The 106,259-nt window shown below is 45.3% G+C and overlaps 2 protein-coding genes across 2 annotated transcripts; both read left to right on the top strand.

Annotated features, from left to right (window-relative positions):
* Positions 1-18,168: 18,168 nt before the first annotated feature.
* On the top strand, positions 18,169-94,574 carry GAB3 (GRB2 associated binding protein 3; the record flags this gene model as incomplete). The annotated part of the gene is made up of 10 exons (XM_081081840.1): positions 18,169-18,268; positions 74,391-74,694; positions 78,598-78,814; positions 79,712-80,190; positions 83,135-83,190; positions 83,830-84,049; positions 86,032-86,113; positions 86,945-87,047; positions 91,954-92,070; positions 94,458-94,574. The coding sequence occupies exons 1-10, from the start codon at positions 18,197-18,199 to the stop codon at positions 94,572-94,574; spliced, it is 1,767 nt and encodes a 588-aa protein (XP_080937966.1). The 5' UTR covers positions 18,169-18,196.
* LOC308512041 (large ribosomal subunit protein eL21) lies at positions 88,274-88,859 on the top strand. Its single transcript, XM_081081841.1, has one exon. The coding sequence runs from the start codon at positions 88,324-88,326 to the stop codon at positions 88,804-88,806; it is 483 nt and encodes a 160-aa protein (XP_080937967.1). The 5' UTR covers positions 88,274-88,323; the 3' UTR covers positions 88,807-88,859.
* Positions 94,575-106,259: the final 11,685 nt, after the last annotated feature.

Below are 106,259 nucleotides of genomic sequence, written 5' to 3'. Positions count from 1 at the left end.
TCAGACTCTGAGCTCCAGATCCATCCGGGCGAGTCTCTGGGGACCCAGACTCAAACAGGAGAAGCGGGACTGTCTGGCTTCGGTCGGAACTCGAAGGCAGCTTTCTCTCCAAGGTTTGCAGCGGTTGTTGGGACCCTGAGAGGCAGAGACCCTAGGGACGGAACCGAGAGCAGCCATAACTGCTCACTCCAGCCCGCCCTGTAGTACCGGGACCGCCCCGCCCAAGCCCTGCGCAGAGGCATTTGCGGGATAGCCTCAGGCAAAGGCTAGATTAGCACCGCCCTAGAGAGCCAGCACAGAAGCTCTCCCACTGCAGACACAGCTGACTCTCATAGCCAGTTAGCCTGGAGGTCAAATCACCCCTGACAACAATCAAGGCTTGCCGAAACCGGTTTGGCTCAGTGTATAGAGCGTCGGCCTGCGGACTGAAAGGTCCCAGATTTGATTCCGATCAAGGGCATGTACCTGGGTTGTGGGCACATCCCCAGTAGGAGATGTGCAGGAAGTAGCTGATCGATGTTTCTCTCTCATTGATGTTTCTAACTCTTTCTCTCCCTTCCTCTCTGTAAAAAATCAATAACATATATTAAAAAAAAAACAAACAATCAAGGCTTAACTACAACAAGACTGCGCTCAAAGACCACTAGGGGTTGAACCAAGAAAGCATAAAAAATGCAGAGACAAAGAAACAGGACGCAAATGTCAGAATTGGAGGATATAGAGCTTAAAACCACACTTTTAAGGTCTTTCAATACTTTTCTAGAAACTGCCAATAAACTTAATGAGATCTACAAGAAATCTAATGAGACCCTCGATGTTGTGATAAAGAACCAACTAGAAATTAAGCATACACTGACTGAAATAAAGAATATTATACAGATACCCAACAGCAGACCAGAGGAGCGCAAGAATCAAGTCAAAGATTCAAAATGCGAAGAAGCAAAAAACACCCAACTGGAAAAGCAAAATGAAAAAAGAATCCGAAAATAGGAAGATAGTGTAAGGAGCCTCTGGGACAGCTTCAAGCGTACCAACATCAGAATTATAGAGGTGCCAGAAGATGAGAGAGAGCAAGATATTGAAAACCTATTTGAAGAAATAATGACAGAAAACTTCCCCCACCTGGTGAAAGAAATAGACTTACAGGTCCAGGAAGTGCAGAGAACCCCAAACAAAAGGAATCAAAAGAGGACCACACCAAGACACATCATAATTAAAATGCCAAGAGCAAAAGAGAGAGAATCTTAAAAGCAGCAAGAGAAAGAAACTCAGTTACCTACATGGGAATACCCATACGACTGTCAGCTGATTTCTCAACAGAAACTTTGCAGGCCAGAAGGGAATGGCAAGAAATATTCAAAGTGATGAATAGCAAGAACCTACAACCAAGATTACTTTATCCAGCAAAGCTATCATTCAGAATTGAAGGTCAGATAAAGAGCTTCACAGATAAGGAAAAGCTAAAGGAGTTCATCACCACCAAACCAGTATTATATGAAATGCTGAAAGGTATCCTTTAAGAAGAGGAGGAAGAAGAAAAAGGTAAAGATACCAATTATGAACAACAAATACACATCTATCAACAAGTGAATCTAAAAATCAAGTGAATAAATAATCTGATGAACAGAATAAACTGGTGATTATAATAGAATCAGGGACATAGAAAGGGAATGGACTGACTATTCTTGGGGGGAAAAGGGGTGTGGAGGATGCAGGAAGAGACTGGACAAAAATCGTGCACCTATGGATGAAGACAGTGGGTGGAGGGTGGGGAGGGAACTGGGAGGAGGGGAGTTATGGGGGGGTGGGGAAAGAGGAACAAATATAATAATTTGAACAATAAAGATTTAATTTAAAAAAAGAAAAGAGAGATAGCCGAAACTGGTTTGGCTCAGTGGATAGAGCGTCGGCCTGCAGACTGAAAGGTCCCGGGTTCGATTCGGTCAAGGGCATGTACCTTGGTTGCGGGCACATACCCAGTTGGGGGTGTGCAGGAGGCAGCTGATCGATGTTTCTCTCTCATCGATGTTTCTAACTCTCTATCCCTCTCCCTTCCTCTCTGTAAAAAATCAATAATATATATTTTAAAAAAAAAAGAAAAGAAAAAAGAGATGCAGAACCTAATGGTTTTTTTCCCTGCTTTCACTGTAGTCCATGCATCATTATGTCTCCTAGATTGTTTTTCAGTGGCCTCCTGCAGTTCCCTTTTCTACTTTTTCCAAATATAGTGTCTTGTCAACACAGCAGCCGGAAAGAGCCATTAAACGCTAAGTCAGGCCATCCTCTGCTCAAAGTCCTTCAATGGCTTCCCCTCTGTAATGGGGTGAAGAGTTTGCCCTCAAAAGATATGCACTAACCCCTGGAACCTATGATCATGGCCTTATTTGGAGAAAGGGTCTTTGTAGATATAATGAAGTATCTTGAGGTGAAATCGTCCTGAATTGCCCAAGTGGGCCCCAAATCCAACAACAAATGTCCTTGGAAAAGAAGGGAAAAGACAGAAGAGAAAACCACGTACAGACGGAGGCAGAGATTAGAGTGATCTCCATATTCCTGCCTCCATGACTGTGAGAGAATAAATTTCAGTTGTTTACGGCCACCCAGTTGGGGGTCATATGTTATGGTAGCCCCCGGAAACTAAAGTACCATCTCACTAAGAGTAAAAGCCACACTACAGTGCCTCTTAGCTATTCAGGATACTCCAGGCACATTCTTCCCTCTTCCTTAAATGTACCTTGTTTATTGTCTGTTTCTTCACTAGAATATTAACTTTATGAAGCCAGGAAATGTTTGTCTATTTTTAAAATATATTTTTATTGATTTCAGAGAGGAAGGGAGAGGGAGAGAGAGAGAGAAACATTAATGATGAGAGAGAATCATCGATCAGCTGCCTCCTGCACGCCCCACACTGGGGATCGAGCCCACCACCCAGGCATGTGCTCTGACCGGGAATCAAACCTTGACCTCCAGGTTCATAGGTCGATGCTTAACCACTGAGCAACACCGGCTGGGCAATTTTGTCTATTTTGTTCACTGCTCTATACCCAGCTCCTAGAAGATGCTCAGTAAATATTGGTTGAATGAATCTATATCTTTTTTTAAAATATATTTTATTGATTTTTTACAGAGAGGAAGGGAGAGGTATAGAGAGTTAGAAACATCAATGAGAGAGAAACATCGATCAGCTGCCTCCTGCACACCCCCTACTGGGGATGTACCAGCAACCAAGGTACATGCCCTTGACTGGAATCGAACCTGGGACCTTTCAGTCCGCAGGCCGACGCTCTATCCACTGAGCCAAACTACTCAGGGCTGAATCTATATCTTTTTAACCCAGAAACCCATGGATCTCCCCTTCCCAGTGGAAACAGCTTCTCCTCCCCTTCTGATGAAGCTGATCCTGCCTTTCTTGGAAACCTTGTAATGAATTCACCTGGTCTGCTGCCCAGCAAGGGGATGCCAATTCTCCTTGTGCCCAGCTCCTCCCATCTCTCATTGTCTGCAATCCCAACTCTCTCGGGGAGGTGGGAATGGAGGAATGGAGTTGTCATGTGCACCCCCACTGGCGCACCCCTTAACTATATTCCCTGAGAGGGCTCAAAGGACATTCCTTTCACCAAAGCACTTAGACCAGTGGTTCCCAACATGGGCACACGCCCCACAGGGGGGAAATTTGATTTGTTTTTAAATATATTTTTATTGATTTCAAAGAGAAAGGGAGAGAGAGATAGAAACATCAATGATGAGAGAGAATCATTGATTGGTTGCCTCCTGCACGCCTCTACTGGGGAGGAGCCTGCAACCCAGGCATGTGCCCTTGACCAGAATTGAACACGGGACTCTTCAGTCCACAGGCAGACGCTCCATCCACTGAGCCAAGCCAGCTAGGGCGCAATTTGATTTTTAAGGGGGGCAATTCGAGAATGAGTTATTAACAGTGAATGTTTTGCATTTCTTATGGTTCTAGGGGCCTCAGATACAGTTTATAAATATATATTGTGACATATTTATGCATTTCAGTTCTCTATTATGTGCTTTGAAACTTTATGTGCTATTTTTTCATATCACTTCATATCACTTTATTATCATTTTTTAAAAACAATTTCTTGCCCTGACGGTTTGGCTCAGTGGATAGAGCATCACCCTGTGGACTCAAGGGTCCCAGGTTTGATTCCAGTCAAGGGCATGTACCTTGGTTGTGGGCACATCCCCAGTAGGGGGTGTGCAGGAGTCAGCTGATCGATGTTTCTCTCTCATGGATGTTTCTAACTCTCTATCCCTCTCCCTTCCTCTCTGTAAAAAATCAATAAAATATTAAAAATTTTTAAAAAAATATTAAAAAAACACAATTTCTTAGTGATTGCTTCCTCAGTATTTCAATGTCCTTTCGTTCTTTGATTTTTCTCTTTCATGAGTGCCATGTTCTTTGGAAGCTTGTTTAGACCAAGTGAATGGCCCTTTAGGCTTCCTCCACGTGAATAGGAGTTACTTTTTGAATAATAAGAATTATATGTCACGGGGGTAGGGGGGTAGGATTTTAGCGATGCTTAGGTGGGGCATGGCCAAAGAAAGGTTGGGGACCACTGACTTAGACATACTTTGGTGAAGGTTCTTGAGAACTAGTCGGGGAAAGGAGGCAGGCAGCATTGTCATGGAAACAGGCTTGCACTCTCAGTAGGAATGATGGGCTCCCGGAGCGGCAGAGCCCACGGAGTGGCATTAAATCTCATAGAAACACGATGGGTATCCTGACAGGTAGCTGACTGGCAGCTGGAACCACAATAGTGTCTCCCCATGGATCTTTGGTGGTGGCTAATTGATCATGTTATCCTGTTAATAGGCCACCTGTAGCGGGCCGTGCTGTTTATAACCCCAACAACCAACAATAAAAACTCTGGGTGTGGTGAATGGCAGCCTGCCTGGCCCGGTACATCATGGCCCTTCATCTAATTCCCAGACCCCGTCAGTTCACAGGTTGGGAGCCCATAAGGGAAGGTGAGGCCAGGTACATCTAACACTTCAATGCACACTGGGTTTTAACGCCTCCTCCTACTTTCCCCTGGGGACATAGAATGTCATTGTGACCCACTGGTCAGAAATGGAGTCTTTGTCCATGTCCCTTTCAGTGCAGACCCCCTTGTGGCTCTTTCCCCAGTTCCTCTTTGCATAATTGGAATAAACACAATTGGCAGATGGAAATTCCCACAGGGGCTCCCTGACTCAAGGGCTGAGGACAATTATGGTCAGAAAGGTCAAAAGGAACCCCCCACCCCCACATTGTCCCTTCAATGCTCTGGGCTATTATCATAATTAAGTCCCCAGGGGGGCTGACTTGATCATCTCATTGTCCTCCAAGGCATCACGCTGGGCTGGCTGGTCTACCGCATTAATGACATCATGCTGACTGGGCCTGGTGCATAGGAAGTAGCAAATATTTCACCACAGGATGAGGGAAAAGCCCCCCCTCCTACTCCCCCCGCCCCCGAACATTCAGGGGTCCAGCACCTCTGTGATGTTTCAGGGCATCCAGTGCACTGAGGCATATCGAGATGGTGAGAGAAACAACTAGCTGTACCTCAACCCTACTGCCCCTAAGAAAGAAGTTGCCCAGCTAGCTTGGCTCAGTAGTTGAGCGTTCGCCATGTACCAAGAGGTCCCTGGTTCGATTCCTGGTCAGGGCACAATGCCCAGGTTGCGGGCTTGATCCCTAGCAGGGGGCATGCAGGAGGCAGCCAATTGATGTTGATTCATTCATATTTCTTTCTTACCCTTCCTCTCTCTCTCAAATTAATAAAAACATATAAAGTAATAAATTAATTCATTAAATCTGCCACATCCACCAAGACTTAACCAATTGCTGTGCAGGCCAAATTGATGAATTCAATGGGGTTGTGATAGAATTTCCTTCTCTGCATTTTTCAAGTCTTTTTTTTATTTTTTTTAAATATATATTTTATTGATTTTTTACAGAGAGGAAGGGAGAGGGATAGAGAGTTAGAAACATCGATGAGAGAGAAACATCGATCAGCTGCCTCCTGCACACCCCCAACTGGGTATGTGCCCGCAACCAAGGTACATGCCCTTGACCGGAATTGAACCTGGGACCCTTGAGTCCGCAGGCCGACGCTCTATCCACTGAGCCAAACCAGTTAGGGCCAAGTCTTTTTTAAACTTTATTTTTATTGATTTCAGAGAGGAAGGGAGAAGGAGAGAAAAACAGAAACATCAATGATGAGAGAGAATCATTGATTGGCTGCCTCCTGCACACTTCCTACTGGGAATGGAGCCCACAACCTGGGCATGTGCCCTAACAGGGAATCAAACCATGACCTCCTGATTCATTGGTCAACGCTCAACCACCGAGCCACACCGGCCGGGCATTTTTAGATAATTTTCATATAAGGTTTTGGTTAAAATTTTTAAATTTTTGTTTTGTTTTGCTTTGCCCATGGATGTGTAATTGCTCCAGCACCATTGAATAGACTGTCTTTCATCCACTGAATTGCTGTTGTGCATTTGTCCAAAAACAGTTTGGCTAATTAATGTGAATCTATTCTGGGGGTTCTCTATTTCATTCCATTTATCTATGTGTCTATTCCTCTACCAATATCACAAGTCTTGATTCCTGTAGCTATATAATAAGCCTTAAAATAGTGTAAAGAGCTTTGTGTAATGATCCTGCATCTTGCAGCCTTGTAAAACTCATTAATTACAGGAGTTTTTCTGTAGATTCCTTGGGATTTTCTATGAAGACAATTCTATCATCTGTAAATTGAGACAGTTTTATTTCTTCCTCTCCAGTCTGTCTGTGCCTTTTGGTTTCTCTGCCGCCTCCTCCTCCTCCTCCTCCTCCTCCTTCCTCTCCTTCTCCTTTTGCCTTATTTTACTGGCTAGAATTTCCAATACTATGCTGAATGAGAGTAGTGAGAGTGGCCCAGCTGGCGTTGCTCAGTGGTTGACCATCAGCCTATGAACCAGGAGGTCAGGGTTCGATTCCTGGTCAGGGCACATGCCCGGGTTTTGGCCTCGATCTCCAGTGTGGGGCGTGCAAGAAGCAGCCAATCAATAATTCACTCTCATCATTGATGTCTCTCTCTCTCTTCCTCTCCTTTCCTCTCTGAAATCCATAAAAATATATTTTAAAAAACCACAAAAACAAGAGTAGTAAGAGTGGATATCCTTGCCTGTTCCCAATCTTAGGGGGAATGTACCCAGTTTTTCACCAGTAAGATGTTAGTCATGCCGAAACCGGTTTGGCTCAGTGGATAGAACGTCGGCCTGCAGACTGAAAGGTCCCAGGTTCGATTCCGGTCAAGGGCATGTACGTTGGTTGCGGGCATATCCCCAGTGGGAGATGTGCAGGAGGCAGCTGATCGATGTTTCTCTCTCATCGATGTTTCTAACTCTCTATCTCTCTCCCTTCCTCTCTGTAAAAATTCAATAAAATATATTTTTTAAAAAGAAGATGTTAGTCATATGTCTTCTGTAGATGTTCATTAACAACTTGAGGAAGTTCCCCTTCTATTCCTAGTTTTATGAGACTTTCGTCATGAATTGGTGTTGGGTTTTGTTAAGTGCTCATTCTGCATCAGTTGATAGGATCATGTGATTTTTCTTCTTTCGCTTGTTAATGTGGTGGATTGCATTGACTGGTTTTCATATATTAAACAAGCATTGCAGCTCTAGGATAAACCCCACCTGGTCGTGGTGTATAAGTCATTATATATTTGTAAGTTCTACTTGCCAGTATTTTGCTAAGGAGTTTTCTGCATTAGGCATATTGGTCCGTAGGTTTTAAAAATTATTTTTACTGTATTTTTTTCTGGTTTGGGCATCAGAGTAATACTGTCCTCATAGAATGAGTTGAAAAGTGTTTGATTTGGACTTGTGACAACAATTTTTTCCTCATTAAACTTTGTTTCAATGGGTCTCAACATTCTGTGACATATTTTTGGTCAAGTTGTTTCTATTACAAAGTACTGATTGTGGAGACTAATCACTCAAAAGTTGCCACACAAAGAAAACCAAATGGTCCACAGAACATTCGCTTTTCCTTCTGTAATTTTACGATGCGTTGTAATCATTAACCAGTGTTTTACTGTTAAACTTAAGTGGCCAATTGAAACAAACAGTTCTTGCCTGTGTGTGTGTGTAGGGATTTTTTTGTTTGTTTTTTCATTTTGACTTTTCAGATGCAATTTATTATTACATTTGGGATTGCTTTATTAAGCCATAACACTTGGGATCTGTCTGGGTCATTTTTTATGGTTGCATATAGAGACAAACAGTTCGGAAACCCTTCTTTCACCACTAATTAAGTCCGCGGTGGCAGTATTGGGGATAATATTCATTTAGCCTGAGCTTTCTGAGCAGACGCGGTGACTTTGCCAGCTCCAGCTGCCTCCTTGTCCACTGCTTTGATGACACCCACAGGAACTGTCTCATGTCATGAACAGCAAAGTGGCCCAGAGGAGGGTAGTCAGAGAAGCTCTCAGCACATAGGGGCTTGCCAGGAACCATAGCAACAGTGGCAGCATCACCACATTTTTTAAAAATATATATTTTATTGATTTTTTAAAAATATATATTTTATTGATTTTTTACAGAGAGTAAGGGAGAGGGATAGAGAGTCAGAAACATCGATGAGAGAGAAGCACCGATCAGCTGCCTCCTGCACACCCACTACTTGGGTATGTGCCCGCAACCAAGGTACATGCCCTTGACTGGAATCGAACCTGGGACCCTTCAGTCCGCAGGCCAATGCTCTATCCACTGAGCCAAACCGATTAGGGCTTTTTCTTTTCTTAAATATATTTTTATTGATTTCAGAGAGGAAGGGAGAGAGAGATAGAAACATCAATGATGAGAGAGAATCGTCTATCAGCTGCCCCTGCACACCCCCCTACTGGGGATTGAGGTCACAACCCGGGCATGTGCCCTGAGTGGGAATTGAACTGTGACCTCCTGGTTCATAGGTCCACACTGGCCAGGGCTGTAGCCAATTTTCTTTTTTTTTAAAAATATATTTTATTGATTTTTTACAGAGAGGAAGGGAGAGAGATAGAGAGTTAGAAACATTGATGAGAGAGAAACATCGATCAGCTGCCTCCTGCACATCTCCCACTGGGGGTGTGCCCGCAACCCAGGTACATGCCCTTGACCAGAATAGAACCCGGGACCTTTCAGTCTGCAGGCCGACGCTCTATCCACTGAGCCAAACCGGTTTTGGCGCCAATTTTCTTTTTAAAAAAATATATTTTTATTGATCTCAGAGAGGAAGGGAGAGGGAGAGAGAGATAGAAACATCAACAATGAGAGAGAATCATTGATTGGCTGCCTTCGGCATGGCCCCCACTGGGGGCCCACAACCCAGGCACGCACCCTCCACTAGCATCCAACACAGGCCCCTTCAGTCCGCAAGCCCACACTCCATCCACTGAGCCAAACCAGCCAGGCTGTAGCCAGTTTTCTTAATGTAGGCTCTGACTTCCTTAATGATTTCCTCATATCTATTCTTGCTGTGGGGTGGCTCAGTAAAATCTGTTTTGTTTCACACCCAGTGTGTAAGCCAGAAGGGCATGTTCCCACGTCTGCGCATTCTTGGAGATACCCACTTCAACTTCAGCAACTAAACTGACCAATAAGATTGAACCAGAGGCATGGAAATGTGGAACCCACTGGGGAATCTCAGAGGGAAGGGAGGAGGCGGGGCGGGAAGAGATTAACCAAAGAATTCATATGCATATATGCATTGCCCATAGACTCAGACAATAGGGTGGTGAAGGCCTGGGGCGGGGTGGGAACCGGATGGAGGGGGGAAGTGGGGGGGAGGGGGGACATCTGCAATACTCTCAACAATGCAAATTTTTTTAAAACTAAAAAATAAAAATGTCACCAACGCCAGCAGCAACAATCAGGACAGCACAGGCAGCCTGAGATGCGCCTGTAATCATGTTGTGGATGAAGTCTCTGTGTCCTGGGGCATCCATGATGGTCTCCAGTTTCCACAGGGAGATATCACGTTCAGTTTTCAGTTTATCCAAGACCCAGGCATACTTTAAGGCAGTGGTTCTCAACCTTCTGGCCCTTTAAATACAGTTCCTCATGTTGTGACCCAACCATCAAATTATTTTCGTTGCTACTTCATAACTGTCATGTTGCTACCGTGATGAATCGTCATGTAAATATCTGATATGCAGGATGGTCTTAGGCGACCCCTGTGACCCCGCCAAAGGGGTCGCGACCCACAGGTTGAGAACCGCTGCTTTAAGGAGCCCTTTCCCATCTCAGCAGCCTCCTTCTCAAATTTTGCGATCGTTTTTTTTGTTGATCCCACCACACTTGTAGATCAGATGGCCAGTAAGTGGTAGACTTGCCCAGATCTACATGTTCAATGACCATAATGTTGATATGAATCTTTTCTTTCCCATTTTGATTTCGATTTAACAGGTACAGTGGTGTTCACCTGTGTTCTGCTGGCAAACCTGTTGGGAAAAAAGCCATACTATTGCCCAGCCAGCATGGCTCAGTGGTTGAGTGTTGATTTATGAACCAGGGGGTCACGGTTCCATTACCAGTCAGGGCACATGCCCGGGTTGCTGGCTCGGTCCCCAGTAGGGGGCATGCAGGAGGCAGCAGATTAATGATTCTCATCACTGACGTTTCTTTTTTAAAATATATTTTTATTGATTTCAGAGAGGAAGGGAGAGGGAGAATGGGCTATGGAAACATCAATGATGAGAGAGAATCATTGATTGGCTGCCTCCTGATTGCCCTCTACTGGGGATCGAGCCTGCAACCTGGGCATGTGTCCTTGACCAGAATTGAACCCAGGACTTTTCAGTCTGCAGGCTGACTCTCTATCCACTGAGCCAAATCAGCTAGGGCTCATTGACGTTTCTATCTCTCCCTCCCCCTTTCTATCCTGAATCAACAAAAATATGTATTTTTTTAAAAGCCATACTATTTTATTTTTTTAAATATATTTTATTGATTTTTTTTACAGAGAGAAAGGGAAAGGGTTAGGGCGCCATACTATTTTAAATGTAACAATTATGGATATGACGTCAGGATTTTCCATAAGACGTGAAAAAGACTATCATTGGTAATATTTTTTTTAAAATATATTTTATTGAGTTTTTACAGAGAGGAAAGGAGAGAGATAGAGAGTTAGAAACATCGATCAGCTGCCTCCTGCACACTCCCCACTGGGGATGTGCCCGCAACCAAGGTACATGCCCTTGACCGGAATCGAACCTGGGACCCTTCAGTCCGTAGGCCGATGCTCTATCCACTGAGCCAAACCAGTTTCGGCTATCATTGGTAATATTAACGTCAAATTTCATATTCCACATGATAGCGAGACCTATAATCTGATAGATAGAGCACCTGAATTAATCTGAAAAAGAATCATATTATTTTAAATCTTAGAACACATATACTTATGTGATTAGGGGGTTAAGTTTTTCTTAACTTTCCTTTTTAAGGCCCTCGCGAGTAATTAAGGATGTGACTCAGCTGTGAATCCAGCAAGCGGAACCGATAAGCGGTCAGACTGACCCACCAGAAGTCAAAACATCATCTCATCAACATCATCTCATCAACATCATCTCATCCCCTGATGACTAAAGACAATAACTGATGTCTGTGGACCCCCAGGGCTGCACATAGCACGCCAGCCCCTCCCCCTTTATAATCCTGTCCCCTGCACCTTGCTGGAAGGCAGGATTTGATGCTTATAGGCGCCCTGCCTTCTCAATAAACACCTTATATGATTCAAACCTGCCTTCGTTATTGGACACAGCGATAGGCAACCCGAGCCCAACTAGATGTTTCTCCGGTAACACATATGGAAGGTGGGTTACTTTCACTCTCAGAAAAGCACTTTATAGATGTTCATATAGGCAAAAAAAAAAAAAAAAAAAAAAAGAGTTTCCTTATCTGAAATCGTACCACGGTGGTCTGGGCCTCTAATTCACAGACTTCATAGAGTAGTTGAACAAGAGGTGGGGCCCTGACTGGTTTGGCTCAGTGGATAGAGCGTCAGCCTGCGGACTCAGGGGTCCCGCGTTCGATTCCGGTCAAGGGCACGTACCTTGGTTGCGGGCACATCCCCAGTGGGGAGTGTGCAGGAGGCAGCTGATCGATGTTTCTCTCATCGATGTTTCTAGCTCTCTATACCTCTCCCTTCCTCTCTGTAAAAAATTAATAAAATATATTAAAAAAAAAAGAGGTGGGGAATATAGGAAGGCACAGCCCTCTTCTCTTATTATTGGCCTTTCACACACATGTAAGCTATCTCCCCATGTATGTCCCTGATCTGGAAATGGGAGAACTATTTTATTTTCAAATTTTCTCTCTTTGCACAGAAAATAACTTAGCTGCATGTCCACTTTGCCCATATAACACAATTGAAATAGAAACTTTTTTTTTTTTTTGGTATAGCAAAGGTGGAGATTTATTGAAGAACAAGTACAGATTCCCATGGGGAGAGGGAAAGAGTCCCACAGAATGGACTCCCACGTAGAGAGGGGGAAAAGGGTCCCCGAAATAAAAGCTCTTGCCCTAACCGGTTTGGCTCAATGGATAGAGCGTTGGCCTGCGGACTCAAGGGTCCCAGGTTCGATTCCGGTCAAGGGCATGTACCTTGATTGCAGGCACATCCCCAGTAGGGGGTGTGCAGGAGGCAGCTGATCGATGTTTCTCTCTCATCGATGTTTCTAGCTCTCTATCTCTCTCCCTTCCTCTCTGTAAAAAATCAATAAAATGTATTAAAAAAAGAAATAGAAAGCCGAAACCGGTTTGGCTCAGTGGCTAGAGCATCCGCCTGCGGACTGAAGGGTCCCAGGTTCGATTCCAGTCAAGGGCATGTACCTGGGTTGCGGGCACATCCCCAGTGGGGGTTGTGCAGGAGGCAGCTGATCGATGTTTCTCTCTCATCGATGTTTCTAGCTCTCTATCTCTCTCCCTTCCTCTCTGTAAAAAATCAAAATAAGATATATTAAAAAAAAGAAATAGAAACTCTCCCATAATAGTGGACATTTATTTATTAATATATTTTTATTGATTTCAGAGAGGAAGGGAGAGGGAGAGAGAGAAACATCAAGGATTAGAGAGAATCATTGATCGGCTGTCTCCTGCACTCCCCCTACTGGGGATCTAGCCCGCAACCCGGGCATGTGCCTCGAAGGGGAATCAAACCCTGACCTCCTGGTTCATAGAGTCTACGCTCAACCACTGAGCCACGCCAACTGGGCGTGGACATTTATTTTCACAAATCCTTCTAATTATAAGATTGACAGTACTTATAATCAGAACTGCCAAAGTAAACCTATTTTAAATAAATGATAAATGGGGAAGCCACAAAGAGAATCCAGGTACTGAAAACCACTTCCTACTGAAAGTATCTCTTCTCCCCAGGCTGGAGTGCCAAGAAGCTGGGACGCAGCTTGACAAAAGGAGAATGAAAATTGTAACATAAAGATGTCATCTCTCCCTAGAAATGTAGGAGGAGTGCCCACGAAGAAGCAATTTGGGTTCCTTTGGAAGGGAGAACAGGACACTCTCAAACATGCAGGAATTACATCCTTCTCTAACCTACCTGGCGATGAATAGTGGGTAATTGCACAAGTAATCAGGCTGACTCGAATTGAAGTCATTCTGGATGATGTTGTTTTCCTAGAGCAAATCAACCCAGACCCTGGCACCTGGTAAGCGGCTATTTGTCTAACAAATGCTCTCCTCTCCCCTTCCAATCAGCAGAGACTATCAGAATCAGCTCGCTTTCATGTGGAAGGAACAGAAGTCCAACTTCAGTGCCTTATCTCAGGGCTATATCTATCCTCTGGCTCATTGTCATACTCCAGGGTGAATGGAACTTGATTGCGCCTACAATCATGATGAACATCATGCTGGTCCATTACATTGAAGACATTTTGTTTACTGGACCTGGTGATCAAGAGACAGCAGAAATAGCCCTAGATGGTTTGGCTCAGTGGATAGAGCAGCCGTGGGCAAACTATGGCCCGCGGGCCGGATCCAGCCCGTTTGAAATGAATAAAACTAAAAAAAAAAAAAAAGACCGTACCCTTTTATGTAATGATGTTTACTTTGAATTTATATTAGTTCACACAAACACTCCATCCATGCTTTTGTTCCGGCCCTCCGGTCCAGTTTAAGAACCCATTGTGGCCCTCGAGTCAAAAGTTTGCCCACCCCTGGGATAGAGCATCGGCCTGTGGACTGAATGGTCCTGGCTTTGATTCTAGTCAAGGACACATGCCCAGGTTGTGGGCTTGATCCCCAGTGTGGGCTGTGCAGGAGGCAGCCGATCAATGATTCTCTCTCATCACTGATGTTTCTATCTCTCTCTCCCTCTCCCTTCCTCTCTAAAATCAATACAAGTATTTTTTTAAAAAGAGAGACAGCATAAATAGCTCTAGCTGATTTGGCTCAGTGGATAGAGCATCAGACCATGTACTGAAGGGTCCCAAGTTTGATTCTGGTTAAGGGCACATGCCTCGGTTGCAGGCTTGATCCCCCGTGCAAAACAGGGGCATGTGTGGGAGGCAACCAATCGATGTGTCTCTCTCACATTGATGTTTCTTTCTGTCTCTTCTCCTCCCTTCCACTCTCTCTAAAAAAAAAAAAAATCAATGGAAAAATATATCCTTGGGTGAGGATTAAAAAAGAGAGATAGCATAAATGCTTTATTAAGATACATGTATGCCAGAAAATGGGAGATAAAACCCATGGAAACTCAAGAGCCTGACCCTCATGATGTGTGGAGATGGTCTGGACCAGCGGTCACCAACCTTTTGGACCTCATGGACCATCAGTGGTCTGTGACTTTTCAGAATCTGCAGACAATACATGCTACATTTAATTGTCACACTAGTGCATTCAGCAAGTAATCCATAAGGCTGCATGTTTTCAGTGGGACCCAGCGTAAAAAAAGGCTCTGCAGCAGGTCCAATGCACTTGACCTTTATGATCACACAGATTCAACATGCATAGAGCCCTTTGACATACTGGGAGGCTACATGGAGTCTCTGGCAAATCCCAAGAGGAGAAACATACAGTTAATCCTCACCAGAGGATATTTTTCCATTTCTTGTCAGAGAGTGGAAGGGTGAGAGGAAGGGAGAGAGAGAGAGAGAGAGAGAGAGAGAGAGAGAGAGAGAGAGAGAGAGAGAACATTGATGAGAGAGAGACACATCGGTTGGTTGCCTCCAGCACTCACCCCAGGTAGGGGGCAGGGAGTGAACCCTCAACCCAGGTACGTGCTCTTGACTGGGAATCGAAGCTGAGACCCTTCAGTGCATGGGCCAAATCTCTAACCACTGAGCCACCGGCCAGGGCATACCCCCCAGAGTTTTGAAGCAAATCATGTCCTCTAGCACAAAAGAGGTACTTTCCTTTTGATCAGTAGCTTCTGGCTGGCTCCTGGGCTGTGGCTGAAGTGTAAATGTTTGACCATGGGGCACCAAGGCGCCAGGGCACCTCAGCTGCCCCTGATAAACTGGGCACTGACATCCTCTGCAAGTGGAATATTTGGCACCAGGACTCCAGCAGGTCTGGAAAGCAGTGCCACGTGACACCCTTTCCTTTGACTCACGCCTGTGACATCATAGGGAGTTCTACATGGCTAGGTGGGTATATTGATCCAGGTCTCAGAAGGAAGCAGATGTTAGACTCAGTGGATTGAACTGAGGAGAGTATAATGAGGGGATTTAAAAAAATTTCTCTTTATTATTGAAAGAATTACAGATGTCCCCTTTTTCCCCCCAATTGACGCCCTCTACCCCACTCCCATCCCCTCCCCTGCACTACTGTCTGGCCATGGGCTATGCATATATGTATATAAGTTCTTTGGTTAATCTCCCCCTCCCTTTCCCTCTGAAACACATCCATCTGTTGCATGCTTCAATGTCTCTGGATCTATTTTGTTCATTAGATTCCACATATGAGTGAGAGCATGAGATACTTGTCTTTCTCTGACTGGCTGATTTCACTTAGCATCATACTCTCCAGGTGAGTATACAGACGCAAGAGCAAGCTGAAGGGAATTAACAATGAGTGGTGAGGCTCCCGGGGACTGGCATCAATTGATACAGTCACAGCCACTGCCATTGCTATGTACTCAACCTGCCCACAGCAGAGACCAACGCTGAAACCCCTATAAGGTAACATCCTTAGGGGGCGTCCAGCCAGCCCCCTGGTGGCAGATTGATGGAATCAGACCACATTTATCTAGAAGGGGCAGCATTTTGTACTCACTTGAATAGGCACTTATTTGTGTGTGTACGTGTGTGTGTGTGTGTGTGTGTGTTTTTGTTTTAATATATTTTTATAAATTTCAGAGAGGAAGGGAGAGAGAGGAAGAAACATCAGTGATGAGAAAGAATCATTGATCACGCTCCCTACTGGGGATCAAGCCCGCAACCCGGGCAGGTGCTTTGACTGCCATCAAACCCAGGACCCTTCAGTCCTCTAGCCACTGAGCCAAACCAGCTAGTGCAGCCATTGAGGCTTCAGGCAAGACCACTGAGGATTCAGACTCGATGGGAGTAAAGGTTTGCGATACTCATCAGGTAGAGACTTCTGACCAGCTGAGGTCCTGGCTGCAGAGCAAAAGGGGGACAGGGAGGGTAGTGGGAGAAGGAAGTTATGAAGACCAGTTCTAGAAATGAGGATCATGGTAGCTGTGTGTGTGTGTGTGTGTGTGCTCGTAAACTTTTCCAATTTTCCTTCTCTCTCCATCTTATACATGTCAAATAAAGGTTGATAGACATTATAGGATATTGAGGCGGGGTGGTGTCTGAACTAGAAGATGAACCCTAGAGGTGACTGTTTTAAGGAGTGCCTTTTATTATTATTATTAATCCTCAGCCGAGGATATTTTTCCATTTTTTAAAATATATTTTATTGATTTTTTTACAGAGAGGAGGGGAGAGGAATAGAGTTGGAAACATCGATGAGAGAAACATTGATCAGCTGCCTCCTGCACACACTCCCTACTGGGGATGTGCCTGCAACCAAGGTCCATGCCCTTGACCGGAATCGAACCTGGGACACTTCAGTCTGCAGGCCGATGTTCTATCCACTGAGCCAAAGGACTCCATTGATTTTTAGAGAGAGTGGAAGGGAGACAGAGAGATAGAGAAACATCGATGTGAGAGGGACACATCGATTGGTAGCCTCCTGCACACAGCCCGACCAGGGCCGGGGAACCTGCAACCGACGTACATGCCCTTGAGCAGAATCGAACCCGGAACCCTTCAGTCCTATCCACTGAGCCAAACCAGCTAGGGCAGGAATGCTTTCTAAAGTTTTCCCATCTGAATCTCTTAGGCAAGAAAGGGGGGGGGAGGGTGGTCAAAGGTTCTTTCTGAGTTTTTTTCTTTCTTTTGTCTTTTTTTTAAAAGTTCATTTTTGATTGTTGACAGTTTTACAGATGTCCCCTATTTCCTTCCCCCTCCCCCTCTACCCAGTCCCTGCCTCACCCCAGGCCTTCACCACACTATTGTCTGAGTCCAGGGGCTATGCATATATGCATACAAGTTCTTTGGTTAATCTCTTCCCGTCCCCCACACCCCACACCCCTCTTTAGGATCGCTGTTTCCTGGTTGAGTCTTTTATTTCTTAATAATCACCTTAAAATTAGTATCCCAAATTGCAACTTTTAAAGAACCCCTTTTCTGCAAACAAGTGGCTCAGGGAAGTCATTCACTGCCTAACTATATCCATGGCAGGTGCGAATCACAGGTTTAAGCTTTAGGGACTGCGAGGCCCCTGGACCAGCCCTTTTGACGTGACTGGTCACGGGTGGGGGCGAGGGCGCGGGGGACAGTTCCGCGCTGCGCTCTCTTTAGGTCGAGGGGCTCCTTTCGTGCGCTCTCTGGTGGTCCGGCCGCAGGCCACTCGCCTGGGCTCTTGCTCGAAGGGGCTCCCGGGGCTCTGCCGCCTGCTTCCCCCGCTGACTCGCGCCGCGGGGGGTGGCGCCCGTCCCCGGGGGGGGGGAAGGGGGGGCCGAGGGGGAGCGGCCGGAGGCGGGGGTCGCGGGGCCGCACGGGGCGGCGCTGGGCGGGCGGGCGGGCGCTGGGCCCGCCCCGTCGGAATCCCTGGCCCGACTTCCTCCTGCCGAGGGCGGCCGACCCAGCTGGAGGAAGGGGCGGCGGCGGCGGCGGCGGCCACGATGAGCGCAGGCGACGCTGTGTGCACCGGCTGGCTCGTCAAGTCGCCCCCCGAGAGGAAACTGCAGCGCTACGTGAGTAGGGGCGCCAGCCGCCCACCCTCCCGTCCTGGGGTCCCCGCCCGCGGGGTGGCCGCCGGGAGCCCCGGGCTTCTCTGCGCCCCGAACGCAGCCGCTCCCAGCTCTCGGGGCTGCAGGCGAGGCCGATCCACCGAAAGCGAAATCGCACGTCGAGCCAGTGTCCCAGCGGCGGGCAGGGGCCCGGGGACTCTCGCTCGCGGGGCCGGCTGCTCCGACCGCCGCTGACCCTAGAGGAGGAAGGCGGGTTGGGGCTGCAGCGCCGGGCGCCGGGCTCGGTGCACGAGCGGCCGGAGAGAGAGACATCGCGAAAGAGTGCCCTGTCCCCGGAGAGGGGTGGCCCCGAGTCCCATTGCCCGGCGAGGAGGACAGGGCAGGGGGTAGGGAGAAAGCAGCACAGCGGGACCGGGCCTGCATTCCACTTGGACCGTAAGGAGTGCTCTCCCTTGTAGTTGTCATCGGACACTCCTATCTGGAACCTTCCACGGAGTGTAACTCGTTTCTCATGCTGTCTCTTCTCAGCTTTTTCTTTATGCTGACACGTCGCTTTTTTCCCCCTAGTACTAGCAGGAACCATGGACTTCTGCTAGTGTGCAATAAGGGAAGGACACATCTCCCTATCAGCACATCTTCCTACATAGTCCATTACCATTTTAAATGCACTGCGCGCGGCTCAAACGTTCATTATCTCCATCAGCACCCTCTGCATAAGTAAAGTCTTAAAAACATCCCCCCTTCAAGACTTGATTGCTACTGAATGTTCTTCATCCATTAGGAAGAACCACTTCAGTCCTCAGGGAGTTGCATATAAATAGATACCAGGGCTGGCTTTTTTTAGGCTGGGAGTAGCCTGATGTATCCATCTTGTTCAGAATTCCCAATTTCTCTGCAACTCCGGAGCAGGGTGCTAGCAACACACGCGCGCGCGCGCGCGGACACACACACACACACACATACACACACACACACACTCACTCACACTCATGGCTGCTCCGCTCCCCAGCAGCCCACCCACAAATCTCTTGTGTATGGCATCCTCCCAAACTGGTGTCCGACTTGCAGCCAAGTTCCCCCACTGTTTTCGTTGCTACATTTATGAGGCACATACTGTGTGGAAGTGGAGGAGGTGGGAATAGAAGAAAACTTGAAGCGGGTCTGTGTACTTCCAGAAGGCGCCCCGGCAGCCTTTCCTGGTCCTACTTAGGGGCCCCTTTCCCCACTGACCCTAGGCTAGACGGTATCCTTCTCTTCTGAGTCTTTGGGAAGGTTTTTTTTTTTTTTAATTGTTGTTGTTTGTTCTGCTGAGCAACAGTTGACGGGAATGTTGTTCTACTCAGCATGCAGATGCCACAGATCTGATGTATACATCCCGAGGTTTTTCAGCTGGACTCCCAGTGTGCCCCTTCATGATTCTTTTTTGCATCCCCAAGTCCGTAAACACAAGGTCCAATATTTCGCAGCCTCTGAATCACCCAGCTGCTTCCCTAAAAAACAGTGAAGCTGTTTTGCAGACTCATTGATATTCAAAGGAGGCAAGAGAAGAAAACCTGCGCCCCGCGAGCCTTCTGGGCAGGTGAGGGTTTGTCACAGCGGGTGGTACCGGCCAGGCCGGCTCCAGGTGGTTTCCTGGTAGCCCTTTGGAATGGGAGACATTTTAAAGGTGTATTAGATGTTTTCAGAGTGTCTCCCATTCTTCAGCAGATGATGCAGAAAGATGGTGAACCTGGAGGGCGAAGTTTATGGAATATTTTTCCCCAGTCCTGTTTTGTATCTTGTCCTGTCCAAACTGGCTTAGGAAAGTTGATTAGTATTTCATCAGAGTTGGGAAGGCGTGAGTGCATATACCTATTATCAGACGTGCTTCAGTCTTTTGGGGTGCAATGGAGGTGTGGCAAGTGCGGAACTTTGAACAGCTTGTAGGTATGTGTTTGCAGCATTGGGATGATGGGGTGGTGATAGAGGAGACTTAAGACACTAGAGTACCTAGATGTTGTCTCATCAATATTCAAAGACGTAACCTTTGACATTTTAGCCCAGGCTTGGGGATTTCTTATTAGGGTCATAGCCTTAGTCCATGCTATTTTGTTGAAAGGTCTCTAGAACACCTCAGAAAGCCCCCTTCCTCTCATTTCTAAGTCCTGCAGGAACCCCTTGTTGCCACTAGATGGCGAGCGTGTGTCAGTTCAACGGGGTTATTATTCACAGCCAACTTTAATTAAGATCTTGTCATGTCCTTTTAATTGAGTGCCAGCTCTGAGCCAGGCCCTGTATCACGGGCTGGAGATGCAGAGAAAGAAAGACGTGCTCCCTGACCCCAATAACTCCACAATCTACCATTTGTACCACAATAACACAACAAAGTGAGTTGGTCGCACAACCAGGGCAGTAACTCGGTTCTTTGCACTGCCAGGCCAACATGCAGCACGCCTGTAATGTTTGTTAAATTACAAATGGAAGCTGAGTCTGTTTTTAGTTGTCTTTCAGGCCAAGGTAAGCTTGTGTTTCATCCTCGACGCCGTGAGCCAAGGCAATCAGAAAGTTATTTCTATCACTGCGCTGTGAAAAGATAGTTGATTCTTTTCTTTTGTATTTTTTGTTTCACAAAATAATAGAGGAATATAGTCTTGTCAAAATGTAAACAATCTAGGACTAAATGGAGTCCCAAGTAAAAGGCCCTCTTTCATTTTCCTCCATATGCTACCTATTCTGTGCACCCCTCCTTATCCCGCTCCCTTCCCCAGGGATAACAACTGTTAGCAGTTTAGTGAGTATCATCCTAGAAAAATTTCTACAAAAGATATAATTTTCCTTTTTGCACAAGTGAGATCATGCTGTAAAATTGTCCACCAATATTCTTTTCTCACAACAATCCTGGACATCTCCAGGTTAGAGTATTTGGATTTACTTCATTTTCTTACTAAACCAGGGCTTAACATTCCTTGTAATAGATGGAACATAATTGAACAATAGGGTGGTGAAGGCCTGGGGTGGGAACCAGATGGAGAGGGGCAATGGGAGGGGAAAGAGGGGACATCCATAATACTCTCAACAATACAGATTTTAAAAAAACAGGACTAGCCCTAGCCAGTTTGGCTCAGTGGATAGAGCATCGGCCTGCAGATGGAAGGGTCCCAGGTTTGATTCTGGTGCAAGGCATGTACCTAGGTTGCAGGCTCAATCCACAGCCCTGGTCTGGCATGTGCCGGAGGCAACCAATCTATGTTTCTCTCTCTCTCCCTTTCTCCCTTCCACTCTCTCTAAAAATCAGTGGAATTGTTCAATTATGAACATTTGCCTTGCTTTATTTTCTCAATTTTAAAGAATGCTCACACAGCAATGATAATAAAATTATAATAACTGAAATTTATTGAATGCTTGTATGTGCCAGGCACTATGCTAAGGACTTCACTTGTTTTATCTCAGTTAGTCTTCAAAGCAACACTTTGTGGCTATATAATTTGAAAATATTTTCTACCAGTCTACAGTTTGTTTTTTCATTCTATTTATTATATCTTTTCTAGAACAAAGATTTAAAAATTTTGACTAAGTCCAATTTATCTAATGTACTTTTATGGATTGTTTTTTTAATGTCAAATCTAAGAACTCTTTGCCTAGTCCTAGATCCTGAAGACTTTCTCCTATGGTGTTTTTTTCCCCCTAAAAGTTTTATTTATTTAGTTAGTTATTTCTTCTTCTTTCTTCTTCTTGTTAATCCTCTCCTGAGGATATTTTTCCACTGATTTTTAGAGAGAGTGGAAGGGAGAAAGGGAGAGAGAGAGAAACATAGATTGGTTGCCTCCGGCACATGCCAGACCGGGGCTGGGGATTGAGCCTGCAACCTTGGTACATGCCTTGCACCAGAATCGAACCTGGGACCCTTCAGTCTGCAGGCCGATGCTCTATCCATTGAGCAAAACTGGCTAGGGCTAGTCCTGTTTTGTTAAAATCTGTATTGTTGAGAGTATTATGGATGTCCCTTCTTTCCCCTCCCATTGCCCCTCTCCATCTGGTTCCCACCCCAGGCCTTCACCACCCTATTGTCTGTGTCTATGGGTAATGCATATATGCATATAAGTTCTTTGGTTAATCTCTTCCCATTCCCTTCCCCCCCCTTAAAAGTTTTATAATGTTTTACATTTAGATCAGTGACCTATTTGAGTTAAATTTTGTAAAAGCTGTGAGGTTTATGTTGTTCATTTTCTTGTAAATCAGTTTTATTTCTCCCATTACCATTTATTGAATAGACCGTACTTTTGGAACTTTGTTAAAAAGAATGAATTGTTCATACTAATGTGGGTGTGTGTATTCTCTAGTCTGTTCCACTGATCTCTTCGTTCATTGATCTCATGACAATACCTTTATAATAAATCTTGAAACCAGGCAGTTTTAGCCCTCCAACTTTACTTTTGAAAGTTGTTTTAACTATTCTAGGTCCTTTGTCTTTTATATTAATTTTAGAATTAATTTATTGTGCTCACTTTGGCAGCATATACTAGAATTAGTTTATCAGTTGGTTTTTTATTTTCTAAAAAGACTAAATTTATTCAATAATCTAGTAAAAGTTGTGATCATAAGTATCCATCAGTATAAAAGTACAAAACAGATTTGTAGATTTCTAATCTATTAATACAGAGTTCACGACTACATACATACAGTACATCCTACAGGGGAAGAGAGGTAGAAGGGGGAAAAGAAGATTGGTTGAAGTCTAATAATAAATAAATACAGAAGTAGAGATGATCCATATTATGTATATTTTACCACCAATACTACAGCCAAATTGAGAGAGAGAGAGAGAGGAGATAACTATTTCAAAATAACTCAGGAGGAAGATAATAATGGCTGGGACTCTTGTAATACACCTTAAAGGTTGTAGAGGAGCCAACCCAACTCATTATGTAGTCTGCATATAGGGGCTTGGAGTTTTATCAGGTGATTTTTGTATATTAACCTTGTATTCTGCAACCTTGCTAACTCACTAATTCTAGTAGCCTTGTTTACAGTTAGAACCTGTGGTACTGTCAGTGCTACATAGAAATGATGACAACAGTCATCCTTTATACTGATCTTACGGGGAAAGCATTCAGTCTGTCACTTTTTAAGTATGTTTTCTGTAGGCTATTTGAAGGTGCTTTTTATCAAGTTCCCTTGTATTGCTAGTTTGCTGAGACCTTTCAAAAAAAAATCACGAATTGGATTTTGTTAAATACCTTTCTGCATCTATAAAAATACTGATATGCTTTTTTTTTGGGTCTGTTACTATGGTGAATTATTCTGAAATTTGCATATTGAGCCAGCCTTGAACTTCTGGGATAAGCTTCACTGCGTTGTAATCTATTATCCTTTGCATGTACTCCTGGATTCAATTTGTTAATATTTTGCTGAGGACATTTGTGTCTTTGTTTATGAGGTATATTGGTCTGTGGTTTGCCTCTTTTGTGTTATCTTTGACTGATTTTGATATTAGCATAATGCTTGCCTCATAAAATGAATCGGGAAATGTTCCCACCTCTTCTATTTTCTGAAAGATATTGTGCAGAATTGGTATTCTTTCTTCCTTAAATGTTTGATAAAAGTCACCATTTTTAACAAATGGATTAGAAGTTTATTACAACAGAGCCTTTATTTTTAAATTTTTTCTTCAATATTATTTTTTTAAAATTGAATTTATTGGGGTGACATTGGTTCACAAAAAAATTCACCACTGAAACTATCTGGACCTGCACTTTTTTTGTGAGGCAGTTACTAACTATAATCTCTATTTCTTTAACAGATATAGTGCTATTCAGGTTATGCAAGCTTATTTTTTAAAATGTGTATATTTTAGTCCTAACCGGTTTGGCTCAGTGGATGGAGCGTTGGCCTGCAGACTGAAGGGTCCTGGGTTCGATTCCGATCAAGGGCATGTGCCTTGGTTGAGGGCATGTCCCCAGTGGGGGGTGTGCAGGAGGCAGCTGATCGATGTTTCTCTCTCATTGATATTTCTGACTCTCTGTCTCTCTCCCTTCCTCTCTGTAAAAAATCAATAAAATATATTTAAAAAAATAAAAATGTATATATTTTCATATGTTTTTATTGATTTCAAAGAGAGTAAGGGAGAGGGAGAGAGAGATAGACACATCAATGATGAGAGAATCATCAGATTGGCTGCCTCCTGCACACCCCCTACTGGGGATTGACCCCCAAACCAGGGCATGTACCCTGACCTAGAATGAAAACATGACCTCCTGGTTTATGGGTCCATACTCAGCTTCTGAGTCACACCGGCCAGGCTATCCATAGCTTCTTGAATGAACTTTGGTAGTTTAGGTTTTTCAAAGATTTTCTCTAATTCAGTTCTTGCATTTATTGGCATAAAGATGTTTATTATATTCCCTTATTATTCTTTTAATGTCTGTAGGATCTGTGGTGATGCCTCCTCTTTCATTTCTGATACTGTAGTTTATTTCTTCTCTATTTTTTTTTTCTGATCAGTTTGGCTAGAGCAGTGGTCGGCAAACTCATTAGTCAACAGAACCAAATATCAACAGTGCAATGATTGAAATTTCTTTTGAGAGCCAAATTTTTTAAACTTAAACTACATAGATAGGTACATTGTTATTAACTTAATTAGGGTCCTCCTCAGCTGGCCTTTGCTAAAAACGTCCTCAATCTGATTGAGGTATGTTTGCTGAGGTCGACCCCTTCCAACTCACCCATCCTCAACTCTCAACATTGCATACGCGCCTCCCCCATGCTGTATCCCCCGGCCCAACTGCGCGCCTCTCCCTTAGCCGGACCGACCGACACCCCCCACTTCTTCTAACGCCACTTCTTCAAAATAGACTCGCCCAGGCCGAAAACCGACTTCTGCACATGGGCCACGAAGTTTCAATCGCACTGTACACGCGCACATGGTATTTTGTGGAAGAACCACACTCAAGGGGCCAAAGAGCCGCATGTGGCTCGCGAGCCGCAGTTTGCCAACCACGGCTAGACTTTTTTTTTTTTTTTTTTTAATAGATTTTTTTTTTTAAATATATTTTATTGATTTTTTACAGAGAGGAAGGGAGAGAGAGAGAGAGAGTCAGAAACATCGATGAGAGAGAAACATCGATCAGCCGCCTCCTGCACATCCCCCACTGGGGATGTGCCCACAACCCAGGTACATGCCCTTGACCGGAATCGAACCTGGGACCTTTCAGTCCGCAGGCCGATGCTCTATCCACTGAGCCAAACCGGTTTCGGCTAGACTTTTTTTTTAAAAATATATTTTATTGATTTTTTTACAGAGAAGAAGGGAGAGAGATAGAGAGCCAGAAACATCGATGAGAGAGAAATATCGATCAGCCGCCTCCTGCACATCTCCCACTGGGATTTGTGCCCACAACCAAGGCACATGCCCTTGCCCGGAATCGAACCCGGGACCCTTCAGTCCGCAGGCCGACGCTCTATCCACTGAGCCAAACCGGTTTCGGCTGGGCTAGACTTTTATCAATTTCACTGATATTGTCTAAGAGACAGCCTTTGGCTTCATTGATCTTCTCTATTGATTTTCTGCTTTAAATTTTATTGATTTATCTCTGTCTCTCTCTCTCTATATATACATATATATATATGTATGTATGTATATATATATATATATATATATAATATTTCTTTATGGATTTCAGAGAGGGAGAAGGAAAGAGAGGTAGAAACATCAATGATGAGAGAGAATCATTGATTGACTGCCTCCTGCACGCCCCCTACTGGGGATCGAGCCCACAACCCAAGGCATGTGCCCTTGCCTGTAATGGAACCTGGGACCCTTCAGTCCGCAGGCTGACGCTCTATCCGCTGAGCCAAGCTGGCTAGGGCTGATTTAGCTCTTATCTGTACTTTCTTGTGATTGCTTTGGGGTTAATTGTATCTCTTCTTTATCTAGTTTCTTTAGGTGGAAACTTAAATCACTGATTCGAGATCTTTCTTATTTTCCAACATAAGCATTTTTTTTTCCAGTATAAGCATTTACTACTATAAACTTCCTTCTAAGCCAGTGATGGCGAACCTTTTGAGCTCGGCGTGTCAGCATTTTGAAAAACCCTAACTTAACTCTGGTGCTGTGTCACATATAGAAATTTTTTGATATTTGCAACCATAGTAAAACAAAGATTTATCTTTTTGATATTTATTTTATATATTTAAATGCCATTTAACAAAGAAAAATCAACCCCAAAAATGAGTTCGCGTGTCACCTCTGACACGCGTGTCATAGGTTCGCCATCACTGTTCTAAGCACTGCTTTAGGAGCAGCCCACAAAATTTGACATACTGATCTATTGTGTTTTCATTTTAATGCATTTAACATATTCTTTAATGTCCCTCTGAGATTTCCTGTTTGATCCAAGGATTGCTTAGAAGTATTTTAAATTTCCAAATATTGGGGGATTTTCTAGATTATCTTTCTGTTATTAATTTCTGGTTAAATTCCATTATGGTCTAAGGACAAACTGTGTGAGTTCTATTCTTTAAAATTTGTTAAGTTTATATTATGACCCACAGTCTGGTTTCATTTGGTGAATATTACATGTGTACTTGAAAGAAAATGTGTATTATTCTTATTGGGATGACATTGGTTAACAATATTATATAGGTTTTAGGGGTATAATTCTATAATACATCATCTGTACATTGTATTATATGTTCAGTACCCCAAGTCAAGTCTCCCATCACCATTGATACCCCCTTTACCCTCTCTTACCTCCCCCCACCCCTTCCCCTTTTTCACACAGCTCCCCTCTGACAGCTGTCCGTCTATTCACTATTCTCTGTATCTATGAATCTGTTTCTATTTTGTTTGTTGGTTTATTTTGTTCATTAGATTCCACATATAAGTGAAATCATATGGTATTTGTCTTTCTCTGACTGGCTTATTTCATTTAGCACAATACCCTCCAGGTCCTTCCATGCTGTTGCAAAGGTAAGAAAGATGTCCTTCGTGTTTGCAGTGAGTAATGTTCCATTATGTAAATGTACCATAGCTTTTTCCCCGACTCATCTACTGATGGGCACTTGGGCTGTTTCCAGATCTTGGCTATTGTAAATAACACCGCAATGAACATAGGGGTGCATATATTCTTTTGAATTGGTGTTTTGTGTTTCTTCGGATATATTCCCAGAAATGGAATCACTGAGTCATCATGTAGTTCCATTTTTATTTTTTTTATTTTTATTTTTATTTTTTTTTTAAATATATTTTATTGATTTTTTACAGCGAGGAAGGGAGAGAGATAGAGAGTTAGAGACATCGATGAGAGAGAAACATTGATCAGCTGCCTCCTGCACATCTCCCACTGGGGATGTGCCCGCAACCCAGGTACATGCCCTTGACCGGAATCGAACCTGGGACCTTTCAGTCCGCAGGCCGACGCTCTATCCACTGAGCCAAACCGGTTTTGGCCCATTTTTAATTTTTTGAGGAAACTCCATACTGCTTTCCTCAGTGGCTGCACCAGTCTGTATTCTCATCAGCAGTGCATGAGGGTTCCCTTTTCTCCACATTCTCGCCAATACTTGTTATTTGTTGATTTATTGATGACAGCTATTCTGACAGGTGTGAGGTGATATCTCATTATGGTTTAATTTGGGCTTCTGTGATGATGAGTGACATTGAGCATCTTTTCATACACCAAATGAAAAAGTTTTTGCACAGCAAAGGAAACCAACAAAATGAAAAGACACAAGGCACTGAATAGGAGAACATATTTGCCAATGATAGTGTTGATTAGTTCTTTTATATCCTATTTTTTCTGCTTATTTTTATTATCAATTACTGAGAGAGGAGTGTGAAAGTTTCCCCCTATAACTATGGACTTGTGCATTTCTCCTTTCGGTTCTATTTGGATTTGCATCATGTATTTTGATGCTCTGTTGTTAGTTGAAGATTATTTAGAATTATTATGTTTTCTTGAATAATAGACTTTTTCATTATTTAATGTTTGTATTCATCCCTGATGCTGTGTGCTGGCATGGTAAACCTTTTTTCATTCCTTTACTTCTAACTTAGATGTGTCTTCATATTTATTTATTTATTTTTAAATATTTTATTGATTTTTTTACAGAGAGGAAAGGAGAGGGATAGAGAGTTAGAAACATCGATGAGAGAGAAACATCGATCAGCTGCCTCCTGCACACCCCCCACTGGGGATGTGCCCGCAACCAAGGCACATGCCCTTGACCGGAATCGAACCTGGAACCCCTCAGTCCGCAGGCCGACGCTCTATCCACTGAGCCAAACCGGTCAGGGCTATTTAATGTGAGTTTCTTATACACAGCATATAGTTGGGTCTTGCTTTCTTATGTAATTCTACCCTCTTTATTTTAATTGTTTTATTAATTCATTCACATAAAATGTGATTTTGAAATGTTTAAATTAAAATCTATCGTGCTAGCTGTTTTCTATTTGTTTTATCTGTTCTTTGTTTCTTTTATTCTCTATTTCTACCTCGTCAGGTTAATTAAGCCTTTTTTATTATACTATTTTGTCTCTACTATTAATTATCAAACACAACCTGTAAAATTTTTAGTAGTTGCCCTGGAGTGTAAAATATACATCGTGAATTAATTGGAGTCTTCCTTTAAATAATATGCCACTTAATGGGCAGTGTGAGGACCTGATAACAGTATATTTCCAATTCTATCCTTATATTCTTTGGGCTATTATTGTCATGTTTTTTTATTTTTGTGTTATATTTGTGTTATATGCTATAAACACAATAGATTGCTATTCATTTTGCTTTATTTTTTTAAAAAAATATATTTTATTGATTTTTTACAGAGAGGAAGGGAGAGAGATAGAGAGTTAGAAACATCGATGAGAGAGGAACATCGATCAGCTGCCTCCTGCACATCTCCCACTGGGGATGTGCCCGCAACCCAGGTACATGCCCTTGACCGGAATCGAACCTGGGACCTTTCAGTCTGCAGGCCGAGGCTCTATCCACTGAGCCAAACCGGTTTTGGCTTGATTTCTTTCTTGATCTCTTTGTTAGCTCATTGATTGTGTAGTAATATGTTATTTAGCCTCCATGTCTTTGTGTGTTTTTCAGTTTTCTTGCACTTGATTTCTAGTTTCATGTCATTATGGTCAGAGAAGATGCTTGATATGATTTCAGTCTCCTTAAATTTATTGAGACTTGTTGTGGGGTTGAGACTCGGTGCTTCTCAAGCAGAACCTTTGCAGCTGAGATATCCCTTTAGTATCACAGCTGCCACCTGTGGGAGGGGGGCCAGCCCTTTTTGCGTCTTCGCCCTTTCTACCAGTCTTGATGGGGCTTCTTCTGGAAATCCTTGGTTATAAGACTTCCGTTCAGCTAATCTTTGGTTGTTTATTCAGGTTGATTTTCCTGTATTTAGTTGTAATTAACACTTTGGTCCTGGGAGGAGGTGAGTGTACCTTCCACCTGCTCCATTTCCATCTTGCATTTCTCTCCACCAAGCATGCTTTTGATTGGTATTCTGGTAGTGAGTGTGGTGACTTCCAGGGACTCTTGCTTTTTCTGCTGTCACAGCCATCACTCCATAAGCCAGAAGGCTGATGTGGGGATTTGATCAGTTGCCAGGGATGTCTGTTCCAATTACACATTTGAGAACTGGAGAAATGGCCAAGGACCCACTCTGAAATGGAATTAGGTCAAAGCTCCATTTATCAATTGACCTCCCTAAAATACTCTTTCAGGAGATATAGTGTTATAGTGGAAATGGGTAAGTGCAAGGATCACACACGGGAAATCCACTATATCTTTTTTAAAAAAAATATATTTTATTGATTTTTTACAGAGAGGAAGGGAGAGGGAGAGGAATACAGAGTTAGAAACATCGATGAGAGCGAAACATTGATTCAGCTGCCTCTTGCACACCCCCTACTGGGGATGTGCCCCGCAACCCAGGTACATGCCTTGACCGGAGTCGAACCTGGGACCCTTGAGTCCACAGGCCGACGCTGTATCCGCTGAGCCAAACCGGTTAGGGCAACTATGTCTTTATTTCTATGCTTTTGTATTTCTCCTTTTATTTTTTTAAATATATATTTCATTGATTTTTTACAGAGAGGAAGGGAGAGGGATAGAGAGTTAGAAACATGGATGAGAGAGAAACATGGATCAGCTGCCTCCTGCACACTCCCCACTGGGGATGTGCCCGCAACCAAGGTACATGCCCTTGACTGGAATCGAATCTGGGACCTTTCAGTCCACAGGCTGATGCTCTATCCACTGAGCCAAACTGGCGAGGGCTGTATTTCTCCTTTTACATAAAGACAAGGAAGTTCTGGTATCTCAACCTCACTGAATGTAGCCATGATTTTTAGCCTATGTTTCACACAGGCAAACTGTTAGAAAACGAAGTGCTCGAGCTAACATGAAATCTAGAATCTCTGGTAAGTATACCCATCTCAATACATTCAGCTTGATCCAATATTATATTCTGTCTTTCTGGGCCTAACATTCTTAGAACACATTCCTACATATTCCAATGGTTGTTTTTGTTTTGTTTTTTTAGAACTTAATCTTTTAATTTATTTTATTTTATTATTTTTAAATATTTTTTTAAAAAATATATTTTATTGATTTTCCACAGAGAGGAAGGAAGAGAGATAGAGAGTTAGAAACATCGATGAGAGAGAAACATCGATCAGCTGCCTCCTGCACATCTCCCACTGGGGAGGTGCCCACAACCCAGGTACATGCCCTTGACCGGAATCGAACCCGGGACCCCTCAGTCCGCAGGCCGACGCTCTATCCACTGAGCCAAACCGGTTTCGGCAAATATATTTTTTATTGATTTCAGAAAGGAAGGGAGAGGTAGAGAGATATAGAAACATTAATGATGAGAGAGAATCACTGATTGGATGCCTCCTGCACGTCCCCCCCCTGGGGATCGAGCCCGCAACCCAGGCATGTGCCCTTGACCAGGATCGAACCCGGGACCCTTCAGTCCGCAGGCTGGTGCTCTATCCCGAGCCAAACCGGCCAGGGCAGAACTTAATCTTTTTAAAATAATGTTTTTATTGACTTCAAAGAGAGGAAGGGAGAGTGAGAGATATATCAGAAACATCGATGAGAGAGAAATATAGATTGGCTGCCTCTTGCATGCCCCCTGCTGGGGATCTGCAACCTGTGCACATGCCCAGGCTGGGAATCTAACCATAACCTCCTAGTTCATGGAACAATGCTCAACCAACTGAGCCACACTGGCCGGGCAGTATTCCAGTGGTTTTTAATTATTTAAGTTTGTTTTGTTAATCCTCACCTGAGGATATTTTTCCATTGATTTTTAGAGAGCGTGGAAGAGAGAGGGAAAGACAGAGAGAAATATCGATGTGAGAGAAACACATCGATTGGTTGCCTCCTGCACAAGCCAGACCAGGACCCTGGCCAAGGAGGAGCCTGCAGCTGAGGTACATGCCCTTGACCGGAATGAACCTGAGACCCTTCGGTCTGCAGGCCGACACTCTAACCACTGACCAAGACCAGCTAGGGCTCCAATGGTTTTTAAAAAAATATATATTTTATTGATTTTTTAACAGAGAGGAAGGGAGAGGGATAGAGAGTTAGAAACATCGATCAGCCGCCTCCTGCACACTCCCCACTGGGGATGTGCCCACAACCCAGGTACATGCCCTTGACCGGAATCGAACCTGGGACCTTTCAGTCCGCAGGCCGACGCTCTGTCCACTGAGCAAACCGGTTAGGGCTCCAATGGTTTTTATTTTATTTATTTATTTATTTATTTATTTATTTATTTATTTTGATATATTTTATTGATTTTTTACAGAGAGGAAGGGAGAGAGATAGAGAGTTAGAAACATCGATCAGCTGCCTCCTGCACATCCCCCACTGGGGATATGCCCGCAACCCAGGCACATGCCCTTTACCGGAATCGAACCTGGGACCTTTCAGTCCGCAGGCCTACACTCTGTCCACTGAGCCAAACCGGTTAGGGCTCCAATGGTTTTTAAAGACAGTTTTATTGAGGTACACACACACACACACACACACACACACACACGCTTTACAAGTCATCTATTGTACGTATACAGTTGGGTGCTTTTTAGTAAATCTATTGCTATGCAACCATTACTACAGTACAGTTTTAGACCATTTCTACCCCCACAAAAAATTTCCTTGGCCTATTTGTAGTCAACCCCCATTCCCTTTTCTAGCCCCAGGAAAGAGCTAATCTGTTTTCTGTCTCTATAGATTTGCATTTTCTGATAATTTCATAAAAGGGAATAATAGAATATATGGTATTTAGTGTCTTTGTTCAGCCTTGACCACATGAAAGCCAGTGCTCTGTCTGAAAGTAGACACTGAGGCCATTGATTTGAGACCTTTCTTATTGTCTAATATAGACATTTTGTGCTATGAAAAAATTTAAATATATACATTTTATGTTGATAACATTATAGATATCTCCCATTTAGTGCTATGAATTTCTCCCTTGGCACTGCTTTAGTGGCATTCCACAAAGTCTGGTATGTTGTGTTTTCATTTCTATTTACTTCAAGATATTTTCCAATTTCCCTTGTTATTTCTTCTGTGATCGATGTGTTATATTTGGTTTTTAGTTCTAATTTCATTTCATTGTGGTTAAACAACATACTTGGTATGATTTTCATCTTTGTAAATTTGTTGAGACTTGACCTAGCCTAGCATATGGTCTATCTTGGTAAATGTCCTGTGTGCACTTAAAAAGAATGTACATTTTGTTGTTGTTGGGTGGAGTGTTCTATAAATATCAACTAGGTCAAGTTGGTTAGTAGTGTTAGTTCTATATCCTTGTTTACTTCCTTCTATCTTCTTGATTTACCAATTACTACTGAGAGAGTAATAACAATTGCTATTGAAATTTCAGATCATAACTAGATTTGTCTATTTCACCTTGAAGTTTTACCAGTTTTTGCTTCATATATTTTGAAGCTCTGTCAAGAGTTCCATACACAATAAGCATAACAAATGGACAAAGATAGCAGGGGGGTGAGGGCATGTGCTGGGGTGGGGGTGTGGTTGGGTGGGGTGTGGGAGCAGTAGGAAGAGGTCAATAGGGGGAAATGGAGACATGTAATACTTTAAACCAGTGGTTCTCAACCTTCTGGCCCTTTAAATACAGTTCCTCATGTTGTGACCCAGCCATAAAATTATTTTCGTTGCTACTTCATCACTGTCATGTTGCTACTGTTATGAATCGTCATGTAAATACCTGATATGCAGGATGGTCTTAGGCGACCCCTGTGAAAGGGTCGTTTGACCGCCAAAGGGGTCGCGACCCACAGGTTGAGAACCGCTGCTTTAAACAATACCAGTAAAGAAAAAATTAAATAAAAAAAGAGTTCCATACACGTTTAGGATTGTTATTTTATCTTGCTGAAATAACCATGCCAGCATTATGAAACGACCTTATTTATCTCTGGTACTGTTCTTTGCTCTGTATTCTCCTTTGTTATGCAAGGTCATTGTAAAGGTTTATTTTCTAGGACTACTTTTGGCACCACACACACGTATCAGTCAGACTTCAGACAGGAAAACAGAAGCCACACTAAGCATTCAACAGATAATTCAATAGCGTGTGTGGTTTACACAGGTGTTAGAAAGCTGAGAGAGCAAAAAATGGGGCAACCAAATATTAGTAAGTACAGAAACCAGCTACTATTGTAAGAACTCAACCATACGGGCGAAGGATAGCATGACCAGAACCTGGGGGCTTGGAGGTGGGCGCCTGGTAGCCATTATCTATTGCTCCAACTTCTAAAGAGAAGGGTGCTATGCCGTTTGCGCCGGTGCCTCAGGGGTCCTAATGAATGAAGCTGGCAGCTGGAGCTGGTGCCGTCTTCTGCCACTGGAGAGATGCAGTTGGATGTTGAAACTCCCTTCTCCCTTTTTCTTGCCTTGGGATCTTCTATCAGTGTTTAGAATTGTGTTTGATAGAGTCCCAGTCCCAGAATTAGAAGAGGCTGCAGGGGGACGATCTCAGGGTTGAGGAACAATAGAAGCACTGGGAAAGCCTGGATGTATTCTCTAGGTCTTAATTTTTTTCTCCTATTTAATCCTGGAGTCCTTTTGTTCACTGTTCGGAGAGAATTTCTCAGGTCAAGCTGTTAGCTCACTGATGTGCTCTTAAGTTATAGCCATTCTGCTGTTCAGCCCTGTGATTGGTAGTCATGTCATGTTTTTCATTTCGAAGAATGGTTTCCTTTTCACATCAGCCGGCCCATCTTTTCTGGACAGCCCATCATCTTTTGAGAGTTTCCCCTTGCATGTTGAGTAGATCCTGGCTTCCTCCCTCACATTCATACAGACATTTAGGAGAACAGGTCTCTAGAAAGAGGGAACAGAAGGTGTGAAGACCCTGCCTGAAGCAGGAGGAATATATTTGCAGTATTTGAGGAAGAGCTTTTTGAATCTGGTTTCAGATTCTCAAATGCTTGGTTGGCTGCTGATGTTTGTTTGAGGATCTGGATCAGCAGTTCTCAGTGGGTGTCAGAATTTGCCTCTTAGGTAGGGATGCCATATTTAGCAAAAAAACAAAAAGGTAAGTTTCTATTTCAGACAATGGAAACAAATTATGTTTTTGTATACATATGTCAACCCGATCTCCCTAGGAGACATCTGGCCATGTCTGGAGAACTTTTTGTTGTTAACAACTGATGGGGAGGTGCTATTGGCATCTAAGGGATGTTGCTAAACACCCTGCAATGCACAAGACAGCCCCCACCACAAAGAATTTGGCCCAAAATGGCAATAGTTTCAAGAGTGAGACATTTTGTTTTATATGGAACTGTGAATTTCTTGCTGAAATGAGAATTCTGTTGACAAATATATGGTTTTTTGTTTTTTTGTTTTTAATATATTTTATTGATTTTAGAAACATCGATGAGAGAGAAACATCGATCAGCTGCCTCCTGCACACTCCCTACTGGGGATGTGCCCACAACCAAGGTACATGCCCTTCACCAGAATTGAACCTGGGACCCTTCAGTCCACAGGCCGACGCTCTATCCACTGAGCCAAACCGGCTAGGGCTGGTTTTTTTTTTTAAAAAATATATTTTTTTATTGATTTCAGAGAGGAAGGGAGAGGGAGAGAGAGATGGAAACATCAATGATACAGAGAATCATTGATTGGCTGCCTCCTGCATGCCCCCTACTGGGGATCGAGGCTGCAACCTGGGCATGTGCCCTTGACTGGAATCAAACCTGGGACCCGTCAGTTCGCTGGCCGACACTCTGAGCCACTGAGCCAAACCGGCTAGGGCTAATTTTTTTTTCTGAGTTTCTTAAACTCTTGGTTTTATTCTTTTATTTCTCCTTGGTACTTACTCATTTCTGTTCTTTGCTTTTGACCTCTAGATGATCTCACTCTGAGTTATATTTAGAGGACATGTTGGGAGTTTCAGATTTACACAGCCACTGTTACCTTAGGTGGTTTCACTTTAAAAACACTTTTATTTTTTTAATCCAATTGTTGTATTAGCGTAAGGTAGAGTGAGGGAATAACTTGATTGTATAGTTAATCAATTGATCCAGCACCCTTTGTTGAGTAGTTCTTCCTCCATACATAGTTTCTTTGTTCCCAGAGAGAGTATATTTTTAAGAAATATATGCACATGATTCAAAATCAAAGCGTATTAAAGTGTATACAGTGAAAAATAAGTTTCTTTCCTTCTCCCTTTCTCCCAGCTGCTCAGTTTCTCTCTGCAGCTGCAGGCATTGGGACCACCTTCTTGATTTTCATGTTTATTGCAACATTTTCCATAATATTCAAGCTGTGGAAGCAGCTTAAGTGTCTGCCAATGAGTGAATGAATGGATAAAGAAGTTTTGGTATATGGTACAATGTAATATTACTCAGCCATAAAACTAATGAAAATCTGCCATTTGCAATAACATGGGTGGACCTGGGGTATTATGCTAAGTGAAATAAGTCAGAGAAAGACAAATGCCGTATTATCTCACTTATATATGGAATCTAAAAAAAAAAAAAGCACACCAACTCATAGATGCAGAGGAAAGATTTGTGGTCACCAGAGGCAGGGGGTTAAAAGATACAACATTCTAGTTATGAAATAAATGAGTCATTAGGATGTAATGTACAGCATGGTGACTATGGTTAATAATACTGAACTTTATATTTGAAAGTTGCTAAGAGAGTAGATCTTAAAAGTTCTCAAAACCTGGCCGGTGTGGTACAGTGGTTGAGCGTCAACCCATGAACCAGGAGGTCAGGGCTCGATTCCCAGTCAGGGTACATGCCCGAGTTGTGGGCTCCATCCCTAATAGGGGGTGTGCAGGAGGCAGCCCATCAATGGTTCTCTCTCATCATGGATGTTTCTCTCTCTCCCTCTCCCTTCCTCTTTCTGAAATCAATAAAAATATATATTTTTAAACATTTTTCAATAAAAAGAATTCTAGAATTCTCTCCATGTCAATAACCAGAGATCTTCATTTTTGACAACTGTGTGCTATTCTGTTGTGTGGCTATACCACGTTTATTCAATTACTTCCAAATTTTTGGACAGTTGGGTTGTTTCCAGTCTTTTGATATTTGCAACCATTGCCACAATTAAAAATATTGTATGTGACGTTTTGTACTTGTGTAGATTGATCTGTATGATTTCCAGAGCTGGGAATTCATGGGTCTGTGAATCTATAAATGTCCGTTTGCATTCCTACCAGCAATGTAAATAGTGCCTTGCCAACAGAATGTGTTGTCAAACTTTGGGATTTTGGCCATCCAATCATAAGAAATGATATTTCTGTGGAATTATAATTTGTAGTTCTTTTATTCAGAGAGAGGTTGAACATTTCTTGATATTTTTGTTTATTTTCCTGTGACATATGTGCTCTTCCTTTATCATTGGTCTTTTTAGTCTCAATTTCTGCGAGGTGATTAGTCCTTTGTGAGAAAAGTTGTATATAATTTTTCCCAGTTTTTCATTCTGTTTTTTGACTTTGCTTATGTTATCTGTGTGGGTGTACAAAAATGTATCTAGTAAAATGTGTCCATATTTTATTTTACAGCTTCTGGAGTCTCAGTCACATTAAGAAGGCCTTTCTACTCCCTGCTTTTATTATATTTTTAAAAAAATATATTTTATTGATTTTTTATTTTTTTTTACAGAGAGGAAGGGAGAGGGATAGAGAGTTAGAAACATCCATGAGAGAGAAACATCCATCAACTACCTCCTGCACATCCCTTACTGGGGATGTGCCCGCAACCAAGGTACATGCCCTTCACTGGATTTGAACCTGGGACTCTTCAGTCCATAGGCCGATGCTCTAGCCACTGAGCCACGCTCGTCAGGGCTACTCCCTGCTTTTAAAGAATTCACCTAGGCTTTCTTCTAGTGTTTCTATGATTTTATTTTTTACATTTAGATTTGTGATCCATTTGCAGTTTATCCTGGTGCAGATGTTATTATAAATGGATCCTCTCCATTATAGCTACTATTTGGCTGTTGTTTGTATACATAAGGCTATCGATTTCTTTCTTTGCCTGAGTTCCTTAGAAAACAGAATTTGAGCCAAAACCGGTTGGGCTCAGTGGATAGAGCGTCGGCCTGCGGACTGAAAGGTCCCAGGTTCGATTCCGGTCAAGGGCATGTACCTGGGTTGCGGGCACATCCCCAGTAGGAGATGTGCAGGAGGTGGCTGATCGATGTTTCTCTCTCATCGATGTTTCTGACTCTCTATCTCTCTCCCTTCCTCTCTGTAAAAAAATCAATAAAATATATTAAAAAAAAGAAAAGAAAACAGAATTTGAGCCAAAACTTGTTTGCCAACGCTTTGTTGGAGCTGTCATCTCAGTGCAGTGAGAGTGATAGAAAAGGCGAAGGAAGGAAAGAAAATATAAATTGGTGTGTTACCGAATTGGCCACAGCTTCGTGAGAAACACAGCCAGTTAGTTACTGGGTCATTTGCATGTATTTGGACAGGCTTTATTGAACCCATCGCACCTTGAAACCGTCCTTTGCAGAAAGGAAGAGAGATACATTTATCTGCTAGTTCCCTTGTGGTTCCTGTCTCTCGCTGACCCTCTGGGCAGCCTCTGGGAAAGCGACATCCCATATTCTGTGCCCCGGTATCTCCTCTGAATCCAGAAGTGTGGAAGGAAATAAAGTGTTTAAGGGTTCATTTGGGTTGGGTCTGGACATAGGAGCTGCAGTGGCTTCTGCCATGGCAGAAGTGATGGAAGCTACACCAGAGCCCAGCCTTTATCCAGGGAGGCCAAACCAGGCAGTAGGGGAGGGACCCTCAGCAGAGGCCATGGTTCTCCACTGAGCAAGCAACCAAGGCCTGGAAGGCAGGTGGGGCCAAGCTCATCTGGGGATGCACAAAATTGGGTCCAATATCATTTCCACATGTTAATATTCTGTCCTCCTACCTTTGAATTCTATTACTTCTGTAATAGTTTTTCCAGTTGATTATTTTATGTTTCCTGGGTATATAATCATGTCATCTGAAATAGAGTTTTACCACTTTTTTTTTTGTTCTTATGTATCTCATTTTTTCTCTTGTCCAGATGTGTTGGTTAACAACTCAATGTGAAACAGTAGTATTGATACCAACCTTAATTTGATCTTGATTTTTTTATGCATGCCTTCAATGTTTTCTTTCTTCTTCTTAAAAAAATATATTCTTATTGATTTCAGCGAGGGAGAGGGAGAGAGAAACATCAATGATGAAAGAGAATCATTGATTGGCTGCCTCCTAGACACCCCCTTCTGGGGATCTAGCCCACAATCCAGGCATGTACCCTGACTCGGAATCTAACTGTGACCTCCTGGTTCATAGGTCAGTGCTCAACCACTGAGCCACACCAGCCAGGCTCTTCAGTGTTTACTTATTAAGAAAGATATTAGCCCAGCCAGTGTATTTCTTTGTATGTCAGTTATACATTAAACAAAGCTGTTCTTAAAAAAGAAAGACACTGACTTTGGGGCTAGGAATGGAACCCGTGACCTCTTGGTTCCTGGATCAACGCTCAATCACTGAGCCACAGGGGCTGGGCGGTCTTTGACTTTATTTTTTTTTTAATTTTTATTTTTTTATATATTTTATTGATTTTTCACAGAGAGGAAGGGAGAGAGACAGAGAGTTAGAAACATCGATGAGAGAGAAACATCAATCAGCTGCCTCCTGCACACCTCCCAATGGGGATGTGCCCGCAACCCAGGTACATGCCCTTGACCGGAATCGAACCTAGGACCTTTCAGTCCTCAGGCCGACGCTCTATCCACTGAGCCAAACCGGTTTCAGCTGACTTTAAATTTGGCTTTCTTTATTTCTCTACAGTCTTTAGCAGGTTTTGGCATAAATGTTATACTTCGTTCATATAAAAATTTGGAAGTTTGCTATATTCTAGAATATTTTAAGTAGAGCTGGAATTATCAGCACTTTAACATTTTGGCAGGATTCCCCTATAGTTTATATCTGGAGCTTTTTGTGTGTGTTTAGATCTTTTTCAACTCCTATTTCTTATATGGAAATTGATCTGTTTAGTCTATCTCGTCTTGAGTCAGTTTTGTAAATTATACTTTTCCTGGAAAAGTATCTGTTTCATCCTAGCTATCAAACTCATCTATATATAATTTTACAAAATGGTTCTTACGAGTTTGGGATTTATTTTAATCTTCCTGGAGTTATTTTTTCCCCTGTTATTGTGAATTTGTGTGGCCCGCTTTCCCCCTGCTGAGTATATTAACTGGTGGGTTCTCTATTTTATTGATTTTTATTTTTGCAGTGAACTAGCTTTTGGATTATTAGTTAATTTTACTTTTAACATTTTCTAACTCTTTAATTTCCTCTTTTCTATTTATTAACTTCTTCCTTCAGCTTCGGTGTATTTTAGAGGTGAGGAAACTTGGACTGACCACACACTCCATGTAGATGTTGTCCTAGTTAGGGTTTTCATTTGCAAGCAGTAGAAGCTGATCTTGACTGATGGAAGCAGAGAAGGAGCTTATCAAAATGATATTGGGTCGCTCACAGAAATGTTGAGAGGCCTGGAGAACCAGCTTTGAGGTTAAACAGCCAGGAAAGGAAAAAACACCCCAAACCACAACTCAAGAACTAGTGCTGACGAGAAATCCACTGCGGCTACTCCCTACCTGTTTCTTCTCTCTTGTGTCAGAGAGAGTAGATGGCAGGCAGTCTGAGTGATGCCACTTATCTCTAATATTGTCACGCGCCTACCCAAGAGTCTATACAATATGAATTCAACTTTAAAGTTAACTCCCATCAACACATCCTAGATAAAAGTAGGGAAAAAGGTCCTGGCCAGTGTGGCTCAGTTGGTTAGATCGCTGTCCCATGAATGTTTGATTCCTGGTCAGGGCACATACCTAGGTTTCGGGTTCGATCCCTGGGCCAGGCACCTATGGGAAGGCAATCGATCTCTCTCTCTCTCTCTCTCTCTCTTTCTCCCCCTCTCTTTCTTTCAAATCAATAAGCATGTCCTCTGGTGAGGATTAAAAAAACAGAGTAGGGGGAAAAAAGAAAGAAAAAATTACTGCCCAGCTGATGTGGCTCAGTGGTTGAGCATCAACCTATGAACCAGGAGGTCAGGGTTTGATTCCTGGACAGGGCACATGCCTGGATTTTGGGCTCGATCCCCAGTGTGGGGTGTACAGGTGGCAGCCGATTGATGATTCTCTCTCATCATTGATGTTTCTTTATTTTTTTTTAATATATTTTATTGATTTCCTACAGAGAAGAAGGAAGAGAGATAGTTAGAAACATCGATGAGAGAGAAACATCGATCAGCTGCATCCTGCACATCCCCCACTGGGGATGTGCCAGCAACCCAGGTACATGCCCTTGACCGGAATCGAACCTAGGACCCTTCAGTCCACAGGCCAACGCTTTATCCACTGAGCCAAACCGGTTTCGGCTCATCATTGATGTTTCTATCTCTCTCTCTCCCTTCCCTCCTCTCTGTAGGAAATCAATAAAAAAATATATTTGAAAAAAAAATTACTACAATGTCATATCAAGGCAGAACATATGAATGTTTACTATAGTCTGATTCCTGTTCCCCTTTTGCTCAGCCATTACCCTCAACTGGCTGGTGAGGTGACCTGAACCTTCATTCCTGAGAAGTCTGATTCCTTGATAGTCCTAGTGGGGTTCAGGGGTCAGGAGATTAGGGTACCCAGCATCATCCAGATGCCTTCAAAGGCCTCTATTCCAATTCTCAGGATCTTAAATTTGCTCTTGATTTCATGTAGAAGACCTGGTGGAATAATTTGGCAACTTGCAGTATTAAACCATGAGGTTTGTTTTGGGCTCTCTCAGCCTGGGGCTGTAAGATGAAATTCATTGAGCATTGTCATTGAAAGTCTAGTTTTTCAACCATGCTTGAACCAAGAACGTAGGTGTATCAGCTTTTCATCCTTTTGAAGATCTCCAGCACATTTAGAAGCAAATGCCTATCTTGGATGAGATTATCCACAGAGAGTGTGATGAGTGAGTCCTAGAATGCCTCATGACCTTCATTGCTATTCTGTGGTAGTGAACATTGAGTTCCTTCTCCCCATCACAGCCCTCACAAACCCTTATCTTCAATAGACACATCATTTCAGGTAATTAGATGATTGTTTAATCAGGTGGCTAAACAAGTGTTGTGGGGTCTACAGAAGCAATCATTTTATTTTATTATTTTATTATTTTATTGATTTTTTTTTTACAGAGAGGAAGGGAGAGGGATAGAGAGTTAGAAACACCGATGAGAGAGAAACATCCATCAGCTGCCTCCTGCACACCCCCTACTCAGTATGTGCCGCAACCAAGGTACATGCCCTTGACCGGAATCGAACCTGGGACCCTTGGGTCCGCAGGCTGACGCTCTATCCACTGAGCCAAACCAGCTAGGGCCAGAAGCAATCTTGAAATTAAACTGTCAGGAAAGATGAGAGTTTACACTCTAGGTGTAAGGGAGTGAAGGAAAAAAGGGGGTATAAATGGGAATGCAGCAGAAGGGGAAAATATGAGAATGGTTTTAGAGAGATCAGTGGGACTTGGGATTGCTAAATTAAAAGGTATGCGAGAGCCCGGCCAGCATGGCTCAGTGGTTGAGCGTTGACCTATGAGCCTGGAAGTCATGGTTCAATTCCTGGTCAGGGCACATACCCGGGTTGTGGGCTTGATCGCCAGTGGGGGGCGTGCAGGAGGCAGCCGATCAATGATTCTCTCTCATCACTGATGTTTCTATCTCCCTCTCCCTCTCCCTTCCTCTCTGAAGTCAATAAAAATATTTAAAAAAAAAAATTAAAAGGCATGCGAGAGATGGGGGCGACGTTGAGCAGGGTGATTGTCAGTCGCCATTGCAATGCAGCACTGTGAACTGTAGTGATCTGAAGGGATACTAACGGTAATCTGATTAAATGCTGGCCACGTTTTTGACTAGTCATTTGTTATCTGGACACTTCCAGTGACAGGAAACTGGTTACATAACATGCTTCCCAAATAATTGTGTGATGGCTCTGACTGTGAGAATCCGGTCCTGTGTTACCTCTTTACAATACACAGAACACATCTCGTTCTTTGTCACCTGGAGAGCTGTGCAGACATCCGATGTAAAAGTTGCCAGTGTACTCAGCCATTCCAACTGAGCTCTTACCCCAGCCTGATGGAGTTCCTCTGAGCTGGTACCAGGACGGAACCTCCCCCGTATTCAGCGTGGCCAGGGCAGGGCCGAGCAGGGTGAGATGATCGCCGCTCATCTGGACGCTGTGCTTCTGAGAAGGCAGCTGGAGATTCCATTAGCTTTGTTCTGGCAGCCACACCACACCGTTGACTCACACTGAGCTTCCTGTCAAGTGAACTTAGTTTTCCTCTGTGCTTTTTTGCTAAGCTATCTTTTCTCCAGTCTCTTCTGGTGCTGCTGGTGTTTGTTTTGTTTAAGCCCGGGAATGGAGCCTTACAATTATTACTGTTAAACTTCATCTTTTTTTTTTGTTCTTGTTTTTTAATTTTGATCTCTTTATTATTTTTTTAAAAATATTTTTAATTGATTTCAGAGAGGAAGGGAGAGGGAGAGAGAGATAGAAACATCAATGATGGGAAAGAATCCTTGATTGACTGCCTCCTGCATGTCCCCTACTGGGGATCAAGCGTGCAACCCAGGCATGTGCCCTTGACCGGAATCGAACCTGGGACCCTTCAGTCCACAGGCCGACGCTCTATCCACTGAGCCAAACCGGTTTCGGCTTTATTTTCTGAGAGACTAAAATAATGAATCCATCACCTATCTCAATAGAACTCATGGCCTTCAGAGCTGGGATTCGTTTACTTCCATTAGGAGGGAAATGATAACTGGTGGTCTTTTTGTAACTTTAGCAGTCACTGATGCTTCATATATAAACTGATGACTTCAGCCCTAGCCGGTTTGGCACAATGGATAGAAGGACTGAAGGGTCCTGGGTTCAATTTCAGTCAAGGGCACATGCCCAGGTTGTGGGCTCAATCCCCAGTGGGGGGCATGCAGGAGGCAGCTGATCAATGATTCTCTCTCATCATTGATGTTTCTCTCTCTCTCTCTCTTCCTTCCTCTCTAAAATCAATAACAATATATTTTTTAAAAATAAAAATAAAGTGATGATTTCATTAAGGATTACACATTGTGATATTACTCATTTACTCTTTATCAGGTTTTTGTCAAGGTTGACCAGTGTCCTGCCTCATAGAGTTGTCATGACGATCAAATGTGTTATTATATATAAAGCACTTAGAACACTAGTAGACACTTCATAAATGGTCAGTAAAGGCTACCAGTTAATATTGAAAAAAAAATATATTTTTATGTAGGTTGACGTTCAACCACTGAGCCACACTGGCTGGGCTATTCAATGGATATTTGATGGAAATTGACTTTCTTTCCGACTTTTAGCCATTATAAATCATGACATCAACATCCATGAATATACATCATTGTGCATACATTTGAAAAATTTTTCACCAGTCTGATGGGCAAAGGTATCACTTTTTAAAAAAAAATTTTTTTTATTGATTTCAGAGAGGAAGAGAGGGAGAGAGAGATAGAAACATCAACGATGACAGAGAATCATTGATTGGTTGCCTCCTGCACGCCCCACACTGGGGATCGAGCCTGCAACCTGGGCATGTGCCCTTGACTGGAATCGAACCTGGGACCCTTCAGTCCACAGGCCGACACTCTATCCACTGAGCCATACCAGCTAGGGCGGTATCACTTTTTTTATAATATATATTTTTTTATTGATTTCAGAGAGGAAGGGAGAGGGAGATAGAAACAGCGGTGATGAGATAGAATCATTGATTGGTTGCCTCCTGCACGCCCCCTCCTGGGGATCGAGCCCGCAACCCAGGCATGTTCCCTTGACTGGAATCAAACCCAGGACCATTCAGTCCACAGGCCAACACTCTATCCACTGAGCCAAACCAGCTAGGGCGGTATCACATGTTTAATTAGCAATTTCTGGATATATGAAATGCTTATTCACATCTTTTGCCCATTTTCCCTATTAGGTCATTTATATTTATCTTCGTGTTTCAGAGAAGCACTTTGTGTGTTTTGTTTATGAAATAACAGCTTCTTACATATTAATTCCCTCCACTTTGTTCACGAGGTCTCTCACCATGTAGATTAAAAAAAAAAAAATTTGGCCAAAACCGGTTTGGCTCAGTGGATGGAGCGTCGGCCTGCCGACTCAAGGGTCCCGGGTTCGATTCCGGTCAGGGGCATGTGCCTGGGTTGCAAGCACATCCCCAGTGGGAGATGCGCAGGAGGCAGCTGATCGATGTTTCTCTCTCATCGATGTTTCTAACTATCTCTCTCCCTTCCTCTCTGTAAAAAATCAATAAAATATATTAAAAAAAAATGTAAGCAAATCTGTACCTCTCTGTTCCTTTGTAGTTTCGGTGACTTGGTCAGGATCTCACAATGATAGTCACGGTATAATGAAACATAAAAATGGAGAGAAAATGGAGAAAAATATTTTTCTAATCTTGGAATGGAGAAAGCCTGCATACTTGCGTCAGGCTGGGTGTGCGAGGCCCCGTGCAGCCTGGCCCCGGCGCTGCTAGGAAGCCCAGGCTGGGGGGCTGGCTCCACATCTGCTGTCTCAGTAGCTAAGGGCGGGGTGGTAGAGTGGAAACAGGGATCAAAGTCGGTTTCCTTCCCTTGCTGAGCACCCCCTCTGTTTACTTGTCTGTCTCCCCTCCCTGCGCTGGGAGCCCGCGAGCACAGCGGCCTGGGTGGACTCGCACAGTGTCATCTCCCCAGGGCCCCGACTGAGTGACATCAAAGTCTGGCTTCCTTCCCTTGCAGGTTGGTGCCCAGGGCCTGAAAACGCATGGTCTTCTTACCAATTAGAGCAGCGGTTCTCAACCTGTGGGTCGCGACCCCTTTGACGGTCCAACGACCCTTTCGCAGGGGTCGCCTAAGACCATCCTGCATATCAGATATTTACATGACGATTCATCACAGTAGCAACATGACAGTGATGAAGTAGCAATGGAAATAATCTTACGGTTGGGTCACAACATGAGGAACTGTATTTAAAGGGCCAGAAGGTTGAGAACCACTGAATTAGCGCCTCCTAAGTCTCGCTGACCAGCAAAATGTGGAGGCGAAAACCTTCCCATCCTCTTTCTCAGGCCCTGGCCTGGCCTCTATTACACCCATTGCACTGCGATGATTTGTTTGACCTTTTGTTGTTGCAGTTGTTAATCCCCACCTGAGGATATTTTTTTCCCATTGACTTTTTTTTATTGTTTAAAGTTTTACATATGTCTCCTTTTTTCCCTATTGACACCCCCAACCCCGCCAGTCCCACCCCTGAGGGCAAGCCCACAGGCCCCAGTGTCTGTGTCCATTGATTATGCTAATATGCATGCATACAAGTCCTTTGGTTGCTCTCTAACACTCCCCTCCCCTGCCATTTGTCTCTAGATCTATTTTTGTTCATCAGTTTATGTTGATCATTATATCCCACATATGAGTGAGATAATGTGATATTTATCTTTCTCCGACTGGCTTATTTTGCTTAGCATAATGCTCTCTAGTTCCATCCAGGCTGTTGCAAATGGTAAGGACACCTTTTTTATAGCAGTGTAGTATGCCATTGTGTAGATGTACCACTGTTTTTAGTCCACTCATCTGCTGATGGACACTTAGGCTGTTTCCAAATCTTAGCTATGGTGAATTGTGCTGCTATGAACATCGGGGTGCCTATATCCTTTCTGATTGGTGTTTCTCTTTTTTTGGGATATAGTCCTAGAAGTGGGATTATTAGGTCAAATGGGAGTTCCATTTTTTTTTATTTTTTGAGGAAACTGCATACTGTTCTCCACAGTGGCTGCACCAGTCTGCATTCCCACCAGCAGTGCACGAGAGTTCCCTTTTCTCCACACCCTCGCCAGCACTTGTCCTTTCCCATTGACTTTTAGAAAGAGTGGAAGGAATGGGGGAGAGAGACAGAGAGAAACATCGATGTGAGAGAGACACATCGATTGGTTGCCTCCTGCACAAGCCCAGATCAGAGCTGGGGATCGATTTTGCAACCGAGATACATGCCCTTGATCAGAATTGAACCTGGGACCCTTCAGTCCGTGGGCCCATGCCCCAACTACTGAGCAACCGGCTGGGGCTGTTTGACTTTCTTATATCTGTAGTCCCAGAACCTAACAAAGTTTCCCTAGAGACTTTCTATGTAGGTAACTCAGTGTATTTTGCCTTTTTAAAAAAATATGTCTTTATTGATTTCAGAGAGGAAGGGATAAGGGAGAAAGAGATAGAAACATCAAGGATGAGAGAGAATCATTGATTGGCTGCCTCCTGCATGCCCCCTACTGGGGATCAGGTCCGCAACCAGGGCATGTGCCCTTGACCGGAATCAAACCCGGGACCCTTCAGTCTGCAGGCTGACGCTCTATCCACTGAGCCAAACCAGCTAGGGCTATTTTGCCTTCTTTTGACAGAGAAGAATTTTGCCTTGCTTTTCACTGAGAGGAGTGCTGTTTCTTACTATAAGGCAGCAGCAGTAAATGACAGCTCGGTCACCTAATGGGCTGCCTTGTGGTCCCCTCCCAGGCGTCCTTTCGGTAGTTGTTTCAGTTCACCATCACCAGTTCTATTTCACAAGAAGCAAGTCTGTTGCCTTGTGGCTTTCAGTGCTAACAAAACACACACACACACACACACACACACACAGTGGTTTGGGGTCTTTGGCCAAGAAAGTGGTATAATTAGAAATTGAACTGAAGTTTAAGTAGTAATGTAACCCCACCCAAAATTTGCCACCGAATGAGAATTCAACAGTATAAACTTTGTAAGGCAAACAACAAAGGTGGAAAATGTTTGCATCAGTCACAAAGAGATGGCAGGCAAAGAGTTCCTCTCCTTTACCTCTATGATTAATCCTTGTCACTCATTAGGAAAAGATCAGCATCCCGATGGAAAATTTGGCAAAGTATATGAATAGCAGTTTACAGAATAAGGTCTACAAAGGGACATGACACATAAATAATTCCCAACCTCATTAGGACATCAGACAAATACAAATGTAAACATAGTCTTTTGCTGTCTTTGGTCTATGTGACCAGCAGAGCTTTTTATTTTAAATCTTTATTGTGTGTTTTAAAAAATATGTATTGTTGAAAGTATTACATATGTCCCCCTTTCCCCCCCATTGACCCCTCCTAGCCCACTCCCATCCCCCACCCAAGACCTTCACCACCCCATTGTCCGTGTCCCTGGGTTATGCATATATGCATACAAGTTCTTTGGTTGATCTCTTCTCACCACCCCTCCTGCCCCCCTCCCCCTCCTTCTGAGATCGAGTCTATTCCATACTTTTATGTCTCTGGATCTATTTTGTTTATCAGTTGATTTTGTTCTTTAGATTCCACATATGAGTGAGATCTTGTGATACTTGTCTTTCTCGGACTACTGCCAGAGCTTTTAAAAGAAGTTTCTGAGAAAGATGACAGAAAGTAGCATAGTTCTGAGTAGATGTTTGCATAATTCCCTCCGTGAAACTCATCAAAAAGAATTGGGGAGCCCTAATTGGTTTGGCTCAGTGGATAGAGCGTCAGCCTGTGGACTCCAGGGTCCCAGGTTCGATTCCGGTCAAGGGCATGTACCTTGTTTGTGGGCACATCACCAGTAAGGGAGTGTGCAGGAGGCAGCTGATCGATGTTTCTCTCTCATCGATGTTTCTAACTCTCTATCCCTCTCCCTTCCTCTCTGTAAAATATCAATAAAATATATTTAAAAAAAAAAGAATTGGGGAAAAAAAAATCCAAAATAGAGAAGGGAAATCCAACCAAGTTGTGGAAAGACCCTAGGTCAGTTATAAGTCTCATCCCCTCCTTGGAAGGGCACGGTTTTGACAAAATTAGCAGAAAACTTTCTGAAGGCTTCTAGTGAAAAATGCTTTGCATGGAAAGTCAAAGACTATGGCCCTCACCACTTTGGCTCAGTGGATAGAGCATCAGCCTGCGGACTGTGAAGGGTCCCTGTTCGATTCTTTTTTTTTTTTTTTTTTAATATATTTTATTGATTTTTTACAGAGAGGAAGGGAGAGAGACAGAGAGTTAGAAACATTGATGAGAGAGAAACATCGACCAGCCGCCCCCTGCACATCTCCCACTGGGGGTATGCCCGCAACCCAGGTACATGCCCCCGACCGGAATCGAACCCGGGACCCTTCAGTCCGCAGGCCGACGCTCTATCCACTGAGCCAAACCGGTCTCGGCATCCCTGTTCGATTCTGATCAAGGGCATACATATGCCTGGGTCAAGGGCACATGACTGGGTTGTGGGCTCTATCCCCATTGGGGGACGTGCAGGAGACAGCCAATCAATGACTCTTCCATCATTGCTGTTTCTATTTCTCTCAGAAAACAATAAAAATATATGAGAAAGGAGAGGACTATAGCCTGGGCTATTCCTCCATTTTGGACTCTCAGGAGTCATGAGCAGAAAGGGACAATGAGGGGAAGAGGATGGAGGTTTAGGGTGAGAAAAGGTGTGCAGTGGTGCCTCAGGGAGGGAGAGCAGTGCACGGAAGGACCACCTGAAGTTAGTGCTCACACACTGAATTGAAAGTGAGACTGGTTACTGTCTTGCATCTGGGGGGAAAGGAATGGTATCAGTGTCAACAGAGAGGAGGCCAAGAGAGTTTGCCTTGAACTGTGAACAATCAAAGGTTCTTCCCTCTGGAGATGCATGTGCTTTGAACCAAGCAAGTAACGAAACCAAGTTGAAACAGCATTCTTTTCCTCTCCAGGTATCTGGGGATAAGGCTGCAGGCAGGCACCCTCTGGGGTCTTAGCTTCTTCCCTGCTGAGACAGGAACTTAAATAAACACCGGTGGCCTGTGGTCTGGGTGGAGTAGCTCCTACTGATTGACAGTTTATGTGCTGGCCAGAGACTGGGAGGTGGTTTTGGCAACTTCCTCCCGCCAGAAGAGTATTTAGAGCAGATGAACCACCTTGTAAAAAATCCCCCTGAGGCCGGGGCTGATTGCTTGATGTCCCAGCAACCCTGAGGCACTGCCACAATAGAAGCTGGGACCCCTTTGAAGACGGGGGTCCCTGCTCACCATTCCTTTCTTTTCTTCCCTCCCATCCTGCTCCATCTCAGGCGCAAGGGGGTAACACAGGTGTTCCAAGCCTAGACATGTTTGCTTTTAGGAACTCATAGATGCCACTGTTTTTCTGTCTAGTTTTGACATGTTATTTATTTATATATTTTTTAAAATGTATTTTTATTGATTCCAGAGAGGAAGGGAGAGGGAGAGAGAGAATCATTGATCGGCTGCCTCCTGCACACCCCCTACTGGAGACTGAGCCCGCAACCCCGGGCATGTACCCTTGACCGGAATGGAACCCGGGACCCTTCAGTCCACAGGCCGATGCTCTATCCACTGAGCCAAACCGGCTAGGACGACCGCCTCTGGCCCGCCTCCAGGCCTTCAGCACCCTATTATCTGTGCCCATGGGTTATGCACATAAGCATACGCGGTGGAGTGACCTGTTTTTAGAAAGCCTTTCCAGATGCCAGTGTTAGGTAAATGTCCACCTCTGTTTTTCCAGTGCTGTTATAATTTCCTTATGTAAATGTGAATCTTTAATCCAGGCAGAATTTATTTTGATTATATGTGGAATGAGAGACATTCATTCATTCATTCATTCAACAAGATTTACTCGGCTCCCTCTAGGCACCATGCACTGTTGGGACATTTGAGAAAGATTTTCCTCAGCATTAAACCTCAGATTCCTTATAGCTACTAATACAAGAGACCAGGTATTCCGAACGCTTTCCAAATTCATATTTTAGAAAAAAGAACCAGAACACCTCTTACTAGACTGTGAGCTCATTTTTATGAAATGGTGCTGTATTTTCTCCTTTCCTAGATTTTTTTTTTAAAAAAATATATTTTTATTGATTAGAGAGAGGGAGAGAGAGAGAGAGAAACATCAATGATGAGAGAGTAACATCGAAAGGCTGCCTCCTGCACGCCCCACACTGGGGATGGAGCCCACAACCCGGGCATGTGCCCTGACCGGGAATTGAACCGTTACCTCCTGGTTCATAGGTTGATGCTCAACCACTGAGCCACGTCAGCTGGGCCTTTCTTAGACCTTTAATCGTAGACTTTGTAACCCAAATACACACACTCCTACAACCCTCGTCCATTTGCCTCATCCCTTTTTCCCTGCCTGAGTCTTTGGGGTGTTCTAAGCTCTTTGACTTACATAGCTATTGTCAGGGGATAGCAGCTTCTAAGCTCACTGCAGCACATGGCTAAGATCCAGGATCCTGAAGTAACTGATCTGAGTTCAAAGCCCATCTCTGCCACATACTAGCTTGTGTGCTTAGGCAAGTTGTTTAATCTCTCTGCCCTTCAGTTTTCTCATCTATAGCAAATGGCATAAACAGCGTATACCACACAAGGTCTGTGTGCAGTTTAAATGATTTCACTTAATCCATCCAAAGCACTTAGAACGGTTTGTGGGACTGTTGTTAACTATTATGATTGCTGTTTTCCATTTGGAGGGATCTGTATTACTTTGGGTCTGTTACTTTGGTGCTGGTATCTTCTCATTGTTTTTTTTTTTTTTTTAAATATATATTTTTATTATTGACTAGAGGCCCAGTGCGTGAAATTTGTGCACAGGTAGGGTCCCTAGTGGCTACCGGCTGCTGGCCGGAGCCTCCCTTCCCCCGGCTGCCTGCTGCCACTGCCGCTCCCTGGTCAAACTCCCGGTCAAACTCTCGGCCGTATTTCTGGTCAAGGGGACAATTTGCATATTAGGTTTTTATTATATAGGATAGTATTACACATGTCTCCCATTTCCCTCCTTTTCCCCTCCTCTCAGTCCCTACCCCCCCCCCCCCCAGGTCTTCACCACCCTATTGCCCATGTCAATGGGCTATGCATATAAGTATATAAATTCTTTGGTTTATCTCTTCTCATTCCCTCAACCCCTCATCGAGGTGTCTGTTCCATGCCTCCCTGCTTTAGGTCTTATTTTGTTGGTCAATTCATTTTGTTCATTAGAGTCCACAAATAAGGGAGATCATGTGATATTTGTGTTTCTCAGATTGCCGTATTTCACTTAGCATGACAATCTCCAGGTCGATCCATGCTGTTCCAAAGGGTAAGAGATCCTTATTTTTTACTACTGCATAGTATTCTAGGGTGTAAATGTACCACAGCTTTTTATCTACTCATCTACTGATGGGCACTTAGGCTGTTTCCAGATCTTAGCTATTGTAAATTGTGCTGCTATGAACTTAGGGGTGCATACATTCTTTCTGTGTTTTGGGGTTTTTAGGATATATTCCTAGAAGTGGGATCACTGGGTCAATGGCAGTTCCATTTTTAACTTTTTGAGGAAACTCCATACTGTCTTCCGTAGTGGCTGCACCAGTCTGCATTCCCACCAGCAGTGCACAAGGGTTCCTTTTTCTCCGCATCCTTGCCAGTACTTGTCGTTTGTTGATTGGTTGATGATAGCCATTTTGACAGGTGTGAGATGGTACCGTATTGTCGTTTTGATTTGCATCTCTCTGATGATCAGTGACTTTGAGCATGTTTTCATATGTCTCTCTGGCCATCTGTATGTCCTCTTTGGAGAAGTGTCTATTTAGGTCTGTTGCCCATTTTTTAATTGGATTATTTATCTTCCTTTTGTTCTGTCAATGGACTCCTTGGGAGACAGTCCCAGGAGTCCTCACACTTGAGTACTCAGCTTGAACAGTGGGGAATATCCCTAGAGGGGCATCCATGGTGTGACAGTAATATTTTTTTAATAGTAAAATGTTGGGGTCCAGCCCCAGCAGGTTGAGGGGTTTCCAAAGGCGTGGACAGAGTCGGCGAAGAAGGAATGACACGGAGGCAGCGTTTAGTTAATCAGCATAGTTGGGTTCTCCAGCCAGGTTCTGTTACCAAGTTCTAGCCAGGATCTCCAGTCAGGTTCTGTCCAGGTTCTCTTGCCATGTTCTCTCGCTCGGTTCTCCAGCCAGGTTCTGCTTTATTGTCTTGTTACGTCTGTATTTATACCAGTTGATTTTAATCCTGTCAATTTCTATTCCAAAGGTTAGGGCGTTTCTTATCTCCATTCCAGGGAGTAAAGATTATGTAGCTTAAGTGTGATTGTTCGTAGTTAGTGATTAACTACCCGCCTGGCACTTAGTTAAGGGGTTTTATCCCCTCCCTAACTTCAGGGGAAAATCCCTACCTGGGGAAACAACCTTTCTCAGAGAGGTGACCTTGGTTAAAACACATAGCGCCAAGAAGGGGAGCAAACATATTAAGAACAGTATGCCATATATGCCAGGTCCCTTGAAACATATGCTGTGCAGATGTTTCTTCCCTGCAGTGACTGTGTCAAGCAGCAAGGATGGACCGGCTTCTGGCAGTAAAATATACATAATATAATATTGATCATTTTAACCACTTGTAAATGTACAATTCACTGGCATTACATTGGTGTTGCTGTGTAACCATCACCACAATTTGTACCTACCATTTCGGTGTGAAGATCATTTTAAAAAGCTTTGCCAGTGCTCTGCTTCGGAGAGCCGCCCCTCAACCATTCCGGTCTGGTAAGCTCAGCTCAGTTGTCGCTTCCTCCACACTTGTACCTTCCCCAAACCTTCCTCCAGACTTGATTAACTCCTTTGTGTTTCAACTCCACCTCAGACCCTTAATCCATCACAGAACTTTAGTAACCAGAGTTTAAAATAACTGTTTATTCCTGTGTTGCTTTTAGCCCATTGTTCCAACCCCCCATTTTGCATCCTGAGCCTGCTACCTAATGTATCGGCGACCCTCCCAGGTTTACAACACCTGCAGATTTGATTAGTGGGTCTTAATGACCTCTCAGCTTCTGCCACACAAGGGATAATGAGAAGCCAATCAGGACTGTTCCGTGGCGCTTAGATTGACAATGCATGAGGAAGGTCAAGTCCATGTCATGTAGCGTGGCACACTTATCTCTGCTGAACATTCCTCCTCAGGATTCCTCCTTTCAAGGCCCAGCACATCGCAGAGATACAAGATTTTTCTGCCTGTGTTGACAAGCCGTGGAAGCAGATCCTGTGGGCCAGGCCATCTCTAGGACAATCACAGGAAGTTATTCCACGCCTGGGACAAGACCCAACTCTATCTGGCAGCGAGCAGAAGGTTACAGGCCATCAGGCTGAAGGGTCACCAGCAATCCCAGCGCTGGTGGCACCGAGCCAGGATAGAGAGGAGCCATGTAACCTGCTTCTGGAAATTCCCGACCTGCTGCCCTTGGGTTCCACAGCCTTTATGGTGCCCCCCCCCCCCACCCGCCGCTGTCCCCCCTCACTCCCCACCCTCGGCAAGGAAGCAGAAGGCGGAGAGAAAGGACCCCCTTGAGTAAAACAGCACAGAAAATAGAACATTAACCAGAATTCTGGTTCTTTAATGATATTCACATTTTGCAACACGTAAACACCCCCCCCCCCTTCCCAAGCGTGTTCAAGGTGAAGCGGCTGGGAAGAGAATGGGAGCGAGGCTCAGAGAAGCAGATTTGGGGAAGTTACCGAAAAATCTCGAAGCCGTTACCAAATGCTTTCTTTCATCTCATGTTCCGGGACCACATCCAAGATTCCTGGGGGCCTCACAAATGGCAGTCAGTGGTGGAGTTGTTACATTTTCTAAACACCAACCAGCATTTACTAAGTAGATGTCAATAGCAACACGAAAACAAGAGCAACACAGCGGGGGAAACCTGTTTGAGAGGCCCCGGGCTGAGGGAGGATGCAAAAGGAAATGGAAAGTCAGTAAATCAGACAAGAGCGAGTCTTAGTCCTCTTTCCGTTTTTCCTTCTGTGTCCGCTGGACTCCCGAGAAGAATGTTTGCACACGAAGGGACAGAAATGTTCTACTTTGGAATGCAGACCTCAACCAGGGACAACGGCTTCGTCAGACCTGATAGAACGATCTTCGCTGAAAGTGCTCGAACATGTATGTGACCTCGAGGGTTATATGCTCTGTTAGCTGTTTCCTTCCAAACGTCTCTCAGTAAAAACTGCAGGAGTGGCAGGAGCAAAATCAGCTTGAAAACCTGCCTGATAAAGTTTTTTTAAAAAAATATATTTTTTATTGGTTTCAAAGAGGAAGGGAGAGGGAGAGAGAGAGAGAAACATCAGTGATGAGAGAGAAGCACTGTTCAGCAGCCTCCTGCACGCCCCACACTGGGGATGGAGCCCCCAACCCGGGCCTGTGCTCTGACCCGGAATTGAACCGTGACCTCCTGGTTCAGAGGTCAACGCTCAGCCATGGAGCCACACCCAGCTGGGCTCTTTTCTCTCCTTTAATTCCAACTAATTGTAGTTCAGTTTCTTAAATGAAACAGTGTCCTTGAACACCGAAAGGGAGCCATGAGACTTGGATCGATGAACAAGGCGCTTCATCTCTCTGAGGACCAGCTTTTTCTGGAAAATTAGCTGCCCGGACCACTTCACAGGATTATTAATTTGTGTCGATAAACTTGTAAGAGGAAGAAATGCCATCAGTGAAAGGTCATTTGCCCTTGTTCCATGCAGGGGACTCGTAGCACATGATAACACATGACACAATGATAGTACCTGCCCAGTAGCCAGTCAGAGCCTCTGATTCAGCCAGAGCCCTCCCTCTCCCTCATCGCTCGCCTGCAGTTGGTGAGCCGATACTATCAGTTCTACCTCCACCATGTCTTCCACCATCTGGTGGCTGCCAGCTCTCTAGCTTCGTCCTCTGTCACTCCCAACTGTCCTGGAAGTTACAAATTTCGACATGTGGCACATTCTGTCACAGCACTTGGTCCACAGGGCCACTGTGAGCATCATAAGAGCAGGGCCTGGGTCCTATTTATCTCCATGTCCCTTGCACACATCCCATTCAATAAATATGTTTTCACTATGATTTAGTCAGTTTCCATTTAGTTTAATTATTGATGCTTTTGGATTGAAAACAAGCACCTTATTTTGTGCTTTTCATTTGCCCCACCTCCTCTAGGCTTCCTTTTCTATACTTTTTTTTTTACTGATTCCTAGAGAGAGAGGAAGGGAGAGGTAGAGAGAGAGAGAGAACCATCAATGTGAGAGTAGAACATTGATTGGCTGTCTCCTGCATGCCCCCGCCCCCTTGGGGATCCATCCCACAATGCAGGCATGTGCCCTGACTAGGAATCAAATCAGCAACCCTTCAGTGTACACGAAACGACATCCAACCAACTGAGCCTCACTGACCAGGATTTCTGTACTTTCTTAACTTCTTTTGTACTATCTTTTTATAAACTTATTTAGAAACTTAATCAATCCCCAGGAGGTTCTAAGTAAATGTACAGGAGGCCTCTGGCCTTTCTCCCAGTCCCCCCACATATCAGTATCTTGCACAATTTCAGTCCAGTCTTACAACAAGCAAATGACACTGGTATCACCCAAGATACGCAGCAGGTTCCACCTGTTGTACATGCACTCATGTACACGTGTATGTGTGTATGTGTGTGTGTCAGTGCAACTTCATCACACGTGGATTCATGTGACCACCACTGCAATCAATGTACAGATCTCTTCTAACACAAGGATTCCTCCTGTTAACCGTGTATAGCCACACCAGTTCAGTCCATCATTCAGTTCCCAACAATGCATTGAGTTTGTATTGTACGCCAAGACTTTTTATATATATAAATCTTTATTAATTTCAGAGAGGAGGGGGAAGAGAGTGAGAGATAGAACCACCAATGATTGGCTGCCTCCTGCACGATCAGGGATTGAGCCTGAAACCCGGCCATATACCCTTACCAGGAATTGAACCATGAACTCCTGGGTCATAGATCGATGCAAGCCACTGTGGCCTGGTATACGTACGCCAAGACTTTTGAAGATGCTGGAGGTACTTCAAGGACCAAGACAGGTGACATTCCTGCCATCACAGAGCACACAGGCTAGGCCAGCAAAGGCTAAAGTGCCAAGGAGAGTTGCAGACCAGTTGGTGTTCATTGGCCATGTCTTGGTTCTAGGGTTCCTTTTCTGCCTGTAACTTCACGTGCTCCCCAAACCAGTTCCACTCCATTCACATATCACTTGAAAGCTTTTCACGATAGATCCAGGCCTTGCTCTCCATTGGTTCTCAGCAACATTTAAGAAAAATCTTTTTATTGATTTCAGAGAGGAAGGGAGAGGGAGAAAGAGATAGAAACATCAATGATGAGAGAGAATCATTGATCGGTGCCTCTTGCACAGCCCCTACTGGGGATGGAGCCCACAACTGGGGCAGGAATCGAACCGTGACCTGGTTCATAGGTTGACGCTCGACCTCTGAGCCACGCCAGCCGGGCTCAGCAACATTCCCCCCCCACCCCCCTTGTTGTCCTATGATCTGAAGCATCTCCTGCAGCCTGACCAATGAGGCCGCTGAAAAAGCCGCTCAGGAGAGCCACACCTGTAAGCAATCAGAACCTGAGCACCAAACCCTGGAGCTCTGGACACTCTTGGCCGGGACAGAATGGAGCGCGTCCATAAGTCAGGAGGGGAGGAGGCCCACACTGTTCCTTTTGGCAGGTGAAGTCGAAAACCGCCATTGCCCAAATGACAGCAGCACTGAAGGCTCAGAACCTCGAGCTTCCAAGTGCAGCGAGATGGAGGTTTTGCTCGCTCCGCCTGCGTTGGAAAGCCTGGCTCCGAAGGCAGGTTGCTGACCCATCCTGTGCACATGCGAAGGAAATGATTTCATAGCTTTGGGATTTCACCACTGCAGAGGGGGCAGGGGGCCAATTCCGTTGAAACAAAGGGACAGTAATCACTCTTGCCAGAAAAGCAGTTTAAATCAGAGGTGTCTCTTTATAGCCTCAGAGAATTTCAGGATGTTTCTCAGTTCATTTCAGTGTCTTTAGACAATGGACACAATCCAGACAGGCCACTTCGGTTTTATTGGAGTGAATTCTGGAACCCAAGAAGTGAAAAAAAAAAAAAAGCAAAAACCCAAAACCTTGCTATAATGCAGCCAGGTTTCTTTTACGGTGCAAGTGGAAGGGAGTGCAGGAATCAAGTGCTCAAACTTCCAAGTGTTGTCCATTACAAACTTCAGCCTTGATAACCTTATTAACTGATAAAAGTTCTCCATAGGTATGGCCAGCTGATCACACTTCCACCCCAGTTTAATCCTGAACAGCATGCTTCGGTGTCTGGATAGAGCATTTGCTGTGTTTGAGTTAAAAGTCTGGTAGCAAGCCTTGCCTGATTACCTAAGGTCCTGCTTTGAGGCTGTGCCTCCCTGGTTCACCATCACAGCCCCAGTTCCTCGGGCATAAATATATATATAATAAGTAAATCCTGATGACTAGGTTTGTTATGAATCCATAAAACTAGTTGTTTCTCAAGAGCAGGGTTTTAAACTTAGGTCTGTGATACCGTGGAATTCATTCAACAAATTTTTACTGAGCAACTATTTTGTGCCGGACACTACTAGGCCCAGAGAGTCAAGACAGATAAGGCCTCTACTCCCCAGCAGGTCACATTCTGCTAGTGGACAGGGAGGTTGGCGGGGTGTGTGTGTGTGATACAGACATTACACTTCAAATAAACAGGAAAGAAAAACAGTAGGTATTGAAAGAGGCATTAATATAGGGTAACATGGTACAGAATAACCATGGCTGGCCACTTTAATTTGGATGATCAGAGAGGGCCTCTCTGAGAAGGTGACAAGTTGAGATCGCAGTGATGGGAAGCTGAGAGCTGCAAGACAGTCAAGGAAAGATCTGGTAAAAGAGTACACCAAGCCCGACTGGCATGGCTCACTGGCTGAGCATCGGCCTATGAACCAGGAGGTCACGGTTCGAATCCCGGTCAGGGCCCATGCCCGGGTTGCGGGCTCGAACCCCAGTGGTGGCTGTGCAGGAGGCAGCCAATCAATGATTCTCTCTCATTAGTGATGTTTTTATCTCTTCCTCCCTCTCCCTGTCTGAAATCAATAAAAAAAATACATATTTTTTAAAAAAGAGTACACGAAAAAGAAGCAAGTAAGTCAAAGGCCCAAGATGGAGTTTTTATATGTTCAGAAGACCAGTGTGAAAGCAAGAGCAGGGTTTCGATGAAGTTGGAGAAATGGGCAAGGCCAGTTCATGTGGGCCTTGCTAATGAATTTGGATTTTATGTTACCATTATTTTTTTACAAATTTATCTTTATTGATTTTTAGAGAGAGAGGAAGGGAGAGGGATAGAGAGATAGAAACATCGAAGAGAGAGAAACATCATCGATTGGCTGTCTCCTGCACGCCCCTGCTGGGGATCGAGCCTGCAACCTGGGCATGTGCCCTAACTGGTAATCAAACCGGTGACCTCTTGGTTCCTGGGTGGACGCTCACTAGCTGAGCCACACCAGCTGGGCTGGGTTTTATATTATTGAGGCATTAGGAAGCCTTTGGAAGGGGCTAATCAATGGAGCAACATGACCTATGCTAGTGGTCGGCAAACTGCGGCTCGGCAAACCGCGGCTCGCGAGCCGCATGCGGCTCTTTGGCCCCTTGAGTGTGGCTCTTCACAAAATACCGGCTCTTCCACAAAATACCGACTTCTGCGCATGGACCATGAAGTTTCAATCGCACTGTACGTGCGCGCCCGCATGTGGTATTTTGTGGAAGAGCCTCACTCAAGGGGCCAAAGAGCCGCATGTGGCTCGCGAGCCACGGTTTGCCGACCACGGACTATGCTGTTGAAAGGTATCTGACTTCTCTATTGAGAATGAATTTATGGGGGAGTTGGGAGTGAATGGGCAAATGAGAAGCAGGTTCAATTACCCATGTGCAACAGAACTTGCAAATGGTTTGGATGTGGAAAGGGGGAGCAATGATCACGCCAAGGTTTGGATTTCGAACATGGATGAATGGTGGCACCATTGGCTGAGATATTGTTGGAAGGCTTGAAGGAGGAGTAGGCTGAAGGGGCATGAGATCAAGGGTTTAGTTTGGGGCATGTTAACTTTGAGAGGCCACTTAAGATGTAAGTGGAGCCGAAACCGGTTTGGCTCAGTGGATAGAGCGTCGGCCTGCGGACTGAAGGGTCCCAGGTTCGATTCCGGTCAAGGGCATGTGCCTGGGTTGCGGGCATATCCCCAGTGGGAGATGTGCAGGAGGCAGCTGATCGATGTTTCTCTCTCATCGATGTTTCTAACTCTCTATCTCTCTCCCTTTCTCTCTGTAAAAAATCAATAAAATATATTTTAAAAAAAAAGATGTAAGTGGAGATGTCAGATGGGTGGTTCTATGTGTCTGAAGTTTCTGGGAAAGATCTGGGTTGGAAACATGATTTTGTCAATCATAATCAAATAGATTGACAGTTAAGGATTTGATGAGGCCATTAAGCGAGTTCAATAAGGAAAGGCAGTCCAGAACTCTGTGTGTATATGTGTGTGTGTGTATGTGTGCTTGTGTGCATGCACATGTTTCTGATGAGAGATGGTCTGTGTATTTCATTATGTTCACTAAGCGGTTCACAGCCCACCAAAGGTTAGGAATTCACTGCTGAAATGGTGCACCTTGAGATCGTGGTTTAGAGTTATATGTATTATATTACTTCCTCCACCCCCCCCATCCTTGGCCTGAAAATGGGGCTGCCTTTATGCATGACAGTCTGCAGAGATGCATGTTAAAATGCACATTCCTGGGCCCCAAATCAGGCCTGATAAATTAGGCTACCTAGAAGTGAGGTTCAGGGGTGTGCATTTTTAGCAGCTCCCTGGATAATTCTGTTCATTTCTCCCCCAGCTCTTTCTTTCTGTGCTTCAGGTTCACTTAACCCCTCTTCAGTGTCTAATATGTTCTTATGCCCATGCAGTGATTTTTTATTTCAGTTCAGATATTATATTTTTTTACTTCCACAAGTTCCATTTTGTTCTTGTCTAGCTCTTCCAATTCTCTCCTAATTATGTACATGTTTTCCTTTAAATCTCAAACATACAATAGCTGTTTTAAAATTCTTGTCTGCTGCGCTAGCTGGTTTGGCTCAGTGGATAGAGCATCAGCCTGTGGACTCAAGGGTCACGGGTTTGATTCTAGTCAAGGGCTCATGCCTGGGGTTGCAGGCTCGATCCCCAGTGTGGGGCCTGCAGGAGGCAGCCAATCAATGATTCTCTCTCATCATTGATGTTTTCCATCTCTCTCTCCCTCCCCCTCTCCCTCCCTCTGAAATCAATAAAAATAAATAAAATTTGTGTCTGCTAATTCCATCATCTCTGTCATTTTTAGGTCTCTGTCTATTGACTGTTGTTTCTCCTGATTATGAGCCACATTTCCCTGCCTCTTTACAGTTTTAGCAATATTTTTGGGGTGTTTTACATTGTCAATATTATACTGTTATATGTCTGGACTTTGTTATCTCCCATTAAAAAGATTTAAACTGCCCTAACCGGTTTGGCTCAGTGGATAGAGCGTCGGCCTGCGGACTGAAGGGTCCCAGGTTTGATTCCAGTCAAGGGCATGTAGCTTGGTTTCGGGCACATCCCCAGTAGGAGATGTGCAGGAGGCAGCTGATCGATGTTTCTCTCTCATCGTTGTTTCTAACTCTCTATCCCTCTCCCTTCCTCTGTAACAAAATCAATAAAAAATATATTTTTTAAAAAATTAAAAAAAAAGATTTAAACTATGTTTAGTAACTTTAGGATCAGCTCAGTCACTCCAAGGCTGCTTTTTAAGCTTTCTTAGGGTTGGTCTAGAGTAGCCATACTCTAGGGCTAGTTCAGAGTCTCTGCTGAATGTCCCAGATTTCTTCTCGCTAGCTGGTCAGAACTCTCCCAGCCCTGTGTGAGCTCCAGCAGTTATTCAATTTGAGTCTTCAGTAGTTGCTTGTTTGTTTTTTTAAATTATTTTTTAAATTACACTTCAGTAGTTGCTTGATTTTTTAAGTTACGTTTAAAATTATCGATAGTATTACAGAGGTCTCCCATTTTCTCCCTTTTTTTTGTTAATATATTTTATTGATTTCTTACAGAGAGGAAGGGAGAGGGATAGAGAGTTAGAAACATCGATGAGAGAGAAACATCAATCAGCTGCCTCCTGCACACCCCCTGAGGATGTGCCCACAACCCAGGTACATGCCCTTGACCGGAATCGAACCTGGGACCTTTCAGTCCGCAGGCCGACGCTCTATCCACTGAGCCAAACCGGTTTCGGCCCATTTTCTCCCTTTTTTGCCACCCACCACCCAACCCCCGTCCCACCCCAGGGCTTCCCCATGCTATTGTCTGTGTCCATGGGTCATGTTTTTCAGTTAATCTCTGCCTGTTCCCTCCCACCCCACCCCACCCCACCCCAGTAGTTGTTTTTGGATTCCCTTCATGGGGTTTCACCCTACAAGGGCATGTTACTATTCAGCCAAAGTCTCTCATGGGGGAATTCCTATGTAGATTTCGGGAGCTCTTGCTTTAAATAGCTCCCTCCTTTCTAGTATTTTGTTTGACAGATTTCAGCCGCTTCAACTATCCAGAATTCTGATCTCTGTCTTCTACACTCGGCAAGACTGCCACGCTCCGTTTGGGATGCTCTCCTGGCACTACAGTCTTGAAATGTGACTACAGCTGAAAGCCAGGATGGTCATAGGGGCTTCCCCCTCTTTTTTTTAAAAAAATCTATTTTTTAATTAATTTCAGAGAGGAAGGAAGAGGGAGAGAGAGATAGAAACATCAATGATGTAAGAGAAGCATTGATTGGCTGCCTCCTGCATGCTCTCCACTGGGGATCGAGCCCGCAATCTGGACATGTGCCGTTGTCCAGAATCGAACCTGGGACCATTTAGTCCACAGGTTGACACTCTATCCACTGAGCCAAATCGGCTAGGGCAGGCTTCCCCTCTTTTATTTCTCTTCTTATTCCTACCACAGCCCTGCGCTGACTGCCGCCCAGTGTCTGAAAATAGTTGTTTTATAAATTTGGTCTAGTTTTTATTTTTTGTTTGTTTTGTTTTAAATTTATTTTTATTGATTTCAGAGAGGAAGGGGGAGGGAGAGAGAAATAGAAACATCAATGATGAGCAAGAATCATTGATCGTCTGCCTCCTGCACACCCACTACTGGGGATCAAGCCCGCAACCCAGGCATGTGCCCTTGACCGGAATCAAACCCGGGACCCTTCAGTCCGCGGACCAATGCTCTATCCACTGAGCCAAACCGGCTAGGGCTGGTGGGCCACTCTTGATCAAGAAAATGGTGAAATCGCCGAAACCGGTTTGGCTCAGTGGCTAGAGCGTCGGCCTGCGGACTGAAAGGTCCCAGGTTCGATTCCGGTCAAGGGCATGTACCTGGGTTGCAGGCACATCCCCAGTGGGAGATGTGCAGGAGGCAGCTGATCGATGTTTCTAACTCTATCTCTCTCTCCCTTCCTCTCTGTAAAAAAATCAATAAAATATATTTTAAAAAAAAAAGAAAATGGTGAAATCTGCAAGTTGGATTGGTTTAAGAGAAGGACAACACATACCTTTTACTGTCAGGAGGATGGCATTCAGTTATTCCTCTAAGAATTCCATAAAAAACAAACCTATATATACCTTCCTTGGAGGAGTTTTTATTTTAGAAAGGAGCAGGAATACCTCGCCACGAGGTTGCAGGATATTGCAGGTTTTTGTTGTTGGAGATGAGACTGGTGGGTGATAATGACTCAGCTTGGTGGCTGTGGCAGGGAAACTGAGCTTCCGATGGTCAGAGCTGGAAAAGCCCTCGGAGTCCATCAGTGCCCCATGAGGAAACGGACAGAAGCAGCTTCTGCCGGGCAGCGGTGCCTTGTGCCCTGGGGGCCAACAATCCAATTGTCATTTTATAACTTGCTTTCAAATCAATAACGTTTTGCTATCCATTCTCACTAGTTCACTGCAATGACACCAAAAGGGAGGCTGGACAAGGTTTATTATCTTCATTTACAAATGGCAGGATTGTTATTTGGAACAGCAGTCAAGTTAATTGTTCAAGGTCACCCCGGAAGTCTAAAGTAGAATCTGCCCGCCTGGCGTGGCTCAGTGGTTGAGCATCGACCTATGAACCAGGAGGTCTTGGTTCTATTCCTGGTCAAGAGCACATGCCTGGGTTTTGGGCTCCATCCCCAGTCAGGGGCATGCAGGAGGCAGCCGATCAATGATTCTCTCTCATCATGGATGTTTCTCTCTCTCCCTCTCCCTTCCTCTCTCTGGAATCAATAAAAACATATTTAAAAAATCGCCCTGACCGGTTTGGCTTAGTGGATCAGTGGATAGAGCGTCGGCCTGCGGACTCAAAGGTCCCAGGTTCGACTCCGGTCAAGGGCATGTACCTGGGTTGCGGGCACATCCCCAGTGGGGGGTGTGCAGGAGGCAGGTGGTCGATGTTTCTCTCTCATCGATGTTTCTAACTCTCTCTCCCTCTCCCTTCCTCTCTGTAAAAAACCAATAAAATATATTAAAAAATAAATAAAGAAATGAAGTAGAATCAAAATTCAAATGCAGGTCTCCTGACTTTCCATTCAGCCCCCGCCCCCCCCCCCCCCCCTTGTATTCTTTCTCTGAGTCATAACTGTGGGCGCTTGTTTGCACGCGGATTCTGCTTTCTAGATCCTCTTGGCCCAGGATATGCTCATCTTCGCAGTCTCTCCTGAACTGTTGACCTCACCCTTTTCCATCTTGGCTTCCCAAGCTGCTCTTCAGCGGCCCAGCAGCGGAGGCCCAAGGGGAGAAGGTGGAGTCCGTGCAGCTGTGGAAGCCTGCAGTCCTGCACTTGTAAAATGTAAACATCTCCCGGGCAGAAGACCGCAGCTCTCAGGTCCTCGCGCCCTCTGTGAGTTTACCGATCCCCTGATGACCCAGCACCCTTCTTTTGTGCACACTGCGTGGCACATAGTGCACACTCAGTAACTGCGGTTTGTTTCTTTAAAATCCTCACCAGAGGCTATTTTCCCATTGATTTTTAGAGAGAGTGGAAGGGAGGTAGAGAGCCAGAGAGAGAGACACATTGATGTGAGAGAGACACATCGATTGGTTGCCTCCCACACGCATTGAGCCTGCAGCCGAGGTATGCACCCTTGACTGGAATCGAATCCGGAACGTTCAGTCTGCAAGCCGATGCTCTATCCACTGAGCCAAACAGGCTAGGACTCAGAAACTGTTTATTGAATGAATCCATGAATATATCCTCTCCGGAGGAATTGTTTTGAAATCCCTTTTATGCCCTAGCCAGTTTGGTTTAGTGGATAGAGCATCAGCCTGCAGACTGACAGGTCCCAGGTTCAATTCCTTGTCAGGGCATGTGCCCGGATTGTGGGCTTGATCCCCAGGGTGGGCTGTGCAAGAGGCAGCCAATCAATGATTCTCTCTCCCTTTCCTTTCCTCTCTGAAAGCAATAAAAATATATAAAAAAAAAATCCTTTTTATCATAAAAGAAAATATAGATAGGACAAACCACACTTTAAAAATGTATGGCTGCCCTAGCCGGTTTGGCTCAGTGGATAGAGCATCGGCCTGCGGACTGAAGGGTCCCAGGTTCGATTCTGGTCAAGGGCATGTGCCTTGGTTGTGGGCACATCCCCATTGGGAGGTGTGCAGGAGGCAGCTGGTCGATGTTTCTCTCTCATTGATGTTTCTAGCTCTCTATCCCTCACCCTTCCTCTCTGTAAAAAATCAATAAAATATATTAAAAAACATAAAAATAAAAATGTATGGCTCAGCAAATGACTATTGGGTGAGCCCCCTTGGAAGCAGCAACCATTTGAAAAATAACTTTGCCACCCACTACCGAAGCCCCTCCATGTGCCCCATCTCCATCACAACCTCCTCCTTCTCCCCATAACTGTTATTCCCAACACATAAAAATCTCTTTGCATTTTTATGTTTTTATCACTCAAATGGGCATCGTCTATACACTATAATTTATCTAGAGGACATGGAAAAATTTTTAAATATATTCTTATTGATTTTAGAAAGGAAGGGAGAGGGAGAGGGAAATAGAAACATCAATGATGAGAGAGAATCTTTGTTCAGCTGCCTCCTGCACGCCCCCCACTGGGGATCGAGCCCATGTCCCGGGCATGTGCCCTGATGGGAATGGAGCCGTGACCTCCTGGTTCATAGGTCAGTGCCGGCCGGGCCACACAGAAACATTTTTGTTACATCATTTAAGTGTCAAGCAATCCATAGATTTCCCACTTCTTGTCCTTTTTCTTATTATTTATCTGCTGAAGAACCTGGGCCTTTGGCCTGCAGAATTTCCCTCAATCTGGCTTTTGCCTCATGCCAGGCTGTTGAAGGTACAAAGTGTCTCCTTGTTTCTCTTCCTGGGTTGGCCACTGTTGATGCTTAGTATTTATACCTATTCATTCACTGTCCATAACAAAATGGCGGTACTCTAGTTCTACTATTTGTTTCCATTATTAGAAGACATTTATAAGGTATTTCCTGCCCTGACCGGTTTGGCTCAGTGGATAGAGCGTCGGCCTGCAAACTGAAAGGTCCCAGGTTCGATTCCGGTCAAGGGCATGTACCTTGGTTATGGGCACATCCCCAGTGGGAGGTGTGCAGCAGGCAGCTGATTGATGTTTCTAACTCTACCCCTCTCCCTTCCTCTCTGTATAAAATCAATAAAATATATTTTTTTAAAAAAGAAGCTATTTCCCTTCATCTGCTCAGTGGGATGGCTTATCTGGGAAAGGCAGGCTAATGCTCACTTCTTGCCCCTTACTTAGCAGTTTGCAAGATAATGAAGTGGTCCCCTCACCACCTCTGACGATGACAAGTTCTTTTTTTCTTTTGTAATATCATGAGAACTCAAGGATTTAAACATATTTGTTGATTTTTAAGCCACTATCATCATACTTATTAAAGCTCAAATTGTCTTTGGCCAGTGGGAACTTCTTCAGGTCAGCTCCTCTGTCCTTTTGATGTGACTCTTCTTTTTATTTTATTATTATTATTTATTTTATTTTTATTTTTTAAAATTTCTTTATTGATTAAGGTATTACACATGTGTCCTTATCCCCACATTACTCCCCATCCCCCCACTCATGCCCTCACCCCCCTGGTGTCTGTGTCCATTGGTTAGGCCTATATGCTTGCATACAAGTCCTTTGGTTGATCTCTCCCCTTTACCCCCACCCTCCCCTGCCTTCCCTCTGAGGTTTGACAGTCTGATTGATGCTTCACTGTTTCTGTTTTTCTTCATCAGTTTATGTTGTTCATTATATTCCATAAATGAGTGAGATCGTGTGATATCTTTCTCTGACTGGCTTATTTCACTTAGCATAATGCTCTCCAGTTCCATCCATGCCGTTGCAAATGGTAAGAATCCCTTCTTTTTTACAGCAGCATAGTATTCCATCGTGTAGATGTACCACAGTTTTCTAATCCACTCATCTGCTGATGGGCATGTAGGCTGTTTCCAGATTTTAGCTATGGTGAATTGTGCTGCTATGAACATAGGGGTGCATATATCCTTTCTGATTGGTGTTTCTGGTTTCTTGGGATATATTCCTAGAAGTGGGATCACTGGGTCAAATGGGAATTCCATTTTTACCTTTTTGAGGAAACTCCATACTGTCTTCCATAGTGGCTGCACCAGTCTGCATTCCCACCAGCAGTGCACGAGGGTTCCTTTTTCTCCACATCCTCTCCAGCACTTGTCGTTTGTTGATTTGTTGATGATAGCCAGTCTGACAGGTGTGAGATGGTACTGCATTGTTTTGATTTGCATCTCTTGGATAATTAGTGATTTTGAGCATGTTTTCATATGTCTCTTGGCCTTCCTTCTGTCTTCTTTCGAAAAGTATCTATTTAGGTCTGTTGCCCATTTTTTGATTGGGTTGTTTATCTTCCTTTTGTTAAGTAGTATGTCTTCTTTTTTTAAAAAAAAATACTAGAGGCCTGATGCACAAAATTTGTGCATGCGGGTGGGGGGTGGGGGGCGGTCCCCTCAGCCTGGCAATCGGACGACCCTCTCACAATCCAGGACCCCTTGCTCCTTACTGCCTGCCTGCTCGCTCCTTACCACTTGGCTTGCCGCTCCTTAATGCTGCCATGGAGGCAGGAGAGGCACCCGCCACTGCCACTGCGCTTGCCAGCCATGAGCCCAGCTTCTGGCTGAGTGGCACTCCCACTGTGGGAGCACACTGACCACTAGGGCGCTTTTCCTGTGTTGAGCGTCTGCCCCCTGGTGGTCAGTGTGTGTCATAGCGACCAGTCGTGCTGGTTGTTCTGTCGTAACAGTTGCCTGGGCCTATGTATGTGTGTGTGTGTGTATATATATTATATATATATATATTTTATATATATATATATATATATTATTGATTTCAGAGAGGAATGGGAGAGGGAGAGAGAGAGAAACATCAGTGATGAGAATCATTGATTGGCTGCCTCCTGCACAACCCCACACTGGGGATCCAGCCTGCAACCTGGGCACATGCCCCGACCAGGAATCAAACCAGTGACCTTTTGGTTCATGGCTCAACCACTGAGCCACACCTGCCAGGCTTGATGTGACTCTTCTTTGATAACTTCCTGTGGCACTGTTTCATTGGCAAGAGCTTCATTTTGGCATGGATGACTGCTTTCAGGGGCCCTTGTCACATGTCTCTCACTTCCAGAAGCTGATAAGCCCGATGGGACAGGACTGGGGGTACCCTCTGCCTCCACTTACTTAACAGAGAGTTCCAAGAATGCATCATTTCTGCTTTTGCGTAATTACAACTCTTAGGTAGAGATTTAAAAACCTGAGGGAGAGCATGCTGATGCGTTTTGCCTGATTTAGCATGAACATTATGCCGCATCCTACTCAGGTGACTGGTGTGACAGTTCTTTTTCCTTTCTGCTCTGCTTGCCTCCCGGCTCTACTGAACTCCCTGCACTTACAGCCGCTCTGCCCTCAGCCCCTTTTTCAGTCTTAACTCAGCCATCGTTTCCTCTGGAAGCTTTCCTAGACCCACCGATCTGATAGCGATGCCTCTCTGTGTGTTGCCATAGCATTTTGGCTTTCCCTATCGTAGCGCTTATCTCACTGACTGCAATTGTCTGTTTATCCATCTGCCCACTTCCCCTGCTGCCCACAAGGCTGTGACAGGGCCTGTGGCTTGCTCACCTCCGTTTGCTCAGCCTCTGCACCGTGTCCAGCATGTTAGTGGCCTAGTTACAGGTGCTTGTTGAATGAATGAGTGAAAACCAGACTTGTCCATGTCATTCTCCTCTTTGCATGCCCACCTCTCCTGGTTGACACCCCTATGAATCCACCCATTTCATATTTCTTCTTTTTTAAATCTATTTTTAATTGGTTTCAGAGAGGAAGGGAGAAAGAGAGAGAGAGAGAGAGAGAGAGAGAGAGAGAGAGAGAGAGAGAGACAGAGAGAGAAACATCAATGATGAGAGAATCATGGATCGGCTGCCTCCTGCACGCCCCACAGTAGGGATCCAGCCCACAACCCAGGCATGTGCCCCTGACCAGGAATCGAACTGTGGCCTCCTGGTTCATAGGTTGATGCTCAACCACTGAGCTACACCGGCCAGGCCCATTTCATAGTTCTAACCCCCTCCTCTTCACGTATCCCTACCAAAGTGGCCTTGGGGAAGTTTGGGGTAGCCCAGGCTCCCCATGAAAACTTTCCTTAGCAGGCATATGTGCCATTCTTTCGTCCCCAAGGCGCCTTCTTTGGGCCCACATTGTCACAGGGAAGACCATCTTCACAGGGGACACCAGGACAAGGCCTTCTGCTCCTGTTTACCTCAGGCACTGCCCACCTGTCTCGTCTCCCTCACTCCAAACCTCACAGGGACTCTGACGCTCCTTTCCTCCACTCCATTCAATGCCATGTTTTTGGTACAGGGATTTAGTGTAGCATTCATTTTGCTCTCCCTCCTGGATTACTCCCAGGAGCATACACACATACTGTTATTCCTCCCATTTCCAAAACAAGAACTGCCCTAGCTGGTTTGGCTCAGTGGATAGAGCATCAGCCCGAGGACTGAAGAGTCCTGGGTTCGATTCTGGTCAAGGGCACTTACCTTCATTGCAGGCTCAATCCCTAGGGAGCCAACCAATCGATGTGTGTCTCTCACATCGACGTGTCTCTCCCTCTGTCTCTCCTCCTCCCTTCCACGCTCTCTCTCTCAAAAAAAAAAAAAATCAATGGAAAAATATACTTGGTTGAAGATGAACAAAAATCAATTTTTTTTAAAAAAAAATTGAAACAAAACAAATAAAAGAACTTTATCACACTGCTTTGTCTGTCTTCTGAGTGGCCAAGCACCTCCTCAGAGCTTTATACTGTCCATCATGGCAGAACCAAGCCAGGCCTCACCTGCCAGGCACTGCTTTCCCCTCCCTGGCCCAACCCGACATGGAACAACCCAACTGCCCTCCTTCTGATGGGCGCCCCCTGCCACAGGCTCAAAAGGGCTTTTTATTCTGAGGCATAACTGCAGGTACTTTGTGCCCATGGGCCTTCCCCTCGTGGGTGCTTTATCAGATTCTCTGCTGCCTCAGATCTTGTTTCCTGGGCAGGGAGGGAGCTGAGAATACTCCACACGGTGGCTTTTTCTTTCCCCCTGGTCTCTTGGTCAAAGCTGGTGGGCTTATAAATGTGTCAGGCATCAGCTAGAGATATAAAGGACTTCCTGTCCCAGTGGTCACCATGCCTCCTGGCAGAACCCCGCACTTCCTGCTGTCACACATACCACTGCACAGAAGCGCAAACCACAGAGCATAAATCTCTCCACTTGCATTTGCCAACTGCAACATCGGGCCCCTCCAATGGAAGAAAGCCCTGCTGTCGGCCCGTCGGCCCATCAGCCCGTTACCCTGGTCTGTGCCCCATTCTCTCCCACAGAGAGCAAGCCACGTGCTGGCCACAGGCTGGCCAGGTGGCAGCCACTGGGCAAAGGGCACCTAACAGAAAAGATAAGGGACTCGAGGAACATCCTCACTTCTTTCTCCCTGCCTCCAGGAGACAGCACGGAAGTTTACAGATACTGAGGACTCCTCAGAATGGTGTGGCTATGGCCCTCTCCAGTTTGGCTCAGTGGATAGAGCATTGGCCTGCAGACCCAAGGGTCCCGGGTTTGATTCCTGGTCGGGGCAGGTGCAGGAGGCAGCCAATCGATGTGTTTCTCTTCCCTCTCTCTTCCACTCGCTAAAAAAATCAATGGAAAAATATCCTTGGGTGAGGATTAACAACAACAACAAAATTAGTATGGCTATGGTCACTTGCAAATACCTCTTTCCCCAGGCCTCATACCCCAAGAGGTAGCTATCTATTTATCCGTTGGAATTTGCACATCTTCTTGGGACTGTCTGCAGCAAACATTCTAGGTCAAGGGTGAGTGGGGGGCCAAGGAGGCTTAAGTTCCTCCTCAGTAGCTCCAGTGGCATGCAAAACAGTCTGCCATTCTCTCAGTGCTGGTTTCTTTGCAGCATCATTCTCCCCCCCCCCCAATATTTTTATTAATTTTTTTTTTAGGAAGGGAGAGGGGGAGAGAGAAACATTGATGCGAGAGCAAAGCATCAATTGGCCGCCTCCTGCACACCCCCTACCAGGGATCGAGCCCACAACCCGAGCTTGTGCCTTGACTGGTAATGGAACCAGCAATCTTTTTTTTTTTTTTTTTATTGCTTAAAGTATTACAAAGGGTATTACATATGTGTCCTTTTTTTCCCCCCGCCCTTGCTTAAAAAATATATATATATTTCTTTATTGATTTCAGAGAGGAAGGAAGGAGGGAGAGAAAGATAGAAACATCAATGATGAGAGAGAATCATTGATCTGCTGCCTCCTGCATGCTCCCTACTGGGATCAAGCCCACAACCCGGGCATGTACCCTTGGTCAGAATTGAATCTGGGACCCTTCAATCTGCAGGCCTACGCTCTGTCCATCGAGCCAAACTGGTTAGGGTGAACCAGCAACCTTTTGATGCATGGGGTTGACGTCTAACCAACTGAACCACACTGGCCAGGGCCCTTTTTTGAGCACGTACTAAGCTTTGCCGGATCATCTTATCTCAAGATGGACCCTTTCTAAGATTTTTATTGCACGAAGGAAAGTTCCTTTCGATTGTTACAGTGGTTCTCAACAGGGCACTGATAGTTTCAAGCCAGACAATTCCTGACTCCCGGCCTTTATGACAAGCAAAACTCATATGTTTGCAGATGTCCTGTGGTGCATGTCAGTCTGTGGTTGAGAGACACTGTGATTTAGGTGCGGGGCGTGGGGGGGAAATGCTTGTGTCTTCCATGTTTTATTTTTTAATATATTTTATTGATTTTTTTTACAGAGAGGAAGGGAGCGGGATAGAGAGTTAGAAATATCGATGAGAGAAAAACATCGATCAGCTGCCTCCTACACACCCCCTACTGGGGATGTGCCCACAACCAAGGTACATGCCCTTGACTGGAATCCAACCTGGGACCCTTCAGTCTGCAGGCTGACGCTCTATCCATTGAGCCAAACGGGTTAGGGCATGTCTTCCATGTTTAAAAAATAATTCCTTGGCCCCAGAGATCTCCCCTTTATAGTCAGACATCCGAAAGAATTGGCTGCACACCCTCTCTACTTTTTTACTTCACATTCATTACTGACCCATTGACCCTCACTTGAGTTCAAACCCTTTCCTCACAGCACCGTAGTTGTGTGACCTTAGGCACATTAGTTCATCTCTCAAATTTCTCAGACATAACCCGGACATAAAATGGGAATATCTCCTATAGTACAGTTTTGGAGATTAAAGCGGTTGTGGTAAAAGACTTAGAACATGGTTTTCTCACATACGCAATCTAACTAGCCACATGTTCCTTAATTCTCTTAGAACTCTTTGTATTTTAATCATCTTGGGGGATGTTACAGAAAGATAACCATCAACTTCAGATAATGGTAATCCTTTCTCCTTTCCAATGTGTATGATTTTTTTGATTGAGCAATTCTTTAGAAGTTATATAACAATGTCAGATAATACTGACAATGACGAGCACTCATGATTTGCATGTGATTTTAATGTATGATATTGGCTTTGGGGTTGAGATAGAGCAGGGGTGGGCAACCTTTTTGTGAGTGCGTGCCAAAACCAGCAAAATCTCTGACTCAGAGTTCTTCTGTGTGCCAACCCTAATTTTTTGAGAACATGTTACGCCTACTTGATATCTCTTAAGGTGTACGTATGTGAAGAACCTTGAAGAAATAATAAAATTCATTCGAGTGACAAAAACACAGTATATGATGACAAAAAATACATTTACTTTTTAATGTATACATGTACACTGATAGTCCAACAGAAAACTTGATGACTCCGTTTGATATTATCAGTGGGACTTTTGCTGCTGCATCATTGATGACAGAGATTTTACATCAGGTTTATATTTCGTGACCTTCAGAGATATGCGCAAGCTACTATTCTCATCCGTCAGGCTACTCCTATTACGAGACTTAACAAAATTCATCACTGAGAACAGAGATTCACAAGTGTATGTGGATGAAACCAAAACACTGGTCGGATCTAGGAAGGCAGGGAGAGTTAAGGCAGAGGCATAGAAATTGCTCTTCCCTTCTCTTGTCAATCCATGTCTATGGTCTTTAAGATAACTTGTTATGTAAAATTATTTATTTATCTAAGATGCACCTACACTGAATTTATCTGAAAAATAAAAAAGCCGATATTAAGAACAAAATTGTAAATGGAAGATTATAAGAGAGGGTTTCGCGTGCCAGCAAAAGTTACTGGTGTGCCATGTTTGGCATGCGTGCCAGGGGTTGCCCACCCCTGAGATGGAGGATGATAAGAAAGTTTCCTTTTTGTTCTTCATTAATAAGGTGTTTTGGGGCATGAGCATAAATACATTTATATCACATGCCTTTGCTGCATTGATTGTATAATTCTGGTCCTTCAACCTGTGGGTGTGAATCCTATTACTACACTCCCCCAAATGACCCATCCTATCATTATTGAATAAAGCAGACTTGAGACCTAGCCGGTTTGGCTCGGTGGATAGAACATGGGCCCGAAGACTGAAAGGTCATGGGTTTGATTCCGGTCAAGGGCTTGTACCTCCATTGAAAGCTCAATCCCCCAATCCCCTCAGGGTCCGTGCAGGAGGCAACCAATGTGTCTCTCTCACATCGATGTTTCTTTAAAAAAATTTTTTTAATTGATTTCAGAGAGGAAAGGAGGGAGAGAGATAGAAACATCAATGATGAGAGAGAATCATTGATGGCTGCCTCCTGCACATCCCCTACTAGGGATCGAGCCTGCAACCCGGGCATGTGCCCTTAACTGGAATTGAACCCGGGACCCTTCAGCCCGCAGGCCGCTTTATCCACTGAGCCAAACTGGCTAGGGCCCACATCGATGTTTCTCTCTCTGTGTCTCTCCCACTCCCTTCCACTCTCTCTAAAAAGCAATGGGAAAATATCTACAGGTGATGATTAGCAACAACAAGAGAATAAAGCAGACTTGAAGATGGCGCACTAGTTACCCCTTGAATCCAAACAGGGTGGACTTCGCGTTGCATTGTTCGAATGGCTGACTTCCTTTTGCTGTCCTTGCCATGAAATAGGTTCTTGGCAGAGGGAGCAGCAAGGGCAATTGGTCCAGTAACTCCTTGTTGACTTGCCTCTCTGCAGGCCTGGCGCAAGCGCTGGTTTGTCCTCCGGCGGGGCCGCATGTGTGGCAACCCCGACGTGTTGGAGTACTACAGGAACAAACACTCGAGCAAGCCCATTCGTGTGATAGACCTCAGCGAGTGTGCGGTGTGGAAGCATGCGGGCCCTGGCTTCGTGCGGAAGGAGTTCCAGAACAACTTCGTGTTCATCGTGAAGACTACTTCGCGTACGTTCTATCTGGTGGCCAAGACCGAGGAAGAAATGCATGTGTGGGTACACAGCATCAGCCAAGTCTGCAACCTCGGCCACCTGGAGGATGGTGCAGGTGAGAGCAGAGTCCGGGTTCCTGGTGCTGAAGGGGTGGCCGGCTAATTTATATCAGAACTGTTGCCACCCACCAAGTACAGTACCAGAAATGTCTCCCTTCCACCTGATTTTTTAAAATATATTTTTATTGATTTCAGAGAGGAAGGGAGAGGGAGAGCTAGAAACAACGATGAGAGAGAATCATGGATCGGCTGCCTCCTGCACGCCCCACATTGGGGATCAAGCCCGCAACCCGGACATGTGCCCTGACCGGGAATCGAACTGTGACCTCCAGGTTCATGGGTCAGCGCTCAACCACTGAGCCACACCGGCCGGGCTCACCTGATTTTAACTTCAGGTCCAAATGTACCACACACTGAGCATTATGGACAACTTCAATGGCTTCGAAGCCGCTCTGCGCCTTTGCTCCCATAAGCCACAGAGAATGCATTCAGTGAAAGTAAAACGAGGGTGAGGACGTCCTGTAGGGCGCTGACTTTCCCTGTGCTGCAGCTGCTGCTGATTCTTTAGAAATATAAGTACCACCATCTTTCAGAAACTTTTGGAATTCCTGTTGCCAAAAGATTTTCTGTTGCCTATTGTACTGCTTAGGGCTAGATGGTAGAAAGGCAGAACTTGGCTACTTATCATAGGCAGGGGAAGACTTCTCATATCTCCAGTTGGCTCAAGGTCTGTGCAAGGGAAATTTGTCCCACGTTAATTCTGGGCCATTTCTGGACAGTGGGAGCAAATGACCCAGAAGGCTCTTTCTCCTTCTCTCTTTATTCTCTAATGGTCTCTTAGACACACACACACTCACACACTCACTGCCCTTTCTATGTAATATATACTCTCTTACACACACACACACACACACACACACTCACACACTCACTGCCCTTTCTATGTAATATATGCTCTCTTACACACACACACACACACACACACACTCACTGCCCTTTCTCTGTAATATATGCTCTCTTACACACACACACACACACACACACACACACACACACACACACTCACACTCTGCCCTTTCTATGTAATATATCAAGTGGAATGCACCTAGGATTATAATTCACTCCCCTTTATGGGTTTTGTGTCGAGCAGCATGCCCTGACCCTCAAACCATCTGATTTCTTTAAAAAAATATTTGTATTGATTTCAGAGAGGAAGGGAGAGGCAGAGAGAGATAGAAACATCCATGATGAGAGAGAATGATCGATTGGCTGCCTCCTGCAAGTCCCACACTGGGGATTGATCCCACAACCCGGGCATGTGCCCTGACTGGGAATCAAACTGTGACCTCCTAGTTTATAGGTTGACGCTCAACCACTGAGCACACTGGCCAGGCCCATCTGATTTCTTGTACCCTTAGTCTGGTAGACAACAACCTTACTCCTAAAACTTGCTCAACAGTTGCTTCAACATTTCCACTGTCACCTTGTGCTTAGTATCGGCCGCTGAAGTACCTATATTCAACGCTAGGTGGCGGTGGTGTATCTGCAACATGCATGTGAAAGTGTTTCTTCAGGACCAAGTCTCCCCCCCTCTTTTTTTTTTTTTTTTTTTTTTACATATTTTTATTGATTTCAGAGAGGAAGGGAGAGGCAGAGAGAGATAGAAACATCCATGATGAGAGAGAATCATGGATCGGCTGCCTCTTCCACGCCCCACACTGGGGTTCAAGCCTGCAACCTGGGCATCACGTGCCCTTGACCGGAATGGAACCCAGGATCCTTCAGTCCACAGGTTGATGCTCTAGCCACTGAGCCAAACCAGCTAGGGCCTTTTTTTTTCATTAACCAGGGAAGCTTATTAAGTGAGGCTATTCAGGAACATTGTTGAGCTTCGACAGCACTCAGATAAAAGGAAATGAAGTGACGGCGAGCTCTTTATCCTTGCTGCAACAGATGAAGCTTATTAGCGAGTGGCAGTGAATGCGCCCTGGCTGGACTCTCACGTGGCGAGCAAGCAGACTCCCTCCAGCCCTGTCGCTCACTCTTCTCCACCCTACCTTCAGCCCAAACTACTAGTAGATAGATATTTGTGTGTCACATTATGTGTTTCCTCTCTCTCTTTCCTCATCCAGGAGTTATCCTAAAACAGAGAAACATAACATGTGTCCTAATATTCAAAGAGGAACAGGAATGAGGAAGGCCCCAGGCAGGAAATGGAAAGCTCTGGCACCGAAGTTGGAGGAAGCCAGAAACCCCCTCTGACCTCTTTTATTCCCTGTGTCTCCCCTGCGTTTTTAGAAGGATGTAAGGGCAGAGTCCTCTTCATGGGAGAACCACACCCAGAGGGCTCTCTGTGGCTTTTCACACATAGTGTTTGCTTCTGTCTCCGGCGGCACAGGCAGTCAGCACATTGTGCAGACTGGCCTGGAGCTCCGTTAAATGCTTTTGCACATCAGCTCGTCTGATCCTAGACCCCTTCTGCATCTCCACTGTACAGAGAAGGAGACTCAGAGCAGGAAGCTAACTTGCCCACGTTCACAACAGCTAGACAGTAGAGCCTGGACTTGAACCCGGGCAGTTCTGAGTCAGTCTGCGCCCAGAGTTCTGAACTCCTGCCAACTTGGTTCAAAGGGGGAAATAAAAGCAGGCTTTTCGTTGGGAGTTTCTGAATGGTATGCTCCTTGAGAAATGTGGGCTTCGCTAACCATCACAACACCCCATTTTTCCCTTCCTTTTCCTTCTACGTCATTAACACTCTATCATCAACAGTGTTCTTTATTTATGTGTCACTTGTCTGTCTCCTGGGGTGGACAGTAAGGGCAGAGCTTTTGTCTCAGCTGTACTGGCAGAGTTAAAACGGATCTGGGCCCATATTAGGTGCAAAGTAGGTGTTCTATATACAGGGGTGGGCAAAACTAGTTTAAAGTTGTTTGCATGGAAAATACATAAGAATAAATAATAAGGCAAGAATAAACTTGCCCAGCCGGCGTGGCTCAGTGGTTGAGCATCAACCTATGAACCAGGAGGTTATGGTTTGATTCTCGGTCAGGGCACATGCCAGGTTGTGCGCTCCATCCCCAGTGTGGAGCGTGAAGGAGGCAGCTGATCAGTGATTCTCTCTCATCATTGATGTTTCTTTCTCTCTCACTCTTCCTCTCCCTTCTTGTCTGAAATCATTAACAAATATATTTTAAAAAAGAATAAACTGCCAAAACCGGTTTGGCTCAGTGGATAGAGCGTCGGCCTGCGGACTGAAAGGTCCCAGGTTCGATTCCGGTCAAGGGCATGTACCTTGGTTGCGGGCATATCCCCAGTAGGGGGTGTGCAGGAGGCAGCTGATCGATGTTTCTCTGTCATCGATGTTTCTAACTCTATCTCTCTCCCTTCCTCTCTGTAAAAAATCAATAAAAATATATTAAAAAAAATAAAGAATAAACTAAGTTTTGCGTATTCACTACTGTAAATCTACTTTTGCCTATTCCTATAGACAGACATTTATCTATATATGTGTACATATATACACACGTAGAAATGCATATGTAAGTACATACATATGTATCTGACATGCATAAATATATATGTATATATATATGTGTGTGTATATATATATGTATATTTTTTGAGTGAATAAACAGTGATGCAGGCCTGAGGCTGACGGCCATAAAGAAGCTGTGTGTAGACTATTTAACTGCAGATTTTTATACCATGAATGCTTGGGGTGGGTTTTTTTTTGTTGTTTTTTTTTTTTACTCTTAATTGATTCAACACTTCACTCTTGGAACACTGGCCCTCTTTCCCAGACATTGTTTATAGCTTGGGGAAATGGTCTCCTCCATCAGTACAAACACCAGCTGTGATTTGCATCTTCTATTTGGCTTCTTTAGATGCTGTTTGAGAAATTGCAAGTGAGTGTTATAGCCATTCCTAACCGCTAACCTGGGAAATGATTCCTCCAGCAGATTCCGTGGAGAGCCTCGCTCACACGCCCTCCTCCCTCCAGCCATCCCCTGCCAGCTTCCTTCACACCGCCCATGCTGTCAGCTCCCCCTTGCCAAGAGATGACCCAAACTCTAATACCATAGCCACTGAGGAAACCAGAAGTGAGTCAGAGTTGCTCTTCCTTCCTGATTATCTGATTCTGTCCAACTGTGAGAGTGGAAGACTGCACCACGCCAGGTATGCTCATGCGCCGGACTCTCTGAGCCAGGCCTCTCCCACGCACTCTCCTCTGTTTCCAGAGCCCACGCTACCTCCTCTTGCAGGGCCTGTCACTGAGATGTGCTCAGTGCGCCTGCCCCAGTCAGCCTGTTTAGCTGTAGCAGCTCCTAGAGCAGCGGTTCTCAACCTGTGGGTCGCGACCCCTTTTGGGGGTCGAACGACCCTTTCACAGGGGTCGCCTAAGACCATCGGAAAACACATATATAATTACACATTGTTTTTGTGATTAATCACTACGCTTTAATGATGTTCAATGTGTAACAATGAAAATACATCCTGCATATCAGATATTTACATTGCAATTCATAGCAGTAGCAAAATGACAGTTATGAAGTAGCAACGAAAATAATTTATGGTTGGGGGTCACCACAACATGAGGAACTGTATTAAAGGGTCGCGGCATTAGGAAGGTTGAGAACCACTGTCCTAGAGGATGTATCTGCCCGTGCTTCTCTTCCTGTGACTGACAAGGTGGGGCCAGATCATTGTCAACCGCTATGAAGGGTGAAGCATGCGTTATACTCAACAAAATGAGTCATGGATTTCAGCGTTGTGGCTTTCACTTCTAACCTTGCATTTTCATATGAAAAAAAACACACAAAACGACCAGCTATTTTTTTTCTGCATCCAGGGGTAGGTGTGGCTGAGGGTTGTAGAGGGAATACAGCTACAGAAGTCAAATAAAAGTTGATCGTTGAGGATCGGGAGTGAGGCCCCCTGGGTTTTGTGGTGGGTGGATGGCTTTCTCCTTCAGACTTCTGCCAACTCTGTATCAGCAGTGTCGCTGTGGGACCAACTACAGTGGCCAGGCACCTGCTCCATTGCAGTCAAATGTCCATGCTTTTCTTCCCTCAGTTTACCCACCAGATGTGACAGCTGGTCAAACTCAGAGCGTTCCTTGGAACAGACTTCATTCGATGATGTTTTTGTTGACGGCCTGCAGGCGCTGCCCTACGTTAACTTGGTCCACCCCTCAGTCCAGAGGAATGGGTCTCAGGAGGCACCTCCCACAAGGCCTCAGGCTGCCCTGACCTGGAGCAGAGATATCAATGGGCCCGCCAGGAACCACTTTTCCTCACCATTGCTGGAAACATCCTTAAACCCCACCCTTCAGGTAGATAAGAACCAACGCTCCTTACCCTTCGGGGTAAAAGAACTAGACATTGTGTCCAACACGCCACCTCCCCGCCCCCCTAAGCCAATTCATCTCTCTGAACGGCGCCAAGAGGAGCAGTTACTGTGGAGTGGGCACACCAGCATCAGAAAGCCAGAATTCACTGCGGCACCAAGAAGGATCTCCCTTTCGGGTTTAGATAACGTGAGAACCTGGAAAGGTAAGTGTTGGATGCAAATACTGAGGTACAGAGAGAAGCCTGGCTCCTCTTTTTCTTTATAATATTTGTATTGATTTCAGAGAGGAAGGGAGAGGGAGAGGAAGAGATAGAAACATCAATGATGAGAGAATCATCGATCAGCTGCCTCCTGCACGCCCCACACTGGGGATATAACCTGCAACCCGGGCATGTGCCCTGACCGGGAATCGAACCATGACCTCCTGGTGTGTGGAACTACGCTCAACCACTGAGCCACACCGGACGGGCACGGTTTTCTTTATATTGGTATTATTTGGTGACATCAATAGGGATCTGGTCATGGAAAGGGAGTTAGGGGACTGTGTTCACATATTCTTTATCAACAACATCCATAATAATTTCTAGGATTTAAGTACTTTATGTGTTCGAGGTACGGTACTAAGTTCTTCATGTGCACTAACGCATCTAACGTTTCCAGCAGTCCTATGCAATAGATTCTATTATTGGTCTTATTTTACAGATTACAAAATTGAGACACAGACAGGTTAAGTAACTTATCCAGTGTCACACAGCTAATAAGTGGTGGGAGTAGAGATTTTAAACTATACAGTATGACTGCAGAACAGCTTTTACGGCCGGTACTTCTGCAGCCTTGAAGACATAGAAGCATGCATACATACATACATACATGTGCATATATAATACATATTCTTAATTCCATCCATCTCCATCACATCTTTCGGAGACGGGAGTTATTCTCTCACTTTAAGACGATGTTGACTCCGGTTTATTTCTCAGAGACAACCTGACCTTTGACATCTCCAAGTTCTCGGGGAACACTTTGCTCTGGTCCACATGTGCTAAAAGCGCTTGCCTCACTTGCCACCAGCAGTCAGCATTGTTGGCCATTCTCTCCTTCCTTAGGCCGGAAGGCCCTGCCCCTGACTTTGCTCATTACCCTGCGATTGCACCGTCAGGATGAGCCACTGTTCATCTTCCTGCTCTTTGAATATTGGGATCCTCTGGGTTTTATACTTAACATTTGCAACCTAGAGAATCTCATCTACTCTTATGGTTTTGGTTGACATCTTTAAGCTGCTAATTCCCAAAAATTGTATCTCATTAGAGTCGAAATTTGTGCAAGGGGCTCGACCCTCGCAGCCCGGCTTTGTCCAGAAGGTTGTCCGGATGGTCATCTGGACAATTGTTCTGCTGTTTGGTCTAATTAGCATATTAGCTCTTTATTATAGGATTAGAGTCTAGACCAGCCGTGGGCAAACTACGGCCCGCGGGCCGGATCCGGCCCGTTTGAAATGAATAAAACTAAAAAAAAAAAAAAAAAAAAAAAAAAGACCGTACCCTTTTATGTAATGATGTTTACTTTGAATTTATATGAGTTCACACAAACACTCCATCCATGCTTTTGTTCCGGCCCTCCGGTCCAGTTTAAGAACCCATTGTGGCCCTCGAGTCAAAAAGTTTGCCCACCCCTGGTCTAGACCAAGAGTGGCAAACATCCGGCCCAAGGGCCGTATAAGGCCTGAGAAATCATTTGGTCTTGCCCTGCCAAGGCATTAGTGGTGAGTTCGTTAAATGTTTGACTAAATATAGCAGGCTCATTTTTAAGTTGATAATTTTGTATGGCCAGGAATGATGCTATAAATATCCAAATGCCTTACACTTACAAACATTTATATATACTTACAAACATTTAAAATATATTTCTATTAAATAATGGTGATGGGTATAAGTTCTTGTTTTGTTCTTCTTTTTTTTTTTAATATATTTTATTGATTTTTTACAGAGAGGAAGGGAGAGAGATAGACCGCCAGAAACAATGATGAGAGAGAAACATCAACCAGCTGCCTCCTGCACATCTCCTACTGGGGATATGCCCGCAACCCAGGCACATGCCCCTGACTGGAATCGAACCCGGGACCTTTCAGTCCGCAGGCCGACACTCTATCCACTGAGCCAAACTGGTTTCGGCTCTTGTTTTGTTCTTAATGTTCTTTCCTAGCACAATAAAAAGTCAGCAACGCCATGTTGATCACTAACTTCATTTTTTTATCTTTTAATTTTTTAAAAAATTTTTGCTTATTTTTAAACTTTATTTTATTTTTATGGACATCTCTTTCAGTTTAACTATTATTCTAAATTTTTATGTCACACCCATCTGACAAGTTTCTAATTTGGTCCTAATTCGATTTTCCTCTCTCTCCATGCCTGTACTCGAGTAGCTGACTATGGCTGCACAAAATCACGGTCACCGATTCATGGTCACAGATCTCAAACGAGCCCCCAATGCTGCTGGCTAATGCTGTCACTTCTCTGTTCACCCTACTCTCCTGATAAATACCAGGCACGTCTCACACCTTCTCTCCTCTCCTCAAACCTCCAGTCTGTCTCCACCATCTCTAAGCTCAGAAAATTGATGTAAGAAATACAACCAGCATTTGTTAATGATGTGCCACACCTCTTCCTAACTCACAGAGACAACTAACGCTATCATACACAAACTTCTTCAAAATCTGGCCTGATTTCCATCTGTTCTGACTGCCCAACAAGACTTGCTAGCAAGCCTTGTGTATAGAAACTGTTACGCTTTTCTGCCTCTTGGGAGCTGAGTCCAGGGTCCCACAGTGCATAGGCTCTTGGACCCTAGTTTGTTTATTGATTGATTGATTGATTTTGAAATATTTTTATAGACTTCAGAGAGAAAGGCAGAGGGAGAGAAAGATAAAAATATCAGTGATGGGAGAGCATCATTGATCGGCTGCCTCCTGCACGCCCTCCACTGGGGATCAAGCCTGCAACCCGGGCATGTGCCCTGACTGGGAATCAAACCATGACCTCCTGGTTTGTAGGTTGGTGCTCAACCACTGAGCCACACCGGCCAGGCCTGGACCCTAGTTTAAAGGGATATTGTCCTGCATATCTCACCACCCCATCTTGTTTCTTGCAGCTGATGTAGAAGGCCAATCCTTAAGACACCGAGACAAGCGGCTTAGTTTAAATTTGGTGAGTTTGGCCCTTGAGTTCCCTTAAGCCCTTGAAGTCTTATGACACTCAGCGCTCTGACTCTCTGAGGACCATTCCAGTCTCCCCTTAAGACTTGAACTTGTTTAGAAACTGTTGGGCTTGGTGTTCTGTGAGGACACTGCCGGTTCTAATGACACCCACCTGACTCGGGGTAGCTACTAAAGGCATCACTTTTCTTTTTATTTCTTTAAATTTTTGTTTCATTTTCTTTAGAAAGGCTAATCATAGCCATTTGTCAATATTTTCAGCTTTAAGGAAACTAGTTTCAAAAACATCAAAATGTCAGTACACTTGAGTCACTGCTATTGAACAGTCTGAGCGGGCAGCAGATGCAGACTCTCTGAAGGCATCCCTTTGTACTGAAAGCATCTGCGTCCATTCACAACCGTCTGTCTTCCAGCATCAGATCTAGGAAAGCCATCACCCACCTCACACAATGAGTCCAGGAGCAGAGCTCGAATAAGCGGCTCGCCTGACTTTCCTAAGGAAGTTCCGAGTTATTCTTGGATCATTTGCAACCGAAACCCTGTGCGTAGGCCAGGGTAGGCGAGGCTGCCCACCGGTAGCAGTTTCCCTGACGGTTCTGTGGTTTCCAACCCTGTACCTGTTCTTTTGCAGCCGAGCAGGTTCTCCCCAATGTACCCCACAACATCAGCCAGTGCCGAGGATGGCTACGTGCCCATGGGCCCCCACGTCGCCACTGCTTGCCTCCGAACCCAGTGCAGCCCTGATGACTACATCCCCATGAGCTCAGGAAGCATCGCGAGCCCACTGCCCAAGCTACCTGCAGACCTGGAACCTCCTCCAGTGAATAGAGATCTCAAGCCTCAGAGGAAACGTGAGCCACGTGGCCGGGCCTGCTGTGTAGGAGAGGGGAGCAGCCATGGGGGCGGGGGTTTCCTTCCCGACCTTCTCTGGGAAGGAAACACTAGAGGAACCATCCTAGGGGACCGGGAAGTTTCAGGGTGAGGAGAAATGGCTGGAATTGCATGGGAAGGCCCGGGGAACCTTGCTGCCCCAGGTTATCATGATAAAAGGAGTCAGCGGATTTACAGGCCCTGTGACCCTGCAAATACAGCCTCCAAAGCCAAGTTCATTCCAGAGGCAAACGGCCCAGGCGTCTCTTATTTAAAACAGCACCTGAATGTCATCACAGTGCCCTCTTCCTCTAAGGTAGCCGAGAATGGCCTTTGACACTAATTTCTTTTAAAAAAAATGTATTTATTGATTTGAGAGAGGAAGGGAGAGGGAGAAGGAGAGAAACATCAATGGGCTACCTCCTATACGCCCTCTACTGGGGATCGAGTCTGCAATGCGGGCAATGTGCCCTGACTGGGAATCAAACTGGCAACCTTTCGGTGCATGGGGCGATTGATGCTCAACCGAGCCTCACCAGCCAGGGCTGACACTCATTTCTGAATGTCAGACCTGATTATATGCAACATCACTCAGTGCCCTGTGCATGAGTTGTGTCAATTGGCAGAAGACTTCGGCCATGAGCAGTCTGGCTCCGGTGTGCACAGAGCTCCCTAAAGCTTCTGCATTGCTCCCAGGCAGCCTCTCTGGGCTGCTGAGCAGCATAGCCAGGCAGGGAGACAGGGGAAGGGGGAAAGAGGAAAAGCAGGTCAAAGTCACTTTTCTGACTTCATTCCTGCCCACTGTCACCTGCCTAGTTAGGGCTATGTGATTCCCAGGAAATATTTGGTACCATGACGGATCTCAGACCCTCACATCTGACATCTGGTACATCCCCCCCCCCCCACTTTGCCCTTTGGGAAAACTACTCCTTCAGGCGGCCGTGCCCAAAGCTGGTAACTAAATCCCTTATTCATGTCTGGTCCCTTCCAGTCTCACCCATTCAATTTGAGTCAAATCACATTCACAGTGTGGATAGTGCTGTTCTGGGCACGGGGTGGGATGCAAAGATGAGGAAGCAAGGAGGGTTCTTTAGTCTGAGAGGAAAGAAGATATAAAAAACATCTGGAAGAAGAAGAAGAATTATGAAGTCTGTACTAAATAGGAGAACAGACCCTGTCTTACGAGGTTCAGAGGAAATAACCATTCATTCTGGTCAGAAACTATTTAGCAGGGACCTGTAGCTTTGAGGTAGATATTCTTTTGTTTGGTTAATTTTCTATAGCAATGCTGTCCAACAGAACTTTGTGTGGCTAGTACAACTGAGAAACTGAATTTAAAATTTTACTTATGTTTTAAAAAATATATTTTTATTGATTTCAGAGAGGAAGCGAGAGGGAGAGATAGAAACATCAGTGATGAGAGAGAATCATGGATCGGCTGCCTCCTGCACTCCCCACATTGGGGATCGAGCCCACAACCCGGGCATGTGCCTGACTGGGAATTGAATCGTGACCTCCTGGTTCATTGCTCAGTGCTCAATCACTGAGCAACACTGGGGGGCTAATTTTTAAGTTGATAATTTTGTATGGCCCACAAATGATGTTATGAATATCCAAATGGCCCTTGGCAAAAAAAAAAGGTTCCCCACTCCTGACTTAGAACCACACCTGACATAGTATAAATGAGTCCTTATTCAGTGTATATTGACTAAATGCATTGCCTCATTGTTACCTCCAGCTGGTCATGTGACCATTTGCTCAGTAGTTGTCCTCTCTCTATTCCCAGCGAGGCAGGAAAGAGTAGGACAGTGAAATTCACATTCATCATCGGTGCTGCTTCTTAGTAAATTTGCATTTGATGTGCTAGCTAAGTACAATGTCAGAGTTTATTATAGTCTTTAGATTCTGGCCTTGGAACTCCTGAGAACTTACCCTCGTGGATATTGTGTGTGTTATCTTGTAGCACGGCCACCTCCGCTAGATCTGAGAAACCTCTCTACCATCCGGGAACATGCCTCTTTAACCAGGACCCACACTGTGCCTTGGTAAGTCGCTGATTGCTCAAAGGGGCCTCACTCAGCACATACAAGCCAGAAGTGACTGTAGGTCACAAAGGAAGGAATATAACAGCATCTCAAGATACTGTCGGGAACCCGAGGAATCTCTCTCCATCTCTCACGTTTACTTCTCTCTTCACATTTGCTCGTTCCTCTTTCTTTGGAGAACTCTTCTTTGTTGCACAATCCTCATGGCCACAAATAGCTGCACTGTACATCCGGGCCTTATTTGCATGCTACAAGTCCAGTATCAGCAAAGATAAGCTCTTTTCTTTTTAAATATATGTTTATTGGTTTCAGAGAGGAAGAGAGAGGGAAAGAGAGAAACATCCATGATGAGAGAGAATCATGGATCGGTTGCCTCCTGCACGCCCCACATTGGGGATCAAGCCTGCCACCCGGGCATGTGCCCTGACCGGGAATCGAAATGTGACCTCCTGGTTCATAGGTCGACACTCAACCACTGAACCACACTTACCGGACTCCTGGTTATTTTGAATCGAAATAAGAGAGCCCCAAAGGAGTAGTGGGTTTTTTCCTAAATGATCTGATGCCTTGGTCTGTTTCTAGAAAGCTCATGAGCTGTGTCACGAGGAGGGCCTGGAAAAAAAGTAGCCTTTGAGAATTGGGAGTCATTTGCCCCAGAGTAGGACAGAAGCTGCTGGGCAGTCTCTACTGCTTTAAGAATTGCTTTGGCCGGAAGGAAGTTGTATCTGGAAGGGGAGGGCTGAAACCCCACAGGGGCCATGTCAGTTCCTGGCTGGCTTTCAGAGCAGCTGTAAGACATTGCTTTGACCTCATCTATATTTTTGTTCTTAGCAATCGGACCAGCTTTCTCTCTCCAGGAAGAAACGGTATTAATTCTGCAAGATTTTTTGCCAATTCTGTTTCCAGAGAAGAGGAAGAAAGCTACATCCAGATGGTAATCCTATATTTTTCATACTCTTCTTATTCTTCACTCCAATCTATATTCTTGTGAGTGCGTTAGAAAGAAAACACACACTTCAGAAAGCCCCATACAATCTTCATACAGTCACTTGGTTGTAATAGGTTGCAGTATTTTCTAGGCTGCGAACAAGTCGATTGGAAGGTGGCATTTTTCCCTGCGATATTCAGTTCCTTGTACCATTTTGAGGCCACCGTATTTCGAGAGCGCCCAGGGTTTAGCCATGTGTAATGGGAAAATGGCAATGTCGGTCATTCTTTTCACCAGGGTTGTGATATCCTGTTTGACCCCACTAGGTTGGTAGTTCCCTGGATATCCAGAATCTAAGCTGTGCAAACTCCCGCATTAGATGGTTGCCTCCACCTGACTGCCCCTCAACCTTCCAAAGGATGAATCACTTCGAGTCCCATTGAGCGTGGTTGCCCTGGGGTTTTGGATGTGTCTTACTCTCTGGAGACTCCTGTTATTGAGTCTTTCTGTAGACCTGAGTAGATAGAGAACTGACATGTCTTTTTTAAAATATATTTTATTTATTTGAGAGAAAGAGAGAAGGAGAGAGAGATAGAAATATCAATGATGAAAGAGAATCATCGATAGGCTGCCTCCTGCACTCCCTCCACTGGGGATCGAGTCCACAACCCAGGCATGTGCCCTGACCAGGAATTGAACCATGACCTCCTGGTTCATAGGTTGACGCTCAACCACTGAGCCACGCTGGCTGGGGCTGGAGGCCTGACATTTCTGTCCTTTGATGAACCATTTACAGTTCTAGTCCCAACCTCTCCCTCCTGCCCTCTCATATCCCTTCTATTCTCTTTAGCTTGGATTCTATTTAAGAGGATGGGTTTTGAAGAGAGGAAGGGGCTTTTAGCACCTCTGACAATTATCAGGCCCTTTACCCGGAACTGTGCCCATTTCACAATTTAAAAAGATTAACCGAAGAACATATGTGTATATGTGCAGCCCATAGACACAATAGTGTGGGGAAGGCCTGGGGTGGGGCGGGGCCTGGGTGGTGGGGGGAAGAGGTGGGAGGAAATAGGGGAACACCTGTAATACTGTCGACAATAAATTTTAAAAATAAAGTAAAATGTAGGAACTCTAGAAATAATTCTCTAGTGAGAATCTCTGAACTATGAAATTTTGAAAAGGGATCTTGGACAATGTTCAAGGCAATGTGACTTTATATACTTTTAAGAATATATATATTTTCCTTTCGGCCGGAACCGCCATCTTCCAGTAACTCGCCAAAATGACTAACACAAAGGGGAAGAGGAGAGGCACCCGCTATATGTTCTCTAGGCCTTTTAGGAAACATGGAGTTGTTCCTTTGGCCACATACATGCGAATCTACAAGAAAGGTGATATTGTGGACATCAAGGGAATGGGCACTGTTCAAAAAGGAATGCCCCACAAATGTTACCATGGCAAAACTGGAAGAGTCTACAATGTCACCCAGCATGCAGTGGGCATTATTGTGAACAAGCAAGTTAAGGGCAAGATTCTTGCTAAGAGAATTAATGTACGTATTGAGCATATTAAGCACTCTAAGAGCCGAGATAGCTTCCTGAAACGTGTGAAGGAAAATGATCAGAAAAAGAAGGAAGCCAAAGAGAAAGGTACCTGGGTTCAACTGAAGCGTCAGCCTGCTCCACCCAGAGAAGCACACTTTGTGAGAACCAATGGAAAGGAGCCTGAGCTGCTGGAACCCATTCCCTATGAATTCATGGCATGATAAGTGGGAAAAAATAAAAAAGACTTGTGTGCTGATAAAAAAAAAAAAAAGAATATATATATTTTATTGATCTCAGAGAGGAAGGGAGAGGGAGAGAGAGATAGAAACATCAATGATAAGAGAGGATCATTGATCGCCTGCCCCCTGCACGCCCCCTACTGGGGATGGAGCGCGCAACCCACGTATGTGCCCTGACCAGGAGTCAAACTGGGAATCGAACCGTGACCTCCTGGTTCATAGTTCAATGCTTAACCACTGAACTATGCTACAGCCAGGCGCTTTATATACTTTTGAGAAGACAGTTCTGCCCTCCTATACATGAGGATAATAGGCAGTTCAGAATCTGGAAACAGTAATCTCCAGTGAAGCAGTAATTAAAGGCTTTATTTTGCCTTTCTGTTTGATAAAAATTGCGCTGTAAGTGCACTTAACCGTATGCAGATGGAAAGTGACTCAGATACAAATGTGCTGTGATCTTCCCAATGTTTTTCACACTTAGTAATGGCCCTTGGGAAACTTGTAGAAGAAAACACTCTTATAAAGAAAGGATGCTGGACCAGCTGTGCTCTGTCTCCAGAGAACAGAAAAGGGAAGTGAATCTATAACAAAATAGAAGCAAGTGCATAGGCATTCCAGGCACTAGCAGTTCATTTCTGATCTTTGAGTTTGTGAGAAAGACCAGTGAGCCCCTGGTAACCTCTATTCTACTTTCTGTCTTTGTACATTTGCCTATTCTAGGTACCTCATATAAGTGGAATTGCACAATATTGTCCTTTAGTGTCTGCCTTCTTTCATTTAACGTATTTTCAAGACCCATCCCTACTGCAGCATGTATCAGAATTTCAGGTTTTAGGGCTAATAATCCATTATATGCACACACCACTTATTGTCTATCTATTCATCTGTTGGTAGACAATTGGGTTGTTTCTACCGGTTGGCTATTATGAATAACTAGAGGCCCAGTGCATGAAATTCTTGCACGGGTAGGGTCCCTAGGCCTGGCTGACAATCAGGGCCTGTTGGAGCCTTACTTCCTCGGCTGCCAGCTGGGCCTTCCTTTGTTCTGTGCCACCCCCTGGTTGTTAGCACACATCATAGCGAGTAATCGAACTCCCAAGGGGACACTTTGCATATTAGCCTTTTATATATATAGATGCTGCTGTGAACATTGGTGTACAAGCATCTGTTTGGATCTCGGCTTTCAATTCTTTCAGATATATACCTCGAGGTGGAATTGCTGAATCCCATGATAATTTATGCATAATTTTTGAGGAACCACCAAACCGTTTTCCAGTGGCCAAACCATTTTATATTCCCAATAGCTATGCAAAATGGTTGCAATTTCTCTGCATCCTCACCAACACTTGTTATTCCCTTTTTTTTTTAAATATATTTTATTGAGTTTTTACAGAGAGGAAGGGAGAGAGATAGAGAGTTAGAAACATCGATGAGAGGGAAACATTGACCAGCTGCCTCCTGCACACTCCCCACTGGGGATGTGCCCGCAACCCAGGTACATGCCCTTGACCGGAATCGAACCTGGGACCTTTCAGTCCGTAGGCCGACGCTCTATCCACTGAGCCAAACCGGTTTCGGCTATTCCCATTTTTTGTTTGTTGGTTTTGTATAATGGCCATCCTAATGTGTGTGATGTGTCTAATATGGGTTGCTTTGGCTAATGTTGTAATCTTAATAATTAAACCTTCCTACCCTCCAATCCATGAATATAGGTGTCTTTCCATTGATTTATGTGTGCTCAACTTTCATTCAGCAATATTTTGTAGTTTTCAGTGTATAAGTCTGTCCCATTGGCTAAATGTATTCCTAAATATTTTATTCTTTCTGATACTATTGTAAATTAAGTGCTTTTCTTAATTTCCTTTTCAGATTGCTCATTGTTAGTGTATAGAAATGCATTCAAATTTATGGTGTTGATCTTGTATCCTTGCTGAGTTTATTATTATTTTGAGTGGAATCTTTAGAGTTTTCTAGATATAAGACCATGTTATCAGCAAACAGGTTACTTTGCTTCTTCTTTCCCAGTTTGGATGCCTTTCATTTCTTTTTCTTGCCTAACTGCTTTCCAATACTTCGTTGGATAGAAATTTTCCTGCAGGTGCACGAATGGTCATGGCACCGTTGCTTATAACTGGAAGCAACTCAAATGTCATTGGTAGTGAAACAGTTAAATCATGCAATGGAATCATCTATCCCAAGGAAAATGAATGAAATAGGGCTATTGCATCGACATGGGTGAATGCGAAGTATGCAATATGAAACCAAAATGGAAGCCACCAAAAATACATTCCATATGGTTGTATTGATAGAAGTTCAAAACAGGCAAAACTACCAGTAAATAATATGTGATTTAAGGATAGTACTTAAACACTCATAAAACCATATTTAAAAAGAAAAGGAGTGGGAAACACCAAATTCAAGATAGTGCTTAACCTCTTGTGGGGAGAGAAGGAGGTGTAAATGGGAATAGGCGCTTCATGGCTATTGGTACTATTCCATTTGTGAAGCTGGTGGTAAGTCCGTGGGTGAGTGTTACATCCATGTTATCATTGTATCATATAAAGTATCTTTAAGTGCATTTGGGGTGACTTTACTAGAACTTTAGTAAGTGTGGTTGATCTTTTCGGGATTTAATCTCTAAGGTATCGTGGGCCCATCAGATCCATAAAACAAATTCTTCTTGGGGGAGATTCTGGCTGTTTTCTTTTTTAAAATTTATTTTTTTGTTGATTTCAGAGAGGCAGGGAGAGGGAGAGAGAAAGAAACATCAAGGATGAGAGAGAATCATTGATTGGCTGCCTCCTGCACGCCCCCTACTGGGAATCGAACCATGACCTCCTGGTTCATCAGTTGATGCTCAAACCACGTAGCCACACTGGCTGGGCCTGGCCAACTGTTTTCATGGTGAATAAAGGGATAGCATTATGTGAAGACTGGATTGGCTATATATTTTTTTTTATTTCAAATGCCTTCTATCACTCTAACATGCAGAATGAGCTGCACAGGGCTCATCAGACTAGTGTGTTATGATCTGATGGCAGCTGCTCAAGTGAGGACACAGCTCACCCTCCTTCCCTTGGGCAGCCCAGCCAGACATTGTTAACCTGAGTCTGTGATGTTGGTTCCTAGGAGGAACACCGAACAGGCAACTCCCTGAGCGGTGGTTCTGTGATGTGGACAAAGAAATTCAGCCTGGATTACTTAGCCCTGGACTTCAATTCAGCATCACCAGCTCCTGTACAGCAGGTAGGAAGGACTTTATGTCTGAGAATTCCCAGATTTCATTTCTGTTTAGATTTTTCTGATAATTCAAACATGCGTGTTCTCTTTCAAAAGTTTTAAGCATACAGATATGTACAGTGAAGAATATTAAAACCAACCCTGATTCTGCATCCCAGAAATCCTGCTGTATTTCCTCGAGGTTATGTTCTTTGGATGTATAGGCAGACGCAGACCTGTATATGTGTGTGTGTGTGTGTGTGTGTTTGCGTGCGTGCGTGTATGTGTGTGTATTGATTTCAGAGAGGAAGGGAGAGGGGGATAGAAACATCAATGATGAGAGAGAATCATTGATTGGCTGCCTCTTGCATGTCCCCTACTGAGGATCGAGCCCACAACCCAGGCATGTGACCCTTCAGTCTGCAGGCTGATGCTCTATCCACTGAGCCAAACCAGCTAGTGCTAGGCAGACCTGGTGTTATTGTACTTCACTTTATTGTGCTCCACAGATGTTGTGTTTTAGGCAAGGCCTTTCACCAGCAAAAAGATTACAACCCACTTTATGGCGATACTTTCTTGCAGTGTTTTGAAACTGAACCTGCAATATCTTCAAGGTCGGCCTGTATACATACACATGTTTGTAGTATAGGTACTCTTTAAAACTTGGACCATAAAGCTTATGGAAAAAAAATTCTCTGGCAGAGATGAGGGTGAGGTAGAGGGCACTTCAGTCATTGGAAAGGTCTGCTTAGAAAAGGAGTCATGGTCTAGTGTGGCTAGGCTGGGAATTGGTGACAGGAGGTCTCAGTTGGAATTGGAATTCCTTTTACTGAGGGACTCCAAGGCCAGGTTGGACAGTTTCAACTCTTTTGGGTAGTATTCTAGTCTGTAATATTGGGATCAGAAAAAATAACACATGCATTGATGCCTGTGGTGAGGATTAAATGAATAAGTACATATAAGCGACACTAGCCATTAACTAGTGTTGCCTATGAATTAGTGTTGCCCGTGTAACTAGTGTGAACCATGGAATGAACGAATGGTAAGCAGTGGACAGCAACTGAATATTTTCAATCAAGGGGTGGTCATAATCTAAACTGTGCTTAACAGTGTATTGTTTGATGAGAAAAGCAACCTGCCAAATAGGATATACAGTATGATTTGTGTGTGTGTGTGTGTGTGTGTGTGTGTGTGTGTGTGTGTAGGGGAAAAAAAAGCCTGTAAGACTTTCCTTTCCTTTTGCGGGATGAATTCCCATTTCTCCTTTACCTCTAATTTCATTCCAAAAACCTGAACTGATATTCCAGAAAAGCTGGTCATAAAGGTGAGACCAATAAGTAAAAAAGATGCATTAGTCAGTTTTGGTAGGCTATTCAGTCAAGACAAACATCCCCCAAATCTCAGTGTCTTGCAAAAGAAAAGGCTTTTTCAGTTGTTGCTAATGGGACAATCCACTACTGGTATTCTGGGTTGTCTTCAATCCAGGGCCCAGGCAGAAGGAGCAACTCCAGCTGAGGCAAGCTGATCTCCTGGCAGGGGAAAAGGAGAGACTGCAGAATCACAGGATGCCTCTTTTCCCTAGCAGGGGTGGGGAACCTTTTTTCCTCCAAGGGCCATTTGGATATTTATAACACCATTCTTGGGCCATACAAAATTATCACCTTGAAAATTATAGCCTGCTATATTTGGTCAAACATTTAATTAACTCACCCCTAATGCCTTGGCAGGGCCCGACCAAATGATTTCTTGGGCCTTATATGGCTCACGGGCCAGACATTCCCCACCCCTGCTCTACAGGATCGGCACGTGTCACTTGCACTCACATTATATTAGTCAAAGCAAGTCAAATGGCTAGAGCAGTGGTCGGCAAACTCATTAGTCAACAGAGCCAAATATCAACAGTACAACGATTGAAATTTCTTTTGAGAGCCAAATTTTTTAAACTTAAACTCTATAGGTAGGTACATTGTTATTAGCTTAATTAGGGTACTCCTAAGGCTTAGGAAGAGCCACACTCAAGGGGCCAAAGAGCCGCAGTTTGCCGACCACAGGGCTAGAGCAAAGTTGAAGGGAGCAGAAGTGAAGAGCTATTCATATGCATACACAAGATATAATAATGCTTCTGTAGAGAATGACCCAGAAAGAGGGGCAGCAAATACAGTGGGGCCTTGACTTACGAGTTTAATTCGTTCCGAGACCGAGCTCGTTAAAGAGCTTGTTAACTCAAATTACTCTATCAACTCAATGCAAAAAATCGGCCAAGAGACAGCTGATATCTCAAAAAACTCATTAGTCGGGACACTCGTAAGTCAAGGCCCCACTGTACTTAACACTGTAATATTCTGTGGAAGGACTGACCTTTTCCTGAATGTTTAATGGAATGGAATGAAAACCTTTTTGTTCTCCTCCTTCAGAAACTTCTCCTTTCAGAAGAGCAAAGAGTAGACTATGTCCAGGTGGATGAGCAGAAGACACAAGCTCTCCAGAACACGAAGCAGGAGTGGACGGACGAGAGGCAGTCCAAAGTGTAAGCGCTGTGGGCTTGGACCTGTGTGACACAGGGAAGCGTGGGGCTGGGCTTTGAGTGTTTTCACTACAATCACACCGATGTTCAACACAGGTCAAGATGCAGAGAGAACGTGTAATGTCCGTGGGCTTGGCAAGAACCCTTGGGAGAGAGGATCTGTGTACATTTGACGGGGAGAAGAAGAAAGCAGCGTCCTTCCAGAGGGGGCTGTGATGGAGTCCAGCCCCTACACCCACCACCACCTGCCGCAGAAGTTTCCTCCTCTGGCCACACCGGCCCATGCCCAGAGCCTCAGGGGTGCTAAGAGCTGGCTCCACAGTCACAAGAGGTGCGGAGATGGAGGATTGCACGACCATGGACTGGGATGGAGAAAACTTCATTCACTCAACAGGGTAGGAACAATAAAAACAAGACTCAAGAGACTATTTTCCGAGAGTTTCGTGACAAATCTCTCCAATGGAGGATTTGGAGTGCAGATCGAAGCCAGTATTCCTAACTGACAGGAAGATATCATTTGACTCCAATGCCTCTCTCCCATGCTTCCACTGAAATGATACATTTTCCCAGCAGAGAAGCCCCTGGAGGCCATCTTGTCCTAGCTCCCGAGGACACGGCTGAAGAGATCAAGCCAGCAATGGTGGGAGAATCTGCACTCCTTACTCCATAGACTCCAGCAGATAGATCATTGTTATTCCCCAAAGAAAGACAATTTAAATGATGAGGCAAGGATTCCTGGGCTCTGTGGTGGCCATATCAGATGACACCAGTGGCTCTGAGGACGTCATGGTTTAAGCAGCTACCTGTGGCCGGGTATTTCGTTGCTGTTGACCTGTTTCCGGCATGTTTTCACGTGCACCATCGCCTCTTCCCCCTAAAAGTGCCCGGAAGCTCAGGTTGGCGGAAATTGTTGCTCCCACTTGAAGAAAAGCAAACTGAGGACCAGAGAAGGGTGCACTTTGCCCATGATCACTCATGGAGCCGAGACACCGAGTCGGGTTTAAATAGAGCTGGCCAGGCTGCCCATTGCAGGTTCCTTCTACCATCTCACACTGACTCTCTGAAATCAATATATATAGAAGATTTATATATATATAAATCAATATATGTATATATTGATTTCAGAGAGGAAAGAAGAGGGGGGAGAGAGATACAGAAGCATTAATGATGAGAGAGAATCATTGATAGGCTGCCTCCTGAATGCCCCCCACTGGGGATCGAGCCTGCAACCTGGGCATGTGCCCTTGACCAGAATGGAACCTGGGACCCTTCAGTCTTCAGGCCGACACTCTATCCACTGAGCCAAACCAGCGAGGGCGACTGAGGATTTTGATGGAATTGATCAGTTTGGTCAAACTTGAGACAAGTGGGAAGCATGCACAGGACTTGAGATGAGTCATCATCTCCTCTCCCTTTCATAGGCTTTTGAGCAGGTGCTTTTATACTTGAAAGGTATGTGTGTCCAGCCAGGGTTTCAAATGGGGAACTCTAAAATAAGCAGTAATTACCATGAGAAATACCTCCTGACTTTGACCAGTGCAAAATCCGTTCTTGGATTGCATGGTCCCCTTGCCATGTGTTTCCCGGAAGCTGGCTGACTCTGGTGGAAGAATTTTTGCCACCTTGGGAAGGCACAAATTGTCCCTGGCTACCTTATGCTTTTCCGTGATAGAGTTATGATTAGGAAAAAAAACACAAACAAAAACAATGAGCTGCACGCTCACATTTCCTGGCTCGTTTTCCCCTCTGCTTTGTGGGGTACCGAGGTCCAGGGCATTCAGACGAAGGTCACACTCGGGCATGGGGCTTGACTTAATGCCCCTTCCTCATCCTTCCGAGCACCTGTGGCCAGAAGACAGATCGGAACAACTGGGAATGAAGCAGTTTCTGCAACATTTTCACTGACAATGTGTCCTCTGTATGAGGGATAGATCTAATAGGCAGGCAGGGCTATGACAGGGTTACGCAGGGCAGCTGTAGGCTTTGCTGCGTGGTTTCGGGGTTTCAGAATGCCCTGCCGGTAAGTAAATGCCAAAGTCTTGTGTGTTTTTTTAGATTATAAAGGAAGTAATTTTGATGTTAAAAGCAGCAGGATCTGGTAACATCATTTTCTTCCTGGAGCAAGGTGGGGAGAAGTGCCGAGTTCTCTCTCTCTCTCTTTTTTTAAATTTTGGTATTGATTTTAGAGAGGAAGGGAGAGGGAGAGAGAGATAGGAACATCAATGATGAAAATCATCCATTTGCTGCCTCCTGCACACTCCACACTGGGAATCAAGCCTGCAACCTGGGCATGTGCCCTGACTGGGAATGGAACCATGGTCTCCTGGTTCATAGGTCAGCACTCAACCACTGAGCCACACCACCTGGGCCTGCCGCGTTCGTTAACTGAGTTGAGTCCTTAGCCCAGAAAGAGCAACAACAGGGCTCCTCTCACCCTGTGGCCAGCTCATCACACAGGGAGGCTGAGGCCTGTAAAGAGCCGCCTCCTTCTCTGTGACTTGCAAAGAGGCACAGAGCTTCAGGCAAGAATCCAGGCCTGCTGATTGCCAGTTCCCATAGACCAGGGGTGGGGAACGTCTGGCCTGCGGGCCATATAAGGCCCACCAAATCATTTGGTCTGGCCCTGCCAAGGCATTAGGGCTGAGTTAAACATTTAACCAATATAGCAGGCTAATTTTTATATTTTTGATTTCAGAACGGACTTGAGAGGGAGAGAGAAATAGAAACATCAGTGATGTGAGAGCATCATTGATCGGCTGCCTCCTGCACGCCCCCCTACTGGGGAATTGAGCCCACAACCCGGGCATGTGCCCTGACCAGGAATCAAACTGTGACCTCTGAGATTTTTTTTTCCCCACAGAAATCATCCCAGATTCCATTCCAAGTCAAGTGCACACGGCACGCCTGTACACTGTGCAGGGTGCTCCTTCTAGAAGACTTGGGAATCAACGGAACGGGATAGTGCAGCAATTAATCCCACACTGTTTCCCGCAGTTCCTTGTTTGTTTGTTTCCTTCCATCTTGTTTTGTTAGGAAATTCCTCCGGATCAGGAGTTGTGAAGTGTCTCAAGCCTACAAGTCCCTAAGAACTTGGGGAGATAAGTTTTTCTTGAGGAGGGACGAGCCCTGAGGCCCAGCACACAGCCCGCTACAAAGGCATGGAGTGAGACTGTGGGAGTCAGTCTGTGGAGCTAGGATCGACCAAATCGACACCCTTAGGTCTGACTTGAGACTGAAGACTCCCCACAGGCCTGGTTTCTCTTCTCAAGGCCCCCTCAGTCCCCATTCATACCATCTTTGTACCCACAATTATACTGATGTTAAAAAAAATCATTGTGTTTTTACTATTTCATTTCTGGCATTAATAAAAGTTTTGAAAGGAGGAATCATGACTTAAGTTCCTTATTTGTTTATAGTGATGGCATTCAGTATAAACATAGAACGTGTTTTGAAAGCTGAGTATGTGAAAATAGACTTCATTGCTGTTTTCAATTGCAACAGACTTAACGGACTCACGTGGAATGACCGACATCCATGCTATTTCACTGCAAGCAGTTGAGCAGGTGGCTGTAATGAGTACTGTTTCTGCTCAGCCAAACCATATTTCTTTTAAAAAAAATTTCTTTTTATTGATTTCAGAGAGGAAGGGAGAGAGATAGAAACACCAATGATGAGAATCATTGATCAGCTGCCTCCTGCACGACCCACCCTGGGCATGGAGCCCGCAGCCAGAGCCTGTGCCCTGACTGGGAATTGAACTGAGACCTGGTGCATAGGTCAATGCTCAACCACTGAGCTGGGCTCAGCCAAACAATATGTTGACATCTTTTTTCTTCATCAGACACAAGCTTCGATAATTGGCAATAAAGGGTGGGTGCGGGGTGGAGGGAGTCAAGAGGGGGGAATGGAATATGTGTGATACTTTCAACAATAAAGATAAATTAGGATGCAGAGGAAAAGGAACCCTCCTCCATTGCTGGTGTGAATGCAGACTGGTGCAGCCACTGCGGAAAACAGTATGGCGTTACCTCAAAAAGTTAAAAATGGAGCTGCCATTTGACCCAGTGATCCCACTTCTAGGACTATATCCCAAGAAACCAGAAACACCAATCAGAAAAGATATGTGCACCCCTATGTTCAAAGCAGCACAATTTACCATAGCAAAGATTTGGAATCAGCCTAAATGCCCATCAGCAGATGAGTGGATTAGAAAACTGGTACATCTACACAATGGAATACTACACTGCTATAAAAGAAGGAATTCTTACCATTTGCAACAGCATGGATGGAACTGGAGAGCATTATGCTAAGTGAAATAAGCCAGAGAAAGAAAAATGCCACATGATCTCACTCATTCTCATCATTGATGTTTCTATCTCTCCCTCTCCATTCCTCTCTGAAATCGATAAAAATATATATTAAAAGGTAAAAACAATTGTAAATTTAAGAAAAATAAAATATAAAAACAAAAAAAATGTAACTGGCAAAGTCAAGGGCCTTCCCTGATACCACGTGTAACATGGCCTCCCTCATTAGTGATGTTAAAAGGCAACAGCCCTTGGCCTTCCTCTCGCCAGCAGGAGTCTCTTGTGCCACCACCTTCCTTTTCTCCAAGAAGCTCTGGGTGCTGCTGGCTCAGCGGCATCTCTAGGGCATGAAGCAAGGCAGGGACAACCAGAGTAGTGGGGGCTCAGGCCCAGGAAATCCTGGCTGAGAGGAAGGAAGAGAAGCCTCATGTAATTGCTCACCTTGGTGAAGTATGAGACCAACCACCCAGAATGCTTTTACCCGACACATTTCAGACCAAGCTCTTGTGCCAAAGAAGAACAGGTTGGCCCGCAAGGCTGACCTGAAAAGCAGGCTCTGAAACCTAATCTAAAAGGTCTTTGAACCTCAGGCCCCTTATACCCTGGTCCTTTTACTCTATTAGACACCCTTAAGTTTACAGCTTCCTGCTTCCTTATTTTGTTTGATCTTCAGTTGCATTATATATATTAATAAAAGCATAATATGCTAATTAGGCCAGACATACTTCCGGACAACCTTCTGAATGAAACCAGGGCTGCTAGGGAAGCCTAGGTCCTGGGTGCTGGGAGGAAGCAAGTACCAGCAGCTGGGGGAAGGAAGGCCTACTCTTGCACAAATTTTATGCATCAGGCCTTTAGTATGTATGTATATACATATATATGTGTATATATATATTTTGATTTCAGAGAAGGGAGAGGGAGAGAGATAGAAACATCAATGATGAGAGAATCGTTGATCGGCTGCCTCCTGCACGCCCTCTACTGGGGACAGAGGCATGTGCCCTGACCAGGAATCAAACCGTGACCTCCTGATTCATAGATTGACGCTCAACCACTGAGCCACACCAGCCAGGCTTCAATTGCATTTATTGTTATTTCCTTCTTTTAATTGTGCCATTTGTTTTAGAAATCTAGTTTATGTTTTCTGCAACAGAGTGTGGCGTTGGTGCAGGCTGGATCAATGGGAGAGAAAGCAAAGCTGAGATGAAGACCCTCACATGCACAGACACTTCGTTCGTGACAGAGGGAAGGCTGAAGAGCCTCGGGGAAATGAAGGCCTTTCCAATGAAGGGGGCTGGGTCTTTGGGTGGAAGTCCATGCAGACAATAATGAAAATTGACTGCGTGGGTAAGAGATCAACCAAAGGACTTGTATGCATGCATATAAGCATAACCAATGGACATAAGACACTGGGGGATAGGGGAGGCCAGGGGACTGTCTAGGGCGGGGGGGGGGGGGAAAGAAAGGAGACATGTAATACTCTTTGTAATACTTTAAGCAATAAAAAAAAAAGAAACTTGACTGCACGGTGCTGCCTTGCACAAATAGCAATTCCAGGTGGACCGCAGTGCGGAAGGACAGTCACTTTGACATGCCCCCTCAGCTTTATCAGACCCATTTTGCGTTTATCCGCCACTTGTTTTGATCTATATTTCATGGTAGAAATCTCTATTTTAATGAGTGTTAGTGTTTGGCTTCATGTAAAAGAACAACCTAATCTATACTAATAAAAGGGTAATATGCTAATTAGGGCAGATGTCTTCTGGATAAAGCCACAGTAGCTGCGAGGCCTGGGGCTCAGGCAGCTGCGAGGCCCAGTGGCTGCAAGTCCCAGTGCTCAGGCAGCTGTGATCCTTGGTGGCTGCGAGGCCTAGAGCTCAGGCAGCCATGAGCACCAGTGGCTGCGAGGCCTGGGGCTCACGGTAGCCGTGGGATCAGGCAGCTGGGGGCTCAGGCAGCCATGAACCCCAGCAGCTGCGAGGCCCAGGGCTCAGGCAGCCGTGATCCCTGGCAGCTGCAAGGCCCGGGGTTCAGGCCTTGCAGCTACCATAGCCAGCAATGGCAGCAGCAGCAGGGAGATGGGGGCAGCACCTTCCCCTGATCAACCCAGTTGCCTCCCGCAGAGGGAGGGTAGACTGTGGGTTAGGCCCGCTTCCTAAGGACATCCCCTGAGGGCTCCCGGACTGTGAGATGGAGCAGGCTGGGCTGAGGTACCCCCTCCAGTGCATGTGCACCGGGCCTCTAGTTGTTTTATGTTTGTCTTGAAATTTTACATGATTTCAATGATTTTGTTCTTCAATTTGAGACTTTTAATTCATTTTCATATTCTATGGTGATAAGAAGTCAGAATAGTGGTTACCTCTATGGGGTAAATTACTGATTGGAAAGGGGCCTGAGAGAACTTTCTGGAATGATGGAAATATTTTGTACCTTAATCTGGATTCTGGTTATATGGGCATATACATATGTAAAAATTTATCAGTCCATAAAGTTAATATTTGTACACTTCACTGCATGCAAATTATACCTCAACAAACCAGTTAGCATTAAGGGGGAAAGGGCTCTAAGGGGATTAAAATTAATGTAAGAAAACACAACCATAAACCATATTAGAGCCCTGGCCGGGTGGCTCAGTTGGTTGGAGCATTATCCAGTATACTTCCCGGTCAGGGCACATACCTAGGTTTCGGGTTTGATCCCCCATTGGGGCGCATAGGGGAGGCAGCTAACTGATCAATGTTTCTCTCTCCCTTCCTCTCTTAAAAAAAAAAAATCAGAAAAAACCTGCAGGAAAACTTTTCATTGTCTTGGGCGTGAAAGACCTTTAGCAGCAAGGGACAAAGAACAAAACAAAACAAGCAATAAAGGAAATACTTCTTTCCTTTGATAATTCCATTTAATTCAACAAATACCCAGGGACCACCTGCTATGTCACTTGTACTCTTGTAGGCGCTGTGGACGCCGAGTGAGTGAAAAAGATCCCTTTTCCTGAGAAGCTTGTGTGCTGGCAGGATGTGAGGGCACTGCTGGTGCTCCGTCCAAATCCTCGAGGACCTCTTACCTTTTTTAATATATATTTTTATTGACTTCTGAGAGGAATGGAGAGGGAGAGAGAAACATCAGTGATGAGAGAGAACCATGGATCTGCTGCCTCCTGCACACCCCCTACTGGGAATCAAGTCCGCAACCTGGGCCTGTGCCCTGACCTGGTATCGAACTGTGACCTGGTTTACAGGTGGGTGCTCAACCATTGAGCCACACCAGCCGGACTAGGACCTCTCACTTTGTGATGTGCCCCTTTCTGGCTTCAACGTGATTTTGCTTCCAACAACCCACACCTGGGACTCTACCTCTCAGAGAAAAGCCCCTTGGGCAGGGACTGGAGCTGCTTTCTTGCAAAAGCAGAGGGCGGGCAGTGCCTCAGCATGGCCTTTCCCTGCCCTTCCCTCTGAGAGGGACAATATTCCACAAGCCCAGCTCCTTTTTGCCTCAGGTTGTGACAAAGTCTAAGTAGGAATGGCCCTCCAGAGCTCCCATGGGATTTGGCAGGATTTCTCCTCCCTTAGAGATTGCCCCCTCCCTTGGACTCCTCCCCTTCCGGTCCTGCTTCCCCCACTCTCCTGGTGTCATGGAGCAAGGGCTCATGGCCCCACACACATAGAAGCCAATATGGCACCAGCTTCTGAGAAAGGGAAAAGGGTTTTGCTGTGAGGTCAACCAGCGAAGAGGCAGAAAGCAAGGCTCAAGTCTGTCTTCCCGATCCAGGGCCCTTCACCTCTGAAAGGTTCCGGTTCTGGGCACATCCGAGTCCTTTGGTTCTGTGTGGGGGAAGCAGTTAAGGGTTCACAAGTATTACTCTTTTTTAAAAAAATATATTTTATTGATTTTTTTACAGAGAGGAAGGAAGAGAGATAGTTAGAAACATTGATGAGAGAGAAACATCGATCAGCTGCCTCCTGCACATCTCCCACTGGGGATGTGCCTGCAACCCAGGTACATGCCCTTGACTGGAATCGAACCCGGGACCTTTCGGTCTGTAGGCCGACGCTCTATCCACCGAGCCAAACCGGTTTCGGCCACAAGTATTACTCTTTTTTAAAAATACGTTTTTATTGATTTTAGAGAAGAAGGAGGGGAGGAGAGAGAGAGAGAGAGAGAGACAGACATCCATCAATGATGAGAATCATTGATCGGCTGACTCCTGCACGCCCCACACTGGGAATCGAGCCTACAACCCAGGCATATGAACTGTGACCTCCTGGTTCATGGGACAGTGCTCAACCACTGAGCCACGCTGGCCAGGTGAAAGTGTTACTCTTACGTGGTGTATCCAAAGTTTAAACTTTGGTTCCTGTTAGACACAGGATAGGTCCAGTTTGAGCTGGTTCTGTGGTACACTGGTCTCAGCCTAATAGTGAACCCAACTGGGTACATTGCATTCTGGAACAATCGTCACAAAGATACCTGCTGCCCCACTTGCTCTTCCAGAATCTGGCCATTCCCCACTAGGAGGTGGAGTCTATGTCTACTCCTCCAGAATGTGGGGAGGACTGGACAGTGACTGCCTTGCAATAGAGCACAGCAGAGCGTACACCATGATTTCTGAGCCTGGGCCATACAGGAGATACAGCTTCTGCCGGCTCTCTCTCTAGGGCAGGGGTGGGCAAACTTTTTGACTTGAGGGCCACAATGGGTTCTTAAACTGGACCGGAGGGCCGGAACAAAAGCATGGATGGGGTGTTTGTGTGAACTAATACATGTTAACACTGCTGCTGGTGAAGGAGCGGAGGGGAGAGCAAGAGAACGCTCCGCTCTTTCGGCTCCGCGGGCCGGATAGAACAGCCGAACGGGCCGGATCTGGCCCGCGGGCCGCAGTTTGCCCACGGCTGCTCTAGGGCTATGTACCCTGGGAACTCAGCCATCATGCTGTGAGGAAGCATCTATCCATACCTAGACACGGGCCAGGGCAGAGTAGGTGTGAGGGGCCTTGTTGGGCTGGCCCCTGGTCTCCCTCCCACTACCTCCGCCTCACCTGAGGGGACCCCAGCTTCGACCAGTCAGGCTTGAGATAGTAGATGATGCCATCCAAGGCGCCGGGCAGCAGCACTCCACGTACCAGCAGCACCACAAGGACCACGTAGGGGAACGTAGCGGTGAAGTACACGATCTGGGGGGCCATGCTGTTCAGAGGGGCCCAGCGGCACCCACCTTCCCCTCAGAGGCCCCCGGCCTGAGCGGCCTGAGCAGGGCAGGCCACGGTCCCCCCCCCCCCCACTGGACAGTGTGTTCAGAGGTAAGGAATGAGCCAGCCAGCAGCCTCCCTCCCCCTTAGACTCCCCAGAGCCATGGCTCCTTCCAAAGGAAGCCAGGTGCTTGGCTGGGCGTTAGCAGCCCCATGGCAAGCGCAGGTCGGCGGCAGAGGGAGGGGAGAGGCAGGGCCCTCCCCGGGCAGAGAGTGGGACAGCGGCCTGGAGGCAGGTCCAGGCCGTCCTCTGCAGGGAGGCGGGGTCCTCGGGAGCTGGGATTAGAAGTGGGCCAGCCAGAGACGGGCAAGAGCGAGACGGACGGACGGCAAAAGCCTCTGCCTTCCATCCAAGTGGGACCGCCAGCTCGGGAAGCGGCTGCTCTTCAGACCCTGCCGGGGAACGCGCCAGCCCTCCAGGGACCTGGCCACGTCCCACAGCCCTCGGCACGCTGTCTTATTATGCGCCTGTTCACACATTTGTCTCCCGAACCTGACAGCGAGCTTCTGGGGAAGGCATGTGTCTAGACGCGACCCTGGGCCAGACAGGCAGGCAAGAGAGCCATGCAGCAGGTCCACCCAGACTGTCCAAACAGACTCAGGTGTGGAGTGAGGAACAGAGAGGAACGAGGGAGGAGGGAGGGGCCGGGGATGCCCAACACAGGGGCAGGGCAGCTGCTGCCTGGGCTTCTCCCCCTCAGGGAGAGGCTGCTAGACCTGGATTTGGAGGGGAGGGAGGACTGCCCAGCCACGGGGTGGGGATCGCCTGGCCTGGATTGAAGTACCTGCCCCCTCCCAGGCCTAGGCCCTGGCCCAGTCACCTGTTGCAACAGTGGTTCCTGGCAGAGACCCCCCGCCCAGGCAGGGCTGCCCCCCAGCCCTGCCATCACCCCCAGCCCTGCCCGCCTCCAGCTGTACCTTTCCTGTCGACTTGACCCCCTTCCAGACACAGAAGTAGACCAGCACCCAGCAGGCCAGCAGACACAGGGTCACCTCCCAGTTGAGGGCACCTGGCACCTCCAGTCCCCTGGAGATCCGCAAGACTTTGTTCCTGGGGAGGGCGGGCCCACGAGGGCCGTGTGAGCAGAGGGCGGAGCGGCTGGGAGCCGTCCCAGGGCTGGTGCTCCCGCTCCTGCAGCCCCGGTGTCCAGCTGGTCCCTCCTGAGCACCTGGGCGAGGCCCGGGCCCAAGCCTGTCCTTGGAGGCCACGCAGTGTGTGCGCCCGGAGCCCGGGAGCCCCTGGACGGCGGCGGCGGCGGGGCTAGTGGCTACCCTAGCACTCAGAGCGGCCGTTCCCCTTCCCCTTGTCAGGCACCGCGGAGCGACGGCACACGGAGTGAGAAACGGTGCTGAAAAAACCAGGCCCGTCCCTCCCGGCTCCCCCAGGGACTGGCCTGGGGGTCCCCCGGGGGCAGGCAGGGCCCAGGAGTGACTCCTGCCGGGAATCCCCCCAGGGCTGGGTCCCACCCAACCCACGCAGACTCGGCGTGCGGAGCCCAGAGAGAGGCCCGGGCTGGGCCTGGTCCAGAGGCACCTGACTTACTCCCAGAACTCGATGACAGGGGACCGGCGGTCAGCAAGCTGGTCACATGTGAGGTCGGCCAGGCTGGCATTGGCACAGGCTTTGAGGCTCGCCCACAAGCTTGGGGGCAGGGCAGGCTGGGCCGGAAACAGTCACAGCCACGTGGCCAGAGGCCTCCCCAGACGGCTTTGGGGGGAAGTGGCGCAGGACCTGCTTGCGCATGCGCAGGCGCTCAGGGTCGTTTGATGTCCTCGCCAGGGGGCGGGGCTTTTGAGGGAACCGCATTGCCTCGGCGGGGTGTCGCAGGCTCTCGGCCTTCACAAGGGGGGGACCATGCAGGCTGAGGAGGGAGGCGCAGGCGGTGCGGCCGAAGATGGCGAAGGCCAGGCCAGTTCGGGCGACCCTGGTAACCAAGGTGGCCCTGGAGGCCACGAGGGCCCCGAGAGAGGCGGCAGCGGGGAGGCCGGTGCTGAGGACGATCTAGTGACGCAGGTGGCGCTGGCAATTCTCGCTTCCGGGGTGATCGCAGATGACTGGTCGGACCCGGGTGGACAGGATGAGGCCACAGGAGGACATCTGCTCCAGTTGTATCCTATTTGAGGCGTGGCCGGGCGAGGCAAT

Source organism: Myotis nattereri (genome assembly GCF_964212035.1).
Source record: "Myotis nattereri genome assembly, chromosome: X".
Taxonomy (NCBI): Eukaryota; Metazoa; Chordata; class Mammalia; order Chiroptera; family Vespertilionidae; genus Myotis; species Myotis nattereri.
Note: the sequence above shows the minus strand (reverse complement) of the source record. Positions and strands in the feature narration are given on the sequence as shown.

Coding starts and splice junctions, on each gene's coding strand:
- LOC308512041 (XM_081081841.1), top strand. CDS start 88,324: ATGACTAACACAAAGGGGAAGAGGAGAGGCACCCGCTATATGTTCTCT.